The sequence below is a fragment of the Artibeus jamaicensis genome, unplaced genomic scaffold (assembly GCF_021234435.1).
Source record: "Artibeus jamaicensis isolate MK-2021 breed Jamaican fruit bat unplaced genomic scaffold, CSHL_Jam_final contig_797, whole genome shotgun sequence".
Lineage (NCBI taxonomy): Eukaryota > Metazoa > Chordata > Mammalia > Chiroptera > Phyllostomidae > Artibeus > Artibeus jamaicensis.
This window is the reverse complement of record NW_026521977.1, coordinates 28,884,195-29,006,090: the sequence shown is the minus strand read 5'-3', so window position 1 is coordinate 29,006,090 and position 121,896 is coordinate 28,884,195. Positions and strand designations below refer to the sequence as shown.

Genomic DNA, 121,896 nt, shown 5'->3' with positions numbered 1-121,896 from the left:
GAGGGGTGGGGGGCTGTGGCTTCGGCATGCCAGGGCTCAGATGGGTGTGACCTCGTCTCCCTGCTTCCTTCAGGCCAGAGGCGCCTCTGCAGAGCCCAGGGTCAGCCTTCCTCAGGCCCAGGCCGAGAGGAGGGATCGTTTACTGCCGGGAGCCCGAGGAGAGTTAAGGACATTTATTTCACATTCACGTCTGTACATTTTCTATAAATAATATGGAGCTGAAATAAATATATACAACCATCTCTTGCCCACTCGTAGGCCATCTCCCCCTCCTGACACCCAGTGCCAGGAGATGCTGCCTAGAGGCGCGGATTGTATGCTGAACTTGGCCTTTCCCCAGCCCTTCAGTTCTTGGGCAGGGCAGCCAGTGGTCCCTGGGAGGCCCCTGCCTAAGGCCAGGCCGACCTGCAGGGAGGCCCTGTGGGCAGCAGACAGACGCTTGGGGCCCGCAGGAGGAGCCGCCAGCTTAGCCAGAGACTGCGGGGGCAGGGCGGTGGCCGCTCCCTCGGCCGCCCTTGACCGCCTCCTCTCCCTGCCTGGCCCTCGTCGGGGAGCACAGGCCTCAAAATTCCCTTGTTCCCCAGAGTGGGACTGCTCCAGGCACCCAGCTGTAGGGTCAGACTGCCAAGGACAAGGGACCACAACACAAGTGTCTCGAAGACGTGAAGCAGTGGGCTCTCACGGGCCTGTCCTCAGAGTTCTCAGAAGCCACTGGCCCAACGAACGACAGACACACACACCTGCACACGTGCACACTCACACACACACTCACTCACTCTTGAGCCCTGAGAACAGTAGACTGGTCTTCTGGGAGCCAAGGGGGCACTGGTGGAAAGGACTCGTTTAGCCCTGTGATGGACACACTAACACACCAACGGAGACACTTAACCAGGGACCGGCCAAGCCTCGGAGAGGGGTTTGCAGAGAACATAACACACGTCACCCACTTCTCATCCCGGCAGCACCGTGCAGTTGGGAACAGCGAGAGGCAAGGGGTGTCCCCTGGGGCCAGGGCAGCCTTAACCCCCTCCATCAGCTAGAGACGGGCCGGGGAGGGGTTCTGAGATCTTCCTCACTGCTGCGAACTGCAGCGACGTATGAGAAGAGACACAACACGGAGTAGCAGATCTCGTGGGCCTAGAGGGGAGGGAAAAGCAGACCGATCAACGTCCCTGAGGCCCTCACGGGCGGGGCAGCGGGTCGGGACGTGTCTCTCCCCCAGGGCCGAAGACCCGTTTCAGCTTCAGGTGAATCTTCGGCATCTGGACCAAACTGGCCTTTCTGATCGTTCCTGATCACCCCTCACGCTGTGCTCTCAGAGGGCCCGCCCCGCTCTGTCCCAGGCCCCAGGGAGCCCTGTGGAGACTGGCCCCTCAGGGTCGGGTGGCACACTCACCATTGGTGTCTTGTACTTGTGGCTCACCACTTCTTTAATTTCAGGAACTAAAACCGGACGGGCAAGAGACAAAACGGAAAGTTCAACACTAAGAGCGGTAGTGCCACGCTCCCCCAGGCGGCAGCGCCTGGCACCAGGGTCCCCTTTCCCTCTGCGGCCTCTCCCAGTGGCTGCAGTGCAGGCTATGACAGCTCCTGTCCAGCCCCCGCAGCGCAAGAGGACACCTCCCAGACACCCTGCTCCGAGGTCTGCGGCAGCTCCCCGCTGGGTGGCTGTGGCCCCACCCACGTCTATGGGAGCAGGTTCATCTTTCACCAGTGTGGCCGCCGCTGCCACCTGGCCCCAGACATACAGGCGGGGGTCCCCGATCTGGGTTGGGAGGACAGTGGTCTAGCCTGTGCCTCACCTGCTGAAATGCCCGAGAACTCGGGCCGCGTCAAGCACGGCTCCCTGTCCCCCCCACCCCCACACAGAGGGTCCCGAGGCCGGATGCAGAAGTGGCGTGCCGCCACACCGACCCGGCGTGTGCGTCTCCTTCCCTGCGTGGAGGAGAGGCCCAGGCCTGCCTGCCGTGTGAGGGAGAGCGTCAGAGGGCTCTGGAGCAGGCACACCGAGCAAAAGAGACAGGCGAGTACAGCACCCGGGAGGAGGTGACAGGGAGCGTCAGGCGAGATACACACATGTCCACAGCCCAAAGTGCAAGACCAAGAGTCAGCCCTGCCCCAGCCATGCAGGGGCTCTGCTTGGCTAGAGGAAGAAGTGAGGCCTCCCGGGCTCAGCCGTCATCGCGGCCCCTGGAGGTGGGAGAAGAGGGGCTCAGCCTCCTCCTGGGGGCCAGAAAGGTAGGATGAGAGTTGGCCACACCTCCTTCGGACCCTGAGAGGTAAATTCAGGGACCCAGGGTTCACAGGGAATAAATTCATCAAAGGTGGAGCAAGAAGCCCAGGTCCTCGCCTGAGTCAGACGACTCCCCCAGATATCTCTCTGGTAGGAGAGAGAAGGGAAAAAAACTCAGGACCAGTGAGCCAGCGCGCAGGGGGGGGGAGGTTGGGAAGGAAGGGGTGGGAGAGAAAGGAAGAGACCAGTGTGAGCAGCTGGGTGGGTGGAAGGGGGTCCGCCCCACCCACTGCAGGGCCCGAGGCAGTGGCCGGGGGAGAGAGCACCAGCCGAGCGAAGTCACTTTACCTGCTGGAGAACGAAGGTTTTCATAGCAGCGATGAGGGGCACAAAAGAATGAAGCACAAACACAGCAGGAACTCAAAGCCCCAGGGTGAGAACCCACTACACTGCACGTGGCGCTTGGCTGTGGTGCCTGGCTGCCGGGAGGCTGGCTCCCAGCTCCCAGCTCCAACCGCCGTCTGCCTCTGAGGCCGCCAGGCCCCTCTGCCCTCTAGAGTGAGTCTGCAGAGGCGTAACAGGGTCCCCCTGGGCCACCAGGGCGGTCGTAGCAGGCAACGTGAGCACAGCAGAGCGTGGGGACTGCCCATCTGCTCTGCCCCAGAACTTTCTGACCATCGCCTGGCCGAATGAGGGAACTTGGCGCTAGTTCGGTGAGACTGTACGGTGCCGCCTCTGAGCTGCAGCCTGACCGGCGCCCCGTGCTCTTCTGTGACCCACTGCCTGGCCCCACTGTCTCTCTGTCTCGCTCCCCTTCTCTCATCTCAGGTTCCCTTTTCTTCCCTCTTACTCCGGCCCCTCCAGGCCTCTCGGCAGTGGCTCTCTCTGCCTCTAGTCCCTCCTCTGGAGCTCCGAGGTTTGTGTTACTGCCGTGTGAGTCCAGACCTAAGAGCAAAATAGTGTAATTACCAAATTCCTCCAGGACAAAGACTCCTCGGACTGTATTGCACTTTTTAATGTGATTCAGCTCTATGAAAACCTGCAAGAGAGGGAGGGAGGGTGGGGTAAGGCCCAGAGGCTACCCCTTGCCCCATGAAGCCCACTCTCCCAGCTCTAGCCCCGCCCGCACACGGAAAACCTATTTCCCAAAGGGAGGACAGGAGAATCCACACACACGCAACTCAAAGCGCTAAGAAGCGAAGAAGGCAGAAAGGGCATGTACCTTCCGCTCCTGGCCGGAGGAGAAAGCATGGGAGAGAAATGAAGGCGTTAGTTGTAAAGGTCAAACCCAACCCGAAGGCCCCTCTGCTGGCTTGGGCTGCCCGCCCGCGCCCTGTGTCCAGGACGGCGTTTGTGGGACACGGTGCCCCAGGGGTACCCGCCCTCAGCCCATCCGCTCTCTGCCCTTCCATGCATCCTCCTCCGGCGCAGAGGGCTGGCACGGGCGCAAAGCTCCCCTCGGACTGTCCTTGGGCAGACACGGTGCTACCTTCCTTGAAACAGGATCCAGGCTCTCCCGAGAAGCACGCGGTGATGGAAACAACGGCCACCACTCATGAGCACCTACCAGGAGTTCTACGGACACTGTTGGCAGCCCCTCCGTCTCTGTGGCCCAGCGGGGAGTGCTGCCCTCACTTTGTAGGCGGGACGCGGAGGACCAGGAGGTTTAGCTGCCCGTGAATCACGGGGCTGGGCCCTGAATCCAAGTCAGTCCCAACTCCAAAGACTGCTCTTTCCCCACGTGCGAGCCTGACTGTGCAAGCCCCTCGGAGGGTCCCGGCTCCCTCAACTCCGCCGGGCGGTTGTGGGGCGGCAGGTGGACCCTGGCCCTCACCTCATTGTCAGTCAGGGTCTGGTTCGCCCTCTCTGTGGGGACTCTCTTCGGGGGCAAAGCCTTAAATTCCAGCCCAGGCCCGTAAGTGCTCTGTAACAGCGAGGCTTTGGGTCCACCCAGAGGGGCTGCAGACCGAGGGTGGGAGCCGGAAGAGGGCACCTGGATGCTCACGAGATCTTGTCTTCAGAAGGTGAGGCAAGAGGGGCGGCCAGGCACTACAGGGGTAAGAAGCCTGCTCCCCAAGAAATGCCAGCACCTTCACGGTCCAGAAAAGTGCACAGGTAAATCCCTCTTCGGGCTATGTATACTATTACAAGTATACTGTTGGAAATATTAATGTTTCCATAGTAAATATACTACTGAAAATATACGGCCAAGAAGCCCCGGGCAGCTGGTGCCCGGCACAGCAGAGCTGCTGCCGGGTCCCTGGAGGAGAACTGAGGAGGCGAGTGGAAGGGAGGCAGGGAGTCCGGGTGTCCTCCCCCTCCCCGACCTCGGGGGTCTGCTGCCTGGAGGGGCTGCGGTGCTTCACACACTTGGCTCGGGCTCGGGCCGGAGCCTCCGGAGGGGAACCAGTGAATTGGGACGGGCGGGGAAGGCACCTGGGTGAGGAGTCAGAACCGGGAGCAGACCCAGGAGGGAGCGCTGGCCTCAGAAAGGAAAGAACTTAGATGTCCACAGAGAGGAAAAGTAACATTGAGGTAAACGACCAAGAGAAAGAAAAAAGTCAGCTCCTACTGTGGAGTCTCAGTGAGGGAAAGAGGTCTCCCAAAGTGTTCCCCAGTCAAAGAAGGGGTGCGGGGCCGGTGGAGCGGGGACAGAGTGCAGGGGACACTTGGAGGAAGGAAAAGAGTAAGAAGAAGAATCAGCCGGGGAAAAAAGCAACCACACACTCCACACGGGACAGATACGAGCTACTCACACATCCGCACACACGCACGTGCACACTTCACGCACACGCTTGACATCAGCTGGTCTAGACTCTCAAAGCGGAACCACTAAGCAAAAGCACACCCTGGGACCAGGGAAGGCGGATGCTGCGAAGAAGGGCCGAGGCGACGCTCCCACTCACACTGCGCCAGGTCTCACCACGGAGGCTCCCTCTGCCCTGGGCGCCCCATAACCTCCCCTCTGCACCTTCCAGGTGCCTGTGAGCACCACTGTGCCCCTCTGGTTCCTCTCTCTGCTCCGGCTGCTCCCGTCCTCCCACTGGCCTGAGAGGCCCTCTCCTGCTCCCTGGGAAAGCTCTGGGGACCTCGACACTGATCCTTATTGCAGATGAACAACAGTGCTAGGAAGCCTTGAGCTGCCACTTGCACCTACCTGGTTGTGCATGAACTTGAGATTGATCCCTTCCAGGGTGACCTGCAGCAAGCCACCCTCGCCGGTCTTCATGTCTTGCACAGGGAACTCGCCGCCTAGTTCAGGCCCTGTGGGGAGGGAGGAGGTTATCAGCCAAGTGGGAGGTGGGCACCCCCAGCCCGACTTCCTCGCCAGGGCCCCGACTCTCCTGAGGACCAATCGAGATAAACAGAAGGCACCGGCTCAGGAGCTCTCCTCACCAGGTTTGATGCTTTGCTGCCGGGCGGCGGCGCGCTCCATGCTGTCCTTCACACAGTAGTACAGCTCCCGGCACTGCGGCACACACATGGGGACAGAGCTGCCCATCACTCCGCCTTTGGAGCCCCTGCCCTCCCCTCCGTGAAAGCTGCTGGGAGCCTGGGCTAGGGCCAGGCTCGGCCACGGCTCCGCACACCCTACTCCACAGTCCAGGCCACAGTGGGGCCCCAGACAAGGATTTCAGAATTTTAACTTCCACACAAGAAACCTGACACCTTGCCCTCAGCGCCCGCCCCCAGCCCAGGTGGAGCCCGTGGTACCTTCTTAGTGTAGAACTTGTTGAGCTGGGTCTCGGAGCCGTTTCTGCGCCACAGGCACAGCACCTTGGTCTTGGGGCAGTAGGTCATGTTGATGAGCTTCTCGTACCACCAGCGCTCGTACACGGTCCCGATGTGGCTGCGCAGCACCACGCAGTCGTCGCACACCTGCGAGGGCGCACACAGCGGCTCAGTGGCCCGTCCCGGCCAGCCTCGGCGTCCCAGCCACGCTACACTGTCGGCACGGCTGGGTCTGGGGCACCCCGCCCTCGGGTTCTCTGACGTGTGCTCACAGTCGTCCTCAGACGGGGAACGGACACTGAACTGTGGACGCACTGTCCACTGGAGGGTTTATGGGGAGAGACGCGTCACTGAGAGGAACCTGGGAGCCGGCAGGAGGCTCCCTCTTCACTTTCGTTGGTGCCCATCAGCTCTCGCGTGCTCTGGGTTCAAACTACTCAGAGGACGGCTCCTGCCTGCGTCTCGCAGCCTCGGGAGTCGCCTCTGTCGGCAAGCGCAAGGCAGGGGGTCATGGCAAGCTCCACCAGGGACAAAAAAAATGGATTAGAAAACATATTTCGGTTGGAACTATGTTTCCAGAGTAAATATTAGAAATAGAAAACATATTTCTAATCCTGGCTCAGTCCTGTTCTTCAGAAATCTTAAAAAAAAGTTAATTACACGTGTGGCACATAGACAATGCTTATTGCTGAGAAGTTCCACAGTGCAGGGCGCTATAGATGAAAAGGCAAAGTCCTCCTCCACGTCCTCCTCCCGCTCGGCAGGCGCCCCCGGGTGAGGTGTCTGTTCTAAGGGGACCTTGGAAGCACAGTGGACTGGGGCACAGGGTAAGGCCAGACCGCCCAGGGCCGCAGTCCACTGTCCTCTTACTCGGCTGTGCCACCTGGGGAAGTTAACCTGCGCCTACCTGTCCTCCTGTGTAAAAACTTCATGGAGTTCTGGTGAAGGTTAAATAAATTAATGTGCATAAACTGCTTAGAACAAAGTCAGGCACAGAGAAAGTACCCTGGTGTCAGCTGCTATAACAACAATATCGTTATGATCCAAGAACTATCGATTGAGGACTTCTGGTCAAGATGGCGGCACAGGTAAGCATGGCTCAGCTCTTTTCACAACCACATCAAAGTTACAACTAAAATATAGAACCACCGTCACTCAGAACCGTCAGAAATCAAGTTAAAGGGAAGTCTGCTGACCACAGAATTAAAGAAATCACATCCATCCAGACTGCTAGGGGAGGCACAAACACAGAATGGGCTGGCCCCACACCCACATGTGGTGGATAAAAATTTGGGAGGGATATTTTGGGAGTCAGGAGTCCCAGACCCACACCAGGCCCCCCAGCCCAGGGTTCCAGTGCCAGGAAGGTAAGTCCCCACAACTTCTGGCTGCAAAAACCAGAGGGGACTGAGTTGGTGGAAGAAACTGCTGGAGCCCCAAGCAGTTCGTCTTAGAGAACCTGCACACGGACTCAGATTCACTCCCTCTGACCTCTAGCATCAGGGTAACAGCTTGGCAGGCACAAGCGGTATTCAGGGAGAGATTGAAGTGTCTGGCATGAAGGTGAGTGAAAAGCATTGTCCCTTTTCTGGACCCTCCCCAACAGAGCCAGTGGGCTGGTGCTATATCTGAGACTCCATCAACCTGGCTAGCACTGTTTGACCTGTCTGGGGGATCCCCAGAGACTTTATCTCACCCAACTTACAGGCCCACCCAAGCTGCTTTTCCATATGAATGGCTTGTCTTAGTCCATGCTGCACAACTTCCTGAATCCTACCAAATAAGCCATGGCTGGCCTCAGTGAGCCCCAGGCCAGGTACCAGCAGCATTCTCAGATTGCTTTATAACTCAGGAAGGGTGGTCTAAGGCGAAACACAGGTGGAAGCTAACCTTGGCCTGAATTACCTGGGAAACCCCAGGGCCAGCACACCCAGTGGACAGCTACAGACCACACTGGAGCACCAACACCCTGTCCCTGCAAAGCTCATCCTCCACAGAAGGTGAAGGTTGGTGGTAAGAGGCTATAGCCAATCCTTGCAGCTGACTGGCCTGGGTAAATCCCTCCACCGATCTACCAGCAGCAACCAAGACTCAACTACAAGAGAAAGGTGTACTCAGCCTACCTTGAGTGCGCACCTCGAGTACCCAGCTTAGGTGACAGGGCAGGCTGTGCCAAAGGACCCTACAGGACACCTACTACATTAGCCCACACTGCCAACACACGGAGTCAAAGCAGCTCTACCTAATACACAAAAACAAACACAGGGAGGCTGCCAAAATAAGAAGACAAAGAAGACATGAAACATGTCTTGGGTCCACCCAGAGGACCCAAGAAACATGGCCCAAATGAAAGAACAGATCAAAACTCCAGAAAGAGAGCTAAATGAAATGGAGATAAGCAATCCATCAGATGCAAAGTTCAAAACACTGGTTATAAGAATGCTCAAGGAACTTAATGAGGACCTCAACAGCATAAAAAAGATCCAGTCAGAAATGAAGGGTACATTCATTGAAGTAAAGAACAATTTACAGGGAAACAACAGTAGAATAGATGAAGCCAAGAATCAAATCAATAATTTGTAATATAAGGAAGCAAAAAGTAACCACACAGAACAACAGCAAGAAAAAATAATCCCCAAAATGAGATAATACAAGCAACCTCTGGGGTAACTTCAAGAAGTCCAATATTTGCCTCATAGGGGTGCCAGAAGGGGAAGAAAAAGAGCAAGAAATCAGAAATCTATTTGAAAAAATAATGAAGAGGGGGTAGGGTTTCTAAAAAATAATAATAATAATAACAAAAAAAATTTTGCCCAATTTGGTGAAGGAAATGGACATACAAGTCCAGGAAGCACAGAGAGTCCCAAACTAGATGAACACAGAGAGGCCCACCCCAAAACACATCATAAGTAAAGTGGCAAAGGTTAAATATAAAGAGCGAATCTTAAAATCAGCAAGTGTAAAGAAGTTAGTTACCTAGAGGAGAGTTCCCATAAGACTGTCTGCTGATTTCTCAAAAGAAACTTTGCAGGCTAGAAGGAATTGGAAAGAAATATTCAAAGTCATGAAAAGCAGGGACCTACAGCCAAGACTGCTCTACCTAGCAAAGCTATCATTTAGAATCAAAGGGCAGATAAAGAGCTTCCCAGACAAGAAAAAAACTAAAGGAGTTCATCATCTCCAAATCATTATTATATGAACTATTAAAGGAAATTATTTAAGAAAAAGAAGATCAAAACTATGAACAATAAAAGGGCAAGAACACATATCTATTAACACTTGAATCTAGAAAAACAAACTAAGCAAAGAAGAAGAACAGAGGTAGAGCACTGGATACAGAGAACATTTTCATGGTTCCCAGGTGGGAGGAGGGTGTGGGGGAAGGGGGGAAGGGGTGAAGAGGTGATGCAATTAAGAAGTACAAAGTCGGCCCTGGCTGGTGTAGCTCAGTGGATTGAGCGTGGGCCAGTGAACCAAACAACTGTGGTTCGGGGAACATGCCTGGGTTGTAGGCCAGTTTCCAGCAGGGGACGCATGAGAGGCAATCATACATTGATATTTCTCTCCCTCTCTCCTTCCCTTCCCCTCTAAAGATAAATAGTTAAAATCTTAAAAAAAAAAGAAGAAGAAGAAGAAGAAGTACAAAGTCACAGAACAGCCATGGGGATGTAAAGTGCAGTACAGGAAATGGAGTAGCCAAAGAACTTAAACGCATGACCCATAGACATGAACAATGGGGGGGGATATTGCCTGAGGGAGTGAGTGGAGGGGAGCAAGGGGGGAAAAATCAGGACAACTGGAATAGCATAATCATTACAATATAATTTAAAAAATAAATATCACCATTATCATTATGACGAGTATCATTAAACTTTTCAGAAGCCCTGTCTTCCTAAGTCCCTGACCTCCCTCCATCTGGACACCTCACAGGCAGACCTCAAACTCATCATGTCCAAATCTCAACCCAACATCCTCTTGGGCAGATCCTCCTTCTGAGTCCCCTACTGAGTAAATGGTGTCACCACCCAGCCAGGTGCCCAAGCCAGAATGAGGCACCACGCAAGGCTCCTTCCGCTCACTCCGTCTACACCATCGAGCCCCAACCGATCTACCTCAGATATCCCTGGAACGCTCCACGCCCTCCACTCCAGCCATTCGTCCCAGAGGTCGCTCTGAGGGGTCCCCCACGACTCCTGGACCCTCTGCTGTGCATTCCCGTAGCGCCCGCCTTGAACTGCTCTCACAGTGCTCATCATACTGTATGGCAGCGTCTGTTTAATTATCTGGCTTCCCCAGTGGTCTGCCCACCCTGTAAGGGCAACGGAAACCACGTCTCCCCTATTCGCCGCCGTACCCCCAAGTGCAGCAGACAGCCCACCACGTGCTATGTGCTCCGTAAATGTGAGGTGAGTAAGTAAAAGTACCAAGTAGTTGAATGAGAACTAGAGGCCTGGGTTAGCCCCATAATCTCTGAAGAACATCACGTGAAGGAGAGGGGCTGCTGTTTGGGAGAACGTGCGGTTTCTAGCCTGGGGACATGACGGTAATAACGTGTCCTGCCCGCCTAGGCCGCTGGTGTGGGTGTAAACTGGTCGTCTGTGGGTTGGCTACTTGGCAGAATCTATCAAAATTTTAAAAGTATGTAAGCTCCATTCAGAAATTTCACACTAAGAATCTATTCTGTAGAAATTCTCACGAGTACGCAGAGATGTATGTTCAAGGACATTCAATGAAGCATTGTTTAAAAAAATGGTAGAGGGGACTAAATTATGGTGCATCCATTTAACACCTAATAGAAAGATACAGTAGTTAAAAAAACAAATTATATAATATTTGTAGTTTGATAGCACTTTTGTAAACACGAAAGCAAACTCCCATATAAGTCAGCTCTGTTTATACAAATATGCATTTTTTTAACTCTGGAAGGATTCACACCAAACTAACAGGTGATTACTCTGAGACATGGCAGGGGGGTCACAAGACTGGGAGGAGGTGAAGCGAAACTTTTCTTTTTTACTTTATTCACTTCTCTATGGTTTGAAACTTTTAAAGCATAAACTGTCTCACTTTTGTAATAAAAATGCAGTGGGGGCAGGTAGAAGAGGGTAAAGGGGTCAAATACACGGTGACGAAAGGAACCTACACCTGGGGTGGTGAGCACACTGTGGAGTTTACAGGTGTCAAATCATGATGCTGCACCTGAACTGATATGATACCATTAACCAGTGCTACTCATTAAATTCCACTTTTTAACAAAGGCAACAAAGATGGCTTTTTAAAGCCTTTGCAAACTGCTATCCAACTGACCACGTGCTGAGAAAGGCTGAAAAACCAGAGAACCTCGCAGCAGCCAGCTGAGCACAGAGTGAGGGAGGGGCACCGCTGTGGTGAGGCAGCCTTTCACGGAGGGACAGCTGCGAGGCGACGGCACCGTCCCCACTCCAGGGGTTCCGAATGAGGTTCCCCTGCACAGCGGTGACAGTGAGTCCTGTACTCCACAGAATCTTCTTCCGGAGATTTATTTTTTAAAAGGAAAAGGAACGGGCAAGAATCACCTGCCACCTCCACTGTGGCGCAGACGTCCTGGGTCCACGCTCGGCTCTGAGAGATGCGGGGCCAAATTCTAACGCGTCACGGTGGCATGAAAATGACTCCCTTCTCAGTTACATCGTTAGCGTTTCTGCTTTGGAGCAGACACGCCGTGTTTGATAAACCACCTGTTTAAAAAGCTGTGAATGTGAAAGTCAAATTCGACTAAGCCAAAAGGAAATAGAATACTTACGAAGATTACTTAATTCCACTACTTTATACAGGAAGTGTCCTTGGTCCCTACCATTACTTAGAAGAGATCCATTTTAGAATTAAAAACACAGAAATGAAGAAAACACGGCCATTTCCTTTATAAGCCTGGAGTAAGAAAGAGCTTTTCTACCTATAACGCAAAATCCAGAAATCATAAAAGAAACGACGGATCAACTACATAAAAATTTAAAAAATTCTACATGGCAAAAACACCACGAGCAGGATCAGAAGACTACTGAGGAACTTTCCAGTGGCAAGACCAAGCTGCCCACACCTGAGCCCCCCGACCACGAGGGGAGAGACAGCCACGCGGGGCAACGGGACACGTATGGTACCATCCAGGAAGTGCACCTGCCAAAATACTCAATCTAAAACTGTTCGAACCTCTCAACTGAACTACCTGTTTATAAGAAATCCAAGTGACAGAGAAACATGTTAATACCAGTCAGCAAAAAATCTACACTGAGCCCTGGCTGGTGTAGCTCAGTGGATTGAGCACAGGCCTGCAAACCAAAGGATCGCAGTTCAATTCCAAGTCAGGGCACATGCCTGGGTTGCAGGCCAGTTCCCAGCGGGGGACACATGAGAGGCAACCACACATTGATTGCCTTCCCTCTCTCTCTTCCCTTCCCCTCTAAAGATAAATACATAAAATCTTTTTTAAAATCTACATGGAGATACTCCTCCATAGGGCAAATTTCTTTAAAAAAAATACTGGCAAAGTGGGAGGGGGACTATTACATGTTAGGAAATAATTCAGAATCATATCAACCAAATTATAAAAGCATTTTCCCTTTGACCCAGCAATCCCACTCCTGAAAATTCTTAGACAAACCTGCACAGGAATGAAATGAAGCAGGCACAGCATCATTCATGGCAGACTGTGAGCTACAGCAAAAATGTGGAAGGAAACCCAGGGCCCATATACCCTGATTGGTTAAATTAACTAGGGTCCGGCCGCAGAGTGGGATACTATGCAGCTGTAAAAAGAACAAGAAACTTTCTGTACTGATTCTGAAGATCTCCAGGATGTTTAAGGAAAACAGCAAGGTACAGGTCAGTGGATGTGATGTGCTAAGAAAGGAGAGAAGAAAGAATTTATGTTCACGTTTTATTGTGTTTGCATTAAAAAAAACCTGGAAGATACAAAAGAAACCAATAAAAGTGGTTATCTACAGGAGGAAGGGGTGAGGTGGATGGGGACAAGAATGACAGCAAGACGTCCCAACGTATATGTCACAATATGTCCTTCTGACTGAAGGACAGTGTGACTTTATCACCTGTTATATAAATATAAGTACATTTAAAAGGAATGATAGGGAATAATCTATTATGTTATTTGTAAAAGCCTGAAAACTTAATGAATGATAAAAGGACCATGAAGATGAATGAGATAAGTGGGAAAGTCTCCTGGCATCAGTTCTAGGAGTTCTTTGTGACTCTCGAATATTCCTCAGGGCCCCCGGTGTGAGCCAGCACCCACCTCCATGAAAAACAGATCTCCATTTGTGTCTGTCCCCGCATGCACCACGAACGTCTGCTTCTTCATGTGCCGGCTGCCACTGGACCGGATAGAGAGGTCACGGCCGTTCTGAGGAAAGAGAGGTCTCTCAGGGTCACGCACACACCCGCCCACAGGGTGCTCCGGGCCATGCACCCCCTGTGGCAACTAAACTCCTAACAGCGTCCTCCTAATGGCGCACCTGCTGTCTGCTGGCTGTCTGCCACCCACCAGGGAAGGGCTCTCAGACAGTTTGGTCTCAGCACTCCTAGGCTCCTTACAAGCCACAGACAGCTCCCGAAAGCGTTATGTTTGTGTGTGTTACCTTTACAGATATTCACCGCAGTAGAGAGTAAAATGGAAAATTTTAAACGTTTACTAATTCACTTAGAAGTTATTAACTACCCATTAATAAACCCATTGCACAGTAATATAAAACATGGTTCTGGTAAAATAACTATTTCTCCAAACAAAAGAAATAAAAAAGAATGGCACTGTGTTACATTTTTGCAAATCTCTAATTTAAAGTCTGGCTTAATAAAAAATAGCTGGGTTCTCGTAACTGCTTCTGCATTCAATCTGTTGAGACACATTGGCTCTGGTTGGGGTAGGCAGAGAAAAGCTGGCCCCGCCGAGATGTGTTTAGAAAGGGGAGGGGCATTTTAATAGCCTTTGCAGATAAATATGCAAATTCTTCGTGGGTACTATACCAAAAGTCGAGAAGCAGCAGTTTCCAAAAGTTAGCTGCAACGTGGGATCTGCAAACACATCAGCGAACATTTTGTACTTTGCTACATAAAACCCATTTTTCTGCCTTCCAGTGTGAGTGGCTCTTTTACCCACTTGAATGTGTGACACCACACGTTAGTCATTTGGCAAATACTGCTTCATCAAGTCACGCGGCTCTTCTAAATGTCGACACACCGCACATCGAAGAGTCACAGTTACTAACAGCAGCGTCGATCACATCGGGGAAGTCTGCAAACACCAGGAAGCTCCCAAATAACCACCATTTGTCAGCCACGCTTCCGGGTAACAGGACGCGCGTGGACCAGGCTGCCAGGCCGCCTTGCAGCTCGAACCGTGGCAGCTGCTTTCCCGCCCAGCGGCCGCATGCTGGTCAGCGGCGGACACGCTCGTGTGCATCTCTCGTTTTGTCACACGGAAGATCACAGAGATGTACAGTCAAAGGCCAGATTGACTAAAAGTAATGATTTTAACCGCTTCATCAAGGACATTCATAAGTGAGACTGAGTTGGTTTTTTGGTTTTCAGGGTTTTTTAAATTTTTATTTATTCTTAGAGAAGGGGGAGGAGGGAGAAAGACAGGGAGAGAAACACCAGTGTGTGAGGACACTGACTGGCCGCTCCTTCCCTTCCACGCCCCTGACCAGGGACTGGCCCGCAACCCAGGCACGTGCCTGGACCAGGAACCGAACCAGCGACCCTCAGACTGATGCTCAATCTACTGAGCCACACCAGCCAGGGCAATTTTTTTTTCTAATAAGAGAAAGTTTACTTAGTCAGGGAGGTACATAAAGTGAGCTGTAGAAGGAACAGGCTCAGGAACCAAGTTACGGAGGCACAAGAAGGGCCCGTCGAGCCCAGGAGAGGGAAGGGTGAAGGTAACGCACGTGGGGGAGGCAGCGGGACGAGGGGAAAGGCGCTCCAGGGAGGGAGAGCCCGGAACTGGGTTGTTTTTGTCTTCCTCTAACTGAGAGTCGTGGAGGTGGGGACCACAGGGCCCCTCGAGTGGTCTGCAGACACAGCCTTCCCTGTGTTAAGGTGCCAGTGGTTTGACCGCCATCAGTGCAAATGTCACCCAGTGAGAAAGGCAGACAGCACTGCAGTGGTGTCGTGAAAACGCCCGAGGGCCCACGGACCCCACGCTAAATGGCTGCTGCAGCACCGTGTCAGGGCACAGAATCCTACCCTACCACAGCAGGGCGAAGGCCGCGCCCAGAACAACAACCCTGTCTTCAGAACGGAGGATTTGGAACATACACAGGCCCGGACACGACCAGCGGGGAAGCCTCTGCTGCAGGCCACCAGGCCCGGGAGGCTGTCAGGGAGTGGCAGGGGGCCCAGGGAATGGCTGAGCCTCGCTTACCAGGGTCGCCAGCTGGTCAAGCACCTCGTTGATCTGCTGGCTGTGCAGGAGCCCAATGTGCGACTTTCCCATGAGGCGCCTCACCTTCTTCCGGATGTCGTTCTTGTTCACCTGGAAGTCAAACGAGGATCTGAACAAGGGACCTGCTCTCCTCTCAGCGCAGGCACCGGGGGTGTGCGAGCAAGTCTCCCGCTGTCTGAGAGAGCTGTTTCTGAAAGGCCGTGTCACTAAGTATGAGAGAAAACACTCCACTCGGTGTCCTGCCAGAAAAACCCTGGTTCTGTCTCTAGGTGACTTCCGTAGAGAAGCGGCTCTTGGAGCAGTTCTGGTTTAAGTGACTGGGGCTGAGGGGGCACTTCCTCCCTGTCCCCAGCCGATACCATAGCGTTTGCACATACAGGGGCCCTAAAAGCCCCTGGGGTTCCTTGAGCATAATTCACAGACGATGACTTGGAGTAGTAACGCTGCCTGCTCACTTAGAGCCGAGACACCATGAAGACCAACACCCCTTCCCACCCAGAGTGAACCGGAGCCCCAGGAGTCCAGCGCAGTAGGGTCGAACTCAACAGAGTGGAGCCTCACCACAGAAAACGAAACGAGCCAAGCGGGCCGGCCCGTTGGGCATTCTCCGTATTTGACCAACTAATCCCTACACAGCCAGAGGGCCTGGGAGGGCAGGAGGGGGAGGCACACGGGGGCTCACGGTCAGAACAACTCTCTTCTTCCCACACGTCCCTTTCAGAGCAGAACTCTTCTACTTGGTAACGTAGTTTTCCCAAAGCCAGAAAAACCAGTACAAGCGAGGCAAACTAGAACCTACCATTACTTTTTAATAGGTAGCTCTTTTTTTTTAAGGATTTTATTTATTTATCTTTAAAGGGAAAGGGAAGGAGAGAGGGAAAGAAATATCAATGTATGGTTGCCTCTCGTGCATCCCCTGCTACAAACTGGCCTGCAACCCAGGCATGTGCCCTAACTGGGAATTGAACCGCGATTCTTTGGTTCACAGGCCTGCACTCAATCCACTGAGCTACACCAGCCAGGGCTCCTAATAGGTAGCTCTTTGTATAGCTACAGAAAATTCTAAGATAAAGGGCTAGTGCTAAAAAGTGAATTCTGAGCATCCTTTCTAAACTGTTTAGAATCTGCTGCTTAAAGACATTTAAAAATTTTCATTGTATTCTGTGAGAAGCTCTACTGAAATCCTAAAACCACTCAGCAAAGGAAGCCCACTGAAAATTCAAAACGAACAACCGGTGTGGAACCATTAATCACCTTTACAACGTTTCTTAGCACAACAGCCTGGCGGCTTCAGATAAATGGATCACGAGGGTCTCCCTGTGAGAAAGGGAGCTTCTCAACTGCCCCAGAATTTAGGGGACAAGAATAAGCCTTGTCCTTCCAGCATCAGGAGTAGCTGGGCATCAGCAAAACTGACACTACCTTCATCAGCAGCATGTAGGAGATGAGGTTGTGCAAAAGCGTGGCCAGCAAACGATCCTCGTCATCCTCGAGGCGCTTCCGGTCATGTTCTCCCAGTGACAGGTACCTAAGCAGGGGACCAGGGACAAGTCAGCCCTCGGGTGGGAAGAACTAACTGGGAAAAGGACGAATTTTTTCCCAAGGATTTCCTGAGCCTCATACCTGTCTATCATTTCCTGGGGACCCTGGTCCATACCCATCCCTTCTCTCTCCAACATCACGGCATCGAGGAACGCATCTTCCCAGAACTGCATTTGGTCCCATAAAGTAGAACGCTCTTTGCCTGTGTAGAATAGAGTCTTTTATGGGCTTGAATGACCTATAAAGAATATACCTGGCAACCAGAATAGAGTACACTCCAGATAAAAGGAAGACATTACAAATTCCAAGGCAAAGGAAACCCAAGCCTCTCCACCCCAGATGCACAGCCCAGCTGCCTCCAAGGGAGGCCCGGCCCCTCCCAAGGAGGAGGGATGAACTCAGCACACAGAGAAAGGTGGTTACTTATAGAAAAGGTCTCCATAGCAGCATCCTCTAACTGGTCCCACATCGATCCTTTGTCCCTTCCTGCCAATTTGTGAGCAGGAAGGACCATGGTAGCAAGAAAGGAAAGAAAGGAAGACAGAAAGAGAGGCTATGGATTAATACCAAAATCCAGTCTCTTTTTAGCAAGTTTTCACCCACTGTTTCTTCCAGACCCAGTAAGTCACCTGCTCCAGACATAAAAATGCTTCCTAACATCAGCACTGAGAGCAGCAAAAAGCCAAGCTGCTACTTGTTCAGTCTACCCTCTTCCCCGGCTGAGTCCAGCTTTCTTCCAGTGCAAGGGACCTTCCTTGTCCGCTTCTCACCTAGGAGTCCCTCGTAGAGATAGACTCGCTGGCTCACGTCTTCAGAACAGCGAACCGGGCTGCCCACCAGCTTCTCCTTTACACTTGGCTTCAAGCTGTGGGCTTTACCCTACAGACAAGAGGCAATTGGTCACCCACCCAAGGTACCCATGAACAGGGGCAAAGAAAACCAAGCAGCCCATTAAGAGGCTCACACACCTGTCACCACTAACAACATACACCCCAATTGCCCTGATTTTGCTACTCCGCTGGCCTCAAGAATCTGACCAGAAGTCAATCTGATAACCCTTCTTTCCACTCCTGACTCCAAAAACATGCAGTCAGGCTTTCACTGTGACCTATCTTCACTCTTTAGTCTCTGTAAGACTCTGCTCCACAAATTAAAAAAATAGGCCAATTCTCAGCAGCAGCATGTTGCAGTGGAAAGAATATCACGTTTGCCCTGCCTCCTACTAGCTATGTGACCTTAGGCATGAAACTCAGCTTCTCTGAGTCTCATTTTCCACCCAAGAAAAGAAAGGTTGTGATACTCACTTCATAGAACCAATACTAGGAATTACACCAGAAAGTATATTTATAGCATTTAGCAGTGCCTGGCACATAGTTGGTATTTAATAAATGTTAATTTCCTCTTTCCTACTGTGTCGAGTATCTGCCCCTTAGAAACTTACTAACTTTCACCTGCCACTTCTGCAATATTAAGCTTCATAAAAGATTTTCAACTGCTCAGAGGCAGGCTTCATGTCCTCTTCACAAAGAGAAGCAACTGATCACAGGCTATTAGTAAAATGTAATTAGTGTATCTAAATGCCAGTCTCCTGGTTCGCAGCCCAGTTTTTTGTTCAGTGGATCATACTGACTTAATGTACTTTATTTCCTGCTAAGCCAGCCCTTTTTGAGCCCAGAAATTTAGGTAATTGCTCTCAGCAACTCAATTGTACAAAGGGCCCTTGCCAACCTGCACAGGACAAGTAAGAATTGGTCCCAGGGAGGTGCCAGGAAAGACAGCATACAGCTGAAGGGCCTCGTGCAAGACTGCCGTTTCGTAATATCTATCCTAAGCTCCAGTTGGAAGTGCACTAGAAAGACTTACATACTTATTTCAATGGCCTGCTGCCACTCAGGAAGAGTTAAGGCCGTGAACCTGAAGGCTCTGCTGACCTCCTACTCCTTATGTTCCCTCTGGGATGTCACCTGCTCTATCAGAAACCCATACACAGGAAACCCTGGGAGTAGAGATGATCACCAGTACTGATTAACTGATTTCACTTAAATTTCATTTCCATTCTCTCCACAGACCAAAGACAAGGACCTGTGAGCGCTTGTAGAGAATATGCATCCTGATGAAGTGGCAAGTGTGCCGGAGTGCTTCACTTCAACAGCCTCAAGAGGCACGTGTACACGGGAAAGCTGTGCGCCTCAAGGCAAGGACTGAAAGAATTAACTTAATTCTAGCTGATCATTGGCTAGTTGTGTGATCTAGGGCAAGGTCTTTTCCTAAGGCTTTGCTGCCCTTTCTTGTCAGAAGAGATTAGTCAGAGAAAAAGGTGTGAGGGATGCCTCCCCAAACCCAGAATCATCTTCTGGAGGGGGGGCCCCTTGTAGTACAGGCTTCCCCTGCTAGGTGAGTGTCCTAGGAACCCATCTCTATCAGTGTACCAGCTGGCATTGTTGTGAGAGGCTGCGTTCAGTTTCAGTGACTTTTTCCTGAAGTCTCTTTCAACATGTCTGCCCATTTCATGATGGGTGATTTACAAGCACACCTGCTCACACCAGGCTGAGTGTTCAGCAGTTTCTGACCAGAAACAGCATGACCCTGTGCCCACCCCCCCCAGTCACCCTGTCCCACCCTGAGTGACTTTGTTTCCCTGGATGAAAAAAGTCCTAAAAGGGAAACATTTTGCTGATGTGGCGGAGGTGAAATAAAAAACAGCTGAAGCAGTAAAAGGCATCAAAATCGATGAGTCCAAAAACAGCTTTGGGCAATGGAAAAAACGTCTCGATGGGTGTGTTGCATCAAACGGAGGGCACTCTGAAGGTGACTGGAGAGTAACCATGTAGAAATAAGTACACAGTTTTTTATAAATAAGTTACAGGACTTTTTGGGTCCCCCCTCACACTGAATTGCAAATTTCTTTGAGAGTGAAAATCATGCCTTGTTCATCTCTATTTCTTCAGTACGGACACTGGCACTTAGTAAATCACTTAATAGATCTTTACTAGCGAATAAAAACTCCAAATAACTGTTGGGGATATACTAAAAGAAGTGTTATTCTTAGGTGCTACACAAATAGAGCAGTGGCCAGAATAAAACTAGGTAAGTCCATGGAAACAGGTGGCCCGGTACTGAGAGCTGTACCTGACCTGACACTGCCACAAGGCATCCTCCTCCCATTTTAAACACGGGGGTCATTGCTACGCTGCAGTCGAGGCCCTTAGCTGACTGGGTGGAGAGCCTAACTCAGCAGTGATTCAGGAGAGGGTTCTGAAAGCCCCAGGTCATGGAGTCCAATGACTCTTAAAGTATCCTTCAGAGCCCTGGCTGGTGGGGCTCAGTGGGTTGAGTGCCGGCCTGTGAACTGAAAGGTTGCCAGTTTGATTCCATCAGGGCACAGGTCTGGGTTGCAGGCCAGGTCCCCAGTGGGGGGCATGTGACAGGCCACTGATTGCTTTATCTCACACATTGATGTTTTGTGTTTTCTCTCTTTCTCCCTCCCTTCCCCTCACTCTAAAAACAAATAAAATCTTTTAAAAATTCCTTAAGAGCCCTGGCTGGTATGGCTCAGTGGATTGAATGCTGGCCTGCGAATCAAAGGGTCACCAGTTGGATTCCCAGTCAAAGCACAGGCCTGGGTGGTAAGCCTGGCCCCCAGGAGGGAACATGCGAGAGGCAACCATACACTGATGTTTCTCTTCTCTTTCTCCCTTCCTTTCCTTCCTCTCTAAAAATAAATCAATATATATATTTTTAAAAGCCTTAAGAAACATTTTCTTTAAAAGCAAATACGTGAGCTGATCCATTCCTTACTTCTTTTACTTCTAATTGCTTCCTTACTTTTCATTCTTTTCCAGCCCCACCCATTAAAAAACACTTTCCTTTTGTTTGTAAACAGGGCTTACAAAGATGGCACTGGTGGCAGAGTTGGTCTCAATTTCACTATCAGACAAAGTGCCCCGAGAGCTTGTCAAGTGGGTGCTTCCCTCGCCCCCTGGTCCATCGCCTGCATTGCTGCTCAAGTCACTGTCTGCTCCGAGGGTCTCTCCAGAACTGTTACTCACCTGCAAGGGAAAAAGGTAGTGAGGGGTATCCCCCAGGGAAGGGTCCCTGATGGCTACGTTGTGAGAGCTCTCTGCTGCCATAGAAAAGGATCGCATTTCCAAGGTGTGCCAGAGCCTCTGGAAGTACCTTTCTACAGGATGAGGAGAAGCCCTAGGTACAAAGACCTAAGACAGGTAAACATCTCCGCCAGGCGGACCGCGCTGACCTGAGACTAGGCACAGCCCCGAAGGGAGGGAGCAGGCCCCGCTGAACCGCCCCCGAGATGGCAGCGTGGTGTTCCCCTACCACGGTGCTAACTTCAGAATCCTGACTCGAGCTTCGGATCATAACCGCCGGACTCACGCCAATGACAGGGTCTGGGCCGGTCCTCTGAAACGAGACACGGGTGCTCAGACACGCCAGGGGAGGGGTCCGGTTTGCTGTGCTTCCCCGAGAAGTACGGCATCTTCCTCCTTCTCTCCATCCCCACCCTCCTAGTATCATTTTTTCCTGAATATAAAATACATATGACTTACATAATAAGAACAGTAATAAACACTAAAGAAATAGATGTTCGCTGTAGTAAATACACAAAAGAATAAGGAAACAAAAATAAGCCATAAACTGACCACTTACATTAATCACTCTTAAGTCTTTAGCATGTTCCCTTTCGAGTCTTTTCTATATGTATTTTAGAAATAAAGTTGGAATCGTACTGTATATAGCTTTGCCAACATTTCCCCCTGTCACTAAATTTTTAAAACTATGGTTAATACTGTATTACGGGGATATACGTATTTTACTTATTTCATCATTTCCCTATTATTGAGTATTTATGTCATTTCAAGGTTTCCTGTTGTTGCTGCTTTTTTTTAATCTCCAAGAAGCATCGGAGATAACACACTTTAATGCTCACAATGATCAACGAGGCTGTCACAAACCTGGGAAGCTGACGTCAGGCTCACGCCACTGTCTGCGCTGACCTGGGACTTTTTCTCCTCTGTCTCACCAAGGTCAAGGACGGGTCTGACCGCTTCAGGCCCTGAGTGGGGGAAGGCTTCTGTTACTCAGCGCGCTGCGGCCGGGGCAGGCTGGGGAAGGGAGTGGGGGGGAAGCCGGCCTGGACCCAGGCCTGTTCAGCATGTCGCAGTCCCCGGAAAGGGGACTGCCCCCCTCGGTCCCCCCTGAAAGAAGCAGTCTCCAGGCGCCTTAAGAGCCAAGTGGGAAAAATCAGACCTGGTCTCAAGGGGTTCTGAAGCCGTCTTCTCAACCTGAGGAGAGCTGAGCCCGTCACCCTCAAACACAAAAGCTCCACGGACAAATGTCTAACCGCACTCCACTGCACTCAGAGTTGGAGCTCCACTGGTACCTGAGACCCTCCAGGGCCCTGGTCACTCAGTGTGTCCCTAACAAATGTGTCTGAAGGGGCTGGGGAGGGAGGGGCCCAGTGAGAGAAAGAAATGCCAGCCGTTTCCACGGACACTGCTCACCCCCATGGGACAACTTCCGCAGTTGAGATAGAAACCACTCCCCTTTCCCCCACCCACCCACAGTGATATGGCAGAAGGACAGAATGACAGGAAGCAAGAAAGCGTGCCTAGGCAAGCCACCAGAGAGAGTGGGGAAGCTACAGACTCAACACAGAGGGACAGCAACCATCTCTGCCAACTGTGCCCACAGGCCTTCGCACGGGTGGGGGAGATATCAGCCAATGAGGGGCACTGAAATAGGCAAACGTTCTCCCCACCACCTCGGAAGCAACAGAGAACCAAGTTCTAAGGGATTTTACACAGCAGACGCCTCCATCACAGCCTGATTGCTACGAGGGGAGGGGAAGAAGCAGCCTACACGCCACATACCTAGGAGTCACATGCCACCTACCTGCTTTCGTTCCAAATACCCCCCCTAGAGCAAATTTGGGGTGGGGCTGGAGCCTGCCCCACTGGGCCTGGGGAGTTGGCAGGTATGGGAGACTTGGGAACGGGGTGGGGCATTGGTTCCTTACTCTGTTTTTCCATAGCTTTTTGGTTTTTCATTTCCCGGTGCTTGTTCCACAATTCTACCCCAGATGCAATGCAAGCAGGAGAGAAAGACAGAGAGAGTCAGAGAAGGGTCAGGCAGACGCATGGACACCCGCCCACCGTTGGCGCCTGCAGAGGCTTTAATCGAGCTCCTTGATTTTGGCAAGACGAAACTGACCCTGAAGAGGCTGGAGCAGTCCCTGGAGAGCATGTAACTTAGGACCGGTTTAAACTTCCTCTGCACCACACTCTCTGCCAAATGAGCTGGGCAAATGCAATTGTGAAAGATTCCAGATAAGGCGGACGGTCCCCTTAAGCAGCCTAAGGGCTTTCCCAAGCACGAGTGCAGACCGACCTGGTCCGTCGGGCTGTGCGGTGGCCGCCCACGCGGGCTGTGGATAGCCCCCCTTGTTGCTGCCAAATGACCCAGTTCACTCTCTGAACCAGTGCCTGTCCGAGTAAGAGACCCTTTCTCATCCAGATACCTGGCCACCCACTAGAGGTCACAGAGAACATTAAGTGTCGAGAACGGCGTCCCAGAAGGGGTGAAGAGAGCCTAGCGATCATTGCAGTTCTCTTCCTGGAAGAACCTGAGAGTCCACTGAGTCTGGCCCCCTCATTCCCCAGATAAGGAGAGAGAGACACGGAGAGGAAAGGGGTTTGCCCAAAACCACATTCGTAGCTGGCGGCAGGGCACTGCTTTTCTGAGAACGTCACTTCGGGTGGGAGAAAGGCAGGGTCACTTGTCTCTAGGACGGTATGTCGCTGCCTAGAGAAGTTAACGCCCCTAAAGAGGACACTGGTTCCTCGTTATCACTTAGGAAAGCACAAAGCAACGGCTAACGGTTGCGGCGAAGGGGCACTGGTTAGAAGCAAACAGCCCAGGGACCTAGAACCAGAAAAATAAAGACAACCTGGATGACTCAAATCCACATAGGGAGCAAGTCAAGCCGAGGTGAACCCAGAGAGGTCACCGGCTCCTTCTACCTTAGTGGGGATGGGAAACACCAAGTGTAAACAAGCGCTTGATCAGGTCCAGGAAGGAAAGTTTTAAAGAAAGCCTGACTCCGAAATCTACACCTCGAGGCCCAGAGCCCAGGGGAACGAGACTGGGACACGGCCCAGAGGAGCACAGTTGAGAGCAGTGCAATGGCTGCAGGGGAAACTGGCCGTGGAGACCCAGACGACCACCAGGCTACAGCCTGCAGGTGTGTCCTCTACAGAAGGTCCTTTTGCCCAAGTACCCACTGCTGCTGCTTTGCTCTCCTCTAAGCTTCCTTAGAGCTTCCGGGGGCCCACACCGCCTTGCTGCTCCGTGAAGGAACCCAGAAGGAGGGGCCAGGGGTATGGCTCAAACTCTTGCATGCAGTAACCTCACTGGGCCCCCTAAGAAAAACTCCCGTGTTAAGATGTGGGGGAGGGGCTGTGAACGAAGCATATGGGACAGAGAAGTGCAAAGAAGGACCAACAGAAATGGATGAAGATCTCTCTCTCTCTAGAAAGCAAAGCATGGGAAAGAGAGAGGCAGGATTCTGGATGAATTGAGAGAACGGAGGGATATTTAAGAAGCCAGACCCCCTCCCCCACACCAAACACACTGATACACACCAATAGATGCTACAAAATTCTCTTCCTTTAAACTTCTGGTGTCCACTTCCTTCGGGCCCTTTCCTGCAGCCGTTGGTGCCCGAGGCCCCAGCTGGGGGACTCTCAGCTGGGCCATTGCCTTCGGGTCGCCCTGGCCAGCCAGGCCGGCGTCCTTGCCCACCGGTGTATTCACACTCTCTGTTGGACTCCTCTTCCGCTTGTCTGCTTCTGAGAAGATCGAGTATAGGAAGAGGTCAAAGGAGATAGTGAGTAAGAATCAAGGTGTGCGAATTGGGGGAGAGAAGCAAGAATGCAGGAGGATGTGGGACAGAAGTGCAGGAGCAGGAAAACGGACCCCTTACTGCCCATGACAAAAGGACACCCACTGCACCTAAACCTGCACTAGGAAACAACATCCCCAAGCCTAACGGGAAGTGACTTGGCACCGGGAAATCTGTCAAGTGGACAAGCCCATTCTCTCTGGGGACGGCACGCCACCCGGCTGGCACGCTCCCTACCTTTGCTGTAGTAGTGGGTCTGAGCGATCTCCAGGAGCCCGAAGATGCTGGCCATGCCACCGAGACCTGCGTGGGCGTACGACTGCTCCAGGCTGAGCACCGTGCACTTGAGCAGGTCTAACATTCCCTTGTACACCTTCCGACTGATCTCCTGCAGCAACAATCCGGGCATTTGAGCTGGCAAAATTGCCTTTGGCGTCCGCGTCCCTCTTCCCCCTCGATTCCAGCTCCCAGCGCCCCCAGCACTGACCACATCCGGGATGATGTCCTGCCGGGCGTCGTCCTCTGACTGCACCGCGCGATTCAGCTTGCTCAGGACAAAGACCCGCAGCTGCTCGCTCTCCAGCAGCCGCCGCACCTTCTTCATGTTGAGCCAGCCAACGCCCTGGCCGTCCAGCACGCTGTGCACCACCTCCTTCAGGAACTGCTGGTTCTCACTGTGGGTTCCACACAGCACTTCTGTGCTCACTGGCTCCTTCGCAGAGCATGCCCCTTTCCCCAGACTAGACGTCTGCCTCCAGGGGCAAAACATAAAGCCAAGTGTGCAAATGTCCAAGTGTGCTGCATCCCCCAGCGCCCCAGAGAGCCCGGTTTGCCCAAGTACCCACGGCTGCGGCTTTGCTCTCCTCGGCACCGCAAGCTATGACTGCTGCGTGGGGAAGGAGGCAGAATGGGTAGTGCTGGCAGGGGCTGAGTTCGTCTGTCCAACTGAGAGCTTCCCTCCCACTCTCGAGCACCCTCAAAGTTTGCTTCAGGAATCGCTACCTCTGAGAACTTTTAAAATGGCTCTGCCATTACCTAGAATTGCTGGATCGACCCTGGGGTGACGGAGGTTCCCTCTTCACTGTCGGGCTGTGTCTAATGACAGACGACTTCTGGTCCACCAAGGCCCTCCGGTTTCCTATAGACAGGAGGGCAGGGATGAGAGCCATCACTACTGTGGCCTGGGAGCTCAGGTCCACAAAGTCGTGGGCAGCCAGGTCCCACACCATCCCCCAGAGGGGCTGGGCGAGGACGGCAGCGGGCGTCACGCAGGGGCAGAAACCAGCCGTGGCAATGTGGAGGAGGTGGGGATGGAGACTCGGGTCGCTCCACATGCACCAGCAGCACGCCCCAGGGGCAAGCATGGGCGTCACGGGATGCTGCTTGCTCCAGAGGAGGACGGCCCGCAGGCAGGCACAGAAGATGCTGGGAAGGAAGACCATGCACAGCTCACGGGCAAGACCCACCTTCACCACTCCCGGGGCCGGCTTCAGTAACAATCTCCATTAGAGTATTTAGCCCAAATACTGGGACACAAAATACACAATTAGTAGGTACGCCGCAATACCACAACCCCTGTAACCCTGGAGGGAGCTGTAAGCCAGATAGACAGAACGTTCTCCCAAAGCTTGGTGCACGCAACCTGGGTTCTCAGGCCCCTCAGAGCTGGAAGCCCAGCGACCAGGAGACAACGGAAGCTCCGGGGAAGACCGTCCCTGAGACCATGGCCTCTCAGAGCAGGGGCAGGGTGAATGGACAAGGAGCCCTCAGGTCCTGACCAGGCAGGCACATGCTGGGAGAGGGACCGCTGGTTTTCACGGAACCTCCAGCACAGGGTCCAGAGGGCCCATGGGTGTGCAGAGGGCAGAGGCCCATCCTGCAGATGCTGTCGTGGGAAGTGGGGTGCGGGGTGAGGGTGGCAGGCAGGTGGGAGTGACAAGTGCGGCAAATGACGTGAAGCATCAGCATGCAATGGAAGTGTTCTAACTGCTCTCTTCAGCTGTGCCAGGGGACAGCCGGGGCCGCTACCACCCTTCCATCGCTCACCTGCCGAGCCCGGATGAGTGAGTCCTCTCTACAGGGCCCGTCAGCTCCCTGCACCACTAGCTCTGATGTCCTTTTGCCCATCTCTCCTGTGTTCCCATCCCCTAAAGACCCTTCCTTAGATTTCTGACATTTTAAAAAATATATATTTTATTTATTTATTTTTTAGAGAGAGGGGAAGGGAAGGAGAAAGTGGGAGAGAAACATCAATGTGTGGTTGCCTCTCGCACACCCCCCACTGGGGACCTGGCCTGCAACCCAGGCATGTGCCCTGACAGAATTGAACCAGAGACCCTTTGCTTCACAGGCCCGCGCTCAATCCACTGAGCTACACCAGCCAGGGCAGATTTCTGACATTTTTAATTACTAAAAAGAGAGGTCAGTTAAAAAATACACAGAACTGCCTGGCTCAGTGGATTGAGTGCAGGCTGTAAACCAAAGGGTCGCCAGTTTGATCCCCAGTCAGGGCACATGCGTAGGTTGTGGGGCAGGTCCCCAGTGGAGGCCGCATGAGAGGCAACCACACAGTGATGTTTCTCTCCCTCTCTTTCTCCTTCCCTTCCTCTCTCTCTAAAAATAAATAAATAAAATCTTCTTAAAAATACACAGAACTGCCTCTCACTGAGATCTCCACTATGATTAAATATCTCAGCACAATACCCACAGGAGACAAACGAAGGTCGGCCAATTCGAAGAGCCCCTCCACCTGTCAGAGATGCCCATCGAATCGGGTCTCAACTGCCCCGAGAAGCCGACCCATACCACCTGGCTCGCTCGCAGGCCCTCGGCTGACATGAAGTCAAAGGAAGAGGCATTTTGACTCTACAAACACTGCCAGGCTCAAAAGCCAAACCCAAATACATACACAGCACGAGGCTCCTCACATCCACCCCCTGGTGGGCAGTGTCCCTGCGGCGGAGTCCGCGCAGTGGGGACCTGGCGGACAACTGGCACTGGGGGAGCCCTACGTTAGCTAAGCACCTCAGACGGTTCCCCCAGAAGCAGCAGCGACCCCACAGTCACCATTATCCTACGTGACAGCACAGGCTCTTCTCTTCAGCTACAAAGACAGAGTCCATCTGAAGACCAGCGAGAGCCCCGATGTGCAGTGAAAGCCATGAGAAGCGGTATGAGGGGCAACACCCAGATCAAACGATTCGCCACACACGGGCTCCTGACGGGCACTCATGGGCCCCGAAGGGGCGCTAGACAAGCCCGGCTGGCACAGCAGGGCTGCCGTTACCTTTGAGGCTAGGGAAGGGCGTGGTCTTCTCCCGGGCTCCTTTGGTGGGCAGCGTGAGGTTAGAAAGACTGAAGCTGGTACTGTGGTTCCGATACAGGCTGCCTGTCGAGGGGAGGGTGTGAGAGCCATGAGTTCGGGGTTAAAGAATCAAAGCATTATGCTCCGATGACTCAGTCGTCATCTCCATCTTTGTCCTCCCAAATACAGACCCTGTGCCTCCAATCTACCCCAGAAAAAGCCAAGTCTAACTCAGGGCAAACAAAGGGGCCACTGCCAAGACCACTCAAAACCCGGTAACAACGTGCCCTGCCTGCCTCCCACGGCAACATCCACGTCGCTCATCTACTGCCAATTTGCCACGGGAGTCGGCAGTTAATGCGCTTCTGATCTTAGGTGGGTGCTGTCCCTTCCTGGCTTCTGGAAAAACACACTCACGATTACCCCCTAGGCTGGCTTTCCCTGGTCCCACGTCTGCCTCCAGTCTTTAACTTTCAGAAATATTCTCTGTGCACGAAAGTCAACCTCATATAGATTTCAAAGTACGTTCATGAAAAAGTCCTTCACCAGACAAAGAAGGTATGAGATACAAACCCAAATCAAATCTGACCAGCATATTCCCACAAAATATACGCACAAGTGCATGACTTTTAATATACGGATAACTTTTAGTTGACTCGCTGCCTTAGCTGCAACAGATGGACACCTCCAGGTGTAAACACAGTGCTCAATCTGTCCCTGCTCTTTCCTGACCTCCCCTGAAAATACCTCCCTGAACATCACCAAACGCTCTGAAGTGGGGCTTGGTGATGCCAGCCCAGCCCTACAGCTCCACAAGGCCGTGGTTCCCAGCGGCATCCGCCACAGCCAGGCCCTGGTGGAGAGAAAACAGGACGGCGGCGGGAGAGAGCTGAAACACTTACTGGCAAAAGACATGATGCCCCCAAAGCCCTCGGTGCTGGTGTTGGAGACGGTGGAGGTGGGCGAGCTCGCTCGGGAGTCTGATTCTGCGTCTGAGTCGCTTGCCAGTTTCAGGCTGTTGGGCCGCAGCAGCTTCTGAGCCCTTGAATGCACAGTGGCACCTATGAGCCCCCAGCACGGGCACCTGACCGTGGGCCTGCGGCCCCAGGCTACCCCACAGTTCCCTCTGGGGATCTTGAGGCCACAGAGCATTCAGGCCTCCTGATCGAGCCTCGCCTGGGGTCCACTGCAGTGAGGGCCTTCAGTCACCCCTCTGGGAGGGGTCCCCAGGATCTCACCGACTGCCACTGCCATGCTGGCTGAATCGGGGAGTGTAACTTTCCCCCTGGTCATCATCCTCTTCCTCAGGGGGAAAGCCATACTGGGGCTCGAAGTACGGATTGTCATAGGTGCGCCGGCGCACTGACCCCTCTCCGGTTTCCGCCTGCCGCCTGTCCACATTCGGTCTGCCAACGCCGGGGGGCACGGCAGGTGGGGGCTTGGAGACGCCTGCTGCCACCTTGTCACCCGTCTCTGTCGCATCAGCAGGTTCCTGCAAGTAAACGAAGTCATCAGCTGGTGCCCGGGCGCCCTCCCACGTTCGCGGTTTGGCACGGCTGAGCCAGGCCTGTCGTATTCCTGTCCTAAGGAACCTGGGAGAAAGGTCCCTGTGACACCCGTTCCCGGTCCCCACAAACTACGTGTGGGGATCTCAGCTAATGCCTGCACAAAGCCTGATGGCCTCCTTCTGAGGTCAAAACTACACTGTAGAGGCTCTAGCTGCAGGTCCCATGGATTCTGAAGAAAGAAGCCAATGAAATCAATAGCTTCATCCCAGCTTTCCTGACGGAGGCGAGGCCCACGCCCCAGCAGTCCTCACGCACAGAGCTGGCTCCGTGGACGACGGTGCTGGGGCTGCTGCTGGCGGTGGTGCTGGAGCTGGAGCGCGGCGGGGGGTTGTCCTGCCAATTCTCACTGTCGGGGCCGGGCTCCTCCGCCTCCTTCTGGCTCTGCAGCTCCTCAATCTCCACCTCACTGGCGTCCCCCAGGGCCGCGTGGGTCAGAGGGTCCACACCTGTGGAAACCCGAGGGTGGCAGGCACGGACCGCACCACCCAGAACCCCACACACACCTGCCAAAGGGTGGTGGGCATGGACCGCACCACCCAGAACCCCACACACATCTGCTGAAACCCGAGGGTGGCGGGCACGGCCCGCACCACCCAGAACCCCACACCTGCCGAAACCCGAGGGTGGCGGGCACGGACCGCACCACCCAGAACCCCACACACACCTGCCAAAGGGTGGCGGGCACGGACCGCACCACCCAGAACCCCACACACACCTGTCAAAGGGTGGTGGGCATGGACCGCACCACCCAGAACCCCACACACATCTGCCGAAACCCGAGGGTGGCGGGCACGGACCGCACCACCCAGAACCCCACACACATCTGCCGAAACCCGAGGGTGGCGGGCACGGACCGCACCACCCAGAACCCCACACACACCTGCCAAAGGGTGGCGGGCACGGACCGCACCACCCAGAACCCCACACACATCTGCCGAAACCCGAGGGTGGCGGGCACGGACCGCACCACCCAGAACCCCACACACATCTGCCGAAACCCGAGGGTGGCGGGCACGGCCCGCACCACCCAGAACCCCACAGCCTGCCCAGAGCTGGCCGAGTTCCCCAAGGACACTTACTTGGAGTATCACCATTGATGTCACATTTCATCATTTCACTGACAAAGTCACCAAGGGAGGAGTAGGAAGAGCTGGAGTCATCGTAATCCATACTGTCACTGCCACTGCCAAGTGAGCGGCGTGCACACAGAAGGACAACAGGAGGAGGGGACAGGGGAAAGAACCAGCTGTCAGCATCAGGGAAAACAGCGGAGCACCCTTAACTCCAGGCCAGGGAACAATGTGAAATAAGGAAGCTAACACACAGCAACCAGCCGACGCATAACCAAGGCTTCTAATGCTGGCATCTAACTCCCGCAGGGTTTTGCCATTGTGCTGTCTCGGCACCAGCGAAAGCCTCTTTACCTTAAGCATTTGCTGCTTTGCGGGCACATGGGACTGCTCACCTGTCATCGGTAGGGTCAGAGTCAGAGTCACGCTCCGGCGGCACACTCAGTGCCTCGGCCAGCTGGGAATTGCCATCGTAGACACGGTAGTGGATGGGCTGCAGCTGGTGTGCGTACCACTTTGGCTTGTCGCCGATCAGGGCCGGATCAAACATGTCTGCTCAAAGAAGAAAAAGGAGAGAGCTGGCAACGGTGGTGGGCTGGAGGCTGGGGGAAGCAAGCAAAACATAAAAGAAAGGTGGGAACAAGTCCAAAGCCAAAGAGGAATGGAAGGGGCAGGCCAAAGATGCGGAAGGGAAAGAAGCACAGGGAAGAGCCGTCCCAGGGACCAAGGCCGAGGGCGGGGCAGCGCTGCAGGCGGGGACTCACTGTTGTGAATGCGCTGAAAGGCATAGTTGGTGGGGTTGAGGATCCATTCCCCAAAGTACTCCACCGCCTGAGTCCTGGCCAGTTTCTCAGCGAAAGGAGTCTGCCGGGGACGTGAGGCTAGAAAGGAGCCCGCCTGGAAAGCCACCACAGGCCGAGGGAAGAGGCGCAGGGTACGTGTGTGCATCTGAAAGCCCTGCAGCACGTTGGGGGAGTTGAAGAAACGGACCATGGCCACTCTGGGGAAGAAGGGGAGGCGAGGTAATGCGAGTCCCACAGCCTGCAGAGCGAGGACCCCTTAGACCCAGCGTCTCAGGCCCCTCCCAGAGCCATCGCCAGAACCAGACACCGAGGAGGGCAGTGTCTCAGAGTTTTCGGTCCTCTTCTTCATTCCAGCCCTTAGGTGCCCGACAGTGTGAAGGACTATTTCCTCTCTTTGCTTTGACTAAGGTGGCAAACATAACCCGCTGTCACACATATTTCACATGCGAGGAAACTCTGGCCCAGGGAAGGCGTCTGCCCCAAGGTCACCGTGTGAGCACAGCCCAGCTGAAGAGCTCGCGACCCCCCGCGCTGCTGGGTGGGTACCTGGTGGCGACATCCACGGAGTCCACATCGTTGCCGTAGATGAGTGGGTTGAACTCGGTGGAAGGGGTGGACTGCAGGTCGCTGGAAGGCCTTCCCAAGAGCAGGGGGATCTCCTGGCCCTCGTGGAATTTCTCCAGATTGAGGATCGGCTGGGTGTTGAGACTCATGCTGGCGAGGGCCTGTGGAGCAACAAGAAATTCCTCACCGAGGGCAGAGTCCCGGGCCGCCAGCCCAGCTCATCCCCTGGGGCTGGGCCTGCCTCTTAGAAATAAGGATCCAAATATTTTAACCTCTAGAAAACAATGTGAATTATGCAGATCTTCGGCTTAAGCCAACCTGGCTCAGGGTAAGTTGATCAAATCCAGGGCAATAGTTTTCACATTTTTTTTTAGCCATGAAATCTTGTTTTTCCATTGAAATCTATGTGGAAACATAAACAACTGAAGCTTAAGCTTCTTCGAAGGACATAAGGAACCCGGAGCCTCGTGAGTTTGGTGCTGGCAACCTGAGTCAACCCCTCAGAGACTCTGTGGGGCACTGTGGAGCCACTGGTCTAGGTCAGCGAGCTGCTTCAATGTTACTGGGCATAGATTTCACCAGAGGCTGCTGTTAAAACGCAGATTCTGACTCTAGAGGCCTGGGGAGATTCTGCACGCCTACCACACCCGCCCAGGGAGGCTGGTGCTGCTGGCCTGCGGACCGCACCCCGAGTAGCAGAGGTAGGAATGCAGGGTCAATGAGCCCAAGGACCACGGCTCCTACAGCCCTTCAAAGTACAGTTCCATACACCACTGCATCAGTCATACTACAGCAACCATCAGGAATGAAAACAGGCAAAGGAAAAGAGCGGCAGAACTTTCTGCACTTGACAAGGTATCAGGTTACATCAGCGGTGGTGAAGCAAGTGAGAGGGATGCTACAAAATGACCCACTTAAAGCCACGCAGGGGTCATCTAGGTGCTGCTAGGCAACTCAGACAACTAGAGACAGATTCCCGACGACCCTTCAAATGAGGGCAGGGATCCCTAGAGGACAGAGCCGTCCACTGGTGGTCCTCCGCAACCCACACGGCAGGCAGAGGAGCGGGGCCTCGTCGGGCTTTACCTTCAAGTACTGCGCTCGGCATGCAGGGAAGAAGAAAGTCAGTCAACGCAAAACGCACTGAAGGGGTTACTCAAAGGGAGGAATTTTTGAAGAAAGGATTCTGCGGGGACCTAGGGATCAATTTAAGAGAAAAAAAGTAAAAAGCCAGATTGTCCTCACTCCCTCCTAACAAGGCTGAGAGGATCCAAGGCCATCAAGAACAGCAGACGTGACAAGAAGCTGAAAGTGGAGGGTGTTTTCCACAGCACCGGAAGCAGCATCGGAAGGTGAGAGGCTACGCAACAGTCAGGGAATCTGAACAGCCCCCAGGCTGCCCCTCCCCTCACGCCCACCCAAGGTGAGGGCTATGTACACGTTGTCCAGAGGGAGAGAGGCTCCCACGTCGGCTGCCTGCCCACGGCTGTCCTGCGGTGGGGCTGCTCCCCCGCCTCTGCTCCGCCCTTCACCCACCTGCTTCAAATGTTTTTTCAGCTCCAGTGACTCTGGCTCTGGAAGGACAGGGAGCACCTCTGCGTTGGTGGGGGCGATCACCTGCGCCAGAGAGAGCGTACAAGGCATGACCTCCAAGTCCGTTGCTTAGGAGCTTCTCCTACATGAGGGTGAGTGAAAAGACTAGGAGATTGTTTACGCATTGTCGTAGGTACATGAACACATACATCACATACCAGCACGTATGAGATATATACACACACGTGTATATGATGTGCATACACGCCTGAAGGAAATACGCCCAAACGCTGCTGGTGACTCTCTACATAGTAGAATTATGTTTTTTACTTACTTCTTTATACTTATTTGTATTTTCTACAATTTTTATAATGACCATATGAAAGGGCTCCCTACCGAAGTCTGTAGGCACACTACGGAATGTTAACATGTGTTTTTAAAGGTCTGCACTGAAAGACAGTTTCTCACTAGAAACTATAACTGAACACAACCGGGAGCTGATCCACAGCCCACGTAACCGTCCCGCCCGCACAACTGCCCGGCTGCGCTGGGATGCGGGAGAACTTCGTTCTGGCGACACTACCCCTTGTCCTTCTCGGAGTCCTCCAGAGGGCTCTAAAAAGAACGGCCTCAATGCGTCGCACAGCAGAGATCACCACCGACTCAGGGCCTTCCTGGGAGGAGTCTGGAAAAACAGGACGCCGCCCCACGGTAGCCCCACCACGGCTCAGCCGAGAACCTCACCCTGCTGCTGTCCAGATCCACCAGCCACACGTCGTCAGGCATTTTGAAGTCCAGTTTATAGAGGAAGAAGCTGGCGGGGACCCCGATGATGTACGGCGTCGGAGCCAACAGCAGCTGTGGAAAGGATGAAGGGGGAAGAGACGAAACCGAGACCTGTTGGGACCATTTTTCAAAGCAGGTTTTTCCAGATAAAGGACCAATCCCTCCTCCAAAACCCTTGAAGACAGATCTAGCTGTGTTTCAAAATTCAGAATTTTTCAGATTTTAGAAAAATGCATGTAATACCTGCAGTGCTGTAGCCAGTAGCCTGGAATCATGAACATTCACTGGGTAAGTAAACACTGTGAATAGCATAGGCTTTACCACCAGGTCAGTTCAGGTCAGGTCGGATTTGCAGGGGACTGGGAACCAGAACTGACTCACGGCTTCTCAGGGCATTGAGCCTTCCCCCCAGAGCTGGACAGAATCGGAACACAGAAGTGACAAAGACAGAAGACACCTTGCGACTCACCTGCTCTGCCGACGCCATGCAGGTGGGCAGCAGGGGGATAACAGGAAACATATACTCCAGGGGGTAGACCATGGCCACAAACGCCATCACGGACATGGAGAGGGCGTTGTAGTCCCGGGACTGCAGCACCACCTGCCACAGGTCGTGAGGGTCACTCAACCGCACAGATATGGGTTACAAGAAAACCGCTTCCAACACAATGATTCCATTTCTTTCACCACCTTGCCTGTGGTTCTGGGCGCTTAGTTTCTGCCATCATCCCCGCTTGTGACCCCACTCTGCTCACCCCTCCCAATACAAGCGCAGCGGCAGCGGTGGTCTTCCCGAGTCACTCCCTACGTTCCTAGTTCTTGGGCCTGCAATCCCAAGACCACTCGCTGGGACAGAACTACTGGTATTTCTGGAGAATTCGGTCAGGATAGTTAAAGATAATTAAAGTGAAGGGCAAGCCCTCTGAATACCTCCCATATGATCCCAGTATCTTAGTTCAACACACACCTACCAAGTAGCTGCTCGGTACCTAGTATATTACCTCCCGGAGACAAAAAGATGAGAGAGATACAGTCTCTGATCTCAAAGAGCTCGTGGCTTGGCCTCCGCCATATTTCAAAGCTTGAGGAAGGGCTAGAAAGCTGGTCCGCTCACCTTGTGCTCTAACAGGATGCAGGTGAGCACCTGAAGGCAGGCGTCCACACCCAGAAGTTCCAAGGGCAGGTGCAGTGGGAAATCCACCAGGCTGAATCGAGAGGGGTCTGGAAGAGCAAAGGTCAGCGCTTGCTGGAGCTCCTGGGGCAGGACCTCGATGTCTACTCGCTTCTGCCCCGAGATGGGTACTGGGGAGCGCAGCAGTCGATAGATCCAGGCCTCGATCTCTCGAAGGTCGTGCAGGAGGGCATTTGACTTCTCCTCCACTAGCAATGACCCGGTGAAGATGCGCCACATGGTGTCCCTGAGGAGCAGAGAGCGGGAAACAGACGCTTCAGTGCCAGGAGCTGATGCCCCACGACAACCCACGGTAAGCAGGGAGGGTATAGTGATGGCAGTTGGAAAAGCCCACCCTGGGAGCTCAGCTAGGCCCACAGGGCAAGTACAAGAGTGAGAACAAGTAGAAAAATGTGACCACTGCCCTGCGCATCACGAAGCATCGGTTCCTGAGCACCGACCCAAACACAACTATGGCAGGAGGGCCACCTCAGCAGCAGTCTTTTGCTTAGTGAGGACTAACATAATGTGCTTAGAAAGGTCTGAAAAACTTCAGGCCTTAGAGAAAATCTCCTGTGCCCCTCACAGACCAATTGCACCTCGTTTTGTAAATCCCTGCCCACCCCCACCATCTCCCGAGCGCCAGCGGCCAACCGCACCTTTGGATGCCTCGGGGGATGCCCAGTTTCTTGCCCAGCAGCCGCTCGCTACAGCAGTCCACCAGGCGCTTGAGGGTGTACAGACACTCCCGGAAGGTGGAGAAGAAGGGGTAGTGGCTGAGCACACAGAGGGACGTCAGAGTGCTGTTGCGGGAACGGCTCCCCGCCTTGGCCCGGTGCTTTCCCCGAGGAGACTGGTTCACATCAGGGGTGGAGTCGGCGCTGGGAGGCTGCAGGGACGAGCCGCTCTCCGAGCCCTCGGGGCCCACCTCTTCTGAGGCACAGGCGGCCCGGGGTCCTTCCTTCCCACGGGACCCTGCCCCAGCCTCTCCTTTTTCCTTGGGCATTCGCTTCTGGAAGGAGCGGTAGAAGTTAACACAGATGCCATAACGGGTGACCCCAGTGTCCTTGTCCGTGAGGGTGAAGACAAAAGAGGTGTCATCGCGCAGGCTCATGCGCCGCTGCCGCACGCTCAGACAGCCCTCTGGCTGGCAGAAAAACACGACGTCGGGGGGCAGGGGAAACTCGGTGTGGTCCTCCAGGGGGTACCGCCGCAGCAGCTCCGGAGTCTGGGCCACGCTATCACTGCTCGGGTGCCTGAGGAACACAGAGACCAATTCAGCAGCCTGGGGGCTGGGATGTGCTATCAAATCTTACCACGGTCAACAAATAAAGTTCAATATGCTGTTCTGGATCAAGTAACTAACTGCAGGACCCTGAAAAATATGGGTGCTGCTTGCTACATTTAGCTGGTTGGCTAAGTGAAGCCTGCACTGTTAGCATGACATCTGTCCTGAAGAGTGAAAAATTTCGACAATAAAATTATCATCACTCACACCTTTTCAAGGTGCGTTAACGAATCAGTCATCAAAAGAACATATGAAGGTAGAGAAGGAGCAAAATGTACTTCTCCTTTTTATAAAACAGGGACACTGAGGCATATAAAGTACATTTGCTCAAGAACACAGAGATGCTCATTAAGAGGAGAGTTCTGCCCTGGCTGGTGTGGCTCAGTGGACTGAGTGCCAGCCTGTGAACCAAAGGGTCACCGGTTCCATTCCCAGTCAGGGCAGATGCCTGGGTAGGGGGCCAGGTCCCCATAGGGGGCGCACTAGAGGAAACCACACACTGATATTTCTCTCCCTCTCCCTTCCTTCTTTTCTCTAAAATTAAATAAATAAAATCTTAAGAAAACAAACAAAGAGAGTTCTGTTCCATCTATGTTCCTCCAGCCGCTACTCTGAACGCCCCTGGCTATGTTGTTTTCACCAGTGGCACCACTCGTGCGCCCACCAGAGTAAAATAAGGGGAAGAACGAGACTTGCAAATCAACATGGAATTGGACAGGGGAACAATTTCGTCGCTATCCCAGACGACGAGACAAAAATCAGTCTCTTCTTGGTTACCTGGCACCTACGATCACCAGATAGTCAAGTAACCGAGGACAAAACTTCTTCTTCTGCACCATGGCTCCAATGCATCAGTTCATCTCAGAGAAGCTGCAGGGCTCCAGGCAAGGAGTCAGCGTGCCCAGGAGTGGTCCTGTGGTTATCTGAAAATCCAAGTCTAACAGAAAAAAAGTACCAGTAAGATCCATTGCTCTGCCTAGGGGACACAGCCCTGTCAGCGTCACCCAGCCAGGGGCACAGGATAGAAGGTCTTCCAATTTTGTGCTGCAGACAGGAGAACCCGACACTTTCCCCAGCCCAGCATTCGGTCCAGGCTTATGTGCTCACAGAGTCAAAGGACAAGAAGGACAAATAATGGCTCACATCCCATCCCTACAAACCAGTCCATTCTCAGGCTTGCCTCTGGGCTCCTTTTCTGAAAACACAGGCCCAGTGAAGCCTAATCTGGATTTAGTCATTGCGATACCAAAAATGAAGTCACTTTCAGGACCGCTCCAGGGTGGATCAGGACCAAACCAGACTCCCTAATCAGCACTAATCTGTACTCCTAGCTCCAGATGGAAACCTAATTATCCTCTGTTCCAATATGCTGCATCCAGCTTGATGTGAAACTACCATATAGACTATACAGTTAATTGCTCTCAGGCAATCTCTGACAATCGCAGCTGACTACCCTACCCTGTGCAATCTCGAATTAAGAATATCTGTGACCCAATTGCTTTATTTAAACCATTTTTCTTCCCTCTTCAAGCAAAAAAGGGACTCAGTGGCTACTGCTACTGGCTCTGCCCTTGGTGCTGAATCATAGTCTTTCTCCTCTATTTCGGTCCCAGCATTGGAATCAATAATACAACGCACGCAGACAGGGCCTTGTCCTTCTGTAGCTTACAAAGACTGGGCACTAGATGCAGAAATAACGAGATTTCTCCAAGGACAGGGAGAAGTGCTCAGAGGAATTTCCAAACCAGGGTCCAAAGATTAGGAAATGCTTACAGGGTCTTAATTATAGTTGTTTTTTTTTCCTGTTGGGTGTCCCACACACTTCTGTAATAAAATGTTTCACTCTACCTCAAGATGATTTTCAGTGCTCCCAGAATTCCACTTCTGTGCCCTGCACGTGGCCACACTGAGACCTGGTTCACTATACACAGGGAATCGCATTACACTACACACACTCACACACCAGTCCCTTTTTCATCACTGCATGTGCGCCCATACACACATACACACTTCCTGTATGCTTAAGGCCCTATTTGGTACAGATAATGACTAGAAGAAGTTCTATCTTTTCTCTCCCCTGCTTAATAATAAAAGAAGGGTTGCAGTACCTCTCAAATCCTCAAAATACTGCCTCCTCCTTTCCCTTGCTCCCAATAGAGGACCAGCAGGTAACAGGATTCAGTGTTATCTCCATAGCTACTCTGGCTCTCAGTACTATTTATAGCTGAGCCACAGTCCCTCCCCTGCGTGGTGACCTCACAGTGCTAGCAGCTGCTACTCCAGAGTCAGCCCAGGCCCGTGACAATCCACTCTCCTTGAATCTGGAGACATCTCTTCCACTGACAGCACCTGCTACTTATTAGGTTATCTTCTCCCCATCTGTCCTTTCTTTGCACTTTGTGCTCATTCTGGAGTTTGGCAGAGATATCTCCTTTGCACACAACTAACACCAAGTGCCCCAGCTTGCTGCAGACTCATTTGTAGGCATCACCGCCACCCAGGAAGTCCTCTGATCCTCTCCTCTGGTAAAAGCATAATGCAGGAGGTGGGGCACCGTTACAGAGCCGACCTGAGCTCTTCCCAACCAGAATGAGAAGAGGAGAGCAGCAGAACTGAAATGGGAAGTGGGTAAAAGCATAATTCATTCTATGAAGAATTATGTGGACAATGCCTAGGGTGAGAGCCAAAGTATAGTAAGTCTTCACTTAACGCCTCCAGGTTTGGCAACTTTAAGTGAAACGATATATAACAAAACCCCATTTTACCACAGGTTAACTGACATTAACAAGAGTTAAATTCCTAGGGCATCTCATCAACATTATAACTAAACAATGTGGAATGAAACAGCATTATTTGAGGACCTGATGTATCTTAAAATAAAAGAGAATTTATAGGTCCAAGCTCAAGGCTAAGCCTTGAAATTTATATTTACACTGAAGATCAGGAACCCTTTCCTGCCAAAATCTCAAAGATCACACCTGAAGCATCTTCTGCTAATGTAGTAGGCATCGGGCCTCCAGCGGTGGGATCCCAGCCCCTCTCCACTGAGAATCACTTCCCCCAAATCAAGTCATTATCATGCTCTACACAGCTCATCTCCCTCCAGAGCCACAAGGATCCTGAGATCTTGTGAGTGTTCTAGCTACTAGCAGCAGGATGGATTTTTAGCCACAGTTCCCAGCTCATCAACAGCACTGCCTCTGGTTATTCAGATTGCAGAAATAATGAAGTTTTTTTTCTTCTCATGCTCTCCCCTACTCACAAATCCTCTAACACCACCTATAACTCACACTCTGTCTTCACATCTACCCGAGTTCTGATTCTGCCTCCTGCCTCAACCGTATTTACTAACACGGAGCTCCTGGTTCCTCAGTCCTATATTCCAAAGGCATCAAGCTCAAAATGCATACCATTCTGCTGAAGTCCTGCATCACCATCCACTCCGTCCAGACGCAGATTTGCAACCCACAGGCCTTTCTGCAAGTTACGGATGTCTTTTCAGCCTACAACCAACCCTATGAATTCGCCTTTTTAAGGGCAGAATTTCATAGTAAAACCACAGGAACCGAAGAGCGATATGACATCTTTGCTGACGTGAGCACGAAAGGCTCTATCCTCCTCCCTCTCCCCAGGCAGTGACCTTGCAGGCACATCAACACAGACTGGGTCCAGCATGGGAGAGAACAGAGAGCAATGAGCAAGCTATAGGCAGGGCTGGGAAGGAGGGGAGGGCAGGAAAAGGAGGAAGAATTTAGAGATGCACGAGGATGCAGAGGGAAGCAGTTGCAGGAAAGGCTAAACGGTGTCTTCACTCACTAACAAGTCCATTTTGAAACACCAAATTAAAAAATAAATATTTTAAAGAACCAAACGGAGTTCTTCAAACTGTAACCAAAAATCAGGTGCAAAGGCACACGCACACACACGCGCGCGCGCGCCAGGTGCCATGCCGGATGGGCCCTTGGGCTGGACAGCTCTGCCCGCCCCCTCACCTGCTGGACAGTTCTCCCCCGCCTCCGCCCCGGAACCAGTGCAGCCCGCCAGTCTGGCAAGAACCGAGCCCGGCAGCGGCTAGCTGAGCCCGGTACAGTAGCCCGCAACCACTCAGCGACTCTCCCCCACTTCTAGCCCCGCCCCTTCCTGCGGACCCCTTTCTCGCTCTCGAGACCCAACGCGCCCTGACGTTCCTTTACGGCCTCCCGAGACCTCCTTCTTCCTGGAGCCCCTGCTTCCTCTCCGAGCCCGTTTTCCTCCTAGGAACCCCGTCCCAAATACCCTTTCCGGGGCCTCCAGTGGACCGGACCTTCCTACCTCCTGAGCTTTGGGGGACCGGCCAGATCCGGCCGGTTGTCCCCCGGCAACAGAACGTCCGTCGCTCCCCGGCGCGGGACCAGATCCGTGTCTGCACCGGGGCGAGTAGGGTGGCGGGTGGAGGAGCGCACCGCTCCGACCGGCTAAGGGAGGGGAGGGTGAGGAGGGTGGTGGGCCCTACCATTCACCCCCGCAGGGGTAGAGGGTGGCACCAAGCCGAGCTGAAAGGTGGAGCCGACCCAGGAGAAAGGCGGCTACGCGCACACCTATAGGAGTGGGAGTGGGAACGCGATGGGGAGCTCAGGGCCAGCCCAGCGCCACTTCGTGCCAAGGTTGCGCAAACAGGTTTTAATTCGACATGGTGATAGAACCCATTCCGATGAAGTGTGGACTAATTGGGAAGCTACTTCTCGGGATAAACTGCTCCTGAGTTTCTGATCCTACCCCCGCACTCGCGCGCGCGCACACACACCTCTCACTCTCTCTCCCCACACGGCTTGGAAGTGCCCAGCCGCTCGCGCAGGAAAGCCGTCTGCCCCGGCAGTGGAGCCTACCAATTCAGGGGAGGCGCGGGCAATAAAAGCCGGAAGACGCGGTGCGGTATCACCTACACCGGGTGAGCGCCAAGGGAAGGGGGCGTGAGCTGGGCCGCGGTGCCCGCTGGGAAATAGAGTCCAGTCGTCGTGAGAGGCCCAACCCCAGGCTGGGCAACCTCTCCCTGGCTCCGGGGACCTTTCTTCCCATCCCATTGTCTGGGGACCGAAATGGTGCTTAGCTGAAATACTAGTTCTGAAAACTCAACACCCCCTTCCCCATAGAAAGACAACTTGACCCTCTACCCCCAACATGAAAGGGGAAGGGGGTATCAGCATTTCATGGACCCTCAGGGTGCAATGGGGGCTAGTAAAAAGAGCCTGGCACTTGGACTTGTCTCCGTTCTGAGTCTGGAAGTGAGCCTAAAGGACACAGGCTTCCCTCCCTGTGGCCGTTTCCCCACCCCCAATCCAGAAATTGCTTCTCTCATTCTGTATTCACTTCGGTCTTCTTGTATAAACAGTACCAGTCCGACCTATCAGACAGGCAGTCTCGAGGCATTTATGGCCAAGCCACAGAGTGACAGTGGACAATTTCTCATGGGGCCCCGTGGGGAAGACAGGAAGTGGTGGAGGCAGCATCAGCAGCGCCCTGGAGCACCTACTGCAAAGTGGCCTCAGGCTCATTCATTTGGTGAGTCAGTACAGTGTTCACATGGAGCCCAGCTCTGGCAGGACACCCAATGCCCAGCAGCCACAGACTCCCAACCCTTTGACTCTCCTTTAATGCCACATGAGGATCTCCTTTGCCCAGCTCCCAGGAATGTTTGCCCTACTCAGTCTGTTCCACCTCTAGGAGGCAGCCATGGGGCCTCTGCCAGCCCAGAAAACAGAAGATACGGGGGATCACTCGTGCACATCCCAGATCTCAGAGAGCAGCGGGGGAAGCTTTTTGTCCTGCAGGCGCAAGGCAAACACTTGCTCTGAGTGGACGCTGCTCAGTGTCCGGAGGCTCACCAGCTTCATTAGCATCCGTGGGAACATCAGTCGGTCCTGGGGAAGGAGGACAAGTACAGACTTTGTCTCTCCCCAGGGAAGAAGGGCAAGGGTAGGGGAGTTATGGGAGAGGCAGACACCCCTGTGTACACCAGGGGTGTCAAACTCATTTTCATGGGGGTGGGGGACACATCAGCCTTGAGGTCGCCTTCAAAGGGCCGTATGTAATGTTAGGACTGTGTAAATGTAACTACTCCTTAACTGGGGGCAAGGAGCTCGGTGGTGCTGCCGCTGGGTAGAAACAAAGTGTGAGCCGGATAAAACAAGGTGGAGGGCCGGATTCAGCCCGCGGGCCTTCTGTTTGCCACCTGTGGTTTACAGGATGTAATGGGGGTGGGAGTCTAGAAGGGATAGTCAGTGTGCCAGGAACGAGCCTGTGTGGAGGGGAAGGGCAGACTCACATGAGGGTGGTGGATGGTGACGTAGGCATGCAGGGCCTCCACATAGGTGTGTTGCAGCCTCTCTACTTGGAGCTGATCCTGCACATTGGGCCGGTCTATAGTTCACCAACAGAGTTGAGGAGCAAGTCCGGCCGAGGTCAGCCTCATACCCCAAATCGCAACCAAAAATAGGAACATGTCCCACCCTACCTCTCCCACCCCAAAGTAACACAGACAGCAAGGGCCTCCACCCCCTACTGTGCCTGTGCTATGGGGCCGGTGCCCCTCCTTAGTTCAGGTCTCTTGCTCATTTTCCCTTTTGCCCCTCCTCCGCACCTGCAGAAAAGATGCTGATGGCAATGAGCAAAGCAAACTCGGCATCATTGAGTTGCAGCTCATTCATGGCTCTGGAGAACTCGAAGATGGGGTTGATGAACTCCACTTGTAGTCCTGGGGAGGAAGAGGGGGGGCTGGGTATGTGGCATGAGTGGCGGGAACTTCCTTCTCTCCTTCAACTCCACAACTTAGAGAGCGGCCACGCTAGGAACTCAATAAGAAGTCTCCAGGGCTCTGCTCTGTAACCTCTGGCAATTTTCTTAACCTTTCTAGGCCTCATCTGTTAAATGGGAATCATATCTGAAGTTATAAGACTGTTATAACAGCCAAGTGATAAAGCACTTAGCACTGTGCCCGGAACACAGGAAGTGCTGTATTAAATGATAATAATAATTCTGTTATTCTCATTAAAATTCTTGACCCCATTACTAGAAATAGAGGTAACTCATTTTTGTTTAAAAAAACCTTTTCACAGGCAATTGGCCTTACTTATTTGAACACTGGAGATACAGTTCATGTTTCATATCCTGGGGGTACGTAACAATGTGGTTGAGGGTGTGGATTGTTTTGCCAGACCGCCTGGGTTTGGGTCCTGGCTCTGCCATTTACTAGGCTGTGTGACCTTGGGTAACTTATTTAACCTTTCTGAGCCTTGGTGTTCCCATCTGTAAAATGGAGATAATAGCGCCTACCTCATACTAGTCCCTAGAATAAGTCATGTGTGGCACATATGGTAACTCTTCTGTAAGTGTTTGCTAAATAAATAATACAAACTTAAAAATAGAACCACTCTTCTTGATGGGGGAACTGCTGTTCAACAGAGCACAACCTGAAGCCGGGAGAGCTAAAAAGCACTTGTCCCACGCACACCGCCAAAGCCGCCCAGGCCCTCCCCTAGGCTTTCTCGGATTTCCTCTAGCAAACATCTGCTAACTTTTCCATTCGAGGTTTCTTGATTACTCATTTCCTGTACTTTCACCCTGATGTTTATCAGGTGTATGTTGATTCATTTAATGGACAAGCTCTATGTCATAAAGCATTTGTTGGTGAGGTTTTGAGCCTTGAATTGTGCTGAACAGCCTGTATGTAGAGAAAGGATGAGGAGGTTCTAGAGTTGGACTGTGCACCTGACAGCGTCTGCCACTGCTCGCTGAGTGAACATCTGCAAGGCCATCAGCCCACGTCATTAGTCACGTAGCGGGGAAGGAGAGCGGAGCAGAGACAGCCCCTGTCCCTTCTCCCCAAGACCTCACTGACACAATGACAAATGAACAGCAGAGGTGATATCAAAACTGCTTATAGAAATGAATCTATAAGTACAGGTGCAGAGAACCCAAGCCTGCAAGTGCTAAAGGAACACCCACAAGAGAATGAATGGGAAGGGTTTGGAAGCGAGGATGTTAGGAAGGAGAAGGACTGGGATAATAACCACTTGAGGGAAGATGGTTTGGTAGAGAAGCGGGGCAGGGCTGGGGTTTTAAGGATGGAAGCAGTCATTAAATCGCCCTTATTAGGCACCTGTACATTCTGGCAGCACACAGAAGGCAAAGGGTGCCAACAGTCCCATTGTGCCCTCCAGTAGAGAAAGGCCTTTCCAGAAAGTTCACTGGGCAGCCTGCATTGGGTCAATAAGAGGCACGTGAGCTGGCCTGAGTCACCGGACAGCAGAGAAGGCTTTATGAGCTCTGCCCTGGAAACCAGGACCTCCCAACCCCAAGAGTGGAGAAGTAGCATCAGCCATATTTTACAGACCCACTGCCTCGGTGGTTAGGCTCCTCAGTCCCCTGTGGAGCCTCTCAGTTCCAGTCCCCCCAATGCCCCCACCTTCCACTCTGCCCTATCTCCGCTCCCATAACAAACATTACCAGCAACTGAACATGAGGAAACCAACGCTACTGAGCCGGCAAGCAAGCATCAGCTAGAGAGCGGCCATGGGAACAACCTTTTGGAGAAAATACTCCAAGTACAGGACAGGGAGAGAAGCACCCACTCTTATCTTAAAGCTGCCCCATCTGGGCGTCCCTGCTGTGTATCAGTGGCGGTTCCATGGCTCTTCGGAAAGAGCAAGTGAAGAATGGGGGGGGGGGGTTAGTCCACGTGATCCTTGAAGAGCATGTCTGAGAAAGATTTGCTTGATACTGACTTGGTATAAAGGCTTGGTATGCTTGTTTTCGAGCTATTTTTCCTAGCTGCACAATCTTTTCTTCAAGCCAACATTTGCAGAAGCATGATCTGTAACGTGGATTTAAGTGGAGCTTCTTGTTTGGCTCCATTTAAAGTGAGAATGCAGGACATTCCTGTGCCTCCATGTTTCTTCTCTAAGTGAGACTTCTGTGGAACCCCTCCCTCAGGTTCCCAGGAACACAGTTGGAGAACCACTGGTCCGAGGCAACAGAGGTCGGGAGCAACATTCCAACTTTCTGTCTTAGAGGACCGGGTGAAGCCTTCCCTTTACAGCCACCCAAACCTTGGGCCGCTGGCTCTGGAGGCCCCAGGACGAAAAGTGCCCATCCGTCCAATCCAGTCCCTTTGTGACCTCAGTTCTCACCTGCTTTGGCAAAGTCTTCCCGGTTATAACTGAAATCCTTGAGGAAGGTGATACTCTCACTCCCGGGGTTATACCTCCTCGATGTCTCCAGAAGCATCACCTGAACACAAGCAGCAGAGCTCAGACAGGGACGTGGTAGGCTGGTCTCGGCCTAGGGCGCCTTCAAAGGAAGGTCCCTACCTCCCAGGGGGTCTGGCTTCCCAGCTGGCCATCTGGAGACCCTTCCCAAAGACAACCCTGCTCTGGTGCTCCCTTCACCCCGCAGCCCTGCCAGCCACCTCGATTGCAGAGGTCTTCAGCAGGGCGATCTGGTCCTCCCGGCTGAGCTGCAGGAAGCCGGGCAGCTGTTTGGCAAAGTCAACAATCTCCTGCACGGAGACGATGGCCAGCTCGGTGAAGTGGGCGAAGCGCTGCTGCCGGGCCTCCCAGCTCTGGGGGTCCGGCGCCACGGGCCAAGGCTGCTCGGGAGGGCAAGGGGGGGGGAGACAAACCACTGAGCCGGACCGTCAGAAGCCGGCTGGCAGTCTGGGCACAGCCACCTCTCCCCAGGTCCCTCGGGCACCGTGACTCGGAGCCGGTCAGAGAAGGAGCGCCTGTGACACTGCTGCTGGGCAGCCACCAGCTTCTCGATCATGCCCCGTTGCTCTGGGCTGAGCTGGGGCAGGACTCGGGGAGGTGAGGATGCCCTTGGGGACAGGGATGTGGCCTGAGCCTGCTCCTCCTCTTGCCGCTTCAGTTTCTTCAGTCGGATCTGTTCCTCCGACAGGACGCCTAAGGACGGGCCAGACGTGAGGAGGGAAGAGGAAGGGGTGGCAGGAAGCAAGGATGGGCCCGAGGGTAGTTTGAGGCTCCAGAAAAGCAGAGATCACTGGGTAAGAGCAGAGAGTTTAATCCATGTTTAGCGACCATGTGGGAAGGCTGGGCAGACTCGGCAGCCAGCCTGCCCTCGCACCCCGGCACCCGCACGCCCCTCTTTCCCATCAGCCCCTTCCCCGCTCCTGCCCTCGGCTACTCACACTCCTCTCGCATGCCAGCCTGGCGGCATTTGCGAAGGCGACACTCCTGGCACTTGCGACGCATGTAGGTGTCCATGGGGCAGTGGCCCCCACTGTGGCAGACGTATTGCGCCCCTTTGATGACACTGCGGCGGAAGAACCCCTTGCAGCCCTCACAGCTCAGCACGTTGTAGTGGAAGCCGGAGGCCTTGTCCCCGCACACGCTGCACAGCTCATTCCCCAGCATTTTGGGGGCTGGCCCCTTTTTCCGCTTTTGTGGACGGAGCTCTGGATACAGGGAAGTGCTTTAATGTTCTTTTCTAAGAAACAAGCTTGGCACCCAGCTGGCCACTGCCCTGAGCACTCAGTGACCTTCACACACCTTTTAAACATGCAGTCTAGCCTCTCCATTATAAGAAAGTAGCTCTTGTAGGCCAAGTGCTATTTATTACGTCCCAGGTACTGTCTCAGCCCCTTCCATGTACTAGCTCTGACAGTGGCCATATGCGATAGCTACTATTATAATTTCTGCTTTATGAATAAGGAAATGGGGGCTTAGAAAGGCCTAAGGTAGAGCCAAAGCTCACACTCAGATCACTCAGGTCTAGTTGACCCCAAAGACTTGGTAATGAAACATAATTTTTTACAGTAAAGAGCCCCCAAAGCCCTGGCCTGGTGACTCAGTTGGTCAGAGCGTCATCTCAATATGCCAAGGTTGTAGGTTCAATTCTCGGTCAGGGCATATACAAGACCCAATCTCTTCCCCCCACCTTTCTTCTCTTTCTAAAATCAATACTTTAAAAAAAAACAACAAACCCAAGATATTCCTTCCAGACCCAGGGAGCACCTACGTCCCCCAAGTCCAGCAGCTCCTCACCTGTTGACTCCGGAGGGGCCCTCACTCCAGGGAGCAGGGCTGTGGGCTCTGCCGCCTCCAGCCCCACCCCCGAGGTGCCCCCTGCCGAGTGGGGCATGCTGGCTTCCTCCATGGGGATGCAGCTGCTGCCTCTCAGGGCCTGGCTGCCTGCATCCTGTGCATCCAGTTTCCACAGCTCCCCTGCAGAGTCTGAGCCCAGAAAGAGGCACAAGGCGAGTCTCAGGTCTTCTTCCCCCTCCACTTCCCCAGGGTCCTGGTTGGGAAACTGCAAATTTATCTCCACCCATAGAGGGCAGCAAAACATCAACTCAGGCTTTAGGACCCTGGGGTTTGTATGGACTCTAGAGCTAGTTAATTTCTTGCATCTCAACACCTTAAAGGAGAATGTCAACCTTTGCCCCTTGGAGGGGGCTGACATGCATCTGTTTCAGAGATCAGACAGAACTCTTCAGAGCCAGAGATGAGTAAGCACTGGACACTCCAACCCTCCCAGCAGCAAGCCCAGATTGAGAAGGACCAGCAGGTGCCCGTGAGGGCCAGGCACCAGAACCAGGGTAGAGGTAGTCTGGGCGGGAGGAGGCAAGGATGGCTCTAGACCACTCTCCAGGGAAAGACAGAAGGGAGGCAGTGAAGGAGGCTGATGACTGTGGAGGAGAGGAGTCGGGGGTCCCGACTGAGGGGACAGGGCTGGAGGGGAGAAGCTTACCAGGAAGAACATCAGACACAGGGGCCTCCAGCCACAAGGACATCTCTTCCTGGAGCCCTGGACATTCCCAAGGGCCTGTCCTGCAGGAACAACCCAGGTTACACTGGTCCAGAAGTGGAGTGGACTCCTTCCTTCTCAGCACTCACATGTCAGCCAACATTTACTTGATACACACACACACACACACACACACACACACACACACACACACACACACACATATCAGTCTATGCTAAGGCTTTACATGCCTCCCCCACAGCACCCCTGTGAAGTCAGGACTATTCTGTTGCCCATTTTACAGATGAGAAAACTGAGTTTCAAAGAGATTAAGTAAACGGCCTTTGGCTACACAGTTAAGCAACAGCAGAGCCAAGATTCCAACTCTGAGCCCTCGGCCACGAGGACACTTTTTTCCCAGAGGCCCCTTCTCCAGGCCGTCAGGGGACGTGTGGGCACATCTGCCCTGGTTCGGTCAGAGCTCCTTCCGCCTCACCCCGGCACTGGGGACAGCTGAAGTTGGACAGAACCAGGACCTGGCATCGAGGCTCACTCCACCCAGTGAAATATGCTGCCTGCTAGATAACCTCACTCCTGCCCCTTCCCAGGGTCCCAGCACAAAGAGTTGCCCTCCAAGAGCTGCCCCAGTCTGCATACAGGACCTCCCCCCTCACAGCCCTCAGACGTTATTCTTGAACCTAAATAGAATCCTGTTGCTGCCCAAGCTTCCATCACCATCATCTTCCCTCACTTCTCCGCAGAGAGACCCTCTCTAAGGTCCACAGGACACCCGTACCCCGCCCCAAACCCACGCGCCACACACACACACCGAGCCCCAGGCAAGTGCTGAGGAGCAGACCCACCGAACGCCCAGGCCACCAGACTTCCCTGCTGGGGCAGTGTCTGGAGCCCCCTTGCTGAGAGAGGAGGGAGGTGCAGTCCCTGTCCAGAGGCCTCAGAGGTGGCTGGGAAGCCGGAGCTGAGCGAGACAGGGGCCGGAGCCCCAGGCAAGTAATATGGGGAAAGGCTGAGGGGAGGGACTGCCCAGGGGTCGGGTCACTGCTCCTTCCTGCCAGGCAGACCGGGAGTCAGCTGGAGCCGACAGACTGGAGCCCTGGCCTCCTCACCCGCCTCCCGCCCCCCCTCCTGCAGCTTCCCCACCATGCTGACTCCTCCCCAACCAGCCACCCCCTCAGCCCAGTGCCATCCCTGCCCCCCTACCCCAACCACAGCAGTTGCATTTCCCTGCAGACCAGCCCGGCTCCACGTCTCCCCTTCCTCTCCTCACCCAGGCTGCTTTTACAGAAGGACTGCCTCCCAGGCACCCCCACCCCAATCCCGGCAGCCTCCAGAGTTGGTGTTCCCTCCCCTCCATAGACATTTCGTGGAGCAAAGGTCCCAGCACGGCCTGGAATTGCAACACGGAGCCCAGGGCCTGCTCTCCCAGCCTCCCTGCTCCTCCCCTGCCTCTGGGAGGGGGCCAAGAAGCTCTCCCCACCAGCCCCAGGCCTCAGCCAAGCCGTAGAACTCCAGGGTGGAGAGAGGCAGGTGCTAGGTCTTCCCGGGAGTCTCTGAATGGGGGTGCCCTGTGAGGGGTACCAACAGGGGAGGGGATCAGGAGAGAGAGGAGCAATGGCAGGCCCGGGATGGGGAAGGTAGAGGTGGCAGGCAACCCGGGTGCCAGCCCAGGGGGGACTCAGGAAAGTATGCAGGTTCCCTCATCTAGGGTACAGTTTCAAGTGAAGTGATGACAGGCTCTGTCCAGCAACTGCGGAGACTATAGCTGCAGCCTCCCTGCCTGGAATGTGAGATCCGGTCTGAAGGTAGGCGCCATGTTTCACTGTTACCTCCCCGGTAGCCCATGGGCCGGGGCCCGGCACAGACTGGGTACTCTGTTCCTGTTCTTTACAGGAGTAAGTAAACAAAAAATAATGATATTATCCCCTTCTGCCCTACACTCATTAGCTCTGGGCAATTTCATTTCCACGTGTTAATTTAGCTTTTTGGCTCTGGGCTCCGATGTTGGGGTCAAATCCTGGCTTTGCCTCTGCCTCTTATTAGCTGTGTGATCTTGATTAAGCAAGTTACCCAACATCTCTGAGCCTCTGTCTCCCTGTCTTTAGTATTGGGATACTAACAATGATTTCAGCCACCTAAGGCAGGGGTGTCAAACTCATTTCCCCCGGGGACCATGTCAGCCTCGTGGTTGCCTTCAAAGGGCCGAATATAATAGCAACTCCTTAACAGTTAAGGAGTAGTTACATTTACACCGTCCTAAAGTTATTGCAGCCCTTTGAAGGCAACTGCAAGGCTGATGTGGCCCCCAGTGAAGATGAGTTTGACACCCCGGCCCTAAGGTTATCATGAGCATGAAACAATATGTCACAGCACAAAGTGTGGCACACAGCAAGCAGATGGTAGGATGTGGCACATTCCAGGGATGGTAGCAGCTGTTAAATTTCCAACCCTCTCGGCTGTGGGGCTTCCCATCACCGTGACTGCACGGCGTTCACCTCGCAGAGCTTGTTCCCATCCCCAGACTCTGCGCTGTCTCTTCTGGTCCTCAGAGCAGCCCCAGGAAGTAGCATAAATACCAGCTCCATTTGACAAAGAACACTGAGCTCATGGGAGAGGCTTCTCGAAGACCACACACAGTGGCCAAGCTGAGATCGGAATCCAGATGTCCTCACTCCAGTCCCTGTACTCTTTCTCCCTTGGGTGTCGGAGTGCAGGATAGTGTTTTCCTGCTGCCTCTCAGGTCTGCTGGACCGGAGCTGGGGGGGCTGCACTGGGAGAGGCAGAGAGCTCTGGGGATGCTTCAGTCCAGATGTGGGAGGCGAGGAGCTGAGGTTATTGCTGTCTGTTCACCCCCTGCCCCACTGCCAGCTTCCTGCTCACAGGCTCTTCCTGTTTTGCTGTGAACTTCAGTTCCCATGGGCCCCACATTAAAGCATAGGACAGGGGGCCAGGGCAGGCAGCCAGAGGGACCAGGGAAACAGTGGACAGCTGGGGGCAGGGGGGTGACTAGATGGAAGAAGAACAGGGAAAGCAGAAATAGAACAGGAGCTGGGTGAAAGATGGGAGGAAGCACCGGGCGGGGCAAGGGAAATGGGTGGGGGCGGGGAGGAGAGGCGTGACATGACAGCAGGCTGTTCGGTATTGCAAAATCGCCCGTGTACTCATTTTCTCATCTCAGAAAGCCCCTCCGACACCCCCATCTCTACACTTCTGTCTCCGGCTTTTGTTCTTGTTCCCTCTCATCACAAGGTCGCCCCTCACAAGGCCCCCGCCCTGGTCTGGGCATCTCTGAGTCAGGAGCACAAGGCTCTTCATTCCTTTTGCATGTGTGCCCTTCGATTTCTCACGGGGCCCCAGCAGTCCTGGGAGAGTGGAAACCAGGACTCCAGCTCCTGGGAAACCAGAGCTGTTCTGTCTCCGCACCCACAGAGTCCATCCAGCTCCCTCCCCTTTCCCCCTCCCAGCAGCTCCTGCAGAGGAGGGTAGACGGGTCACTGAAACACCTGCCTGCGAGGACTTCAGGGTGGAACGCCGGTCTGGGGCCTGATGACTTACCTTCTGGGAGCAGGGAAAAGCCTCTCTCTTCCACTCCTGACCCTCGGCTCCCTAGTGTCCCCAGAGCCCAGGACCACACGCAAGCCCCACCTGGAGCCTTCTGACCCAGGTCAGAGCCACTTGCCAAACACGCAGTTCAGGGCACCAGCTCCCTGTGCCAGGGAGTGAGCCTCAGCCTCAACGCGAGTAGAGGAGAAGGAAACACTGCCAGTGCTGTACTGGCAGAGCTCCCTTCTTCAGCTTATAGGGGTTCAGGAGCCCCCTGGAACTGGGGGATGACCAAAACCTGTTGGCAATATCTGCACAGAGTTTCCAGTGGCCAACCACTGGATTTCTTCTTCCCCAAGCCAGGGCAGGAAGTCAGGTGATCATAAGCCGGAATTACATGTCCCACTTTGCCAGCCCCATGCCCACAGCAGATGTTAGGTGCGAAGCCTCCCAGTCCCATGGGGCCTTTCCTAGGTTTCCTTGGCTCCTGGAGGAGGCACCATGCCCGGGGTCACCTTCAGCAATCTTCAGAGTCACATTTCTGACCCCCAGAACCTCTGAAGGCTTCTCATTGCAAAAGGGAAACTTTGAAGCAAAAATAAAAGCATTCCCCCAGCTCACGGTCCTAGGCGCTACTGGGTAACTCCCCTGAGAGCACTCAAACCCCCAGGACGCTGTCCATGAAGTGCAGTTTCCAGGGATGGACTAGAGCAGCTGCTTCTCCCTCTCTTGCAGGTCCTTCATATGACTCTGGCCTAACCTCTCAATCACAAGATAGAGAAGAACCCAGGAATTCCTGCTTCCCAGACTGAAGATATAGAAGACAGATAACACTTAGGCCTTACTACATGTATTATTTATCCTCAGATATAGCCTAGGAGAGAGTTACTAGCCAGGGGGTCAGTATCAGATTTGGATACAGGTGTGGCTGCCTCAAAAACTCTAATTCAAACAAACAAACAAAAAAATCCCCCTCATTCTGTCACGCAAAACTGTTTTTCCAGGTGAGGAAAATGAAGATTTACTTCTGCCAACACCAGGCAGCGCAGGCGTCACCTTTGGAGATTCTGACTAATGTCTGGGATGGCCTATGTATCTATCAACATGTCTTTTGTTTTTTCCATCTGTAGTTAGGAACCAAGGTGTGGGGACCACAGAATCCTCTGGTATAAAATATGAAGAAGTTGGGGGGCCAAAAACCAGGGCTCAGCTATAGGCTCTACTGTGTACTTGTTGTGTGAACCTCATTCTTCCTGGATTTGCTTCTCACTATAAAAACCGTGTCTGTTCCATCAATCCCTCCTAACATGGGTGCATGCAGGCACGAAGGATATAGACACACTTGAGCAAGTGATAATAAAAGCAAAAGATGAATGGGAGGGATTTTCCTTCTACTTGCCAAAAGTCAGTGAGCCCAAGATTTACATTCTGAAATCACAACAGTCTAGCTAGTTTGCAAGGAGGGTAGAAGCATATTAAAAGAAAACACTCAAAAACTTTAATATGCAGATTCTCACCAGTTAGCCGTGCCCCTTCGACCTCACCAATGTGAAAAGGTTTCCTTTGTTATGAATCTCTTTATTGACGGTATTTTGGGACCCTCAACTACAGTTTATCCATGTGGTTTGAGCAGCCTGCAAGAAACATCCTATTATGAAGACTACTTAACTGGAAATCAGGAAACTTGAGTTTTAATTCATTCTCCTAAACTATGTGAACTGTTGGATCAAGAATTGTAAGAGGCAGATTTATGAAGCCTATGGGTGGTCTTCGTGAGCTATTTGGGATTTTAAGCAAAATTCCACCTGTGGACATTTTTCTGGAGGGGGGACTAAAATTTCATCTAATTTATAAAGGAACTTGTGACTAAAGAAGGTTTTAAGAACTACCTGGTAGACTACTTACTTAGCTCTCAGGACTTCAGCTCTTATTTTCTATTCAATACTCCCCAACAACTCTGGAAGCAAAGTTTAGATCCTGAGGTACATACAAATAATTGAATCTGGGGTCCTAAGGCAAGATAATGACCCTCCTTTCTATCATATGCAATAATTCTGATCAGGTTTTATTTTTGTGATGACCTGAGGTGATTTGCTCCTTAGTAGGCAGATTGAATAAAAGCATCCCAAGGTCCTATGATCTGGCTTTCTAAGGTTGTGAGTCACTCCAACCTCAATCACAAAGCCTTGAGACCAAATTGGCTGCACCTGGACCCTAAGAGCCAATGCTAAGGGCCTCTGATTCTGTGAAAACCCCATCTACTCCCACTTGGTAAGTCCCTTCCCCTTCCCCCTATATATCTTCCCACTGGTCTGAAATGCCTCCCTCAGGGATTCATTGCTTTGGATTTCCAAAGTCGGAACATCCCGTGCAACCTAACTCCTTAGGGAAAAGGCATGACATTCCGATTCTAATCAACTAAAACTGGGACTGGTGGGAGGGTAGGAAAATGACTGCGAGGGGAAGTGAGAGGGTTCCTGAGCTTTGCTCAGGGCGTGAGCCGTAGGACAGACTGGCCAACCTCAAGGACACAGGGAGTCCAGAGGGTTGTTTACACGCTGTGCCCTGCACCCCAAACAAGACCTCTTCCGGGGCAGAGAACTAGGGCCAAGGCTCAAATTCCACCTGAAGGCAGGATTGTGTAGAGGGACTGCCCTATACCGCCCCTCGCCCCAATTATTCACCAGCTCTGGCTCTGCGGTCAGGCCCAGCAGCAGCCCGCCCGCCTGGGGCGCTCGCTCTTCCGGACAGGTTCGCGATTCTCCTACATATATTCCCTCCTACGTCCCTCCTTCTCAAACCATCCCAGCCCTTCCTTTACCAAGATGGTGGCGATTGCACTTCCGGCGTGTGTCCTTAAGGGTGCGTCCGAGTGGCTGCTGCAGGTGCCGCTCAACGGGTTCCTCTCCCTTTGCTGCCTGGACGATAACGGTGATGGCGGGCGGACAGTTTGGCTGGATCGGGGCGGCTCTTCTGCAGCTCCTTCTTGGCGTAAACCTGATGCCACCTACGGAGGCCCGGACTCTGCGCTTCGTTAACTTGGTAATGAGAGGTGGGGTCGCCAAAGGGCTCTCACCAGAGCTTGCTGGTGGAGGGAGGGGGCGGGGCTTGTGCTGGGTTTGGGGGTCTGGAGGAGAGGCTGGTTTAGGAGACGGCCGGCCTGCGGGTTTGAGGTCGCGGGGTTGGGAGCCCCGGGGTATTGGCTCGGGAGTAAGGTGTAAGAAGTTCTCTATGGCGGGGGTCGGGTGAGTCTGCCCTGGGACAGGGATGTGGTCGAACGGTTAAGAGACCCATCCCGACAGAAGCCTTTGGTGAGCTTTTTCCAGTCACTCCACCGTCTGCCTTGCTTTTGTTTTTCTTTTTCCATCTGAAGCTTTGGCTTTGCCTGTAATCTCCCGAGGTCATTGCTTAGCCAAGTTAGACTCTCTGCAAGCTAGAAGTTAGTGACTTCTGAATTGCGGTCTTTGCAATGGGTAGAGTTAAGGCTTCCCAGGAGTGAGCCTTCCCTCCTCAACATGAGACAGAGGTGGGCTCTGTGTCCCCATCAAGGAGACCCTTCTGACCCTTAGGCAAACCGTTTTCTTTCTTTAGCTCTACAGACATGGAGACCGGTCACCAGTGAAGACATATCCCAAGGACCCTTATCAGGAAGATGCATGGCCCCAAGGGTTTGGTCAGCTAACCACGGTGGGTCAGAAGCCAGCTCTTCCTCAGTATGAGCTTGAAAATGAGTGACCTTTAGAGCAGGCTATGGAACTTGGGGCCCCAACAAACTGCCATATCCATTGTGGGTGCTGACTTTGACCAGACAGATTTCTTAACCTTACTTTTCTCTATGCCCAAGACAATGCCATATGCAACTGGCTACTTAGTAAATGACTTCTGCACTCCTACTCCCAGTCATAGGTAAACTTGGGAAGCAACAGTGCCTAAGCCCTGTGGGACTTGTGAGCCATCCCTAACCCTTGGGTTTACCCATAGGAGGGGATGCTACAGCACTGGGAGCTGGGCCAGGCCCTGCGGCAGCGCTACAGTGACTTTCTCAGCACCTCTTACCACCCGAAAGAGGTAAGGTTGGGAGCTCAAGATGCAAGGGCAACGGGATCCGATGTCCTCACCCTCTGTCCTCAGGGAGACTAAAACTGGGCACTCTGGCCTCCCTCCATGCACTTTGGGTTGTAGCAACAGAATAAGACATCTAAAGGCTGTCTAGAACGATGCCCTAGACGCTGAGTTGTGCCTGCTTGGCTGGGAAGAGGCAACAGTTATCAAGCATCCAAGCTTGGACTTAAGGAAGGATCTGGCAGAGTAGTTTCTGGCTCTGTGAAATAACTCAGGCTTTCCATTCAAGACACTTATTGAATACCTACTATGGGCCAAGCATTATGCTAGCACTTTGCACATAATGCTGCACCACACAGATATGATCTCTGCCTCTGTGGAGCTTAGGATACAGTGGATATGACAGTTTAGCCACACAGGATCAAGAGGTAAAGGGAGCAGGGAAGACAGAGAGGGCATGTCAGGGAAGACGGGCAAGTGTTTCAGCTCCTCAAGGCCCTCTCCCCACCCCACAGATGGGACAGCTCTTCTCTGGGTACCACTCTCAGCCACAGCTGTCTCAGGAGTCCCTCGGTGTTGTCATTGTTCCCCTGGGGGCCAGCTCTGTCCTGATCTTGCCCTTCCCCACGGCTTTCTCCTCCTCCTTCCACAAGCAATGTCTCTGTTCTTTATCTTATTTCCTCCCCTTGGTCTCCAAGCCAGTGTAAAAGGGAGTGTGAATGGAGATAATTTCTGCCTATAAGGATCCTGGCCTAGAGAGACAGGCGTTACAAAACTAGAGCAACAGACGGAACACAGAGCCTTACTGTCTAAGCACTAAGACTGGGAGGGGCATCTGAACTAGAGCCATTCCCACAGGAGCCATTCTCAGAGTGGTGAGCCCTGGCCCCCCAGCTGAGTGTTTGGGCCTTTGCTGGGAAGGCGGACAGGGAAGGCCAGAGAGGGTGCAAATGCAAGATGCGTGGTAAGATTACAATGTGCTGGGTAGCCGTCAAGAACAGGGTCTTCCCCTAGGGCCCCACAGAGGAGCCAAAGCGCCCCACCCCATCCCCACAAGGGAGACTCATGTTGCCATCACTGCAGGTTTATGTGCGAAGCACCGACTTCGACCGTACTCTCATGAGTGCTGAGGCCAACCTGGCCGGACTCTTCCCTCCCAGCAGGATACAGCGCTTCAACCCAAACATCTCTTGGCAGCCTATTCCCGTTCACACCGTGCCCATCACCGAGGACAGGGTGAGACTGGCTGGCCCTGCCCTGAAGGCGGTGAGAGGGACAGCTCTGGCCACGGGCCTGCTGATCACTGACACCCTCTCTGGCTCTGCTTCCCCCTTTTGGTCTGCAGCTGCTGAAGTTCCCATTGGGCCCATGTCCCCGTTATGAGCAGCTGCAGAACGAGACCCGGCAGACACCAGAGTATAGGAATGAGAGTATTCAGAACACAGTGAGTGGGGCTGAGGTGGAGGTCATCACAGCGCCGTTTGCACCGGGGCAGGACTGATCCCCTGACCCATTTTTCATAGCAATTTCTGGATATGGTGGCCAACGAGACGGGGCTTACGGACCTGACACTGGAGAACATCTGGAATGTCTATGACACTCTCTTCTGTGAGGTGAGCCCGCCTAGGAGTGCGACCACTGTCCTCTTGCACTCTGCAGGCCCAGGCGACCGAAGTGCCTGGCTACCACTGCCACTGGGGAGGTCCAGGCAAGCCACCTGATTCTTGTGAAACAAGGGAACTTCCCTCAAGGGTGGAAAAGAACCCCAGAGTGGGAAATCGTTTATTAGTTGTCAGCAGTTCCTACCCCTCTCCACCCAGCGCTCGGGTGGTGCCTGACTCCATTCTGCTGAGTCATGCTTTTTGTGCTCCAGCCTCCTCTCCCGTGCCCTGCAGCCTCAACACTGTCCGCCATGTCTCCTGGTTCCAGTCCCTCTGCCTCTCCTCTCCCTCCCCTCACACACACAGGCACCTTCTCACTGGGGAAGAGAGACGCCCCTGGAGAGGCTTCTGGCCTAGGCCAGGGGAGCTAACCTGCCCGCTGCGATACACAGAAAACGCATGGGCTGGTCCTGCCACCTTGGGCCTCACCCCAAGCCATGCAGCGTCTGAGCCTTCTAAAGGACTTCAGCTTCCGCTTCCTCTTCGGGATCCACGAGCAGGCAGAGAAGGTCCGGCTTCAGGGGGGTGAGTGACAAGAGCAGCATGTCACTCCCTTCCCCAGGACCCTACAGCGTTAAAAGTCTGCTTCTGGGGGCTTCTCACACACTTACTTCTCCATCTGAAATGTTTCCTGCACTTTCAGAACCCCTTAGACGCGCCCCCCAGTCTTCCCATTAGTCACCAAAGTTTCCGTAATTTGCCAGATGCTTAGCACATTTGTCACTGTGAATGACCACAGTTGGGTTCGCATGTTTCTTTTCTGCTGTTCACGTTCTTATGTTTCACTCATGTCAGAAGACCCTTCTCCCTTAAGGGCATATCGTCCTCCAGAGACCCCCTGGGGACCACTGTGAAAGAAGGCTGCGAGCCACGGACAGGCCAGTTTTCCCTGCTCTGAGGGCTGAGGGAGTGCTGTGGTCAGACATCCCAGCGGTTTCCAGAACCTGCAGCGGCGGGGCTCCCTCGGCCTGGAGCCACTGTCTCGTGTGTTCTGAAGCAATCTTAAGTTTATATTTGCTCCAGATTGGAGGAATTCTTCAAACAGGGGCAGGGCTTTGTAGCTCTTTTATAAAAGGGCTGGTTTCTACACCTGTCTTGAAGTAGAGATAGCTTGTTTTATCTTGCTTCCCTCCGGAAACCTGACAGTTGTCAGAGCAGATTCCCAAGCACTTAGAGAGTTCTCTGTGTTGGTGGTCAGACCCAGGACTAGCAGAGGGCGAGGGGGGCACAGCGAGATCTGATTGGAAGACGGTGATGGCCGCAGCCCCTGACGCTGGGGACTTCTCTCCTTCAGGAGTCCTGCTGGCTCAGATCCGGAAGAACTTGACACTGATGGCGACCTCCGCCCACCTCCCCAAGCTGCTGGTTTACTCCGCGGTAAGCCCCCATCGTGGCCAGCGTGCCAGCATCGGATGAGGAGCCGGATTTCTCCTCTATTCAGTGCCTGGGGGGTGCGGGGGAGCAGTGCTAATGGGGAGCCGCTCTGCCTTACAGCACGATACCACCCTGATTGCTCTGCAAATGGCGCTGTATGTCTACAACGGCAAACAAGCCCCCTATGCCTCCTGCCACATATTCGAACTGTACCAGGAAGATAATGGGTGAGTGGGGCCACCAGTCAGCACTCTGAGGGGCCCTTGCATGGTGGCTGCGGGCAGGCCAGGTGAGCAGCATCCGTCTTATCTCCCATCAAACCTCAGAAATTTCTCCGTGGAGATGTACTTTCGGAATGAGAGTGACAAGGCGCCCTGGCCGCTGAGCCTGCCCGGCTGCCCCCACCGCTGCCCCCTGCAGGACTTCCTTCGCCTCACAGAGCCCGTTGTGCCCAAGGACTGGCAGCAGGAGTGTCAGCTGACAAGCAGTTCCGCAGACACAGGTGAGCTGCTGTCTGCCTCTGCTCGTCACATCCCAGAACAACTTGAAGTCCATACCCATGAGTCTTGAGAGAGCTGCCACGCTTCCAGCCACCTTGTTGCCGTTCCCTGGACAGCGTACCTCTCCACCCTGAGACCGTGTTTCACCTTCTCCCCGATCGTGCTTGGCAGATGCCCTCGCTTCTTGTATCACCGGGAAAACAGAAACAGTTGGGAGAGAGTGGTCCCATTTCCCCACCACCACATCTTCTGGCTTTCTGGCTGGGACAAGATACTGCTTTAAGTCCCACCCACTCTCCAGTTATACTCAGGGCCATCTGTTCCCGCCTCCACAGGGACCTCTGATTTCTCCGTGTTTCCTCCCTCCTGGGTCAGGCCCATCTCAGAAGCCTAACAAAAACCTCTCGGACCCCCATCTTTCTCCAGCTACAGCTCCGCTTCTCTGTTCCCTGTTAGAGCGCGGTCCTTCCCAGTTGCCTAGACTCTGGTTTCACTTCCTCACTGCCCCTTCTCTCAGGGTCACACTGGGCAGTCTTGTGTCACCTTTCACTCCATTAACTTTTGTTAAGGTCCAGTCACCTCCTCTTACCAAAGCCAGTGACCAGTTCTTAGTCAGCTTCTCTCACCTTTCAGCAGTGTGACCTAACTGGCCACCCCTTCCTTAAACACTCTCTTGGGTTTGGTTTTTCTCTTAACTTATAGGCCCCTTCCTTACTGGCTTCCCCCCACTCTACAGTGGGTGGCCCAGGGCTCATCTTGGCCCTTGTCTCATCTGTGCCAGCTCCCTAAGTGACCTCCTCCACCTCTCCATGCTAAGTTCTGTCTTCTTAGGACTCACAGATTCATGACCTTGTCTTTGAGCTGGACTAACGTAGCCAGCTGCAGATTTGAGGTCTCTACATGGATGACATCTCAAAGCTGGTGTCTGAAAGCAAACGCTCTTCCCCCTGAAATCTGTTCCGCCTCCAGGCTTCCCTATCTCAGTAAACGCCACGTTAGTCACCTAGTTGCGTAATATAATCCCCCACAGCCAATCTACTAGGAGATCCTAGCATCTCCACTTTTAAAATATATGCTTTTATCTTGAACAGTATCCACTCACTGTCTGATCTCTTTGCTCCCTGCATTTACTTCTAAAATGCAGTACTAGCCTGTAAGGTCTACTTGGATTCGGCTCCGGCCGTCTACAGGAGAGGGTCGGCTATTCTCCGTGCAGGCAGACCAAGTGCTCTTGTGACTGGTAGCCGTGTCTTTTGGATCTAAAGGTTTTCTCATTTGGGGAGAGGCAGCATGACTCTGTGGCTAGAAACCTGGGTAGTATAACTTTGTTAGTTGCTAAGAGTACAGATATGGTATCAAACCTTGTTTTTTGTCTGTTTAATCCTCCCCCAAGGATATGTTTATTGATTTTAGAGTGAGAGAACAGGAGAGAGAGAAAGCAGAGAGAGAGACATTGATCGGTTGCCTTCCCATATGTGCCCCAACCAGGGATTGAACCCACCTTTTGTTGTACAGGACGATGCTCCAACCAACCAAGCCACCCGGCCTGGGCCAGACCTTGTTTTGACTCTTGCCTGGCTTCTTGTCATCAGACATTTAGTAGGTTGTTTAACCTCTTTCAGAACTTTCATTTTATTGATTATAATAAAAAGCCTACCTTTAAAAGATGATCTTGCACTTCAGTCCAGTCTACCATCATCTCTTGCCTGAACTACTGATAAGCTTCCTAATGTTCTTTCTGACTCTCTTCCTGTCCCTACCAGTCTCCCAGTACAGCAGAGTTAATTTCTTTAAAAAGTAAATTGGGCCCTGGCCAGCACAGCTCAGTGGATTGAGCACGGGCTGCGAACCAGGGTGTCACCAGTTCGGTTCCCAGTCAGGGCACATGCCTGGGTTGCAGGCCGGGTCCCTAGTGGGGACCACGTGGGAGGCAACCATACATGGATGTTTCTCTCCCTCTATTTCTCCCTCCCTTCCCCTCTCTCTAAAAGTAAATAAATCTTTAAATTTTTTTTAAAAAAGTAAATTGGTTCCCATTACTATCCTTCTCAGAGTCTTCCAGTGACTTCCCATCACATTTGGAATAAAATCCAAGTTCATTACCACCTGGCCTGGTCCTCCACTCTCATCTCCTACTTGCCCCTTTCTTATGATACTTTCTTGATGATCCTAGAACATGCCAAGCTATTCTCACAGCAGGGCCTTCTGCGAGTGCTTGCTGTCTCCTCTCTGCCCCCACCACAGGACTCTCTCCTCTCAGATCTTTGTTTTACTGCCTCCAGTTCTCAGTTCAAATTATCCTCAGTGATGCCTTCCCTGACTGAGCTACCTCTCCATCCTTTCCCCCTTCCCTTGCTTTGCTTCAAGGTGTTTTGTCACTAACTGTGAATATCTCCATTGTAAGACATATGGTAGGGTTACGCATAAGGTGGGCAATCAAATATTTGTTGAATAAATGCTGACATGCCCTTTCTTTTCCTGTCCCCGTGCCCAGAGGTGATCGTGGCCTTGGCTGTGTGTGGCTCCATCCTCTTCCTTCTCATAGTGCTGCTACTCACCGTCCTCTTCCGGATGCAGGCCCAGCCTCCTGGCTACCGCCACATTGCAGATGGGGAGGACCACGCCTGACAACCACTCAGCCCGCTTCCCTCTGCCTCCTAGGGGAGGTGGGCTTGGCCCTCATTCGTGACTGTTGCTGCTCCCAAGCCCATGGACAGGAGACCCCGAGCTGGGCCTCCCTCTGATTATCCCAACCTAGATGAACAAGTGGGACTCGGCCTGGCCCGTGGCACCTGTCACTCGGTATTCATGTACCCAATGTTTACGAAGTACTGTGCTAGATATTGGCTCTCTCCAAACAGGACTTGCCTCCTCCGTGCTCCCTAAGGACCAGAATGTAGACAAGTGGTCAAGTTTCACCTGGGGCCTGGGATAAAAAAAACTGAAGGAGCTGGTGCCTGATCTGCCTTGCCTGCCTCCCCAGTCAAGACCTGCTCTCTCTCTTCCAGCCCAGAGTCTTTGGCAAAGGGCTCAGAAGACACGGTCTTCCCTCGGTGCCTGGTTTACTGGGAAAAACTACATAACTTTGGGGGCACAAACACTGGCCACCAAGGAACCAGATCACCCAACAGCCAGCCAGTCAAGTTTCCCTTTGTCCATCTGAAGCCACCATTAGAGTCAGACACACTACCTGAGGCACCTCGGTCACCCCTGTAGCTGGAGTGGGTTGGAAGGACTTTTGGGGGGTAGTCAGGGGAGGTGGGCGGGGAGAGAATTGCAGTAGTCATGAAACTACTGCCCGCTCAGCTGGACTGGGGTCTCCAGGGACGTGAGGTAGATGCAGGTTGTAAAGTGGACGACTGCTGACTGGCCCACAAACTGAGGAAAATGAAAGTTTTGGACTCTTGGTGCTGGTTCTGTGCCTTTTCTTCATTTGGGAGACCCAGGGGTGCTCTGACCAGGTCAGTGCTGGAAGATCCACTCAGAAACTTGGTTGAGTATAGATTTATTGGTCATGTCAGTTGGGGGCACAAATCAAAAACCCACCACCACCTGATCACTCTGCCAGCACACGTCACAGAGGAGAAAAGTACCTTGGCTCCAGGAGAAGCTTGGTTCCAGGCTAGATATAGCAGGGACCCTTGGGGCAACTGGGTCGCCAACTCTGGAGAAGTTTCCAGGGCTAAGTCCAGAGCAATAACATGCTAGTGTCCCAGCCCCACAGTGTCCCATGCCACAGCATCCTTGTTCCAACCCTAAGACTTGGATACCTTTGGCCCTTTGACACACAGCCATCTCTTCCTGCAGGACTTGTTCTCATGTTGCCCGAAGCCCTTGCTTGGAGCAACACCTTCATTAACGTCTCTCATTTCTGCATCCTTGTCTCCTGCTGGCTCCAAATGAGAATGTGATAACCTAGGAAGAGTGAGACCAGTCTGATTCGCCTTCCACTGTCAGTCTCTCAGAGCTTGGGGCTGGCCCAGGGAACCTAGAACTTGGTAAGGAAATACCAGGGAACTGGACAGCACCCAGGCATTGCTGTGACCAAGACAAAGCAAGACGGGTGGAGGGCCTAGGCCAAAGAGACCACTGTCTCCTGATTATCTTCTTCACTGACTCCTACCCTGGGGTGAATGGGGCAGGGCTAAGCTGGCGTTAGCTTGCACTGAGCCTTGGGGAGCAGGGTCAGGCCTGGCCACTCTGAGATACAGCAGACTTCACTCACCCATCACAGAGGCCAGCGTGTCCCCCATAGGATTGAACTCATTGAGCTGCAGAGACAAGGGGATAAGCATGAGGTGGGGGGTGAAGGTATCAGGAGCGCACACAAGGACTCATTTCTGATCATTTCTGGTCAATGAGGTAGGTTGAATTCCCTGCATCCTCCCATCATTTGAGGGCCCAAACCTCACCGAACTGATACCAGAAGATTCTGGGTCATAGAGCTGATGCATCAATTTCCCTGAGCTTCCATCAAAGACATCAATTGTTCTTAATTCGTGGGGGGTACCACTTTTGAAATTAGGATCTGGGTATCTGCCCACAACAATGAGGTTGTACCGAGGATGCCAGGCTGCCTAAGAGATGGAAAAGCTGGTCATGAGAGTAAATGCAGAACATGATCAAAAAGGACTTCAGAAGTATTCGCTGCCACTAACAAGTGTTAATACAGTTGCCAACAATTTAATAATGGAGATAACATCTACACAGATCTACAAGAATAGTTTTCAGTTGTGTATACATCTACCATTGTAAATTTCAAATTCGAAGCTGGCCCTTAGGACGCCTTCAGGCCTTGTCTCTCTTGCATTTGCTGAGATCATACCAACTGATCAATGTTCTAACATCAGCCTGACCCAGACATTAACCAAAAAGGTGATCCTATGACAACGGAAAAAGTCTCTGGTAACCAAAACCAAATAGGGCATACGTAACCCCACCACTACCTCCTTCATCAGCGTGCGGGTCGAGTAGAAGGTGGCCCGTGGCCGAAAAGGGAAGGAAACCTATGTTCCCCAGATCATCCCACTCAAAACACATGTGAACAGCTGTTGGGATGACCGATGGATGGGATTTTCCTAAGAAACTTCTCAAGGAAGTTTCGAAGGAGGAAAGATGGGAGCAGGAAGGAAGAAGTAGTACATGTAAAGGCTGGGAAGTAAGCTGCAGGTCACACTTGGGAAGTTGTAAGTTGGCTTCACTGGGTAAGAAGTGAGAGATGGCAACAGATGAGCCCACGGGAACACCTGAAGGGCCCTGGCGCTATTAAGAACTTGGATTTGATTTGAGGTGTGTGGGGGCCACTCTAACACTAAATCATCTCCGTTTCCTGAGCACTTGCCAGCTGGTAGGCGTATGCGCTACGTGTACTGATTCAGCCTCAAAGCAACCCAGTCAGATACCATTATTCCCCTCGTATAGACAAGGAAACCGAAATCCAAAATGGAAGTAATTCGCCCAAGGTTCTAACCCAGAGGGGCGTGCCTGACTGACGCTGGTCGGTGTGCTGCACTGACCACAGTACAGGGCCATGGTTCTGCAAAAGAATATAAAACAGTAGAGGGGAGAACTGGCAGCGTTCAGACTGCTTAGGGACTTGGGCAGGAAGGAACCTCAGGACTTGAAGACTGTAAGCCATGGGGAGTGAGGCTAGAGAAGCTGTTAACAAGAAGCGGGCTAAGGTTAGCTTGCAGATCAACCGTGCGCCCCAAGAACAAACAGGGCAGAACGGAGGGTCAGGATCTTAGAAAATGCCCTCGGCAAGGAGACCAGGGCTGGGTTGAAAAAAACTCAGGAAAACAGCTTATCAAAGAAACAAAACCCCGCAAAATGGGATGGCAGAAGTGGGACAAAAGGAGCAGCGAGGTCCAGGGGACAAGAGACTGCTTTGTGTCAGGGCAGGAAGAGATATGGAAGGAAAGGCTGCTTCTGTCCTCTCTCCACCTTGGGCAGGCCTGATGGGTCCCCACCCACGATCACAGTTCTTTGTCACTCACCTTAATGGGTGTCAGGTGCTGGAAGTGGCGGTGAGGGTGTGGAATCAGGCTTGGGGGGCGGTCCCACTGGGAAGCAGAGTAAACCCGGATCTCACTCTTCTGGTCGGTGGTCAGGAGCCGGACGCCATCGGGACTGAAATGAGCTGGCAAGTGAAAAAAGCCCCTGAGCTGAAGGAGCCACGGATCCCCTGTTGTCCCGGCCTTCACAGGCCTTTTCTTGCAGAGACAACCTCCCTCCTGTTGTTCTCCAGACAGGGGTGGAAGGGAGGAGGTAAATCTGGGCTGTGAACAAAAATATTCTAGAGACTCCACGGCTAATGGGGGCAGGTAGAGTCAGAAAGGTTCCAAGACATCAGCTTGGCAGATGCTGTCAGGGGTAAAGGTTTGACCTAGCAGCTTCTGAACTTGGACTGAAAGCCCAGGAAGGGGTGGGGTAGGCGGGGTCTACAGCAAGGAGGTCTATCCCACCTGCGTTGACAGGATGCCTGTGCGGCAGCGAGTAGAGAAAGCTGGATTTCCCTTTAACCTGGCGCAGGTCCCAGATTTTCACTGTTTGATCTACAGAGGCTGTGACCAGAAACCAATCAGAGCATGGGTTCAGGGCCACATGGGTCACTTTCTTTTTGTGCATTCTCATATTCCAAAGCTGCAGAGGAAAGCTTGGTTCAGGTGGGGGCAGAAGACAAGGCCGGGGGGGTAAGGGGGGGAAAGGGAGGCCCCAGGCTCCGGAGAACACACCTCCCTGCCGTCCATGTTCAGCAGGACCACGTGCCCCACGTTGTCTCCGGTGACCACCATGCGTCTTTCTGCAGACACATCCAGGCTGCAGAACCAGAAGCTGAAAGGAAAGATTGTGCTGTAAGGTTCTTGGGGACAGAGGCAAGGCCCATGCATCCACTGTCATAGCTCTGGTGTCTAACACACAGATACTCAGTAAATATTTGTTGAATGAATGAATAACTCTCTTGCCACAGGCTCCCAGGGAAGAATGCCTAGATTTGTCTACCACCCAGACAGATGGTATGGAGTGATGGGCTCAAAACACTGCTGGGCCTGGGATCCTCAGCTAGTATGAGCCCCTGAAGCAGCCAGACCTCAGGACTATAAGGCAAGTCCTCAGGTTAGCATGCCCCATGCAGCCCTGGGTTCTGAGGAAGACCCCTTTATGATTCTGTCTCTTTGCTCTCTACCTGTTGAGCCAAAGGAGATGACAAACCAAACAGGGACTGCCCAGCTCTGCTCCTCAGAGCTGGCTAGAAAGGAACTTCTGCCCCCTTCTGAGCATTTACGGGAAAAAAGCACACACAACCCAGAAACCTGAGGATGAAGGACATGGGCAGGGGAGTGGTTCAGGGACCCCGATATCCAACCAGGAGAGCTCAAACCCTCAAGTCCTTGCTACACCGCCTTTTGTATCCCCTATAAATAGGGAGAGTTTCTTGTGGAAGAGAAACCTGCAGCTGGGTCTGTCCTCACATGTCCTGACTGCACATGTATTTCTTACCCCTGTGGGGCAGTCCAGGACAGCATGCAGGGCTAGTTAGACCCTCACACCCTCAGTTCCTAAAGGAGCAGGGGTGTGTCTCTGGCTCGAAATCAAAGTGACAAGTATCTTATAGTTTCTACAACCACTTGCTCTTCGGGAGTCCGAAGTGCTTTATAGACATGATTTTATCCATTTAAGCTTCCATCATGGAACTGGTCAGGCCATTACACCCCGGCAGATGCAGGGAATTAAGTTTAAGTTCTCATCTCCGCTCTATGCTTTAAGTGGCTAGCTAGGCCAACGCCATGTTGACTTGTCTAGTGAGAATCAAGGTCTCATTGAACATGGGAATGAAGGACTTACAGGAGAGCTGAAGCCCTTCCGCTGCTGAGAAGAGTGGAGGCTCCAGAACTCCTCTCCAAATTACCCACCTGGACCAGAATAAGAGCAGCTAAAGAAAGAGTGAGAAAGCGGCAGAAGGATGGAGAGTGGCTCACACCTTGCCTTACTTCCCTGTACCAGGTTTGGGTAAAAGAAGCGGGATCTGGATGCTGTCACCAGAACTGCACTGACAGCCCAGAAGCCCTTTCCCCTGGTAGTTACCCTACTCACTTGCAGGTGCCATAGTTGGTATAGACTTGGAGAATGTTGCCTTTAAAGTCTTGCAGCCTGGTCGTTCCCTCCATTGAGGAGATGAAAAACTGGTTGGTGTTGAGAGGGTTAAACTTCAGCCCAGTGATGCTCCCTCCAGCTCCAATCTAACCCAGGAAGAGAAAAGTAGGTGAGTGATGATGGCCAAGGAGGAGGATGAGGTCTGGTGCATACTCTGCCCCCGAGAAGTTCCAACAGGCAGCACTTGGGGCCGTGCCAGTTTACACGCCTGGACCCTGCAACGCTCTCCACTGTGCTCTTTATTTCTCGAAGTTTTAGTTTTAATTTTATTTTCCAAATTAACATACAGTAAATGTGGTTGTTTTGAGTACACAGTTCTATGACTTTTTAAAATTATCTTTTTTTTTAAAGACTTTATTTAGGTACTTTATTTTTTAAAGAGAGGAAGAGAGGGAGAAAGAGAGGGAGAGAAACATCAATGTGTGGTTGCCTCTCACATGCCCTCTACTGGGGACCTGGCCCGCACCCAGGTACGCACCCTGACTGGGAATTGAACTAGTGACTCTTTGGTTTGAAGGCCTGCGCTCAATCCACTGAGCCACACCAGCCAGGGCCAGCTGTATAAAATTTAACACACGCAGAACAGTTCCGGTATCCCCCAAAACTCCCTCATGCTCTCCCATTGTAGTCAAACCTCCCCCCACCTCTAACTCCTGGCAACCACGGATCTGTCCTCCGTTGCTATGGTCTTGCCTCTGATAGACTGTTGAGTAATCGATCCTATAGCCTGCAGCCTTTTGAGACCAGCTTCCTTCATCTCACTCCACACAATGCCCCTGCGATACATCCAAGTTGCTGTGTGCACCTCTAGCTGGTTCAGCCGTATTGCTGAGTACTCCAGCGGGTGGATGTACGATAGTTTATTGCACAGTGCTCTCTTTAGGAGAGCTTTGTCTCCAAAGGGTGGCTGGGTTAGGAGGGCAGGAGACGGGTGGGAGCTCCTTCCTATGCTTCCCAGACACCCCTGGCAATGATGGTGAAAATGATCATGATCACACCCACTGCTTAACCTTATTACCCTAAGTGCTTTTTATGCCTCAGGCAGTTTTCAGAATTTTACAACCCGAAGAGCTCCTTCTCTACTGCTTTCCTGTGTGGCTGCTATCTCAGCCTCATGTACCTCTACAAGGTCTCTCACACAATGTCCACTTCGCTTATTCAACATGCTAACTGGCAGGTCCCATTCCCTCTACAAACATTCTAACCAGTGTCCAGGGTCTGACAAACCCTTGATGCTAATAATATAACCGTCTGCTCCCACCACTTGAGTTCAGTGCTTACATGGCTTAGCTGTGTTTGTTCTTAAACCTGCATATGCCAGTTCAACTTTTTATTATACGTTAATTATGCAATTCAATTAAATGTGTAATTTAATTACATATAACTTATTAAACATTTAATTAAATATTTAAACTGAACATTTAAACATTCAATTAAACATGTAATTTAATTACACTGATGAAATACATGCAGAAAGAAAGACCATTGTTACTTTTGCGAAAGCCATGTTGAATGCTTTGGAAAAATTAGATTAAAAAATTGCTTAAATTACAGTTGTCAAATTAAACATGGGTGAGATACTTATAAACAATTAGGGTGGGGAATAAAAATTTTAAAAGAATCTGTCATTGGGTTGCCTCAGGACTATCTTTAAGTTATGTTTCCACTTTGGTGAAATGGAAACTGGGCCACATACAGAATACATCATGTGTGCAGGGTATGCAGTACCAGGTGCACCCTTATCAGTGGACCCTCACTCCAAGAACAGGACAGGCCCCATGTCAAAGCATTAGTAGTGAACACATACATTAACATTTCAAGTTAAGCCCTGGCTGGTGTGGCTCCGTGGATTGAGTACCGGCCTGTGAACCAAAGTGTTGCTGGTTGGATTCCCACTCAAGGCACATGCCAGGGTTGAGGGCCAGGTCCCCAGTGGTGGGCATGTAATAGGCAACCACACACTGATGTTTCTCTCCCTCTCTTTCTCCCTCCCTTCCCCTCTCTCTAAAAATAAATACATGAAATCTTAAGAAAAATCATTTCAAGTTAAAATGCATAAGTGGTCTCCTAGCAAGGGTGGATTGAGTGGTTATGACCAAATTTTTCACTGAGAAGGAGTAACAAGCCTGGACGAAATACGGGCGAAATACGGGCCTGGACGAGATATATTTGAGACTTCCAATTCCAGTGGGGGTGGGTTAGTCTGTGTCAGGCCAACCTTTGGCTGAGAACAACTAGAAAGTGTATATAAAACACGTCTTTGAAGAATGAAAAAAGGTACAGACACTTCAGAAAACAGTCTGGCAGTTTTTCAAAAAAATTAAACATAGAGTGACCATAAGACCCAGAAATTCTGCCCCTAGATACACGCCCAAGAGAAATGAATACGTGTGTTCATGCAAAAGCCTGTACACAAATATTCATAGCAGCATGATTTGTAATAAAGGCAAAAATCAATGACTCAAACATCCATCTCAAGAAGGAGTAAAACTAACAGGAAACTAAAGCCTAAGAAAGTAGAAAGCAAAAGCATGAACTTTAAAAGGTAAGAGGACATCATAAACAATCTTATGCCAATGAATTTGAAAATGTAGATGAAATGGGTAAAATTCCTAGAAAAATACAAACTTGCCAAAATGACAGAAGATGAAGGACAAAACTGAATTTACAACTAAAAAATTTCTTGCAAAGTAAATTCTAGATCCTGGTGGCTTCACTGGTGAACATACTAAATATTTAAGAAAAAATATCAATCTTTACTTAAAATTTTATTTTCAAGCCATCTCCAACTCAAAAAAGTTACAAGAATAGCACAAAAAAATATTATTTCTCTAGGACGATTTGATAGTGAGTAAACAACTGGAGGTCTCGCTCGTTGGCCAGTACCGGCCTGTGTGCAAAGCAGGGCAAAGCAGGTTCACAGTCGTTCACGTGTAAATGAACAAGTAACACCACAAATATAAACCCTGTGTTTCACGCACTCACAACTGTAAACCCACTTTTGCCCTATCCTGTATCTCTTACAAGAACATTCTCCTACATAACCGCAATAAAACCATCAAAACTTAGGGGTCTCTAAAGTGGTTCAATTCATAGAAATGGAAAGAAGAATTGTGGTCGCCAAGGGCTGGAGAGAAGGGGAAGTGGGGAAGTGTTATTAAGTAGGTATACAGTTTCAGTTTCACAAATTGAAAATGTTCTCGAGATTTTTTGCACAATAATGTGAGTGTAGTAAACACTACTGAACTGTATACCTAAAAATGTTCAGGTGATAAATTTTAGGTTATATGCTTTTACAAGTTTTAAAAAGCAGTCTTACTTGCTAGAGATACATTGTAATTGTAATTGTAAAAAAAAGAAAATAATAAAAATAAATGAAAAAAGGGATATAAGCCAAAACAAATAAAGAAGAAACCAATGAATTTGCCACATTATTAGAATAAAGGGGAAAAATCATGCTTACTGACCTCAATAGATACAAAAAAGTATTTGATGAAACTGAATTATCTTTCATAATAGGAACTTTTGGCAAACTGGGAATAAAAGGGGAACTTAACAGATGACAGCTAGTGGTGGGGGGAGGAGGTTGGGGGTGGAGGCTTAAGCAAAAAAGAAAAGACTCATGGACACAGGCACAGGGCAGGGATTGCTGCGGGGAGGGGTGTATAAGGGGACTAAATGGTAATGAAAAAAATAACAAAGCTAACAAAATAAAGGCGGAACTTAATATGATAAAGGGTTTTTAAAAACAAACAAGTTCTAAAAATAAACAAGCTCCTAGGTATATACCCGAAAGAACTGAAAACATCGCCAAACAAAACTGGCAGAGGAATGTTTACAGCCGCAGTAGCAATAGCAGCAAAAGGTAGAAACAACCCAAATGTCCCTCAGTAGATGAACAGGTAAGTCAAAGGTGGTATACCCACAGGACGGAATATTTCTCAGCTGCAAAGAGTAAGGATGTACTGATACACGCTATAATATGAATGAACCTTGAACATTAGCATAGTGTTCAAGGATCTAGCATAGTGTGACACTATGCTAAGTGAAGCCAGGCCCAAAAGGACACTATGCTATGCTAAGTGAAGCCAGACCCAAAAGGACAAATACTGTGTGACTCCATTGATATGAGGTACCTAGAATAATCAAATTCATAAAGTTAGAAAGCAAATTAGGGGACTGGGGAAAAGGGCAATAATAAGTCATCGTTTAAAGGGTACAGAGTGGCCCTAGGTGGTGTAGCTCAGTGGATTGAGTGCCGGCCTGTGAACCAAAGGATCACTGGTTCAATTCCCAGTCAGGACACATGCCTGGGTTGTAGGCCAGGTTCCCAGTTGGGGGTGCATGAGAGGCAACCACACACTGATGTTTCTTCCCCCACTCTCTCTCTCCCTTCTCCTCTGTCTAAAAATAAATAAAATCTTTTAAAAAACAAAAATAAAGGGTACATAGTTTTATTTCAGGATGATGAAAATAAACTGTGGAGATGGACAGTGGTGATCATTGCACAACAATGTAAATATTCTCACTGCCACTGAACCGTACACTCAGAATTGTTAAATGATAACTTTTACGTTATGTGTATTTTACCACAATAAAAAGTAGTAAAGTCATACTTAACGATAAAACATAAAAGCCTTCTGTGATCAAGAACAAGATAAAAATGTCTGTCATTGCCAATATTAAACAGTGTACTAAACATCTTTGTCAATTTGGACCAGGGCAAAAAAAGTATAACAATGGTAAAGGAAGATATCAAACTCTCATTATTTGTAGATGACAGGATTGTGTAGGGAAAAATGTTCAAACCTCAAACTGTAAAAATCAATAACATGGATTTATGCTTCCAATCATGAGCAGCACATTGCTGGCTGGTAGCCTAACGAATATGTCATTGAGCCCTGGCTGGTGTAGCTCAGTGGATTGAGCGTGGGCCTGCGAACCAGACAATGGGGGTTCGATTCCCAGTCAGGGCACATGCCTGGGTTGCAGGCCAGTTCCCTGCAGGTCAGTTCCCAGCGGGGGACGCTCAAAAGGCAACCATACATTGATGTTTCTCTCCCTCTCTCCTTCCCTTCCCCTCTAAAGATAAATAAATAAATAAATCTTAAAAAAAATATGTCATTGAAATCCCAGAAAAAAGGAGGGGCGGGGAAATTATTTGAAGAAACAGTGGTCTAAAATTTTCCAAATTTGATGACATTTGTAAACTCGCAGATCTAAGAAGCCAATGAACTTCAAGCAGGAGAAACATAGAAAAAGACACTGAGAAAATCATAATCATTTTTAAAGCAGCCAGAAGAAAAGGGGGGCAATCATGACAAGAGAAACAGAAGAATGAGAGCAAACTTTTTAGATTATTTAAAATACTGAAACAAAGCAAAACCTGTAAACCTAGAATTCTATACCCAGCAAAAGTATATTCTCCCCCCGCCCCCTCAAAAAAGAAACACTTTTTAAGATAAACAGAAGGAAAAAAATGCATTACCAACCAATCGACAATGTAAGAAATGTTAGAAGGAAGAAAGACAATATTACCAAAAAGCCACCTGGGTCACACACAAAAAACCAAAAAGCACTGGAAATGGCAAGTATATGGATTTTTACTAGGTTTTTCCCATAAGTTTGTTTTTTAAAAAATCTTTAATGGCCCTGGCTGGTGTAGCTCAGTGGATTGAGCGTGGGCCTGAGAACCAAAGGGTCGAAGTTCGATTCCCAGTCAGGGCACATGCTGGGTCGCAGGCCAGTACCCCGCAGGGGATGCACAAGAGGCAATCACACATTGATATTTCTCTTCCTCTCTCTTTCCCTTCCCCTCTATAAATAAATAAAATCTTTAAAAAAAAAAGATAGCAAAAAAAAAATCCCTCAGGTGGAATATTAAAAAAAAAAAAAAAAGATACCTATCCCACAGCCCAGCCATTCTACAACTAGATATTTACTCAAGAAAAATAAAAACACATCCACATAAAAATCTGTACATGAATGTTCAGAGCAGCTTTTTCTGCAACAGTCAAAAACTGGAAAAAGTCCAAATGTCCTTCAGCAGGTGAATGAATAAATAAATTGTGGTATATCAATATACTGGAACACAGAAAGAAAAAAAAACTACTGATACACACAAAAGTATAGATGAATCTCAAATAATTATACGAAGTGAAAGAAGCCAGAAAAAGAGTATATATTGTAGGATGCCATTTATATAAAAGGCTAGAAAATGCAAATTAATCAAAAGGGATAGAAAACGGATCCATGGTTCTCAGGGGACAGAGCAGCAGGAAAAAAGATGATAAACAGGCATCAGAGAACTTCAGGAGTAATGGGTACGTTCATGATTTTAATTAGATGGTTTCATGGTTGTGTATGTGTCAAAACTCATCAAATTGTATACTTTAAGTATCTGTAGTTTATTATATATGAATTATATCTCAATAAAGATTTAACAAAAAGCGAAAAGACAACTGACTACATGAAGCAAAAATAATAATGTATTGTTAGGCTGTAACTTATCTAAATGTAAAATGCAAGACAAGGAGAGAAGGGAGAAAATGGAAGTAAACATAAGGTTGTAAGATTCTTACAAAATATGTGAAGTGGTATAAAATTATTTGGAGGTTCTCTCTGATAAGTTGAAGCTGTATATTGTAAACCAGGAGCAACCACAAAATCAGAGAAAAGAAAAGGGAAGAGAAGTATAACAAAGTATAATAATCCAAGGGTGGAGGTAATAGGAATCATAAGAAGTACTCAATTTTGGTTGCAAAAAGAAGGGAAAGAAAATGAAATAGAGATGAGACAAACAGAAAGAAATACCAAGATGACAGATTTAAACCTAATAATATTTATAATTATATTAAGTGGAAATGGTCAAATGCTCCAATTAAGCACCAGAAATTATCAAGTTGGATTTTTAAAAATGCTGTCGACAGGAAGCCCATTTGACATATAAATACACAAATAGGTTACCAATAAAAGGATGGGAAATGATATATCACACAAATATTAACTAAAGAAGGCTGCAGTGGCTATATTATTATTGAAGAAAGATTTCAGAAAAATAAATATCACCAGGGAGAAAGGGAGACATTGCACACTGACAAAGGGGCCAGTGAATCCAAAGGACAGAATTCTGAATGTGTAAGCCCCTAAAATAGTTTCCAAATGCTTGAAGCGAAAACTCAAGAAAAACAGATCCACAATTTTACAGTTGGAGAGTCCAATATTCCTCTATCAATAAGGATATAAAACATTTGAACAACACTATCAACCAACTTAACCTAATTGACATTTCGAGAACAATCTACTCAGAAACAGCAGAATATGTGTTTTCTTTATTTTTTAAACTATTTATTTTATTTTATTGATTTTAGAGGGGAAGGGAGACATCAAATTGTTGTTCCACTTATTTATACTTTCATTGGTTGATTCTTCTGTGTACCCTGACTGGGGATCGAACCTGCAACGTTGGTGTATCAGGGATGATGCTCTAACCAACTGAGCTACCCGGCCAGGGCTATATATTGTTTTTAAATGCACATGAATCATTCACTAATATAGTCCATGTGCTGGGCCATAAAATAAGTTTAAAATGTAAAAGAACTGGAATCATATAAAATATTTTCTGTTCATAACAGAACTAGAAATAAAGGGGTATTTCAACAATCTCCAAATATTTGGAAATTAAACAACACACTTCAGAATAGCCTATAGGTCAAAGAAGAAATCATAAAGAATTGGGAAATTATTTGAACTGAATAAAAACAAAAATAGAACAAAATCTGTGAGATGCAGCTTTAGAAATAGAGGAAAATTTATAGTGTTAAATGGTTATATTTTAGAAAAAAAGCTGCCCTGGCTGGTGTGGCTCAGTGGATTGAGTGCCGGCCTGCGAACCAAGGGGTTGCTGGTTTGATTCCCAGTCAGGGCACGTGCCTGGGCTGCAGGCCAGTTCCCTGCAGGGGACGCGTGAAAGGCAACCGTACATTGATGTTTCTCTCCCTCTCTCCTTCCCCTCTAAAGATAAATAAATAAAATCTTAAAAATAAATTAAAAAAAGAGAACATGATGGGGGACATCACTACAGATCATACTGACATTAAAAGGATAATGAGGGAATAGTGTGAGCAACTTTATGCCAAATTCAATAACTTAGATAAAACAAATTACTTAAAAGACAAACCACCTCACTCATTCAAGAAGAAACAGATAACCTACATTGCCTTATAGCTATTAAAGACATGGACTACATAGTTAAAACTCAACAAAGAAAACTGCAGCTTAGTTCCCACATGGCTTAGCTGGTGAATCCTACAAAAAATTTAAGGAATAGTACAGAACTTGGTACTATTCCTTACAGAAAATACAAGAGGAGGGAACAATTCCTAAGTCTTTTTTATGAGGTCTGCCTTACCCTGATACCAAAACAAAGGCATTTAATTAAAAAGGAAATTATAGGGTATTTTTAAATGGTCATCATCTTGTATAAGGTGATATAACAAGTAATATACAAATATTCTAGGATAGAATATTTATCCAATAATCTAAGTAGAAATATGAGTGTAATAGTGTATACACACACAGAAAGATGTACAAAGTGGAAATTTCATGTAATATTTACTTTATATTTTCCTCTGTATTGTCTGAATTTCTGATGAACATGAATCATTCTACAGTGAGAATAAAATTTATCTCCATTTTGAAAATGCAATACACATTCCCTTGCCAAGGGTCTGAAAGATATAAAGATCAAAGCCAAGGTCAAATGACTAAAGTGACGAAGTGAGACACCACCGCTCCCCTCGTCACTGGTCTCAAATCAACTCTCTGCTGTCAGTACCTGGGGGTACAAACAGACAGTTCTCCAGACCACCACGCACTTCTTCCACACCCACCTAGTTCCCTGCTAGTCCCAACTTTCCAATGCCCAGACCAATCCGCATTGGTGTGAGGAAACTTCATGTAAGTGACATGATCATAAAGGGTGATGTTAACCAAAAGCCTCGGCCTGGCACAAGTTCAAAGCAGTTTCCCTTTTGGTCGGTAGGCTCTTCCCCCGGGACACCTTTAGCTGTGTCTGAGTTTTCTCCATTCCCTGGACTCCTCCTGCCTGAGCTCTGGTTCTGACTTCAATTTAAAGCGTCCCTTCCTCATCCTATCTCACCAGCTGGGCAGGAAGACCGCCGAGCTCTGTGTACAGCGCTCTGCTGGCTGCCTTTCTTCTGGCTTCAGGCACTTGTTCTCTCCAACACCCATCTCGGGCCTCGAATTGTAATTTCCCAAGCCTGCCTAACCTGGCCGTTTCTGACGGGTGGCTCTCCTAACTCTCCTCCTGGGTTTGTCCTTGGCCTCTTGTATCTCTAAACCAAAGATGGAAAAGCAGTGAGCTGAAGCAGAATGCAGTTCACAGGTGTGTTTTATTTAGCTACACGGCTTGTTTAATTTTGTTACTGACATGAAAAACCAGGACATTTCAGATTGAATCCCTTGTATACCGTTGGTGGGAATATGAAGTGGCGCTGTCACAATGGTCCATTTGAACATTAAGGCAGTTCCTCAAATAATTAAAAACAGAATTACCGGATGATCCAGCAACTTCACTTCTGGGTACGCGCCCCAAAGAACTGAAAACAGAGACTCAGAGAGCTATTTGTACAACCGCACTCACGGCCGCATCATTCACAACCGCTAACAGGCAGGAGCAGTCCAAGTGTCCACTGACAGATGAATGCACATGCAAAATGAGGCAAATGCATACAGTATTGTTCAGTTTTAGAAAGGAAGGAAATTGTTGATGTGTACTACAACGTGGACGAAGCTGCAGAAAACTAAGTTCTAGGTTGCTCAGTTAAATAAGCCAGTCACAAAGGGATAAACACTGTGTGATTCCACTGATGTGAGACAGTTAGAGTAGTCAAAATCATACACAGAAAGTAGAACGGTGGCTGCCCAGGGCTGGGGGATGGAGGAATGGGGAGTTAGTGTTTAATGGGTACAGAGTTTCAGATTTGCAAGATGAACATTTCTGGAGACTGGTTACAAAAGTGAATGTACTTAGTGCCACTGACCCTACCACCTCACATCATTCTTGTATTGGTTTGGCTTCTTTAGTCATGTGAGTTTGCGGGTTTTGCCCTAAACCCAGAGCGTTAGCTTCTGTAGTACAGCCCTCCAATGTCAGCATCCAGCTAGGCAAGCTAAGGGTCTATTCTTTGGTGGAAGGGCCAACACCTTCACCCCTCAGCAACTGATGATAAACACCAGCGTGACTGGGAAGACCATCCCTAAAAAGCTCTACGCCACACCTTGTCCCAAACACACTCTGCCTTTCCTCCTTTCATCTCCATTTACGTAAATACTGTTCTTCCTCACTCCTCCACGAAGCCTTCTCTATAGATTCTAATTTGAGCGAGGGTCTTCCTTCTCTCATGTTCTATGGCATGCAGCATCTGAAGTGCTACCTATTGTGTATGTCTACATGCCGTCTACCCAGTCACACGCCATGACCCTCATTTACTCAACAAATATAAAGCAGCCACCCTGGGCAAACATCATTCTGGGCACTGAGGACAAAGTGATGTGCCAGAAAGACAAGGGCCCTGCCATTGTGAAGCTTACTTTCCAGGGGGCAAAGTAAGTAAATAAGTAAAACATTTCAGATATTAATAAACACTGTGGGGAAAAGGTGAAGCAGGGAGACGGGGAGTGGCTGTGTGGGGTGGAGGCTGCTTTGCAGACAGAGTGGTCACTGAGAGCTTTCGGAGGAAGTATATTGAGCTGAGATCTGAAAAATAAGAGGGAACCAACCACGAGGAGGCCGTTGGAAAGAGCACCGCAGCCAATGGGAACAGCAAGTTCAAAGACCTATTTTCAGGAATAGAAATAGCACATGTGGCTAAAGCATAGAAAGTGAGGAAATGCAGCAGCACGAGAGTACGAGATAAGACAAGACTTATGAAGAGGCTTAAATCCTACGTGATGACTTACTAGTGGGTGATCAACGGTTTATACCTTCTAATTTTTTCAGGGCAGGCACTCAATAAAGATTTGAGCATCACCACCATTTGCTTGTTTGAAAATACCCACAGCTACTTTCGATCCCAGTCATCTCCTTTTCACTGGTCGACTTTTCACTCCTTCAACGCTTCTTCCGCACGGTTATCTGGCACAGGGACTGCTCACCCCTTTAATGAAGGTAGGTTTGTCCTTTATGCCAAAGTTCCAGAGCATGATATCTCCCCCTTTGGAACCCACGGCCAGGGTGCTGGGGTGAGTTGGGTGCCATGCCATGGATGTGGCCCTCCTGTCAAAGGGGGCAGCCTTTTGGAATATCCGGTATGAAGCCAGAGAGTTCAAAAAGGACTGCTGGAGATCCTGACAAAGAGAGAAAATAACTGAGTTGAATTAAAACCCAAGTCCCAGGTAAACTGTCAATCTCTGCCTCCTCCGTAGATGAGCCCTAGGGCCCAGTCCTCCCACCAAAGGAAAACTAACTGCCTGTCTCTGCGCATGAATATATTTGCGATATAAATGAAATAATCTTGGAAAGCAAGAGGGCGGAGCACATTCCAGCCGGAATCTTTACAGCCTGACTTCTACCTGGCTGAGTGCCCAGTAGACCAGACCCCAAGGTGGGCAGTGATCTGACCACTCTGAAAACCCGGTGAACCAACTCAGCATCTACTTTGGGGGCATCCAGTTGTGTAAAAAGCACCACGGAAACCCTTAAGCACTTCGGCCAGGAAACGCCTCACCTGCTGTAGCGATGGCCAGGCAGTTCTGCCCAGCTTATGGTGATGGAGGGCCCTGACGATGCTCCTGCACCGTGGAGGGACCTGCAGGCTAGCCAACCCCTCCCGAAGGCAGCCGGAGTCAGATCTTCTGCTAGAACCTGCCAAGTAGAACAGACACATATTTTCTTCTCCAATTTCACCCAAGAAAGGTTCTTCTGCCAAAATTCCAGTAAGCCTTGTTGTTTCATTCGGCAGAGCCAATCTCTCCCATCACCTGTCCATGGTCTGCTCAGTCTCATCCAGCACAAGAAATAAACGATGAGCAGGGATTCAGTCCCTGCCCCCAGATAGGAATTCCAAAGTGAAACTAATACACTTCTGCAGGGTTCCTCAGCACTGAGCCAAAGAAACACACAAGAATAAAGCGTATGCAAAACTCTTGTCAATTTGAGTTGGAAAACTCATAAGGTTGGGTGACAATTTTAAAATCATACATAATGCAGAGTAAAAAAATAAAACACACAAACAAAAAGGTGTCTAGCACAGAAATGACCGTTTGGGGAAGAAGCACCTTTAAGTTCTACATTAACATAATGTGGAGGAGACAGTTGTTGGCCCCAAATCCAATCCGTTCTCCTGAAAACCAGTGAGACCAGAGCGTCTGACGTGACTCCAAACAGACTAGGCTACTGTGGGGGAGGTCGACCCGCTTAGACTCGGAATCCAGCCACTCTGGATTGCCAAGGTGTAATCTGAGGATCTGATCTCTAGGAATCCAGACTCTTGGAAGCCAATTCTTTCTTCTGGGGGTGGAGGGGGGACCCAAACACAAGCACTTCATAGACCACCCCTTTCCAGTCTTTTGAGTTCTTACAGCCCTAGGTTTGATCCCCCTTAAACCTCGGAGAAACGTGTTTTCTAAGGAAGGAAGGACGGGGAGGGCGCTCATGACTCAAACTGAGAACCTGCAGCTACACACGCCACCAGACAAGGTGGGTTTATTTTAAGCAGTCCTCCGCATCTGGCAATCTGGTACAAACAAGGAGTTTGAAGTCTGCCGTTTGGAAGTTTGGAATTCATCTGCCTCGTCCGGCCACGGGACGGAGGTTAAGCCCAAATTCTATGACGTCAAGGGACCTGCAGACAAAATGCACAGCCTGAGGCATCTGAAACTTTGGACGGCCTCACGAATTAGGAAACACCCATCCCCCACTCCAGCCTCCTGCACGAGAGCCCCTAACGACGGAATTATTAAAGCCGTAGGCGTAGGCAGTACCGGGGCCCTTCACACAGAGCTTCTTGGCCTCGTGCTCCAGCTCCCCCGGGTTTCTGCTCCTCTTGCTCCTGGGGTGCAAAGCCACCTCAAAGGTCTTCCGGGTTTCTGGGCGTTTCTTGGGAGCCATCGCGTCCTCCGTGCAAAGAGGTACTATACCGTAAACCGAGATTATGGAGGGAAGATAGGGAAGCCTCTGGGGAGAAAAAGGGCGGGGAGTCGGGCACTCGTCCAACTTCCCGCCAAACCGGCCAACTTCCCGCCAAACAGGCTCCTGGCTTCCAGACTAGTTTCTAGTTCCTGCTCCGCCCCTCTCTGAGGGGCCCCGCCTCTCCGGGGGACGGACGGGGCGCGCGCGGGGAGATGGGAAGTGTGAGCGCGGGGGAGATCTTGGGCTCCCTGGAGAAATGGGTTTGGCCTGCCCTACGTGCTAGCGCGTTCTAGTCCAGTCAGCCGAGTTGCCAAAAATAAAGATGGCCGCCAGTGCTAGGCCACCCTACTTGAAGCCTCTTCAGACGCTGCGCTGCCAGGCCTCTGCGGTCCCGAAGACCGTACACCAATCAAAGGGTCGGCTCCGCCTTCTCTGTCTTTTAATTGGTGGTCACGCCCGCTTGGGCTTTAGCGACGGCTGATCCTTACGCGAGGAAGGTGGCTTTGTAGACAGGTAGAGACTTCTGTGCGGTGGAGACTAGCTCTTCCTGCCCGCAAACTTGGCGATCTGTGTCCAGTATTCTTATCCCTCCAGCTCACTAGAATGTCAGCTTCTCTGAAAAGTGGTTGAGATTCGCCACTTTCCCCGAACCTACTGAGTATCCGCCTGGGGTAATGATGCGCTGGGGGGCCTGCGGGCCAACCCGGCTTAGAGTTTTTACGGCCTGACTTCAGCCAAACGCCAGGACAGTGAGCCTCCGAGGCGAGGCAGCGCTATTTTTCGGGCCCGAGAGGAGACAGTTCGGATGCACCCCACTTTCTGCGACGAGCCAGGCTGGAGCTGTGGTTAGTCGGGGACTGTTGGGCCTTTTCTCCTCCCGCCCCACCCCCACCCCCCGCTGAGTTTTGGTAGGGTGAGAGGAGACAAAAGTGCATGAACAGTCGAGCCTGCACTGAAAGACAGGGAGGGATGAAAGACATCTCAAAATATTATTCTTGGAAACAAATGAATGCTCCAGAGGAAAAATTCAAAGTGCTCTTTTGATGGAAAGATCGGCTCAGAGTGTTATAAATGGCAACCACCAAGGGGACAAGCTGGTTGGCATCTCCCCTGCTGGGGTGTAGCTGTGTTTTCAGAGCTGTGTTACAAAAGCGAGCTGTCCTTTAACCAAACCAGCCATTAATTTTACCTCAGCAGGAGGCTCATGTCTGGGGGATCCTGAAATAAAAGAAATGACCGGGCCCCTAGTTTACAACCTTTCAGAAGAAAAGAAAAAAAAAAAACTGGCAAAACAGGTCAAACAATTCAGGATAGAATACAAAAAAAGTTGGGTACTAAATTGTGGCACGCCAACTGAGACTTTAGAGATGCAATCAAAAAAGAAAGAAGTATTTGGGAAAGTCTCACAGGGAAATCGGAATTTCATGGAGTTGGCTGGGGGAGGGAGAAGAGCATCCTAGGTGGAGAAACTGCTTAATGAAAGTTAGCAATGGGTGTGGGTTACAAGAAAGAGAAAAGCAGTCCCTGGCATCTGGGAGCTGGCCTGGTACTATGGGGCAGGCCTTGGTGTTCTGTCCAAATGAACAATTTCACAAAACCAGACAAGGCTACTTTGTGACTGTGGTAGATCAACACAAAAATATGTTCCCTCATGTCTGAACACAGGCAATACTATGAACATTGGTCAAGCCACAAAAAATGGCCAAACATCTCCATCTTATTTTGGGCAGTATAAATGACTGCAGCTTCTTTGACAAGCACAGCTTGAACTTTGCTTTATTCCTCCTGCCCTACTGATAGGATTAATTGATACACAATCAGAATTAGCCCCATTTCCTGACAGCTTCCAATCCAGAACAAAGCCTTAACCCTGGCTAGTGTGGCTCAGTGGATTGAGTGTCAGCCTCCGAACCAAAGGGTTGCTTGTTTGATTCCTAGTCAGGGCACATGCCTGCATTGCAGGCCAGGTCCCCAGCAAGGGCATATGCAAGAGGTAACCACACACTGATGTTTCTCTCCCTCTCTTTCTCCCTCCCGTCTCCTCTCTCTAAAAGTTGATAAATAAAATTGTTTTTTTTTATAAGCCCCACTTCTTTGAATGCTTGCTTATCCAAATCACCAACACAAGCCAATCCTATAAATTCTTTCTGACACCTTAAACAGCTGTCCCATCATTCCCCATGGTATGTTTCCTCTGTTGCAATGAGCAGTAAACCCTAAATTCAACTGTGCAGGAGTGTCCCTGATGGTGTCTGGCATGGGAGCATTGACATTTATGAGTAGATTAGGAGACAGCCTGAAGAGGAAGAGGAGAAAACTGATCACACTGAGACTCCGTGCAGAGTAAGAAAGTCCAAATGAAGGGGGTAGTTGAATGGCAGGCAAAAGAACTCAAAGTTCATTCATTCTACTGACATTTATCATAAACCTATTCTGTTATGGCACTGTTTCAAAAAGAACACTGAAATGGAAAATGCCCTTTGCCCTCATGGAGTGTGCCTTTTAAAAATGAGTAAATCTACAACTGCTTTTTAAAATTTTTTTTATTTAATTATTTTTAGAGAAAGGGGAAGGGAAAGAGAGGGTGAGAAACACTGGAGAGAGAAACATCAATCGGCTTCCTCTCAAGCCCCAACCAGGACCAAACCTGCAACCTAAGCAGGTACCCTGATCAAGAATCAAAATTGCAACCTTTCGCTTTGCAAGACAGCTGCCAACTAACTGAGCCACAGTGGTCAGAGCTAAATCAACTTTTAATGGTGAATGGCACCAGATATTGGACCTCAGCCCTTGAGTTTTGACTAAGAAAGAATTCAGAGCCAAGCAAAAGTTTATTTAGAAAGTCACAGAGGTAGGAGAAATGAGCCATTTAAGAAGTGAGCCAGCTAGGCAGTGTGGGCTCAGGAAACAGGTTACAGAGGCGAAAGAAGAGCCCTTGGAGCTTAGTAGAAATAAAGGCAAAGAACACTCATCTAGGGGAAGCAGAGAAGGAAAGGTTTGGGTAATGCTCCAGAGAGAGCGCTCTGGGGAAAGAAGTGGGTGGGGAAATGTATGGGCTGCTCAGAGTGCTAGAGCCCTTGGTCTTTAGAGTTTTGTCTGCTTTCCAAAGGTGGGGATTTCAGGGGTGGTCTCAGGAGGATCTCAATAGGAAATTCATCAGCTTTCCATGTGTGTCCCTGCCAGGGTCATGGTCTCCGAGACTGACTGGTTGGCACCAGGGCAGTGGGTCATCGATGTCAGCCCTGGCATTACCTGGTCCTGCTGCTTTTCTGGGCCTGGAGTTGAAAGACGACTGAGGCCCAGATGTTATCTTTAGCTTGACCAGAACTCTGTCTCCTGGTGATCAGACCTGAGGCTTTGTTCTTAAGGTTATTTGATGTGAGTCAGAACCTCATTGTCCTGAGGGCTTCATCCGTAGGAGAGTGGTTGTGTAAGGGCTTGGATGGGAGTCCTATGAGGCTATTTTTCAGCCCCCTAGTTCCTTCTCTAAGGGGGGGTCTACTGCATAACTAGCAACATGCCAGGAGAGGAAAGGTCCCGCCTGAGCACCTGGGGCCTTCTGCCCTGGTGACCTTCCATACCTGGCCTGTCGGTCCTACTCTGCTCATGCCTGTCCCACTGCTTACTGTATATCACAACTGCCTTTGAGTGTGATGAGCTTAGTGGAAGAGCGAGCTCTGTGTTCTGGTGGGATGGAGGGTGGGGGCCAGAGGGAAAAGACGCTCTAACTCAGCCTGGAGCGGGATAAAGAAGGGACAGTGTGGAGCAAGTCTTCCCAGGGAAGGTGACACTTAAACTGAATCTTGAGAGACTAGGGGCGAGCAGCGGGGAGTAAGGAACGGAAAGGCAGGGAGGCAATAGCCACGATGGATTTGTGAGCAAAGGAAATGACTGCTTAATGCCAACTCTCCCGGAGTCCGCTTTTAGGATTGGGGAGTTTTCCCTGATGGGTCACACAAACTCTCGAGGCCAGCGGCAACCTGCCTCTCCTTCCAGGAAAGCACTTTGTTTCAGGTTGTGCTTTGGGGCGTTCTTACCCTGGGTTTTGCTTTGTTTTGCTGCAAAATAACTGCCCAGGGAGATGATGTCATCCAGATCCATCTGATGAACCCTCAGGTGCAGGGTGGATTAAAGCATTTAATACATTTTTTTTGATGCTGCTAATCTGATAATGAGGCTACGGGTGCAGCATTGCTCTGGTTTTGTGCCATTGAGAGGCCGCACTATGCGGCCCCGTTTATAGAGGTTTTGGTCCTACCTGTGACACTGCCTTTGACATACAGCTTCACCAGGCAGCTCATTCGAAAGTTGCTGGTGATAGCAAATCAAGGTCTCATGGTTGCACTGGAAGCTGGGCAGACCATGAGCATGACCCTAAATAATGCCAGTTTCTTTGATGTGCAAAACAATACGTGGCTTAGGTGTTTTCTGGAACCAATAACAACACAGTGGTGAGAGCATTGTCCTTAGACTAGGTGATCCTGGATTGATCATTTCACGTTTCTGTGCCTGAGTTTCCTCATCATAAAATCAAGCGGAAGGATGAGGAGGTCTCAGATCTCTTCCAGCTGCAACGAACTGCAGTCCTGTGACTTGCTGTTAAAGCAGCAGAGGCCAGGGACTGCTCTGAACTCTGGCCTCCCTGTGGGAAATTTCCATCTAGCAGGAACAGTTTTTCCTGGTGCGGGCTGATAGGTGACTCTGTTCTAATCCAGCTGTCTGTGGATCCAGATGCTCTGCTGGGTCTGCAGAACCGTCGGTAATCCACACTGACGGTGCGGGCCGGCTTCCTACCCACGGTAACTGCATCCAGCGGTGGCAGTCCTCGAGGACTCTGCGGAGCTTGCAGGGAACTGCAGTTGAAATTCCTCCTCAAGGACTGGAAACAGACCCAACACAGCATTCAGAGTCCTTGCTGCTTGGCATCTCCGGTACATATTTCGACGCCCAGAGGTAAATAAATTTGTAATAATGCGAAGTGGGAGCATGGCTCCCACCCTGTGGGAGTAGCATTTATTTTCAAAAATACAATTTGGGGTAGCTTTGGAAGTGTCAGACAGCTGTGTAAATACCAGAAAACCCCCCTCCAGTCTTTACTTTGGGGGACGAGGCACCATCCTCACACTAAATCAACATCCCGCCCTGAAACACCGCAGGTACCGGGTGCCAGGAAACTTCTCTGGGCAGCCAGATTTTCAGGGCCATTGCCAGAGTGCTGAAATAATATATGTGAAAGTGCTGTGCAAACTGTAAAGTGTCCTACAAATAGCAGTTGCTACATAATCTCCTTGCGGGACGTTGCCTGCTGATGAGGACTAATAAAGGCGGTGAAGAAGCCTTCACTGTTCTCAGGCGTTCTCACCAGGTAGCAGACCAGCCGAGGTCTGTTCCAGGACTGTGCAAATCCCAAGTGGCAGAAATGAAAATGGTTCTCTGTGTGTGACGGCCAAGCCCGGTCCCCATGAGTCACATGCTGGTGGGACCGGGAGAACGACATTTGCATTCTTTCACATTCCCCTCTTCCCACTCCCCTTTCCACTGCCCTGTTTGGCTCCTGTCCCTGCTATGACACGTTAACTCCAAAAGCCGGTGACAAAAAATTTGCCCACGGAACCCCAGCTAAGTTTGTCCCGGTAGAGGAAGGCAGTGAGCTGCCTGGGTAACTGTGGTTTTCCTTGGGGAAGCTAACAATCTCAGTACAACTCTACACACACCCTCCCCAACACTCGAAACTCCGAGAGGGCGTCCCCCCGGGCGCATCTACTGTACATTACGCTTTGTTCCCGACCATCCCTGTGTCATCAGTTCCCAGAATCTGAGAGTTTTGTTATAATTACAGGCAGTCTAGAAGTCCAAGCCGCATTTGTGTTGGCAGCATTGAGGCTGCTGATTTATTCCGCAAAGAGACACCTTTGTGAAACTGGGTGAAGAGAAACTGAAAATCAGCCTGCTTTTCAAGTTCAAGAAGTATTTTATGGCCTGGCTGGGTAGGTCAGTTGGTTAAAGTGTCCTCTGGCTACGCCAAGGTTGTGGGTTTGACCACCCGTCAGGGCACAGACCAGAATCAACCAGTGAGTGCATGGGTGAGTGGGACCACGAATCCATCTCTCTCTCTTCTCTTTCTAAAAACCAATACATCACATGTTTAAAAGCATGTTACTAGATTTCCAAGGCGAACAGCTGTAGCCCTCTCTAGCCCAGTGTGGTGGGTTGAATGGTAGTCCCTGAAAAGATATACCCACACCCTGCCCTCCAGAACTTGTGACTGTCTAGAAAAGGGATCTTTGCAGATGCAGTTAAGGATTTTAAGATGGGGAGCTCATTCTGGATTACCCATGTCGGCCCTAAATTCAGTGGCGAGTGTCCTCACGGGGGAGGGGGGGGCAGAAGGAGGTGAGACACGGTCACGGAGAGACGCACTCACAGGGAAGATGACGTGGACTCAGAGGCAGAGATGGGGATGACGCTGACGACAAGCCAGGGGCACCAACGATCGCCAGACTGCCAGGAGCCGCCAGAAGCAGGAAGGGCAAGAAAAGACTCTGCCCCAGAGCTGGGGGGTGAGTGTGGCCCTGCTAACACTTTGACTCGGGATTTCTGTGCTCCAGAACCATAAGAGAAGGAATTTCTGTTGCTTGAAGCCACCCAGTGAGCGGTGAGTTATTTTGACAGCTCCAGGCAACTAATAAACCCATCTTTGCCATGGGTGCTCAGCACCACCGAGTAGGAAAATCTCTCAGTGGTGTTGGGGTCAGAGGGCCCTCCCGTTCCCACTTCCTGGTTGTGTTTTTGAGCCAATCTTAGCACCTCTCTGAGTCCGTTGCCTCCTTAGGAAGAAGAAGCCCTGCTGGGTTCAGGTGGCCAAGAGCTCAGCAGAATGCCTGTGCACTGCAGACTTCACACACACACTAGGAGCTGCCCCCTCGCACCCGCGGGCTGCCTCCCCTCAGGCACAGAGCTCCGGTCTGTGTTCCTTAGGAGGTGGAATTGCATGGTTTTGGTGCCTCGCCCCCGCCCCGGCCCTGGGTCTCGGAGCTCATCCATGACGACCAGGACAGCGCCTGGCTGCTGCCTTCCTGACACATCCGTGCGGCCACCTCCCCCGTGTCTCAAACCCAATGTGTCCAAGAGCGAAGTCTTGATCTCCCTTTCTTCTTCTGCCACTTCACATTCCCCTCATCTCAGTAAATGGCTCTTCAATCTAAAAAACAGGGTCATTTTTACTTCATTTGTTTTCATTTTATTATTTTTTAAAAGATTTTATTTATTTATTTATCTTTAGAGGGGAAGGGAAGGAGAGAGGGAGAGAAACATCAATGTATGGTTGCCTCTTGTGTGTCCCCTGCTGGGAACTGGCCTGCAACCCAGGCATGTGCCCTGACTGGGAATCGAACCGTGGTTGCTTGGTTCTCAGGCCTGTGCTCAACCCACCGAGTCACACCAGCCAGGTATTTTTATTTTTTAACTTCTCATTTTGAAATCATCTCAGACTTACAAAGAGTTGCAAAAAGTTCCAGAGAATTTCAATATTCTCTTCCCTAATTCCACACACGTAACATACACAACCATAAGGCAATTATCAAGATGAGAAAATTAGCACCAATAACACTACCATGTAATCTACAAACTATCCAAATTTTGCCAAGTGCCCATTAATGTTTTACTCTGGTCTAGGCTGGAATCATTTTGAAATGTTTCTCCCCCTTACCATCCACACTTAACCCATCAACAAGCTCTATTGATTTCCCCAATAACTTCTTCCATCCACGCTGAGTACCTCTACAGCTGCCACTGTAGAAAATGCCACCCCGGCCTTGCCCCTGGACACCTGTAGCAACCTCCTAAACAGTCTCCCTCTAATCCAGGGGTCAGCATAGTTTTCAGTAAAGGGCCCGAGAGTAAACATTTCAGGCTTTGCGAGCCATATAATCTGCTGCAACTACTCATCTCTGCCATTGTAGAAAAGCAGCCATCGATTTCTGTAAATAAAATAAGCATGACAGTGTTCCAATAAAACTTTATTTGCAGACAGTGACATTTGATTTCCTATAACCTTCACGTATCACAAAGTATTCTTCTTCTTTTGCTTTTTTTTCAATGGTTTAAACAATGTAAAAGCCATCCTTCGCTTGCAGGCGGTCCAAGCCACGATTGGTGGATCCCCTGGTCTAACCCACTCCTTGCACAACATCCAGAACACAGTCAGGGCTCTCTTCTGCTTCAATTCCGCACTCAGAACAAAACAAAGCCCGCAGTGTCTGGGTGCTGCGCGTCCCTCTTGCCTCACCCTGGACCGCTCACTCTCTCACCACGCCCTACCCACTTTACCCTTCTTTTTCAGAAGGTCAAGTCCCCATTTCAGGGCCTTTGCACACAACAGGCGTACCTAGAATTCTCTTTTAGGTTCCCTTTTCACCTGCATAACTTCCACTTGTCTTTTGGGTTTTGGAAAAGCTTAAACTTCCTAGAGAGGTCTTCTGTGATCCACCTCCATTGAAATTATGCTCTCCCATTATTCTCTCAGAGTACTATGTCCTTTTAATTTGTTGTTTCCCTTAAAATACTTATCGAGTGGGTAATTATGCATCTGGGCCTTCATTTGATTTTAGTGGAAAACTCCGTGAAGACGGGGACCATGTCGCTTTGTTTGCATTGTGGACCGTGCACCTAGGTTGGTGTCTGGCAAGGCGGGAGTTCCCTGAAAGTCGGCTAAAGGAGTGGATTCTCACATTACAAAAATCTCTTTTACCAATTCTAGACCTCTCCCTAGAGAAAATCACTTAAATAAGTTTGGCGAATATTCTCTCTGAATAGTTTGTGTGTGGTACACTTTGCTTTTTTTGTTCAACAGTGTCTTAGAGACCTTCAGTGAAGAGCACATCTCCAGCTACCTTGTGTTCTAGGTGCTGCAGAATAATCCAAAGCATGAATGGACTTCAGGTTACTTAACCATTTCCCCCGATGGACTGTTGTTTCTGGTTTTCCCTTATTGCAGACAATACTCTACACAAACACCTGTGTGTGTGTTTATGTCCTTGCACGCATGTTTGTCTAGGGTAGACACCAAAAAAGTGGGACTGCTGGGCCATAGGCTGACACCTTTAGGGCTCGGCACAGCCGTACTCCCGCCTGGAATGCCTTTCCACTTGACTTATCGCTGCTCGTCAAGACCGATCAGTCTCTTCTGCCTCTCCTTTCCCATAGTGCTTCATGTCCACATTGAATCATTATTACACACTTAGGGCTCTGCCTTATTTATCTCTGCATTCCCAACACCCAAGCACTGGGCTGAGCATAGAGCAAAAATTCAAATGTTTTCTTGATTGGATGAATGAATGAATGAATAAATAAATAAACAAACAGCAAACAAGTGAAGGCACTGTGGTTAGGACATTCCGAATACTCAAGGTGAGTGAGTCCCTGAATGCTGTGAACCTGGGCTTTAGACCAATTTGCCACCTGGTGTCCCGAGCCAAACCACCTCTCTAGGTTTCTCTCTGTCCTGCTTTCTGACCTTGGGCATCTCATCTTGAACTCTGTTCAAGTTGGGTGTTGCACTGACAGAGCAGTGTGCGTGTGCAGGGGCTCCGACTGTAGAGCAGAGAAATCTGAGCCCTGGGGGCAGCCCTAGGAGGGGACTGCCGTTCCCAGGGCAGCTCTGTCTCCTGTTTCCCCCTTTGAAGTAGCTCAGTGTGCTCTGGGGTTTGGTTCCTTTTTCCCCTATGGTACCTTAGGGGCAATTAAGATCAGCTGCAACGTTTCTGCTTGCTGCTTCCAGATTGGACCCAAGGGAAGCCAGCTGTTTTATACCTGGCACCTACTCCTTGTGGTCTGTTTTCTGAGTCTCTCTGTGACCTGACTTCCCCAGATCCTTGGGCCTGGCTTGCAGCCTTTGTTTTTAATGGGGTTTTAATAGGTGGCTCCTGTAATTAATTTCATTCTTGTATTTTCACACTCTCCGTCCGGGTGCCTGAAGGCCCCCCAGGCACTGGGTGGGATGCTAACAGATTTTAAATAGTACTAAACGCCGCGCCTGTCATTAAGCACCGCCCCCGCTCCTCTCACTTGCAGTTGTTTTACAATAGTTAATTAGCCGGCGCACATGGCCCATTTGGGAGGTCAGTCCGGTCACCTGTCCTGTTTTATAGAGGTAGAGACAGAGATATGGAGAAAAGGGACTTGTCCAAGCCCCAACAGAGAGTGGGTGTTGAAACTCGTTTCAGAAGCACATCCTGCTGGGTACACACCTTCGTGGGAGCCAAGGCATGGACCCACTACTCAGGTACCATTTGCCAGGCGGCTGGAGGCCTCCGCCCAGAAGGTGGCGTGTCATGCATGCCTCACAGGCACCTTGGGGAGGCAGTTTCACCATCCCACGGGGACCACGGAGCGAATCCGCCCTCGGTGGCTAAAATTACCACCTGAAATTAACCCCATTCATTCTCTTCAGGCCTTTTCCATTTTATGAGCGAGCAGATTTATCTGCATGAAGAACGCGTCAGTGATTCCTCCCGTAGAAACATAATTTACTATTTTTAAAGATACCATTTTAAAATCCGCTTACACGTACTCACACTCCTTTGGGAATGTGTGTGTTGGGGGGGTGGGGGCGTGCTGTGCTGGGCGGGTAGGAAGAGTACGTGCTGCGGAGAGAACAGCTTGACCCTGGGCTTCCCAGAGCACCGGGCCATCCCCCTGGGGGCGCACTGCTCCGAGCGCCCCTGGGACTCTCCAACCCCAAGCGAATTTGCCTGGTCTGGGTCTTTGGAGCGACCCGGGCGTCCGACCCAGCGGGCCTGAGCCTGCTCTCGCTTGCCAGGTGGAGGGCATGACCTCCGGGTCACCAGCTCAGCAGCGAGCAGGAGAGGAGGGGAGGCGGAGCAGGTGGCGATTAGGTCAGCTTCGGAACATTCTCGGACCGCTCCAGTAGATATAAATAACACGGCAGTCTTCGAAAAATGCCGGGGTAGGGTAAGGGGTGAGGAAGAAGGGATTTATTTAGGGTCGGGTAGCTTCTTGGCGATCTGAAAAAATCCACCAAAGTCGGTGACTGACAAAAGGTGGAGGAGCGAAGGCGTTTAAGAATGAACAGTGGCACAAAATCTGGGAATAAGAACGCGGAGGGGGAGGAGCACATGCTTTTTTGCCCCACCCCCACCGCGTGTCTGTCCCAGGCCTCAGAATGCGCCTCCGATTGGCAGGCAGGGCTGTGCTTTGAAAGGGCACAGCTTTGGAGTCCTGGCCCTGCCCCACTACCGATTTCGCTCTAGCCGCTGAAGGTACCTGACCCTCAGTTTCTGCGTCTGTACAGTGGAAATCCTAGTGCTTACAAGGGGATGGTTGTGAGCCTCGCCGGAGCTAACGTCTAAGAAATCTGTGATCTGCAAAAAAAAAGTAAGGCAGTGTAGCCCCCCAGGCCTCCCTCCAAAGGCCGTCCGTGCGGGCCGATCCCTTCCCGCTTCCACAGGTCTCACAGACTCTGCAAAAGCAGGGGAGGGGCAACGCTGAAATCCGACTCCCTGCAGCGGCTCGGCGCCACCCAGGAGAGTCGCCCCTGGCGCTTCTCGCGCGCGAGCCGCGACCCACTGCCAGCGCCCCAGCAGCCGCCGGTCACCACGATGCCTGCAGCCCCTGCGCCCGCCGTTGGACTGTGGGGTTGGGGCCGTCGCGGCGAGGAGAGGGCGGGGCCGGGGGCTGGGCTTCCCGGGGGAGGGCAGGCGCGGCTCCGGGAGGCGGCGGCCGGGGACCCGAAACGCCAGGACTCGGGCTCGAGCGTGGCCCGACCCCCTCACCGAGGCGCGCAGGAGGTTGCGGTGAGTACTGCCAGAAGGGGACCGTGGGGAGGCGGCGGCAGGAGCGCCGGCTCGAGCCCTCCCACTCTTGCGTCTCACTCTCGAAGTTTGCAATGGGACCGACTTCTGCCCGGGAGCCCCCCACCACCCCATTCTGTGCGAGGATGGAAAGAGCTGCGGCGGGACCGAGGGGGGGGGGCCTCGTCTGCGGCGTCATGCACCCTGCATTTTCCCTGGCTGGCCGAGGGGAGGGGGTCGTCGGGCCATACCATCTCCTGGGGCTTCTTAATGGCCCCAGATCACCCTGGGGCTCTAGAAAGGGGAGCCTTCGCTCCCCGGCGACCCTCTGCCCTTTGCAAAGAGCTCCAATTCGTGGGGCTACTGCCCGAGCCACCATCTGGAGTCCACGGCCGGACCCCCCTCCCCTCAGGGGTGATCGGCCAGCCCCACCCGCGCCAAGGCCCAGTTCAACAAGTTTTGCCAAGAAGTCCTAGAACCTCCATTTCTAGGCCTGGCCAGGCAGCTCCGCATGGGCTCCGTGGGCTCCGAGTTGTGCAGCGCCCTGCGGGCAACAGGGACCGGTCAAAGGGCGCCGTCCAGAGAGTTGAGACTAGAGCCCGGCAGCCCCTGGGCTGGGAAGTTTGGTGTGGAAGCTCGGGGTTTGGAATGCGTCATCGGGGAGCAGGCACCTCGGCCGGCAGGTCAGGTTTCCAAAAGTGCCCCTTTGTTATGCCCCTCCCTGGCCTTGCCTCCTCCCCTTTCCCTGCGCCACCCCTCCCCCAACCTCCCGGGCCACCCACTCCAGGCTCTGTAGCGTAGGTGTCCCTCTTTGGACCAGTCTACTGCCCCCTCGCGTGCCTTCAAATCCTAGGGCTGCCGTCCTACCCAGAGCGGCTGGAAGAGGCCCTTGGGAGCAGCCTGTGACTCAGGACAGGGTGGATGGGCAGGATGGAATGGCAGTGCCCCCTCCCAAGGGCTTGCTCTCAGCTTCTGGGAGGGGTGGGGACTGGTCTGGGCATCGGCCACCTATCCGCCTCAGGTAGGGAGTGTGGGTTCTTCCCTCAACCCCAGGATTCCCTACCTTGGCCCAGGCAGATATGAGGAGACCCTGCCAAACCCTAGAGGACTTCTCTGGGCCCAGTAGGTGCTGAATCCCTGTGCTAGGAAGCTTTCTTTATCTGCTTTCTGAGCCCTCGCCTGCGGCCTGGGTTCCGGGGACCCATTTGGGTCTGTGCTGAGGTCAGGAGGTACCGCGTGTTGGCCTACCCCTACAGCTAGATCCAGCCTGTGCTGTGGGGCCTGGCTGTGCCTGGGGCTCCAGCTCGTGTTTGCTCTGGGAGGCCAGAGGGAGCAGCGCCAGCCCTGCACACACAGCTTGCTCTGTTCTGGGGCCAGAGAGAGGGAATGGGTGGGGGGCGGCTCTCCCGGGAGCTGGGAGCACAGAGGCTGGAGCAGGCAGGGCCCTGGGCCCCTGGGTGTCCGACTGGGGCAGCACACCGAGGGCTTGTGACTTAGAGCTGCAGCTTGCTTCTCTGGTTGGCAAGTCCTCTCTGGGCAGATGGGACAGCCTCAGGAGGAAGCAAGGTGACACACGGAGGACCTGGTGGGGGCTGCTCTTCTCTTTGTGCAGCACCTCTGTCTCAGGCCTGAGCTCGCCTGTGGGCTTTGGGGTGGAAGCCCACTTGGGCCAGCCAGCCTTTCTCACAGCCGCTGTGGCCAGTGGGTTTCCTGGTCTTCGGTGGGATGGTGCGTTTGTTTTCTTCATTCATCTGCCAACTCCAGCGCCCAGAGGAACCCAAATTGGACCCTCCGAAAGTCTGTGTCAATGACTGCAGGGAGATCCTGTCCTGTCAGTCACAACCCAGTGGGGTTTATCCCCTGACCGAGGGGTCAGAGTAGCTGCGGGAATGGGGATGGCATATGAGGCTGTGTGTGACTGTGCAGAAGATGCCTCCGTGTGAGTTTGGAAGAATGGGCGGGGGTTCACCAGTTCGGAGGGGAGCACAGTGACGAAGCCCTGCTTTGGGGGCAGCAGGCCCATTCTGTCCTCCTTGGGCCTGGCGGTGTCCTCTGGGCTTGCTCAGAAGTGGAAGCGATCTCCTAAGGGGCTTGAGTCAGTGGCCTGTAGTCTCGGGCAGCCGGGGCCCTCCCTGCTCAGAGGCAGGATGGGAGTGACCATGTGCCACTGTGTCCTCCAGCCCCTGGGGTGGTGGCTGTGGGTTTGGAACCTGCCTTGCCCTCTGGAGAATACTCATAACTGGCCAGTCACTTGTGTGACTCCCTCATGCTGCCCCGGACTCTGGGCTTTGCGAGGGCGTGGCTGAGTTGCTTGTTACCCACAGAGCCCCGTGGGACCTCGGATGCCGTGGAGTAGGGTGTGTGTCAGTCCCCTCAGGCTGCTGTTTGTTCATTGCTTGGGGTGAGAGTTACCCTGGCACAGGGGCAGACCAGGAGGCAGGATTTCCATCTTAGGAGGGAGCTGGGGCTCCATTAGGAGGGGACAGTGAAATGCACTTGCTCATGTTTCTTGGCTGTTAGTCCTTTCCAGCACAGGGAGCTACTGGAGTATGAGGGTGTGGCTGGGTACCCTCTGACTTGGCCTGGTCTGGAAAAGGGTCGCCTTGTTGCTCAAAGAAAGGCAGCAAGGCCCCAGCTTGGGAAGGCGTCCTCTTCTCTCATCCGCAGTCAGGGGAGTGGGGCCCTCTGCCCACCGCCCACCCCCGCCTGCCATCTAATCCCCAGCCGGATCGTGTGACCTGCCTGGCATTCTCCTGGCTGGAATCTGGCGCTTCTGACAGCAGTTGCTATATTGGGGGAGCTGGGCACCGCCCTGGACGTGTTAGGTCCCCGCCCTCACCCCCTGCTTTGCTCTCATTAGCTTCACAGCAGAGTCACAGTGGCATCTTTGAGCGGTGGACAGCCACGTCCCTGAAGCGATCTCTAGGCTCCAGGTACATAGGGTGAGGTGCGGGGGAAGGGCAGGCCCAGGGCGAGAGAAGGAGCTTTGAAACTGCCATCCTTGCCCCTATCCCGGCCCTTCCTGGGGGTCTCCAGAACCCTGCCTGCTAAATCCTAGCTGCAGTGGCTCCTTGAGTGGTGGGATGGCAGTGGGAGCAAAGCCCGGGGTCTTTTCCTATCCACAAGAGCATACGTCCAGCTTCTCTGCTTATCTCTGCACTCCACAGCCCCAATCCGCCACCATTCCGTGCTGCGGGGACACCATGGCTCCAGAGGAAGATGCTGGAGGGGAGGCCCTAGAGGGCAGTTTCTGGGAGGTGAGCAGCAGGGTCCCTGGTTTGGGGGTGGCACTGAAATGCCCCCGTCCCCCAGGCCCAGCCACCCATCCAAGGGAGTTGGCTAGCTGCCAGCGCGGCCCTTGAATGGGCTTCTCCCTGGCCACACTGCCCTTTCCATGTATGCCCCAGGCTGGCAACTACAAGCGGACGGTGCAGCGGGTGGAAGACGGGCATCGGCTGTGTGGGGACCTGGTCAGCTGCTTCCAGGAGCGCGCTCGCATCGAGAAGGCCTATGCCCAGCAGCTGGCCGACTGGGCCCGAAAGTGGAGGGGCGCCGTGGAGAAGGGTGAGCCAGTATTTGGGCCTAGCAGGCAGTGGAGGGCCACCAGTGTGGGGAGATCAGGTAGGGTGGCTTCTGTCTGCACCTCTCGTGGGAAGGTCTGCCCTCCCCTCAAAGGGAAAAATCCTCCTGGTAATTCTCATGGTAGTGCTGTTTGAGTTTGCAAAGCATGGTCCTGAGTTATTTTGAGGTTTCTATCAATGGTATGATGGAGACAGTTTCCTAGAGGACAGTGCGGAAGTTTAGAGACGCTAAGTGACTTGCCTGAAGGCACACAGCTAGGAAGAACTTAAGCTTGAGCCAGTCCTTCTGATTTGGGATCTTTCCACCTTAACAAGCTGCCTTCCTTGGGGACAGACACTGGTTCGACTTTGAGGCAAGAGTGTAGTGATTTATGCCACAGACCGGGGCTGGAATCTCAGTTCCCTTGTAGTTGTAATGCTTTGGACAATTAATCTCACTTCTCTGGGTCACCATCTTTTCTCTTGTTAAATGCTGATCACGACACTGTCTTTATGGTGGTGGATGAGGCAAGGATTCGGTGCGATCTGGTCAGTCTAGGCACAGAGGAGGTGTTCAGTCAGCAACAGCTGACACCGTTGTTCATCTTCGTGTCCCTGCTTCGTGCCTGGCCCCAGAACAGCACCCAGAGAGAAGGGATGGGCTTGTTTCTGGTGGCATCCCAGGCCTGGCCCAAGTCCCATCCCTCCCTGCAGGTCCCCAATATGGCACACTGGAGAAGGCCTGGCATGCCTTCTTCACCTCGGCCGAGCGGCTGAGCGCGCTGCACCTGGAGATTCGGGAGAAGCTTCACGGGCAGGACAGTGAGCGGGTGCGTGCCTGGCAGCGGGGGGCTTTCCACCGGCCAGTGCTGGGTGGCTTCCGAGAGAGCCGGGCTGCTGAGGACAGCTTCCGCAAGGCCCAGAAGCCCTGGCTAAAGAGGCTGAAGGAGGTGAGCCTGAGGGGGGTGGGGCGGATGGGCATCAGAGGCACGCCCCTTCCTTAAGTCCACGGGCCTGGCTTGGGGAGCAGGGTCCAGAGTTGTCTTTGTGTGTCCCAGGTTGAGGCTTCCAAGAAGAGCTACCACGGAGCCCGAAAAGACGAGAAGACAGCCCAGACTCGGGAGAGCCACGCGAAAGCAGACAGTGCGGTCTCCCAGGAACAGCTGCGTAAGCTACAGGAGCGGGCGGACCGCTGCACCAAGGAGGCTGAGAAGGTACCGGCCAAGGCAGCAGCTGGCCCAGTTCTGATTCCTGAACGCCTTTCCCAGCCCCCAGCACCCTTCCTGCTCTCATCCTCACCTGCCACCCTCTCTCCAGATTACCACTTAAAGGAGGAAGCTGAGAAAAGATGATGCTTTACCCAGAGAAAAAAAAAGTACAAGTCCAGGCATTAGGAAGATTTAGTGGCTGAGCCCTTCCAAGCTCTTCCTTTCCCACCTGGGACCACTTCTCATGTTGTTTGCTCTGCCAGAGTGCCCTGTCCTCCAGCCCTGCATATCCAAATCCTCCCATCCTCCGAGGTGCTGCTGTTTCCACTGCCTCCAGGAAGCCTTTTCTGATTTCTCCCACCCCCACCCGAATGAGAAGTCGTCTCTCTCTCCACTCTCCATCTCTCCTTACTCTCGCTTTTAGCCTCCCCTTGCCAGACTCCTAAAGCTGCTGTGCTCAAATGTCACCTCTCTTGTTAGGCTGCTGGGATTCTAGGGATGGCAAACAGGTCTTGTGACTGGTTGCCCCTGGTGCCTAGCCCCGGGTCCAGCCCATGGCAGGCACTCAGTAAACACTAGCGCAGTGTTGATCGGAAGGTGTCACGCTGATTGGGTCCCCTCCTCTCCCACCCAGATGAAAACCCAGTACGAGCAGACGCTAGCAGAGCTGCATCGCTACACCCCACGCTACATGGAAGACATGGAGCAGGCCTTCGAGACCTGCCAGGCCGCTGAGCGCCAGCGGCTTCTCTTCTTCAAAGATATGCTGCTCACCCTACACCAGCACCTCGACCTCTCCAGCAATGAGAGGTGTGGCCCGCGGGGTGGGCGTGGAGACCTGGAGTAACGCAGGGTCTCTCCCATCTCCCCTGCGCTCTGGCTGGGCTGAATGCGCTTGGGGGCTGTGGACGCCCAGGGCTTCCTAGTTTGAGGGTTGTGCCTCGGGCCACAGGTTCCACGAGCTCCACAGAGACCTGCATCAGGGTATCGAGGCAGCCAGTGATGAGGAGGACCTGCGCTGGTGGCGCAGCACCCATGGGCCGGGCATGGCCATGAACTGGCCACAGTTTGAGGTACATGTTCCAGGTGGCGCTGGGAGGTGGGGTGTGCTCCCACTGGGCTCACTGTGGACCTCAGGAAGGAGGCTAGGGCTGGGATAAAGTAGGCGAAGGCGGTTTGGCGGCCCACCACAGCCTGCAGCCCAGCCTGACCGTAAGCACTGTCCCCACAGGAGTGGTCCCTGGATACACAGAGGACAATCAGCCGGAAGGAAAAGGGTGGCCGGACTCCTGATGAGGTTACTCTGACCAGCATTGTGCCCACAAGAGATGGCGCTGTGCCCTCACCTCAATCCCCCGGGTCCCCAGGGTGAGAGTCAGGCGCCTGGCTGTGCAGCTCTGGCCCCTGCCCTGCCCCCCCTCCTTTCCTTCATTCTCTTTACACCCGCAGTGGGTTGAAAATGGGTACCAGGGCCCTTAGGACTTACTTAGTGGCTGTAATGCCAGTTTTCATGGTGGTTTAGATTTGCCAGGTGTTTCCCATGTTCCCTCTTATCAGGGATTCACATCGGCCATGTGGCAGGAAGAGCACCTGAGCTCACAGGCATGGGTGGCAGAGTTCAGACTGGACGCTTTTGGTTCTTCTCGTCTGCCTCTCCCAGGGTTTCTTCAGGGACCAGCCCTTGGCCGTGGGTCCTAGGCTCTATGGATCAAGGTGTTCCTTGTGTCCTGAGCCTGTCCCTCTTCCGTGTCCCCTCTCCAGCGGTGGGCAGGATGAGGAGTGGTCAGATGAGGAGAGTCCCCGGAAGGCTGCCACTGGGGTGCGGGTGCGGGCACTCTATGACTATGCTGGCCAGGAGGCTGATGAGCTGAGCTTCCGAGCAGGTACCCTGGGACCCCATTCCTGTTCCTTTCCGGGCTTCAGCCTCCCCTCCCCCTTTTGCTATCCTGAATAGGGGTGTGGTGGAAAAGGGAAGCCAGACACTTTTTTCTTGAGGGCCCAGTTCTCTGGGTCCAGTCTGCAGGTGTCAGACTGCCTGCTCTGAGCCCTTACCTACCTCTCAAAACCACCATCTGGGGCCTGACTGCTACCTTCAGGGTCTGGGGTGGGTGGCTTGCTGACTTTGACCTCCCTCTCTTCCCCTCCTGCCCACTCCTCAGTCCTTGACCTAATTGAAGGAATGGGGCTAGGCCAAGGCAATTGGCAATGACTAACCTTTCTTCCCCCAGGAGAGGAGCTGCTGAAGATGAGCGAGGAGGATGAGCAGGGCTGGTGCCAGGGCCAGCTGCAGAGCGGCCGCATCGGCCTGTATCCTGCCAATTACGTGGAGTGTGTGGGGGCCTGACTGCCCTGACGGCCCTTCTGCAAGGTTTCTCCACCCTAAGAAGAGCCCAGCTTCTCCTGGATGGCTGGACTGAGGGCTCTGAATCATTGTGCCCCTGCTGTCCCTCTGTCCCTTGAGGAGGGAGGAAGTCTTAGGGAGCCAGGGAGGGGAGGGGCTGTGTCTAGGAAGGGAAGGGCCGGAGGAGTATAAGCTGAGGGCGAGATGGGGAGGTCAGGTGACAGGAGGGTTCAGACCTCCCCAGGAGTGCTTGGTTCTCCCCAGGAGCCGTGGACCTAGTTTCTGGCCCCTGTGTTTTGGGGCTCCTGGGGTGGGCTTGGGGTGAGTGTAGTTCTGGGCTAGCAACACTCTTTTGTGGCTTGTTAGTGTGTATTAAACTTGAAAAATAAAAGCATCGTCAGGTTTGTGTGCGTCTTTTTTGATACTCCATCCTTGTCTTCAGAGGGCATTGGGAGAGGGGCACTGAGAGGAGATCCGCGGGCCTTGAGTACGTGTTATGGGGGCGGGGGTTGGGCAGAGGTTGCCAGGTGATACCTGCTCTGAGACTTCGGGACCCTGGTCTGGGGTGGAAGGGACTGGAGATCTGGCTTGGTGTGAGGCGGCCAAAGCTGGAGACTGGGTGCTCAGTTCAGAGCTGGGCCCAGCCCATCTATCTTCCCGATCATGTCGGTAGGATCCTGAGTGCTCGGTAGGACTGTTAATCGTCACCCGTCAGTCGTGAGCGGGCCTCGCAGCCCACGCCTCCTGGGAGGTGGCTCCACCTTCCGGGGGCAGCGCTCCTGCGCGACTCGGCTCGATTGGAAACTGGCGCAGCCCAGGCTGCGGATTGGCCGCGGCGTGGCGCGGCTTGGGTTCCGGCGACTATTGTGGAGGTGGGGCTGTGACGTTTCTGCGTCCGTTCCACCGGCTGCTCATTGGTCCAGCTCAGGACAAGTCGCCCCACCCCTCGGCAGGCCGGGGCGCGGCTGTGGCCGGCCTGCGTACTCGCCTTCCGGGCCGCGGATTGGCTTGAGACGGGTCGCGTCGGTCGCGCTGGTATCTGGGAAGGAGAGAAAATGGCGTCTGAGCCGAGCAAGACGGAAATCCAGACCTGTTTCAAGAGGCTTCGCGCTATTCCGACCAATAAGGTGCGTGAGCGGGAGGTACGCGGGGTTTGGCGCCAACCGGGAGAGACCCTCCGGGCTCCTGTAGGGCCGAGGGAGGGAGAAGGGCGGACGTGGGTTGTTTTCCTGGGGTGTCAGTGCCCGGCCTCCACTCGGGGCCCCTGATCATTCTCCCATTGCCTCTTCCCCGCAGGCCTGTTTCGACTGTGGCGCTAAGAATCCGAGCTGGGCAAGCATCACGTATGGTGTTTTCTTGTGCATAGACTGTTCTGGGGTGCACCGCTCCCTGGGTGTTCATCTCAGCTTTATCAGGTGGGGCTCCTCGCGGCTGCTGTTTCGACCAGGCTAGGGTTTTGTCCTGGTCAGGGCGGAGTGGCGACTTGGGTTGCTCTTAATTCAGTGTTCGGAACCTCCCAGCTAGGGGTCCGGTATCCTCCCACCGGAGAGAACCGCCTGTGTGGACGGACCCCTGGCCATGTAGACAGCTCGTCTCCGCGTCTGGGTCAAAACTCCCTTCTTTCTTAGCGGTCAGACTTGGCTCTCCCAGCATTAGTTTTGAAGAAAAGTTAGCTGCCTTGACGTTGTTCCTGACATATTTTATTGGTCGAGTATGTCTGAAGTGACCCTGTGGCCGTCCTCAAGGGGAAAGACAAATCCAAGCTTACGAGCCTGAGATTTTGATCTCCTTTCGGATCTGGAAAATAATTAGCACCCATTTGACCACGTGAATGGAGAGCAAAGCTTTCGTGGACAGGGTAGAGGGGAGGAAGTAGGGTGGTGGCTGATTAGTGTTTCCTGGGCGCCTATAGCGCCCAAGGCCAAATGACAAGTGTGGGTCTGTCGGGGAAGCGTCTCCTGGTGGGTGACACGCAGCCCTTTCACACAGGTCCACAGAGTTGGATTCCAACTGGAGCTGGTTCCAGCTGAGGTGTATGCAGGTCGGCGGGAATGCCAATGCGGTAAAGCTCCTCATATCCTCCCCACCCTCATCGGCTGCCTGAGTACCAGCTTGACCAGGACCTCCTAGGAGGCCCCCTCAGCTTCTCTGGCCTATTGCAACACTGTACACTGTTCTTTAAACTTGGGTATTGGCCAGTGTTCTTCTCAGAGGGCCCTTGGATTAAAACGAAATCGGCCAGATGTTCTTGGGGAAAGGCCAAGGGAGTTAGGGCTTCCACAGCCATCCAGGCCTTGGCCTGGGTGGGTGAAGTATGGGCAGCACGGGCGTGGGCTGCGTGCTCAGGTAGGGCCAAGTGAGGGCCAGACTTCACTCAGTCATCTCAGAGGATGGGAGACTGTGTTTTCTTCAGGAATTTCTGAGTACCTTTCCCTCTATGAAAAAGTACTGGCGTAAATAGAATATATTATCCTGTGCAAATAGTACGTGGGCTGTTACAAGGGCCGCCTTTTTTGGCTCTGGGGAGAATCACCTGTAGCATGCTGCCCTCCCTTCTTACTCTCCAGACAGCTTTCTTCCGTCAACATGGATGCACAGCCAGTGATGCCAACACCAAGTATAATAGCCGAGCCGCCCAGATGTACCGGGAAAAGATCCGGCAGCTGGGAAGTGCAGCCCTGGCTCGGCATGGCACTGATGTAAGTGCCTGGTCCCTGGGGCTGGGGTGCTGGGGTGAGTGGGAGTATGCGGAGTCCTGTTTCAAGGACGTCTTCTTCCTTGTAGCTTTGGATAGACAATACGAGTAGCACGTCCAGTCACTCCCCGGAGAAGGACTCTGATTTCTTCACAGAACACACTCAGGTGAGTGCCCACAAGGAATGTTTCCCGTGATTGTTCCTGGCAGGTGGTTAACTGGCCAAGGCCTTCTGTGATCGTGGGCACAGACTCCACTCGCCTTGGTGTGATACCGTAGACGGGGTGACTGTGGCCCATTGTTAGGTCGGCCCAGGTGTTTCCCCCTCCCACAAGTAGGCATGGGTTGTGGCGCCCCTTACGATCAGACCCCTTTAAACTGGGTTGATAGAGAGTAGGAAGAGAAGCTTCTTGGAGGCTCAGGAGGTGTCGAGAGCCTCAAACAAGTTTTCCTGGGTTCTTCTCCTATAAGGGAGGCGCTGTGTTTGGGGATGATTAAAGGAATCTTCCGCAGAAACCCACCCTGGGAGGAGGTTCCCCCTCGACTGGTGGCAGGTGTGGGGTGGCTGATGTTGGATTCCCTCAGTTTGAACCCCAGCTCCTACACTTGGCGTTTCCAGGATGTGGCTAACTCACTTAACGTGTCAAACCCTCAGTCTTCATAATAGAGCTGTATCTGCCTCGCAGGGTTTGTTGCGAAAGTTAATGTGTGTGTGTGTGGGAAAAGCTCTTTGACTTGGGCCTGGCACATGGTGAGTGCCCAGTAGTTGTTAGTCATTATTAAGTTAGGGAAATGGGCTCTGGCTCTTAAGTAATAATGGAAGGGTAGAGGTGGCTGCAAGTTTCCTGCTTCTTTCTTCCATAGTGAATAGCAACTATAATTTTACTTGCCAATTTGAAGTCTCCTTTCCTCGAGGGCTTGGAGTAGGGCCTTGCAGCCACAAGGTCCTTGTAGGTTCTTGGTGCTCCCTGCCAGCAGGAGAAGCTCATTGAGGCTTCTGTGGGCTGCCTCCTTTGTAGCCCCCTGCCTGGAATGCACCAGCCACCGACCTGGCAGAGACCCAGCAGCCAGCCCTGTCTGTGGAGAGCAGTGGATTGGCACGTGAGTTCAGTCCGGATTCCAAACAAGCGCCCTGGTCCTGGCAAAGCCTCAGGCCTGGGAATGGGACACCTGCTGAAGGGACTAGGAGTGGGGGGTCTCGTATCTTTGGGTGGGCTGGGATTCGTCTAGTGTCTTGGAGGAAGCGATGGGCATTCCTTTTATCTTTTGGAGGCCTTGGCGAGCTGAGGAAAGCCAGTGCCCCCTGCTCTTGCCCCATCACTTCCCTAAAGGGGAGGTCACAGGAAGCTTTGAGCCTTACACCTGATTCCCACCATTGCATCCACAGAGACGGAGCTTGGCCCCAACACAGACCTACTTAGTACCTCACCGAAAGCTTCACTGGGTCAGTATAACAGCTGGCAGGTGGGGGGTGACTGGGAGAGGTGGGCCTTAAGGTTCTTTCAGATCTGCTGCTGCCTGGTGGCGTGGACTAAGGCCACGGGAGGCTGAGTGCCTTAACTCTCTGGAGCAGGACTGCAGTTGGACTCGTGGCTGCCGCGTCAACTGCACGGGCTTTAGAGCCAGGCTCTTGGATTGGTGAACCTCGATGGGCTGGTGTGCAAGGCCTGGGTCTGCCTCTGGGTGTGGGGACTTCTAGCCAGAGTATGGGGAGGCCAGCATGCGACACTGGACACCTAACCCTGGGGTCTGAGGCAGGGTTGGCCTTCTGGTCCATCCCCTTGGGATGGGGAGGGGTGGGGGCAGCTCTGAGCTGCTCATAGCTGGGGGTGACATCGTTCTTTCCTAGCCAGTCCATGGCCTTTCAGCTCCTTTAGACTCTTTCCGTGGCATCCTCTGGTTCAGGGTGAACAGTCCATTTGCTGTCCTTGGTTAGTTCTGTTGATCCATGTGGGTCGGGGCAGGAAGCCAGCCGGATGACTGTCAGGCTGACCCTCTGGAACGGCTGGCACAGCTGGTCTGAGACAAGGCTCTGCAGAGGCCTCTGGGCTTGGAAGTTCCATGGAAGCACTGGGGTGGGCCCCTGGTTAGCCACAAGTCTGTTTCTCTCCAGAGTCCATGTATCTGTCACCTAAAGGGGCCCTTCCTGCCAGAGGTAACCAACAGCCCCTCGGGGAGCCTAGTCCCTTGCACGCCAGCTCCCTGCTTTAGGAACTGAGGCTGATGTTCGGCATCCGCCCCCTGCCTAGCTGTCTCCGTGTTGGTTCAGGGACTTTGTCTTTGCTGCTTCAGGTCAAGTTCTTGTCCCAGTCTGGTGGGGGTCAGTGCCCTCCCCTGATCTTGTCTTTGGCTTGGACTGTCCCGGCACCATTGGTTGAGCTGGTGGTGGCAGCTTTGTGTTCTCCTGCCTAAAGCTGTTCTCTTTAGAAGCTCTTGCCAGAAACTGCATGGTGTGAATGGACAGAACTGCCGCCTCTGACCGCCCTTTATCCTCACTCATGCCTCCCCTTTTCTCACACAGAAATGAAAACCTCCCTCATTGGCAAGAAGAAGCCAGCAGCAGCCAAGAAAGGGGTAGGTGGGAGAGGCAGTATGTAGAGGGTTGCAAGCCAGACCCCGGCTTTGCCTTGCGACCCCCTCATTCACTGGCTGTATAGCTGTGGCAGAGGCATTTGGCCTCTCAGAGCCTTCTGTTTGTAAGAGCTGCCAAGAAGCCCGTCTTCAGGGGACTCCGGGAGGGATCGGCCTGGGTTTTGCTGGGCCTTGCCGACACTGGCTGCAGTGGTCAGGCCCTGAGGCCTCAGCTGGGGCTATGTGAACCACCTGGTGCCCACCTCTAGCAAAGCTCCTGTTCTCCCTATGAACCATGTGACCGGCTGCATTTTTTTTACCCTGAGCTTCAAGAAGGAATGTATTCCTTTGGGTGTACAAGAGCAGTACCCATGCCTGGGAGGGAGTGGAGGACATTGTGGTTGGCCAGGCCCCCATCACGTGATTCTCCTCCCAGCTGGGTGCCAAGAAAGGTCTCGGGGCCCAGAAGGTGAGCAGCCAGAGTTTCAGCGAGATTGAGCGGCAGGCCCAGGTGGCGGAGAAGCTCCGTGAGCAGCAGGCAGCTGATGCCAAGAAGCAGGCAGAAGAGTCTGTGTGAGTGTTTGCCAAAGGGGCGCCGGCTCAAGTGGGGTGGGTGGGCAGATGGGCCAGGCTCGGTGCCAGCCTCTGATACATTTGTTCCTTCCCAGGGTTGCCTCCATGCGTCTGGCTTACCAGGAGCTCCAGATTGATCGTAAAAAGGAGGAGAAGAAGCTACAGAACCTGGAAGGGAAGAAGCGAGAGCAGGCAGAGAGGTTGGGCATGGGCTTGGTGTCCCGAAGGTGAGCTCAGCTCTGGGTTATGGTGGGAAATGCCATATTCCTCCAGGAGCCCCAGCAGGTTCTTCCCCAAACCTGAGGCAGGGGTTCTAAGCTTAGTCTTAGAGGCCAAGTAAATCACTGTACTTACTGTTTAAAGCACCTAGTGTGGTGCTTGGGACGTAGTAGGTATTTACCCTTACCCTGCCCACTAAGTGCCAGTAGTGCTGCCGGATACTGACAACACCCGGAAGTAACCCCAACATCCAAATGCTCTTTGGTTGGACAGTATACTTCCTGTTTCAGGACATTTTGTTGCTGTGGTTTTCTTAAAACAAGGACTGCAAACCAGTTCTTACACATTTTGCTTGCTTTACACTGAATTAGTGTCTAGAGATTTCAGCAGCACTAAATTTTTGATCTCTTAAAAATGGGAGAATCGGAAGGTGCTGAGGCCAGCAATCCTGGCTCCAGGCAGCTGGTGCTGAGTGGTGGCCACACCTTTCGAGGGGGGTGAGCTCCGCCCTTGGCCTTCTGGGCTCGAACAAAGCGCTCTGCAGAGGCATCTACAGAGGCATCATTTCCCCTCTCACAGATGAGGAAAACAGACTTAGCAATGACGCAGCTCGCTTGAAGCTCACAAATCTAGTAATTGGCATAAATAGGTTTTGAACCTACAACTGTTAGATTCTAAATTCTGCATGTTTGGCCTTGGTGCTGCACTCCTCTGAAGAAGGTAGGCCGGGGGTTTCTGCCTCATCCGCCTGCACACGCGCTGGTTGCATTTCACTCATGCCCTTTCAGTCTGTGCGTTGCTAGTATAACACCGCTGGGGGGGATGGGGATTTTAACCCCGACAGACAAGAACTTTAGGTCTCCACTCTCTTCGTTCTGGTCACAGGAATTACTGAGTTAAAGGGTAGGAACACTTTTATTTTTTTTTCCCATTTTTGTAGTGCAAGGGAATCTTTTATTTAAAGCCAGCCCACCCTATTTAAGGCCCTATTGCAACATTTTCACTCCTTGGGGTTCTGCCAGCTGAAGCTGTGGCTGTTTGTTTAATGCATTAATCTTACTGAGATGAACCCCTGCAATGCCCATGTGGAGCAGCACACAGGAGGCAAGCGTGGCCGTGAGCTGGGGCTGCCTGCCCACTTGGTGCCTCTTAGCCCTGGAACCAAGCCGCAGATCTGTGCTTCCTGCGTGGGGCCAGGCTCTACTTTGAAATGCTTTCCTCGTCACAAAAAGTAGATGGAATGATTAAAAGCCCACCCTTCGATGCCATTAGACTCCCTTCCCTGGTTTGGGGGCTCTTGTCTTCGCTCGCTCTGTGTGTGTGTTCGTGTGCCTGTCTTGGTGAAGGACATGGCTACGGCCCAGCAGGCGTGTTAGCCGTCACTTGGTGTGCGTCCTTCACCTCACAGCGGGCAGACGGCTGCTGGTCGGGGAATGCTCGCTCTGAGCAAGTGAAGCCAGCGTGTCGGCGGCTGAGTGTCCGTTCCCTGGGGCAGCCCTGCCCTGTGCCGCTGGTGGGAGCAGGCTCCGGGTGGTACTCGGGAGCCCTGGGCTCCTGCCAGCAGCAGGTACCCTCTCGGGTGGTGACACTGGTGTTCACCACGGCTCTCGTGCCTGTCTCCGCCTGTCCCCACAGCTCCATCTCCCACTCGGTGCTGTCTGAGATGCAGGTGATCGAGCAGGAAGCCCCAGCAAGTGCAAAACCTTCCCGCTCACAGCTGGACTTGTTTGACGATGTTGGTACTTTCGCCTCTGGACCCCCAAAGTAAGGCTGCTGTTGTTGGGGCGAAGACTTGGCCATCATGCTCCTTGTCAGGCTTCTCTGAGCCACTCTGCTGTCACTCTAGGTACAAGGACAACCCCTTCTCCTTGGGGGAGAGTTTTGGTTCCCGATGGGACACAGATGCCACCTGGGGTGTGGACAGGATGGAGGAGAAGGAGCCAGAAGTGACCATCTCGAGCATCCGGCCTGTTTCGGAAAGGTGGGGTGGCCTAGGGCAGTGCTGTTCAGTAGGACTTCCTGTGAGGGAAGAGCTGTGCGTCCACGCTGTCTGGTGTGGTAGCCACTGGGTGTGTGGCTGCTGAGCCCTTAGACTGTGGCTGGAGCAGCTGAGGATCCGCATTTTAAGTGCAACTTAAACAAACATAAATAGCCACAGGGACGCAGTGGCGCCCGGATCCGCCTGTGCAGGAGCTGGGCCTTGGTGCGAGCTGCGCTCAGCAGCCTCTCGTCCATGGCCCGTTTCTCTGGCAGGAGGGGTCTGATTTTATGCTTCCGCCTAGACCTCCCGGGGGTTATGTGTCTCTGGCCTCTGGCCTAATTTTTTTAAGCTTATTCCATGTCAGTCTGGGCAGTGTGTTTAATTGATAAATTATCTGCATGTCCATGTGTAAAGTGGGGGCATCAGTAATGACTTCACAGGGTCGCTGGGAGGGTGGAATGTGATGTAATGACACCTGAGAACACCCACCCCGTGCTGGGCCTGTGGGTGCTGGCAGGAGTGACCTCACCTGTCATCCACACTGGGATGCTTTTGAGAATGAAGGGGACACTGTGACTAAGTGCCCAGAGAGGAAGCATAAACTCAGGCAGACCGAGATGCATGGTTGCCCTAGTGTTGGGCCAATGGTAACGAGTAGAGTAGCTGTACTGACCTTCCAAGTGCTGTTTGGGGCCGAAGCCTGGGCCCCTCCAAACCTCATTTCCACGCTGCCTCGTGCAGGCAATGTAAGCTCTCTCTGCCTTGTCTTCAGTGTGGAGAAGGGAGGGGGCTCATCCAGGGGAGAGGGCCCCTGAGCCCCAGAACCGGTCAGGGCCTTGGTAAGCATCCCCAGGTTTGCCTGTGGTGGTAATGGGGTAGTAACATTGTCCCCAGACAGTGACGGGAAGGGTCAGATGTGTTGTTCCACCTCCACCCCAGAGTCACAAACCGGAGGGAGGTGGAGAGCCGGAGCTCGGGCCTCGAGTCCAGTGAAGCACGTCAGAAATTTGCAGGAGCTAAAGCCATCTCATCTGACATGTTCTTTGGGCGGGAGGTAGATACCGAGGTGAGTAGAGTTCTGTACTCTGAGGCTGGAGGCAGGGGGCAGAAGCAAGACCTTCCTCTCTGCAGCTAGTTTGGGCTTCAGCACTAGGTGGCTGGGCTCCATGAGTTCTAGGGATATCAGCCAAAAGACGATCAGGCCTTGCCTTTCCTTCACCACAGTATGAAGCCAGGTCTCGGCTACAGCAGCTCTCAGGCAGCAGTGCCATCAGCTCTTCAGACCTCTTTGGGGACACGGATGGAGCTCATGGAGCAGGTAGGCACCAAAGGTGTGGTGGGCACCAAGTGAGGCCAGTGAGCAGAGTCAGAGGGCCCAGTGGATGGGGCAGAGCACCCTGCAGGCTTCTGGGTCACCCCTTCCCTTGCTGTTACAGGTAGTGTTTCTCTGGGGAATGTGCTCCCCACGGCTGACATTGCCCAGTTTAAGCAGGGCGTCAAGTCCGTGGCCGGAAAGATGGCTGTGCTGGCCAATGGCGTGATGAATTCTTTGCAGGTAAGGCTGGGGCTGCTTGACCAGGGGTGGGAGGGGCCTACAGTAGTGCCTGGAGTGGGGCCTTCTTAACCTCCACATCCAGACACTGTACTGGGAGCCCCTCAGCCTGTGAGGGCCTTTGCTTTTCCTAGAAGGGCAGCTTCCTTTCTTCGAGCTCAGTAACAGGCTGGGCTTTTCCATGTGAAGACGTCCTGTCTGCACTGGTCTCCCCCAGCCTTGTCATCTGTGCTACTCTGTCCCCTCCTCGGCTTCCCTGAGATTAGGCAGGGCTTCCCCCTTGGGGTCTGGCTACAACCCCTTTCCCAAGGCACAACACAGTATCAGACAGTCCCTCCATGTGAGATTGGGCGCCCCTGCCCGCCCCTTCCCAGTCCTGCCCCAGTGTTGGTGGAAGGTGGCCCTGCTGGGCAGCGGCTGCGGGTCAGAGACACTGACTTTGTTTTTCCTTCCCCGTTTCCAGGATCGTTATGGTTCCTACTGATCCATGCTTCACGGCTCAGGCATGTGGTGGTGACAGCAGCAAAACCCCTGTGGTCACCAGGCCAGGGCTGCTTGCCTTGTGGAAGCTGGGGAGGAATTGTTACACGTGTGGTGTGTGACTGGGTGGCCTTTGAGGATCTCTGGTGAGGGGTGGGCAGCACCAGCCCTTCACCTCTGCCTGTAGATCAAGCCCTTTGTTCTCCTCCCTCACACCCTCCCCCCCGCCCCGTGTGCCAGATTATTGTCCTTCCACCCCTGCTCCCAGCGCTGCTCCTCGCTTGCCCTGCCACACTGGGAGTGAGGGGAGGGCACCTCCTCAGGATGGCGCAGTCTGGGTCCAGCCTTCCCCGAGCAGGGAAAGTGGAAAGTGTAAGGCTTTTTTGCCAGCTCTAGGATCCTTCCAGGTCGTTTGGAGGCTTGGCCCCCACCCTCTGGAACCAGCGGGGAGGTCTAGGAAGAGTTCTGTAGATCAGCCCCTAGAGGAGGGAGCTCTGGACTTGCTGCTGCTGTTGCTGCTCCAGTGGCCTCTTCTGGGCCCCAAGAGAGGGCAGGGGAGGGGAAGGACCTTCGTTTGGGCCTTACTAAGGGCTAGAAACTACCTGGTACCTGAAGGTTTCATTTGGGATCAGACTGGAGGCCCAAGTGATGATCTGCCCCCACCCCCCTTTTTCCAGTGGTCACCTGGAGGACTTTGTTTCCTCCTGGGTGTCTCGGAGTCCTTCCTCACCATCCATGTGGACCCTAGGACCCTCTCCCCCCTCCTGGGACCGCCCTTTCCCCCCGTTTGGTGGCCGTGGTGTCTCTGCCCTGTGGTGTCCTGCTGTGGATGCTGTGAACGTAATGCTGGCCAAGGAAGCAGAGGACACGAGGGACAGAAGCAGGCTTCCTGGCTTAGGGGGCCTGGCAGCACCCCACCAGTGAGCTTGATGTGCCTACGGAACTGGAGCTGCAAGCCTTGCCTCGGCCACTGGGCCGCGCACTGTGTCGTCCTTGGTGCCACCTTCCCCTGCCACCTGGCAGTCTGGGCCTGCCCCAGCCCCTGTGGGTGAGAGTTGGCCTCCCGAGCAACACAGACCACTATTCCCACCACTCCCTCCCCCCAGAGGGACTTGACTTTTCTTTCTGGACTGTTTGTATTGAAACACAATGGTGTCAAATAAAGCCCTGACAGGGCCCTAGGTCCCTGTTGGTCTGAATGAAGTAATGTCCTCTGGATGCTACCTCCCAGCCCCTGGGCAGGCCCCCCGCCTCACTGTCTGGGCTCCCACCGATAGGGATGGGGCGTTGGTGCCGAAGCTGAGGGCACTTTCTCCAGCGCCTCCAGCTTGTCTCTTCTCTGAAAGCCAAAGTCCCCTGGCTCCTTGGCCCTGTGCTGCCTTGAGGTCCGGTGCAGCCTCGACCTCACCACCCTGTTGCACGCGGAGGAAAGAGCTGGTGTCAGTTGGCCCTTTAACGCAGCCACTTAGTCATGTGACTGGGCAGGCAGACAGCCTCAGCAGCCCTGCACCTTACCCTAACAGTAGGCTTGACGGGCAGTGTTGGTACAATACACAGACCTTACGGAACTCTTTTAAATCTGGGAAGAAGGGGGTGAGGGTGGGGTGTGTGTGCCCCTAGCTTTTGGAACATCCATCACTGGAGGGGGTGTTGGGGTACAGTTGTAAACCATCAACCTGAAAGTATGGACGGAGCCATAGGAACTCAACTAAGCCAGTGATTTCCAAAGCATGGATCTGGAACTTCCAGCTTGGGAATGGTGTGTGTTCACAATCTAGATTCTCTTCCCAGCTGGAGTTTGGTAGTTTGCACTGTAAATAGACTCCCCAGGTGATCCTGATGCACACCAGGGTTTTCCAACTGCTTTTAATCAGGTTGGTTGGAGGCTGGATCTGTTTGTGGGCCTGGAGACCTCTCCTGTTCCTGGACTCTGGCAGGTCTGGGACATCCAGGCCTGGTCTGGCACAACAGGGCTGTGCGGGCCAGTGTTGTAACTCCAGGGGCCTGGGCTGGGCAGGGATAAGCCCAGGAAAATGTGTGACCAGTGGCCGTAACCTTCGGCTTTGCTTCAGAGGAGGTGGCCTGCTCTGCTTGGGTCACTGGTTGGGTTTTACTTTCTGGGGGCCCGTGCTCAATTCAAGGATGTTGAAAACCACTTGTCCTGCCCTTCCTCCAGTCTTGGCTGGAGGCTGGTCTTCTTCAGACCTGTGTTCACAGCTGTGTCCCCACTGCCCTAACCCTGAGCAGGTGTGTGGCAAATGTTTAATGAAACTGGCTGGAAGGTTCTGCAGTGCTGAGCCTTGGTGGCCAGAGTCGTTAAAGTTACAGGAGCCTGGCCTTGAACCCTCTGAACTTGTTTTCCCCCGAAGGCCCATCCCAGCGGGGAGTCTCTCTCCTTTGAAAGGCTGTCACATGCAAGAGGTAAGTTCCTCTGCTCATCTGAGGCAGGTCTCTGGGCTGAGTGGCCCTCTGGCCCCCGTCCCCCGGAAAAGGGAACTCACCCCTTCTCTTCACCCCCTCCTCAGTATAGTGGGTGTAGACTCACCACTTAGCAGACGAAAGGGACTTTATTTGTTTCACATTTAACTTATAGACACAGGAAGCTTTTGAAAGGGAAATGGTCTTGCCTGGCCTTCACCCCACTGTGGCCAGTGGCTGCTTCTCCAGTACAAGGCCACTGTGACTATGTTCCCCCTACTTGCATCGAGGGTGTCACCTTCTGAGCATGCGTGGCCCTGAGTGGCTATTCCTGGAGTTGCTGTGAGATGAACCTTATGTGGTGACTGTCAGCAAAAGGCGACACCAAGTCCCTTCCCAGTGGCCTCAGTTCAAAGTGCTGTCAGCCTGAGCCTGACTAAAGCGCAAGGCTGACAGGGACAGGGAGACTAGGCTAACTTTCTTGGTCACTGCTTGGGTTGCCTGATAGCAGAACCCCTCCGACACGTCTTGGACCAGGGCTGTTATTTGGCCTTTCCACCAGCAGAGGGCAGCACCACACGGGCAGAAGAGTTGGAAGGAGCAGGGTACAGGGTGTGGTAGATGGGACCCTCTGAGTTCTCAAGTCTCAGACTCGTCAGTCTCTTCAGTGGAGCCATCACTCTCTGCATCCACTTTGCGGGTGTGGTGGAGGGTTCTCCAGGAAAAGCCAGCCCGGTGAGGGGTCCGGGAAGGCAGGCAGCTGGCCTCTGAACTGGCAGTGACTGAGTTGACCAGGTCTGGGATCTGGGCCAGCCTGAAGGAGGAGAGAAGCCCAGAGGGCAGCAAGCTGCCTCCCGTCCAGAGACCAGGACCTCCACACTCACTCCTGCATCTGAATTAGACCATGGACTATGTTCCCAAGGGACTCAAAGAGAGGACACCTCAGGCCTCTGCTGGCCCCTAAACCCTTCCCTGACCCATGGGGATGTTATGGACAAGCAGTGTGTGAGCCCATGATGGGGCCCTGCCAGGTCTGACTGAGGTCTTCCCCCACCAGGGGGCAGCACCTTCCCACATGACACTTACAGTCGCTCCAGCTCCTCATCCATGGCTGGGTCATGCATCAGGTCCCCTTTGTCAGGCAGAGCTCCTAGGAGGTAATTGGGGGCACGAAACTTAATCCGGGGTCCTTCAGCCAGTCTCTGGTCAGACAGCCCCATTCCCCGCAGATGCCTCTGTGCCCCTTACCGTCATATCTGCCTATTTGGGCTGATACAAAGGATACGGGGAACAGCTTTCTAGAGAAATTTAAAAGGAATTCTATCAGGGCAGAGTCTTGGGTACTGCTGGATGAATGTAATGTTTATAACATTTAATAGCCCTGCTGCCTGCTTCATCCCCACCCCCAACTTGGGGCAGAGACCACAGCTAAGGAGACATCCCAAACCTCAAGGTCGCTCAGATGGCGATCACCTTCCAAGATGAGATGGTGGGCTGTGAGCTGGTGTAGGGCGGGGTTGTCCTTCCTTGAGGCCCCCCAGTACGGGGCTGAAGAGGAGCCAGAGATACAGGATGTGGCCCAGGCTAACCACAAAGACCTCCAGGGAGGGTCCGGGGTGAGGAGAGGAGACTGGTCAGGAGCAGACCAAACTCTCTTTGGCACGGCTGAAGCCACCAGAAGGAGAGCTGTCCCAACTCTGCTGTCACACATCTGTCTCCTGTGGCTTCCTCAGCTGTGAACTAAGGGAATCAGCTCTTTGATGCCGAGGGAAGGGACGGGGGAGAGTCTGGACGCTCTGGGGGGCCCTTGACGGTGGGAGGGAGGGCAGAGCTGAAGTCTGCTGACAGAAAGACTCTCACCAACCAACTGTTCTGGGGGAAGAGCTGGCTGGTGGTCAGAACCTAGGTCTGGGGACCAACAAGGCTGGTCTCTAGAGGGCCTCAGTCTTCAAACGATCCACCGGGCACTAGTTCAATTCCTGACTTTTCCAAGCCCTTCTCCAATGGTGCCTCCCGGTTCCTTTTGCTCTAAGTCAGTGGTTTTCAAACTATGTGTCATGGAACCCTCTCATTTCGTGGTCGCCTTGACGACTAACGGAGCAGGCTGGCAACTGGCTTTAGCCAGGGGCCTCCAGGTCTGTTTTACACACGTAGCCGCAGGTGAGGGTGGAGACCAAACGCTGCTTTCGGGCCCCCACTCTGCCCAGCACTGGTGCTCAAGAAAGTGGCTGACTCAGTGACTGTCCCTTTAAAGGCCCTAGAAATAGTGAGGGCGTGTGGTCAGTCCAGGTGGTGACTCAGATGCCAGTTAGCTTTTCCTTTTCCTGCTTAGCGACTGTGACTGGTGGAAAGTAAGGGAGGGTGGTCAGTTACCTAGGAGTGTAGAAGAAAACCCAAGCAAATTTCCACCTGCCACTCCCTTGCTCTTGACTTCTGACTCCTACTTGTCTCCTTTCTGTTCTCTTCCAGCCAGTGACCTCGGCTGCCAGCCTCTCTTGGTCCCCAGACCTGTGCACGCCCCAAGCAGGACTCAGAATAACGGCTGCCTGGCGGCATCAGGGCCGCCTGGGCCCTCAGTCAGTCCAGCTGGGGGGGGGTGTGCCTGTGTGCCCCAGAGCACCCCAGCAGGCTCCATACTGCATCAGACCTAAAGCATCTAGGCTGGCACTGGCCTCTTGTGGCTGGTCTCTAATGCATGTTAAAGTTCCTTCCTTTGACCCCATTCCCTCAACTGGCCAAAGGAAGGGGAACATGGGCGTCTCTTCTTTGAGACTCCGGAACCTGAGATTCCCAGCCACCTGGATACCTCGAGGAGGGAGAGAGATAAGAAGCCTTCAAGCTCTCCTGGATGGTGACCTGCGGCTCCTCCCCAGGAGAGCAGCGGGTGTGGGAGGCGGCTTGGGGAGTGGTGAGTGGGGATGGCCGACCAGTGGGAATGAAACGGTGGACAGAAAAAACTGGGCCAATGCAGGCCTCCCCCCACGCCCTTTCTGATCCTTTTCAGATTAATCAGATTTTTTTCCCAGTTGGGAAAAAGGCCTCCCCAGACACACCTTTGTCCTGTTTACAAATGGATCCAGGGCTGTTTGATACGTAATCTCCAGAGCCCCTGAGTAAATAGCCCTGTGCAGGCCAGGCCACGCCCCCAGACAGAACTGGGGGTTCTGAGGGAGGGCCTGGGCACGCCCCTGCCTTGGGGCTTCGTGTTGGGGCAGGGCCGTGGGCAGGGAAGGCTGTCCCTCCCTAGGGGGGCACGAGAGGCCTAAGGGAGCACAGTCTTGTGTTCCGCACATTCTGGCCTCCTGGGCCTCAGAGACCGGACCCAAGAGCTCACGGCAGAGATGGCGGTGCCTCTTCCTCATGGGACCATTCTGCCAACAGAGGCGGCTCCCATAGGTCTCCGTACCGTGTGGCGGGAGGAGGCTGGCTGCACCTAGTGCTGGCTTACCTAGGGCTTGGTTGGTTCCATGGTGCTTTGAGAGAGCCACAAGGAATCCGTAGAAGGTCAGTCTCTGAACATTGCCTAGGACCTCTCTGACGACAGCTGGGGGTGGGCAGCTAGGAGAGAGCACAGGCTAGGTTCAGAGATGTGCGCACCTGAGTGTTACCCTTCCATCCACACCTTCCGGCCTGAAGGATGCTGAGACAAAGGGACCAGACTCTCCCGGGGTCCACAGGCTGGCAGGTTCAGGAGCAAGGCCTTGACTGTGAACATGAAGGGCTGGCAGGTTCACCACCTGGTGCTTTTACTAGGAGGGATTGGGGAGGGGATGGGGAAATGGCAATAGGTAGCAAACAGCTTCGTCTAGAAAGAAACCAACAGTGGCTGCTCTGTCTCTCAGTGGACTTTGTGCCACACAGGTGGACAGCTTCACCTTCCCTTTCTGCAGAGTGAATTCTTGATACAGGGAATGTTCTTCCCTCTCTCCAAAACGTGAGAGCCAGTCTATCTCCCAAGAAGGAGAAGGGGCTGAGTAGGTCTGGTACCGCAGTCTTGCCCAGGGGAAGGCAGTCCTCCCCAAGTGAGCAGCTAGGTCTGGGAGCAAGCAGCACTGCTCCGGTTCATACTGTGACCCTTGAAACCCTGGGCCCATCAGAACTGCCTGATGGAGGTCTGCTCCAGGGCCGCAGCCAGCCTGTAGGGTCCCTGCGTTCCCTTTCTCACCTGTACTTGTGCCGGTCACACAAGCTCTCCAGGCGCTGGTAGAACAGCGAAGCCTCGACTCCCTCCAGCGTGCTGGTCTCACCCAAGGCGGGCCGCTGGCGGTGCTGCCCACTGGAAGATGTTGGCACAATCACCGTGTTGGGGTTCTTGCCTGACAGCAGGTCCTGGTAGATGGCAGCCACACTCTCCAGGAACTCTGGGACGGAGGGGGCAGAGGTCAGGCAGGGAGGACATACTTCACCCTTCCACCGTATCTTCCTTTCTGCTAGTTCGGCTCCACACCAGCATCAGTGCCCAGGCATGGCGTGCTAGAGCTGGAGCCCTTGACCTCATGTGACCACCACGCTCATGAGCACACAACAGTGTGTTTCAGCTCAGACGTCCTCTCCTCTGGGCAGTTGTTCCTGGACAGGCTGAGATCCCCATTATGCACTTGCATGGCCCCCTGTGCTTCTTCGTAGCATTATCCACTGATGAGTTTTCTCAGTAGCTGTTTGTTCACTCTGTCCCCCGAGTGGCCCGGGAGATCCTCGGATAAAGGCAGGCACCATGCCCCGTCACCCTCCCTGCCTCAGCACCTGGCACCTATTAAATGGCCATAGATGTTTTTTAAAGAGTGCAAGCATGCCCATTCCCACTAGTACGCCCATCATCTGAGGCCACCTGCCTCAAGACTGCATGTTGGAACACTGGCCAGCGTGGCTCAGTTGGTTGGAGCGTCGTCCCGTAACCTAAAGGTTGCAGGTTCGATTCCCAGTCAGGGTTCATGCCTGGGTTGTGGGTTTGACCCCAGGTCTGGGTGTGTGCAGGAGGTAACTGATTAATGTTTCTCTCTCTCCCTTCCCCTGTTTCTAAAAGCAATGAAAGATGTCCTGGGGTGAGGGTATAAAAAATAAAAGAAAGCATGTTGGAATACCGGTGTGGAGGAGAAAGCCTGCCGGCTTGGAATTTACTGAACATTTGGGATGGCTTTTGAATTCTGTAGTCAATGCACTGTTAGTGAGCAGCGACTCGGGGCTCCTCTCACCGCCGATGGACACCGTCAGCAGCAGTGACACCTGCCCGGGCCCAGCGCTGTTAGAGGAGTGCCTGGGGAGGCGGTGAGGGGAAACGCCCTCCCAAACTTGGCTGCTCCTCCTCTAGAGCCCAAGAGCTTTAGAGAAACAGGAAACAAAAGCCCGGAGCTGTGAAGAGCTGGCGGCGCTGAGACCCAGGCCCTAGGCCCTGCCTGACCAGGCCCGAAGGCTGCCATCAGGAAAACAGAATGTCATGTCTGAGCGAGGCCAGGGCTGGCTGGGCCACCAGTTGGCAAGAAGGCCATGTCTAGGCTCCAACGACAGCCTCATGTTTACTGGAAGAGCTTGTTTTAAACAAGTTTGTTTGTGGACACAGTCAGCAATTTTAAACCCAACATTCCATCTGCTGTTGTGTGTGTGAGCGGCCATGCGTTTGTATTATCAGCCTGTTCTAATCCCACCTGATTCCAGAGGGGCTTTAGGGGCGCGGCTGGTGTGTGCTGGGGGGCAGGCTGGAGTGTGAGGCGGGACTGCTGTGTGCTTACCGAACACTCTGTGGGTCCTCGGATGGCAGTGACTCAGCAGAGCCCTCTGTTCAAGTTGGGCTCCACCACTCCTTAGCGCTGCTACCCACCTCTGTAAGCCTCTCTCTTAAAGCAGAGGTCCCCAGCCACCTGGCCTGTTAGGACTGGGCCGCACAGCAGGAGGTGAGCTTAAATGTAATGTGCCTGGTTTAACCCGAACCCATTCCCGCTCCCTGGTCCGTGGGAAAACCCACAAACCTGTTTTGTCTTCCACAAAACAGGTCCCTGGTGCCAGGAAGGTTGGGGACCACTGTCTTCAAGGACCAATCTCTTAGGATTGCTATAAGGATTAATGGCCTCAGTGCTCTGCCAGGCACATAGTACGTTTTGATAACTACTGAACTTATTGGGCAGTGTTACAATGGTGTGTGTTGCTGTTGTTCTCATCATCACTCAAAAGCGTTCGCCGCACTGCTGACCGCGCTTTTCCAAGTCTGGAGGACGCTGAGGCAGTAGGCCCTGTACACGGAGTCCTCCGCACACCGAGAACTGGACCCTGTGGTGACCTGAGCTGAAGCACGCCACGGAAGGAAGGGGGGAGAGTGACGCGTGTGCGGGCACAAAGGTGGAGTGGGCAAGGGGCAGGAGAGGGACACGCCCTGCGATGGGAGCCATGTGGGCCCTGGAGACTCTCACCTGAGTAGTAAAACTGGATCTGGAAGGCCAAGAGGAAATCTGAAAAAGACATCAGGCAGTCCACGGCGTCATCCATAAGCACAATCCTGCAGGGAAGAGAGAAAAACGAGTTTGAGAGAGAGCGAGAGCGAGAACCATTCTGGGGCTCTGGTCTCCCTTGGGGCAGCAAGACATTGGGACAAGGCCCCCCCAAGACAAGTTCCTCCCAGTCACCTCACGGCTTCATCGGTGGGGCTCTGCCACCAAACTGAGCTCACCACACTCCCAAGGGCAGGCTCCCACTTCAGTCTCTGTGTTCCCAGCTTGTGGATGGGGCGTGAGGAGGGAGGAGAGGGGGCTGGGCAGCAAGGAGAGGATACAATTGTAAGGCGGCCAAGATCTCTTTTCACAGACTTCAGCAGTGAACCCTTTCATGCTGCAGTGAGGACCGTCTAGTTCGGAATAAATACAGCTGATCAGAAAAGGCAAAAAGAACAGCCAAGAGGTTTCCAAGGGGCTTGGCAATGGCACTGGGATTTAACAAGCTACTGAGGACCAGAAGAGCCACAGGCACCTCCAATCCCGGGGCACAGACGGCAGACAAGGGATGAGGGAACCGAACTCCCGGGGACTCTGCACTTGAGAGGGCAAGGGACCTCGTGACATCGTGGCGGCCACTCTCACAAGATGACTGCCTCCTGGTTGTTCCTCCCTCTGGCTCCTCCCACTGCACACACACCGCACAGGAAAAAAACCAAAGGGATCAGACCAAAGCCATACTCATACTCTGCTCCCGCCTCCTCGGAGAGAGGACAGGAAGGGAGGACGTGGGCATTTGCTGGGCCCCGTCCAGGTGCCAGGCAGGGCGCCAAACTCATCTACCGAAAGGCCGCGGGGACCCCAATCTGTTTCTGACAGGGTCCGTCTGGTTTTAGCTTCACATTAAAAAAAAAGGTTTTATCTTGTTTTCTTGTGTATTTTTCTAAATCTCTCCCCACATCCCAGGGTCGCAGGGTCCCCACACTGGCAGCCGCAGCAGCCCTGGGCAGAGCCGGCGCCGCTTGTCTGTGGGGAGGGGCTTTCCAGAGCCCGGAACGTGGGTGGCCTCCCGTAGTTTCTCAAGGCAGGTGGCCCTGGTTTCGGGTTCCCCCCAGGAGTGAGGACGGTCCCTGCATCCGGTCTTTGGTGGTGACAGCGGCAACAGTGGGCACAGGGGCACCGCTGACGGAGTGCCTGCTTCCTAGTGGCGCCGCACGGGAGTTTGACCTGTGCTCAGTTCTCCCCATGGCAGCGAGGCAGGACTCGCCCTCAGTCCCACTTCACAGGTGAGTGGACCAAGTCTCAGCGATGTTAACCGCTCAGGTCAGTCACAGAGCTGGAGAGTCTGCCCCACTGCAGGTCACAATGCCTCTTTTAAAATACAGCATAAACACTCACTGTTATTTCCTAGTTTCCGTGGATAATCTCTATTCTTTATTCTCACCTATATGTGGAGGCCCAGCTGTTTCTCATGTATCTCTTGGGGAAGAAAAAAAACTGCCCCAACTACCCGATGTTGAACATTAAAATCCTAGCTGGAAAAATTCAAGGTCAAAGGGCGGGAAGACGCAATGCTGCTGAGGCCCACGGGAGGGCGCCCTGGTCCCTCCATTAGTGCTTCCTGAGACCAACCGAGCCGGGGGCAAGTAGTCACTCCTGTATCTCATAAAGGCAAGCAGGAAGGAACAGAGAGGGCTCAAAACCCAGATTCTGTCTGCATGGGCCCGGAGAGGCGCGAGAGGCAGAGAGCCGGCAGAAAGTGAGTTCTCCCAGACTGCGGAGGGAGGCGGAGCCACCGACACCCCGAAGCATCTCCATTCCCGGCTCAGCAGAGACGGTTCCTTCCTGCCCCGCTCCGAGGCCGGCTAGGAACCCGAACGGCCTGAAGTTAATTACTGAGGAAGAGCACCAAGCTGAGAACGTCCCCAAGCAGGAAACCGCGAAGGGGAGCCGAAGCCTTTGAAGATGCTCCTTGGCTTCTCTTGTTTATCAGCAAGCTGGACCCAGTGCTCCCGTTTACAGCATTTATCTCCATTTAGTATTTCCTAATTTATCTACTTGTTCATTTCTTTATTTTGCAACACAATTCAAATACCATAAACCTGCCCTTTCAAAGCACGTACTGTGTTTAGTGCATTCACAGAGTTGTGGGAGTGCCCGCACATTCGGACCCCAGAAACAACCCTGAGACAGGACTGCAGCCGCCAGGGCTTTGGGGGCAGCTCCGGTAAGCAGCGCCCCCTCTCTGCCACCGAGAGAAGCAGAAGCCACACACAGGGCCTGCCTGCCCCCCAGCCTCAGAACGGGCCTGCAGGCTCCTGTCAGGGCCGAACATTAGGACCCTCTTTTAAGATGAGCACCCGGGGGTGAACAGGAACACAGCCGGCAGAGGGCCGGGGGCCCACCAGCGTAAAGGTGGTGGTCTCCGCAGAGCAGGGTGGCTGTGTGCGCCCTGGTCCTGACCCCTGCTCCTTGGTGGGCTGAAACAGCGGCCAGGGGGGACCAGCAGGCTAGCTGGGGGAAGGTGAGGTGGCAGGGGCTTTCGTTCTGAGGGTGGCGTGGCTGGGCCTAGCAGCATGTGTGAAAAGGATGAGGGGTTTTCTTGATTGCAAGCAGTGGGGCGCTGCCGGAAAAGCCACTTGGACCTTAGCTTTTACCAGAGATACCCCCACTGCCCCAATCAGCCAGAAACCAGGAGTCCTCCTGGCGTCCTGGGAACCCCCTCGCCTGTCCACCCACAGCAGCCAGTCACCAAGTCCCATCAGTCCTACCCAACATTCCTCTTGTGTCTACTTTCCTCCACAGCCACTGACACCCACCTCCACTGCTTTAAAAAAGTTTCTTTTTATTTATTGATTTGAGAGAGACAGAAACGTCGGCCTGTGAGCCCACTTATTTATGCCTTTGCTGGTTGATCCTT

At 52.5% G+C, this 121,896-nt stretch overlaps 7 protein-coding genes across 42 annotated transcripts in view; 3 read left to right on the top strand and 4 right to left on the bottom strand.

The window, feature by feature from the left end:
• Positions 1-417: 417 nt before the first annotated feature.
• On the bottom strand, positions 418-42,464 carry MADD (MAP kinase activating death domain). 28 transcript variants are annotated; one of them, XM_053672962.1, is made up of 36 exons: positions 41,729-42,464; positions 38,794-38,866; positions 37,723-37,882; positions 36,317-36,913; positions 35,601-35,904; positions 34,956-35,087; positions 34,445-34,558; positions 33,704-33,784; positions 32,150-32,328; positions 31,565-31,800; positions 31,196-31,352; positions 30,810-30,913; positions 29,986-30,176; positions 29,401-29,654; positions 29,065-29,204; positions 28,145-28,246; positions 25,894-25,996; positions 25,346-25,532; positions 25,096-25,246; positions 24,599-24,805; positions 22,975-23,028; positions 21,911-22,011; positions 21,276-21,359; positions 20,831-20,989; positions 17,711-17,819; positions 17,364-17,426; positions 17,022-17,142; positions 16,821-16,926; positions 15,378-15,488; positions 13,251-13,358; positions 5,948-6,112; positions 5,630-5,702; positions 5,391-5,497; positions 3,203-3,272; positions 1,397-1,443; positions 418-1,137 (listed from the first exon to the last, which is right to left on the bottom strand). In XM_053672962.1, the coding sequence occupies exons 3-36, from the start codon at positions 37,782-37,784 to the stop codon at positions 1,033-1,035; spliced, it is 4,884 nt and encodes a 1,627-aa protein (XP_053528937.1). In that variant the 5' UTR covers positions 37,785-37,882; positions 38,794-38,866; positions 41,729-42,464; the 3' UTR covers positions 418-1,032. The 28 variants fall into 28 exon arrangements, with proteins under 28 accessions (XP_053528937.1, XP_053528934.1, XP_037022020.2 ...); XM_053672959.1 differs by lacking the exon at positions 38,794-38,866; XM_037166125.2 differs by lacking the exons at positions 38,794-38,866; positions 41,729-42,464 and adding an exon at positions 41,257-41,719 and having other exon boundaries at positions 21,288-21,359.
• Positions 42,465-42,556: 92 nt separating this feature from the next.
• Positions 42,557-49,975, bottom strand: NR1H3 (nuclear receptor subfamily 1 group H member 3). Of its 2 annotated transcripts, none has more exons than XM_037166155.2 (10): positions 49,906-49,975; positions 48,688-48,767; positions 47,982-48,170; positions 47,126-47,392; positions 46,672-46,880; positions 46,388-46,567; positions 46,110-46,209; positions 43,562-43,675; positions 43,247-43,341; positions 42,557-42,842 (listed from the first exon to the last, which is right to left on the bottom strand). In XM_037166155.2, the coding sequence occupies exons 1-10, from the start codon at positions 49,923-49,925 to the stop codon at positions 42,696-42,698; spliced, it is 1,401 nt and encodes a 466-aa protein (XP_037022050.2). In that variant the 5' UTR covers positions 49,926-49,975; the 3' UTR covers positions 42,557-42,695. The 2 variants fall into 2 exon arrangements, with proteins under 2 accessions (XP_037022050.2, XP_037022051.2); XM_037166156.2 differs by lacking the exon at positions 49,906-49,975 and adding an exon at positions 49,548-49,656.
• Positions 49,976-55,167: 5,192 nt separating this feature from the next.
• Positions 55,168-63,248, top strand: ACP2 (acid phosphatase 2, lysosomal). Its single transcript, XM_037166161.2, has 11 exons — positions 55,168-55,287; positions 55,837-55,932; positions 56,227-56,313; positions 57,391-57,543; positions 57,653-57,751; positions 57,831-57,920; positions 58,361-58,493; positions 59,263-59,345; positions 59,463-59,569; positions 59,669-59,844; positions 62,337-63,248. The coding sequence occupies exons 1-11, from the start codon at positions 55,180-55,182 to the stop codon at positions 62,468-62,470; spliced, it is 1,266 nt and encodes a 421-aa protein (XP_037022056.1). The 5' UTR covers positions 55,168-55,179; the 3' UTR covers positions 62,471-63,248.
• An 89-nt stretch (positions 63,249-63,337) lies between these two features.
• DDB2 (damage specific DNA binding protein 2) lies at positions 63,338-81,334 on the bottom strand. 3 transcript variants are annotated; one of them, XR_005085402.2, is made up of 11 exons: positions 81,002-81,334; positions 79,747-79,883; positions 79,175-79,366; positions 67,937-68,082; positions 66,577-66,676; positions 66,307-66,484; positions 65,839-65,981; positions 64,255-64,419; positions 64,068-64,113; positions 63,613-63,757; positions 63,338-63,506 (listed from the first exon to the last, which is right to left on the bottom strand). XR_005085402.2 is itself a non-coding variant. In XM_037166158.2 (10 exons), the coding sequence occupies exons 1-10, from the start codon at positions 81,126-81,128 to the stop codon at positions 63,708-63,710; spliced, it is 1,284 nt and encodes a 427-aa protein (XP_037022053.2). In that variant the 5' UTR covers positions 81,129-81,334; the 3' UTR covers positions 63,338-63,707. The 3 variants fall into 3 exon arrangements, 2 of the variants coding, with proteins under 2 accessions (XP_037022053.2, XP_037022054.2); XM_037166158.2 differs by having other exon boundaries at positions 63,338-63,757; XM_037166159.2 differs by lacking the exon at positions 64,255-64,419 and having other exon boundaries at positions 63,338-63,757.
• A 10,762-nt stretch (positions 81,335-92,096) lies between these two features.
• Positions 92,097-100,462, top strand: PACSIN3 (protein kinase C and casein kinase substrate in neurons 3). Of its 4 annotated transcripts, none has more exons than XM_037166221.2 (11): positions 92,097-92,115; positions 95,820-95,892; positions 96,127-96,216; positions 96,367-96,523; positions 97,234-97,469; positions 97,578-97,733; positions 98,362-98,537; positions 98,680-98,800; positions 98,959-99,095; positions 99,489-99,610; positions 99,956-100,462. In XM_037166221.2, exons 3-11 carry the CDS (start codon positions 96,163-96,165, stop codon positions 100,069-100,071), a joined length of 1,275 nt encoding a protein of 424 aa, XP_037022116.1. In that variant the 5' UTR covers positions 92,097-92,115; positions 95,820-95,892; positions 96,127-96,162; the 3' UTR covers positions 100,072-100,462. The 4 variants fall into 4 exon arrangements, with proteins under 4 accessions (XP_037022116.1, XP_037022114.1, XP_037022115.1 ...); XM_037166219.2 differs by lacking the exon at positions 92,097-92,115 and adding an exon at positions 92,344-92,543; XM_037166220.2 differs by lacking the exon at positions 92,097-92,115 and adding an exon at positions 93,216-93,642.
• A 594-nt stretch (positions 100,463-101,056) lies between these two features.
• On the top strand, positions 101,057-111,342 carry ARFGAP2 (ADP ribosylation factor GTPase activating protein 2). The gene is made up of 16 exons (XM_037166170.2): positions 101,057-101,195; positions 101,365-101,483; positions 102,058-102,130; positions 102,636-102,767; positions 102,853-102,930; positions 103,783-103,864; positions 104,151-104,207; positions 105,285-105,337; positions 105,771-105,907; positions 106,003-106,134; positions 107,762-107,890; positions 107,973-108,107; positions 109,047-109,173; positions 109,332-109,425; positions 109,544-109,662; positions 110,123-111,342. The coding sequence occupies exons 1-16, from the start codon at positions 101,124-101,126 to the stop codon at positions 110,141-110,143; spliced, it is 1,560 nt and encodes a 519-aa protein (XP_037022065.1). The 5' UTR covers positions 101,057-101,123; the 3' UTR covers positions 110,144-111,342.
• CSTPP1 (centriolar satellite-associated tubulin polyglutamylase complex regulator 1) overlaps positions 111,335-121,896 on the bottom strand; it is a 163,409-nt gene continuing 152,847 nt past the window's right edge. For 2 of the 3 annotated variants that reach the window (XM_037166173.2, XM_037166175.2), the window contains exons 5-9: positions 118,959-119,044; positions 116,723-116,918; positions 116,006-116,115; positions 113,644-113,707; positions 112,689-113,371 (exon numbers count right to left, since the gene is read on the bottom strand). In XM_037166173.2, the coding sequence (XP_037022068.1) occupies positions 113,197-113,371; positions 113,644-113,707; positions 116,006-116,115; positions 116,723-116,918; positions 118,959-119,044 (631 nt within the window). In that variant the 3' untranslated portion in view covers positions 112,689-113,196. Of the gene's footprint in view, positions 111,552-112,688; positions 113,372-113,643; positions 113,708-116,005; positions 116,116-116,722; positions 116,919-118,958; positions 119,045-121,896 lie in introns of those variants that run through there. The other variant, XM_037166174.2, reaches the window with a different exon arrangement.

What these genes read in the sequence shown, in the direction of transcription:
- MADD (XM_053672962.1), bottom strand. Translation starts at nt 37,784, where the DNA reads ATGGTGCAGAAGAAGAAGTTTTGTCCTCGGTTACTTGACTATCTGGTG. An exon ending in GCCCTTCCCTAGCCTCAAAG is followed by an intron (nt 25,997 to 28,144) that starts GTAACGGCAGCC and finishes TCCTGTCTATAG; the next exon opens with GAAACCGGAGGGCCTTGGTG. An exon ending in CCCCAGGAAATGATAGACAG is followed by an intron (nt 16,927 to 17,021) that starts GTATGAGGCTCA and finishes TCCCCTGCTTAG; the next exon opens with GTACCTGTCACTGGGAGAAC.
- NR1H3 (XM_037166155.2), bottom strand. Translation starts at nt 49,925, where the DNA reads ATGCAACTGCTGTGGTTGGG. An exon ending in TGTGTCTGATGTTCTTCCTG is followed by an intron (nt 48,171 to 48,687) that starts GTAAGCTTCTCC and finishes TTCTGGGCTCAG; the next exon opens with ACTCTGCAGGGGAGCTGTGG. An exon ending in GGCTGGCATGCGAGAGGAGT is followed by an intron (nt 46,881 to 47,125) that starts GTGAGTAGCCGA and finishes GCCCGTCCTTAG; the next exon opens with GCGTCCTGTCGGAGGAACAG.
- ACP2 (XM_037166161.2), top strand. Translation starts at nt 55,180, where the DNA reads ATGGCGGGCGGACAGTTTGGCTGGATCGGGGCGGCTCTTCTGCAGCTC. An exon ending in AGCTGCTGGTTTACTCCGCG is followed by an intron (nt 59,346 to 59,462) that starts GTAAGCCCCCAT and finishes TCTGCCTTACAG; the next exon opens with CACGATACCACCCTGATTGC. An exon ending in AAGCAGTTCCGCAGACACAG is followed by an intron (nt 59,845 to 62,336) that starts GTGAGCTGCTGT and finishes CCCCGTGCCCAG; the next exon opens with AGGTGATCGTGGCCTTGGCT.
- DDB2 (XM_037166158.2), bottom strand. Translation starts at nt 81,128, where the DNA reads ATGGCTCCCAAGAAACGCCCAGAAACCCGGAAGACCTTTGAGGTGGCT. An exon ending in AATCTTCTGGTATCAGTTCG is followed by an intron (nt 64,114 to 64,254) that starts GTGAGGTTTGGG and finishes TTGTCTCTGCAG; the next exon opens with CTCAATGAGTTCAATCCTAT. An exon ending in CACGCTGGCCTCTGTGATGG is followed by an intron (nt 63,758 to 64,067) that starts GTGAGTGAAGTC and finishes CACTCTTCCTAG; the next exon opens with GTTATCACATTCTCATTTGG.
- PACSIN3 (XM_037166221.2), top strand. Translation starts at nt 96,163, where the DNA reads ATGGCTCCAGAGGAAGATGCTGGAGGGGAGGCCCTAGAGGGCAGTTTC. An exon ending in TAGAGGGCAGTTTCTGGGAG is followed by an intron (nt 96,217 to 96,366) that starts GTGAGCAGCAGG and finishes TGTATGCCCCAG; the next exon opens with GCTGGCAACTACAAGCGGAC. An exon ending in GAGGGGCGCCGTGGAGAAGG is followed by an intron (nt 96,524 to 97,233) that starts GTGAGCCAGTAT and finishes CCCTCCCTGCAG; the next exon opens with GTCCCCAATATGGCACACTG.
- ARFGAP2 (XM_037166170.2), top strand. Translation starts at nt 101,124, where the DNA reads ATGGCGTCTGAGCCGAGCAAGACGGAAATCCAGACCTGTTTCAAGAGG. An exon ending in CAGCAGCAGCCAAGAAAGGG is followed by an intron (nt 105,338 to 105,770) that starts GTAGGTGGGAGA and finishes TTCTCCTCCCAG; the next exon opens with CTGGGTGCCAAGAAAGGTCT. An exon ending in ATGGGCTTGGTGTCCCGAAG is followed by an intron (nt 106,135 to 107,761) that starts GTGAGCTCAGCT and finishes CTGTCCCCACAG; the next exon opens with CTCCATCTCCCACTCGGTGC.